At 38.1% G+C, this 144,179-nt stretch overlaps 3 protein-coding genes across 3 annotated transcripts in view; 1 reads left to right on the plus strand and 2 right to left on the minus strand.

Moving 5' to 3' along the window:
- Positions 1–8,458: 8,458 nt before the first annotated feature.
- Positions 8,459–17,319, minus strand: LOC145978322 (uncharacterized). The gene is made up of 2 exons (XM_083110880.1): positions 9,871–17,319; positions 8,459–8,539 (listed from the first exon to the last, which is right to left on the minus strand). The coding sequence occupies exon 1, from the start codon at positions 16,474–16,476 to the stop codon at positions 10,678–10,680; it is 5,799 nt and encodes a 1,932-aa protein (XP_082967006.1). The 5' UTR covers positions 16,477–17,319; the 3' UTR covers positions 8,459–8,539; positions 9,871–10,677.
- A 6,460-nt stretch (positions 17,320–23,779) lies between these two features.
- Positions 23,780–88,414, plus strand: LOC145978092 (pickpocket protein 28-like). Its single transcript, XM_083110533.1, has 11 exons — positions 23,780–23,916; positions 52,849–53,078; positions 58,987–59,220; positions 65,632–65,734; positions 66,442–66,593; positions 73,628–73,838; positions 75,930–76,200; positions 77,542–77,604; positions 79,061–79,187; positions 84,839–84,930; positions 87,724–88,414. Exons 2-11 carry the CDS (start codon positions 52,855–52,857, stop codon positions 87,897–87,899), a joined length of 1,653 nt encoding a protein of 550 aa, XP_082966659.1. The 5' UTR covers positions 23,780–23,916; positions 52,849–52,854; the 3' UTR covers positions 87,900–88,414.
- Positions 88,415–101,475: 13,061 nt separating this feature from the next.
- The window catches only part of LOC145978091 (pickpocket protein 28-like), a 53,839-nt gene continuing 11,135 nt past the window's right edge, over positions 101,476–144,179 (minus strand). The window contains exons 2-11 of the mRNA XM_083110531.1: positions 142,445–142,671; positions 139,708–139,941; positions 136,849–136,951; positions 133,226–133,377; positions 115,729–115,936; positions 112,642–112,912; positions 108,092–108,154; positions 106,514–106,643; positions 104,143–104,234; positions 101,476–102,152 (exon numbers count right to left, since the gene is read on the minus strand). Coding sequence (XP_082966657.1) covers positions 101,971–102,152; positions 104,143–104,234; positions 106,514–106,643; positions 108,092–108,154; positions 112,642–112,912; positions 115,729–115,936; positions 133,226–133,377; positions 136,849–136,951; positions 139,708–139,941; positions 142,445–142,665 — 1,656 coding nt within the window. The 5' untranslated portion in view covers positions 142,666–142,671 and the 3' untranslated portion in view covers positions 101,476–101,970. The remainder of the gene's footprint in view (positions 102,153–104,142; positions 104,235–106,513; positions 106,644–108,091; positions 108,155–112,641; positions 112,913–115,728; positions 115,937–133,225; positions 133,378–136,848; positions 136,952–139,707; positions 139,942–142,444; positions 142,672–144,179) is intronic.

Below are 144,179 nucleotides of genomic sequence, written 5' to 3' on the forward strand. Positions count from 1 at the left end.
GGAGAAAAGTGATTCCGAGAGCAGCGCCCGATACACACATGCACTCCAACTCCTTTACACGCGCACGCACACAAAGTTGATGAATAGATTCTCTCGGCTATCGATCTGGAAATGTTTTCAAGCGTTAGAGAGCCAAGGTCATTCATGTTCAGGGTAGAAGTGATCTCGTCTATACCAAGGCGATGTGATCAGTACCATGCTTAGTGTTGCCCACGAGACGAGACATGTCTCGTCTCGTGTCCCGTCTCTAAAACGAGACGGGGCAAGCGTTTCAAAATTCGAGACGAGACGAGACTGACCACCTCGTGAAAAGTCTCGTCTCGAAAGTCTCGAAAAAAATACAAAGAAAATAATTAATCAGTTGCGAATATTTATTTACTCGGAGTAAAGGATATTCTTTGGAAACCGAAATCAGCGTCTATTACATAAAAAGGCTATCTTATTTAGTTTTTATACTCTTCTGAAATCCAGTATTACTTCCATTTTTCAATGTATTCAAGCTTAGTAATTTTAAGCTGTAATACTTCTCCAGATAGAAGCACTTTGCTAAAATACCGATTCAGATATATGTATAAAAATATTGTGAGAGTTCTCGATAATTTCTTTGAATGGAAAATTTATGAAAAATATTGTAAACCTTACGAAAATTACGAAAATTGCGGACTTTGTTTACTTTTGCATAGTAACGAAATTTATTATTTGTTTATTCTTAAAACAGCTTAAATATATTTAACGCCTTTAATGTAAAAACTACTGCTATAACGCGCAGGGTGGTATTTGTAGGGGGGATGGGGGAATTTCCCCACCTCTGGGTACTTGTATCCCCCCTCTGCTTGATAAATTTTATCCATGGAGGGAAATGTTATATGGCATAAAGTCATTATCTCATTCTGTCCCTAGACAGTCAGCAGAATTTCCCCCACTGGAAATTTCTTAAATACCACACTGAACAGTTAAGTGAGACATACAATAGTTGTTATCTTCACAACAAGATTATTCCCGCACAAGGAATAAGGAATATTCCACATAAAATCGTGCCATCTAAGGAACTGACTGTAGTCTTCTCATGGAAGGAAGTGATATGATTTTTGACATGTAACCTCCCTTGCTAATTGTAATATTTCCCCATCCAAACCCCCTCGCGGTCAGTAATCATTCTCTCTAGGTATCTCTCACCTTTTAACTTTTTATTAAGCATTCTGTCTGTTCAAACATGAAATTTCCCAGCGGAGGGAGAATTCCCTCCCTTCAAAATAATCGGTGAAACGGGAATTCCCCTTTCGCCGAAATTTTTACTTGGATGGAAATATGATATAATGCGCCTCTGGGTAATTGGGCGAAACGGGATTCGGCAAAAAGGGAAGACATGGAAACTAAAATTGGAGCAAGAAAACACCTGAATTCTGTGAGGAAATGTAATCAATTTGTGGCATAACTTCCCTGGGTGATCCTTATCGTCTCCTGCTTGTCGCGGCGCTTCGGCACGAAGAATTGCATTTATTACTGTTGGTTCGTTCGGAAGCGACACTTCTCGCCTGTCCTGTGTTGTTTGTCGCATAGGTCAGACCGAAGTAAGAAGTGACCAGACCAAAGTAACAACCTATGTCAATTTCCGAACCTAAGTAGCACGACCAGCTGCACGTGTCGCTGGGAAAAGGTATTTTTTATCACTGCCCATGTCAACATCTCATTTCTAATTAATTTCTTGCGCCGGTTAAGCATTCTCATACTTCTCCATATTTCTAGATGTTCCAACATTTCTTCGATTCTTTAGCAAGCTCTTTGGAGTTATTTCTGTAAGATTCCTCCTCGCAAAACGTAATTCGCCACACGATGCCCGTAAAGAATTTGCCCAGACTATAGCCTCGTGTTGCAGGCATCTTTACTTGAAAAAATCCTGAAATTTCCTCAACAACTGCTACCCCAAGGGCTTCCTTCCATTCATCCTTGCGCCAAACGATGTGGAGGTAGCCACTGCCATTGTTTAGTGTATGTCCTCTTCCAGCCTTATTGGGGACATTCGTCATAAAATTCTCGACACCACAAACAGTTCATTCATTGCGACCCCTCTTCTTAAAATCAACAGCTCCATCCTCAGTACTGGTTGCAAACTCTTAAGATTTCGCACCAAAAACCTGGTAATAGGCCAATATTACCTGCGTTGACGTAAAGAATCTATATTGCCTGAAGTCAAAGGAGTAAAAAGCGACATGCAAGAGGCAAGAAGCGACGCCTGCCACTTGGAAATGAACCCTCAGTAATAAATATAACCTTCAGAACGGAAGCGACATGACGAGCGGAACGTGTCGCTTGTCGCTTTCGTGTCGCTCGGACTTGACCGTTTTCTAATGTAGTGCATCGTGTCGCCTCTGTCCGTTGGTAGCGCATGCGTGGGGAAAGCCTGCTTAGAGACTAAAGGAGCTTGTGTCGCTTGTCGCTTTGGTGCGAAACCCTTGTGTCGCTTGGGGATTCCACCGATCGAACGCAGGCTTGCACTGCGTCTCATGCCGCCACGGGGTGCAATACTACTGTTGATGGGCTAGTTCCCAAGCAGCATGTGTCGCGTGTCGCTTCGGTTTGAACTCTCCCTTACATGAAACATTGCAACCCAAGCGACGCAACAAACTGTTCGGGGTCGATTGTCACTTGCGTGTTGAACGGATTAGACCGTTTTCTGAATACCGTGCGTCATGTTGCCTCGGACTGTGAATGCTTGCTAATAAACTGAAGTTGCCTGTGTCACGTGTGAACTACCATGTCGCTTCTCACTTCGTTCTGAACGCTCCCTCAAAGGAGTTTGCAGACTAAAGCGACACGCGACAGGCGAGAAGCGACAAGCAACCGCTTGAAATCGAACACTCAGTAAATGTGACATCCCGAACCGAAGTAACACGACAAGGTGTTCCTGTTCTTTATCGCTGAAACTTAATATCGTGCATAGTGTAGCCTCGGTCTGTTAGTTGGTATGCATACTATGGGGTGAATATTTGCCTATATACGGAAGGGGCTCGTGTTGATCGTAACTTCGGTGCAAACTCCCCATGCGGCTTGTCGCCTGTCGTTTGTTGCTTCGGTCTGAAAGCTACCTTAGTGTACGATGGATACAAGAGTTGATTGAAGGCAGAAAAAGAACAAAGTAGATTTCATTCTCTACCTATTGGTAATTAACAAACATTATATTAAATACTAGCTGATTGTCCGTCGTTGCTCGGGTATTTATTTATCCCAATCTTTTATGAAACAGGAAAACATTGAATTCTAATCATAGTGTAAAATGAACCTGGAGTTGAACGGCATTGGGAGTGTCACTATTCATCTTACCGACACCGAAAACTATGGATTCCACACTAATATAGGTCGTTTTACATTTCACCCCCTTCCCACCCCCACCCCTAGGGGTACCAGAGGTGTCTTGGAGTTGAACGGCATTGGGAGTGTCACTATTTATTTTAGCGACCCCGAAAAGTATTGATTCCACACTAATATCGGTGTTTTTTAAAAATTATTTTTACGTTACCCCCTTTCCACCCCACCCCTAGGGGTACCAGAGGTGTCTTGGAGTTGAACGGCATTGGGAGTGTCACTATTCATTTTAGCGACCCCGAAAACTATTGATTCCACACTAATATCGGTGTTTTTTTAAAATTATTTTTACATGTCACCCCCTTCCCACCCCACCCCTAGGGGTACCAGAGGTGTCTTGGAGTTGAACGACATTCGGAGTGTCACTATTCATCTTAGCGATCCCGAAAACTATGAATTCCACACTAATATCGGTCGTTTTACATGTCTCCTCCTTCGCACACCCACCCTGGGGGTGCCAGGGGTGTTTTGGAGTTGAACGGCATTGGGAGTGTCCCTATTCATCTTATGGACCCCGAAAACTATGGATTCCACACTAATATCGGTCGTTTTCGATTATTTTAAATGTCACCCCTTCCCATCCCCGACCCTAGGGGTACCAGGGGTGTCTTACCCCACAGTATTTCTTTCCAGAGTGTAGTTCAAATGTGTACTAAGTTTGGTCATCGTTAATGTCACCAATTAGCTTAGCGACTCCAAAAACTATGGATGCGACACTAATCTTGGTAATTTTTGACATTTTAATTTTCACCCCCTCTCAACCCCCATCCCGATAGGTGATGAACTTGGAGTTGAACGGCATTGGGAGTGTCGCTATTCATCTTAGCGACCCAGAAAACTATGGATTCCATACTAATATTGGTCGTTTTCGATTATTTTTACATGCAACCCCCTTCCCAACCCCACCTCCAGGGCTGTCTTACCCCCACAGCATTTCTTTCGAGATTTCAAATGATACGCGTACCAAGTTTGGCTCAATTCGCTCCAGGCGTTCGAGAGTTATGCCGGAACAAACACACACACATCCATTTTTATATATTAGATTAATGTCCTTATGGTTAACGAACCTTATTTATTCTCACTATACAGTGAACAAAATATTTTAAGGTTTTACCCACTTTCGGGAATAATATTTTGTGATGTCTTCCAGTTTTAAATTTTGTTGGTATAATGTCCTGCATTACTTTCACGAGACGAGACGAGACGGGACAGAACCAGTGGCGGCTGGCCAAGTGCAACAAGTGCAGATGTTTTCACCTAATTTTCAAATTAATATTGACATTTTTCATTTGCTTGTTAAATTAAACTATTTCCCAGCAGAACGCACACGATAATACTCAAATAATACGTCGCTCGGCGCTACGAAAAGTGAAGAGTTCGTCGTAGCATAGACAAACCAAGATCAGACGCCGCCAGGTTGTCATGGCAACGGTGACGTTACCTAGCGTTGGAATTGAACGGGTGTCGCCATCTAGGTGCAGCAGTTCTCTCGTCGACAGAAAACATTGCATCCAGTGGTTGTGGCAAAATCGTTGCGTTCTCGCGAGATCTTGTTCCGCGTGTGTGTTTCGCGTTTCCTATCGTGTGTTGTGTTCATGTGTTGAGCTGTGGTTTGTACAATGAACCCAGTAAATGACTCAGGGTGTAATTTGTTGCAGACACCATTTTCCAGATGGACGGATGAAGACAAAAAAGACGTTTTAAGTTGTGGGGAGCCCACTGACACTTACTATTTGTTTTTCATTGCCTATAAATGTACTTCTTCACCTGTTATTTTAGGCACGAGCCGCTACTGGCGAACCCTTCGAGACGAGACAGGGGACGAGACAAACGTATATTTTCGAGACGAGACGGCATTTTCACGAGACGGGACGGGACAGACCAAAGTCTCGTCTCGTCTCGTCTCGTGAGCAACACGTCCATGCCCCGGTTATCTTCACCCGTAGATACCCTACCCATTGATTAGAGACTGAGTGAGCTTCATAGTGGGGAAAGTTCATTCCTCGGATTAGGGGTGGTGGAATAAGCGCGAAAAGATTAAACGCAAAAAGGATTAACCCTAGCAATGCCAAGGTATTTTTTGTTACACGGATTACCAAGGGGGAGGGCCTCAGAGGCCCATGAATGAAAGTTCAATGGAACTGGACTGATGTGTGTTTTCTGTCATTTGTACACAAGTTAACTAATTAGACCCTACTTTCATGTTTTGTTATGGATTATACATGAAAGATAAATTACATAATTATCTTTAAGTAATTATAGTAAAATGAATCAGTAACATTTATTACTTTTCTTCCATTACAATGTTGATACTCGGAACAATGCTTAAACTGTGCAAAACTTTAACAAAGTTATCTTTTTTTTCTTTTTCTACTACCCATACGTTCATTATTTCAAATTGTCACTAAAGTTTAGCAATTGAATATATCCTCTCGTGTATTGAAATACCTTTAAAACATCATTGCGAAATCTTTCCTTAGAATTACCAAGGGGTGGGCCTTTGAGGCCCATAAACAACATCAACGAAATAAAGTAACTTTTTAATGAACATTTTTGGGAAAAATCACGCGATGTTATTCGAAATATTGCAAAGAACAATTACTATTTTTTATGAATTTTTACATTGATGGATATACATGTAATGTGCAAAAAATGAATCAGTGGGTCTTTCCCCTTTGGTATTGCTAGGGTTAAGTGAGAATGGAATAAACGTGTAGGAATTAGCGCAAAGGGAATTAAAGCGGAAACGGATCAATCGCGAAACCAAACTTCAACATCTGAATAAGCACGAAATGGACTAAGTGCGAAACCATCTAGGGTGCTGAGGGGGTGGAAAATGAAATTTAGGGGTGCGATGTTGAAGATAAAGGGAAAATGAAACATACATGTATGCTTTAGCCACTACATCAAATACCAATCAACATTTAATAGGCTTCTATGAAAATATGCCACTGACTTGATTCGTTTTTGCTTGTTTGCTTTCAGTACAACATGTTTTTCACATTAGTATCAATAACTTGGGTGTAGTATACAGGGTGGTCCAAAAGTGTGGAGACACCTGAATAAAAGTTGAATGACATACTATTCTGCAAAACTAACATTGTAGGTTTGTAATGGAGATGTGGGAAAAATGTTATAGCTAGGGCATATGACGATGACGGCCGCCATCTTGAATTCAACTTCAAAATTTTGAATGGGAAGGGGGTGATATGATATATCAAATCAGGCTACAATTTCACGAGAAATGCAATGGCGAAGGTTTTTTTCGACGTATCTTTAACCAGTAAAAAGTTATGACTCAATTCTTGTACCAATTTGATCCTTTTCGAGGTGTTAGAAAAATGCATTAAAATGTATTTAGCGCGTCGGTAACGCATAGAGAAAAATGCATTAAAATGTGTATCTGGTTAAAGATTAAATTAAAAGTTAAAGGTTAAAGATACGTCGAAAAAACCTTAACCATTGCATTTCTCGTGAAATTCTAGCCTGATTTGATATATCATATATATCATATCCCATTCAAAATTTTGAAGTTGAATTCAAGATGGCGGCCGTCATCGTTATATGCCCTAGCTATAACATTTTCCCCCACCTCCATTACAAACCTACAATGTTAGTTTTGCAGAATAGTATGTCATTCAACTTTTATTCGGGTGTCTCCACACTTTTGGACCACCCTGTACAACAACAGTGGTCCCTCTTCAATACTCAATATTATACGCTCATGACTACATGGTTTTCGTAAGTCATAAAGTGAATAACACTGCAACACAGGACAAAGTAATTTGGTTGAATTACTGTAAACAATGAATATACAGGGTGTATCAGAAGTCCCTTACCACCCCTTGTAAAATTCGCAGTGATGTATTTTCATGGAATTTGATATAGGTGATACAAAATAGGCCTAGGGTGACATCTTCTGGAGTATGTCACGGGGACGGCCGCCATGTTGGTTCCGCCATCTTGAATTGAACTTTTTTATTTAAAATGATAGGTGGGTCATGTGATACATGCCCATAGGCTAGAATTTCTTCAGGATGTCAAATTGAAATCATATTTCATGTAACTTCATTTGGTGAAAAGTTATCGGCAACTGAAAGTGATGTTTACCTGTATGTTGCAGGTGCTGAACCATGTCGTTAACAACTGAGGAACGCATCCAGATCGTCAAACTGTGGGGTGGGAGAAGTGCCCGTGCAGTGGCTGCCGATTTCAACCTGCGTCATTCAGAACGTTACCCTGTTTTACATGTTGCAGTGGCACATTAACCAAATTCGAGGAGATTGGCACGGTCTCGGACAGACCGCGTAGTGGACGACCACGGACAGTCATGGATGAAGCAACAGCTACTGCAGTGCTGGCCTCCTCCTCGACGTCACCGCAGAGAAGCACACGTCGTATAGCAATGCAATGTGCTATGAGTCACAGTTCAGTGTACAGGGTGCTACAGAGGCAGAAGTGGCATCCGTATAAGGTGCAAATGCAGCAACACCTCTCCGAGGATGATCCAGATCGCCGCGTGCAGTTTTGCGAGTGGGCTATCGCGCAATTACGGCTAAATCCAAACGTCGCTATGCAGATACTCCATTCCGATGAAGCGAACTTCTACGTAAATGGGGAGGTGAATAGGCAAAACATGCGCTATTGGTCGCATGACAACCCCGCATGGACAGATCCCTCCAAAATGACCGGTGCAGGCAAAATTATGGTGTGGGCAGGCATATGGGGAACACGCATAATCCGTCCTTTTTTCATTCAAGGAAATTTAAATGCGGAACGGTACCTGGGGATGCTACAGGAACAGATACTGCCAGCTCTGATGTCGGAAGATGGTACATTTCCCAGGTTTTTTCAACAAGATGGTGAGCCTCCCCATTATGGCATGCAGGTGCATCAGTACCTGGATGAACAATTTCCTGGGACATGGATTGGTCGACGTGGGCCAGTTGAATGGCCTGCCCGATCACCAGACCTAACTCCAATGGACATCTACCTTTGGGGAAACGTTAAGGGTATGGTGTATGGTGTGAAAATTCATGATCTTTGTCATCTGGAACAACGTATCATGGCTGCCTTTGAGCAAATTTCACCAGATACCTTGCTCGGTGTCCACAGACATTGGGAGAAGAGTCTGCACACGTGCATTGCCCAACACGGACAACATGTGGAGCACATTCTGTAACAGGTAAACATCACTTTCAGTTGCCAATAACTTTTCACCAAACGAAGTTACATGAAATCTGATTTCAAATTTGACATCCTGACGAAATTCTAGCCTATGGTCATGTATCACATGACCCACCTATCATTTTAATTAAAAAAAGTTGAATTCAAAATTGCGGAACCAAGATGACGGCCGTCCCCATGACAAACTCCAAAACGTATCCCCCTAGGCATATTTTGTATCGCCCATATCAAATTCCATGAAACTACATCACTGCGGATTTTACAAGGGGTGGCAAGGGACTTCTGATACACCCTGTAGTACTATTTACTAAAGTTGGTAATAAGCACATTTGCTCGATCACTAAAGAGATAATCATTTGCTTGTTGCTTGTTTAAACAAGTGTTCGGTTGCCAGAAAACTAATTTTGGTTATTCCAAACTTTTTCCTCTGTGAAGAATTAATAGAATTTTCGATTAAAAATTGGTTTTGGAAGAAAATTAATTGGTAATTTTGATGATTTTGCAAATGTAACAGTTATTTTGCGAAATAGTCCTGGATGCTATTTATATGGGATGGAAAACTTTCTGATTTTGTCACCCCTCTCTCCCAAATCTAGGCTCCAAGTTACGCCCGTGGATTAAAGCATAAACTTATCATGATCATCATGTTTATCATTATGCCAGCTGAAATTTAATTATCAAATTATACTAATTAGCACAAACCCTGCAATAGAATTTAGTTTCATTGGTTGGAATCTAATTTACCGATCAACAATAAAATATGATAATTACTGCCAAATTGAAAACAGCCAATTCTATATGTTTCCCAATAGTTTGTATTAGGGCTGAGCTGATGCATCGGAAAGTATCGGTTGGAATTTATTTACCAAAACCTGCCGATACTTTCCCGGCATTTTGATCTTTCACTGACTCCGCAAAAATGTTGCGGGACATTTCGTGAAGTCTAATTATCCTAAAAATTATGCAAAATTGCAAGTTTCTTTGTATTCTACACCAATTTTGTGTGAAAAAATGATTTTTTGATAACATAACATGTAATTTAATATTCAGGTGTAATTCTTGAATATTTTAAAGTGGAATATTTACACACAAATGTTAATCAATATTTTCCACAACTTTTAATTATAATTGTAATATTCATTACAATTTTCAAGTATCTGTATCGGTCAGAGTATCGGTTCAAACTGGTATCGGCTCAGCCCTAGTTTGTATATTTTTCAACTCAAGAGCTTGTGCTGCTGCATATTGTAACGTGCAAACCCTGATTTCACATCCTACATTATAAACTTATCATACAAATGCAATGTAGAGAGTACTCACCCAATTTCTTATTTTGATCTATTTCTTATTAGGCACTGATGCTGATATCCTTGAATTTGTAACTGTTGGTTGTGAAGGGGTTTTGTGCTGTGATTAACAGTTAGGAACATCACACAGCTGTTTCCACAATGTATCTTCTTTTTTTTCAAGATCCAGTTGAAAATTGAGTAAGTCATTTTATTTGTAGTGCAGACAAGACCCAGCAGATTTTAATATGAACATATCACAGCTTTTATGAACACTTAGCAACTGTTGTCAAAATTAATATCCTTATTTCACAATAGTAAATACCATACATAGGAATGTATTACATAATTCCTTGCTTTATATATAAAAAAACTTACATGCAACTGACTATATAGTATTTGTTTTGTAAAACTTTACAAAATATACACCTTCTTCTCTGACTAAAATTAATGACCACACAGTAGTGTAATCGTACATCACAATATAACATAGTTTTGATTTTGTGAACAGTTATGATACAAATGTACAGTTCATTACCACTTGTTACAAGTTAATTCGAACATTATTTATGCCACAGCTTAATAAAATCTTTGTGTAGATTAGTTTACCTACAAAGAAAATGAAATTGGACAGCACCTAGGTCAGCATGTTTAGGAATCACAGAATATAATCTTCACTTGTTTTTAGCACTATGAAGTGCCCTCTCTTGGAGATAATTTCATATTTTTCCATTTATAAGTTGACTTGAAAGGATAAAAAAGTGGGAAAATTGTAATATAGATAGCGACACATCAAAGTTTAGATAATCTCATTATAATCTTATCAAATTTGTTTTTTTCTTCAAACTCGGTTCTTTGCTATTTGTTCTACTACTTCCTTTTCTTCTTTTGTTCTTTGAATGTTCCTCTCTGCCAATTCTTTACCCCTTTGCACTTTCAATAATACTTCATATTTAAATGTTTCAATTGTTGTGTCTGCATATGGTATCATTATGTCTAGACTTTGCTGCTCTGCTTGCACATACCTCTCAAATATTGTCTTCAAAGAATAGAAGTCTGCTTCCAAGTCCTTCAGTTGTTCAGATGCTTCTCCAGGTTCACAGGTATCACATGTGTCCTTTAAAAATTCTCCATGTATTCTCTTATATTCATGATACAGCTGAAGAAATTTTAATCGGAGTTTGTCATACAGGGCAAGGAATGTGAATTGTTCAATAAAGAATTGTCTAGCACCTGCCCTTTTGATCCTGTTGCTTGGTATTCCTGTCTCATCTTCATCCTGCAATAGTTCTTTTGCCCTGTTTCTTGCCTCCATTTCTTCTGCTTCTTGCCACACCCCTGGATATTTGTCTTCGTTACTTTCCTTCTTCCTGCATTCTCCTGTCTTCCTTTGTCCGACTTTTGAAAACTTATTCTTTCTTCGCCAAGACTTCCTACTTGATGACCCTTCTGATTTCGACTCTTCATTTCTCTTCTCAAGGTTTCGTCTTTGGGAGGAATCAGAATCACAAGATGGGTGTATTGGTAAAGGTGTTGTACAGTGATGTTTGTGAAAATTCTGAGGATTTGTTTCTTCTTGTTTTGTTGATTTTGTATTTTCTGTTCTTGCAATGCTTTCATCATATAGCGATTTCTCACCTGCAATTTTTGTTACAGCTAGATCAGGACTTAAGATTTGAAGTAGGATTTCAATCTTCTTATAGCAAGGATTGTTTGGGTTTTTCACCAGCATCGCCTGTGCTAAATCTATTGGAGATTTTCCATCTTGAGATTCAATACTTAAATTTGCCTCATTACTTAATAGGAGTAGTACGGTACTTAGATGACCCTCTTGGATGGCATAGTTCAATGGCGTCCAGCTATCTTCATCCAATGCATTGACATTGCCATCATTTTGCAGCAATCTTCTGACAAGGCTCACATTTCCATAAAATGCAGCAAAATGCAACATTGTCAGTCGGTTAGTGCTGGAAGTAGCACTTGCAATAGCTATGGGAATAAGTTTATCTATTTTGGATTGAGGAATTCGATGCCTGACAGCATTGAACAGTTGCTGTGTTGAAGATAAAACTTTCCTCACCGAAGTGTCTCTTGCATAACAGATTGGTGTGCACTTGTCTTTATTAATGGCATTTATGTTTGCTCCATTTTTCAACAATACACACACTGTGTCCAGATCGTCGTTGTTTACAGCATCATGCAATGGTGTCCAGTAATTTATGTCCACTGCTTCAATCATTGCACCATTTTCTATCAACATTTCTACAACTTTAGCATTGCCATATTGGGCAGCTAAATGCAATGATGTGACCCCAAATCTATTTGTAACAGTAACAACTTTACCTGACCTGACTTCATAAGCAGTAAGCATATGTTGAGGATTAATTGTGTCCCCAGTTTCTATACATACACGTATACACATTAAACGCTTAAGAATGTCAAATATTTGGTCATCATCTGGACCCAAGACTGCAGTGCATGTTTTTAATAAACCTATACACAGTATATATGCATTATCAAAGTTGCCTTGTGCCATGTATATTGAAGCAATATGTTCCCAGATTCTTAAAGTACACGGGTGGCAAGGTCCAAGACGATCTAAGCATATGTCAATTGATTCTTTATCAATTTCTAGTGCTTTGTCATATCCACCTTGATTAAGAAATGCTTCTGCTACATTATACTTTGCCATAATAAGAGGTTGGACATCATTTGTGTTATCTGCAATTTCTGTGTATATTTTGATTGATTGCTCATACATATCATGATTGTAGAGTATATTACCTATGATAAATTTAATCTCTCTAATTTTGTCAGGATTTGGAGTGTGCAAATATTTATATATGTTTAGAAACTCTTCAAAAATTTCTAGGGCTCTCTCAATTTTACCTTGCTTGAGGAATATGACTGCCATTTCATTTTTTATTTTCCATGTGTCCGGATGATCAGCATGTGAAGGTAGTTTGTGTACATGCAACATCTGCTGATAAATGCCTAGTGCTTTGTTGTACAGTCCTTGTTTATCAAGTGCATTTGCTATTTTCATTCTTACTTTCAACACTTGAGGATGAGTATTACCACACTGTTCAGTAGTTTTCTTAAGGATCTCATTGTAGGATTGAAGTGCTTTCTCATATTCACCTCTATCACAGTACACATCAGCTTGTAGAGATTTGAGTTTCATTACCTCTGGATGGTCTGGGCCAACTTTTTTCTCCATTTTCTCTATTACATTTTGGTAAGCTTCAATTGCTATCTCATAGTTCCCTAGGCGATAGTGTAAGTAAGCTACACTCAGTTCAAGATCAGTAATACGATGATGATTAGGAGGGAAAATGTGACAAAACATATCCAAGATTTCCATATGTATTTTGAATGCCTCATCATAATTGCCAAGACTTGAGTGCACATGGCCTATTTCTTGCCAGATTTTAAAAATGCGGATAGGATGGGAGCTATAATTCTGGTTTTTTACTTCTAGCATCTCCTTGAGTGCCTCTTGTAATTTCCCTTGCCTGCGGTGTACTCTGCCTATGTACGTTTTCACTTTTAAAGTCTTCTGATGTTGTGGACCAAATGTTTCTTCATAAGTTTTCAATACTTCCTCATATAAATTAAGAGCCGTGTCATATTCTTGTTGCAAATCATGAACTTTGCCCTTTTTTATCTTTACTGCTAAGACATCAGGGTGCGTTGGAGACAAACACTGTTGGTAATTGTCTAGGATCTCTTCATACATATCTATTGCCTCATCAAGACTATATTGTGAAGTGAGCATTTTGGCCATACTTTTCTTCATTGTAATGACGATGGAATTATTATCTGCATCTGCTCTTTTGCCAAGTATTTCCTTGTACATTTCCAACGCTTCTTTTACTTCACCTTTGGCATAGTGTATTTCACATATATAATCTTGTACTTCCAAATAATGCTTGTTATCTGTGCCAAAAGAATACTTTATTTCATCTAGAATTTCCTGGCACAACCTTAATGCTTTGTCATGTTCATTTTTCATCCAAAGGAATTTAATTTTCATGATTTGCATATTAAAGATATCAGTATATTTACAATTGAAATGTCTTTTGTATGCTGTAAGAATCTCTTCACACATTATTAATGCATCATCATATGAACCTTGTTCAATTAGAATATTGCAAACAGTTTCCTTTATTTTCAAGGTACAAGCATGATTGGTACCATATATATCCACAGCTCTCTGAAGCAGCTCTTGTATAATTGTGAGAGATTTTTCATATTCTCCTTTGCTGCAGTATGCATTTGCAACTTCTTGTTTTAGCATAAATATTTCAGAATTATTTGCACCAAAAAATGGCTTAAATTCTTGTTCCATTTTTTCACATAAATGTAATGCTTTTTCTAATTCCTGTTGTTTAAGAAGTATCTCTAAAATTAACTGTTTTATCCTAAAGATCTCCAAATATCTACTACTATAGACCTGGGTGTACTTTTGTAGAACTTCTTCAAAAACTTCGTGTGCCTTACAGTATGAGCCTTGTTCAAGAAAAACTAGAGCAAGTAATTCTTTTGTTGCCAGAGTTTGAAAGTGATCAGTACCACAAATCACTACCAAATTTTTAAATACATCTTGTAACATGTTCAGTGATTTGTCATATTTACCCTGGACACAGTACGCTTTGGCTAATTCCCGTTTAATTTGAAAAGTTTTAATGTGATTAGCACCAAAGATGTGTTCACTTTCAGCGAGCAAGGCCTGATACAAGTTGAAAGCCTTATTAAGTTTTTCTTGTGCTAAGGCCATAGTAGCTAGGTTTTGTTTTATTCTGAAAATGTCAAAATACCTATATTTGAAAAGCTTACAATGAGCCTCCAAAACCTCATCAAGAATTTCTGTTGCTTCATTGTATAAACCTTGGTTGAAAAGAACACTGCCAATTTTTTCTTTGGTCTTTAATGTTTGAATATGGTCTGGCCCATGAAGATCCAACAGCCTTTTCTTCAATTTTTGTAACAGTTCTAGAGATTTTTCGTATTCACCTTGTTTGCAATATATCTCTGCTATCTCTCGTTGTATGCAGAAGATTTCAAGATGATCCCTCTCAAGAACTTTCTCACTCTCTTCTAGAAATTGTTGGTAAAATTTCAGGGCCATATTATATTTACCTTGTAACAAAATTATTTGAGCTTTCATATGCTTTGTGGCCAAAGTAAGGGGAAGGTTAACGTTAGGATTGTGATTGGCAGTCTCTAGGAGCTCCTCACAGATTGTTAGTGCCTCATCATATGAGTCTTGATTGAAGTGAACACCAGCAATGTATGATTTTATTATCAATGTTTGAATGTGTGTAGAGCCATAGATACGCGTCGATCTTTTCATCAAGCTTTCTAACATTTTCAAAGATTTATTATGGTCACCTTGAACGCAGTATACTCTAGCTATCTCTGATTCTAGTGTGAACGTTTCAAAGTGGTCTTCACCAAGTACTTCCTCAAAGTTGAACTGTACTTCTTGATACAATTCCAGTGCATTGTTAAATCTCTGCTGTTGAAATAGTACAGCACCTTTCTTCAAATTTACTCTAAAAATATTATAAAAAGCATGCATCTGATTGAACGTGCAAAGAATCTGTTCATAGATTTCAAATGCTTTTGTGTAGCAACCTTGCTCATGTGCAACATCAGCAAGACTTTCTTTTATTGTCAAGGTGTAAATGTGTTCAGGGCCATGAATTTTAGTTGAACGTTTGTGCAAGGTTTGCAACATGTCTTCAGCTTTTTTGTAATTGCCATATTGACAAAGCATTTTGGCTATATGTTGTCTCATTAGTAATACTTCAGCTTGATCTGAATTGAAGATATGTTTGTGTTCATCATGCAGGCATTGAAAAATGAGCAATGCACTTTGATATTTGCTTACACTTGCACGGATGACAGCTATGTTATATTTCAGTCTAAAAATATCCAAAGACCTAGAACTGAAGCACCGGACATAAGTCTGGAGAATTTCTTCATACAGTTTCAGTGCTTCATCAGATGAACCTTGTTCAAAGAGAACACTGGCAGAACCACCTTTTATTGTCAAACTGATGATGTGCTCAGTACCATGACTTTGCACTGATCTCTCGTATAAATTCTGAAGTATTTCCAGAGCTTTTTTATATTTGCCTTGTGCACAGTATACTTCAGCGATTCCCTGTTGTATGTGGAATGTGTCCAAATTGTCTATACCACAAGACTTCTCTAAATCTTTCTGCAACTGTTTATACAAAGTGAGTGCTTTGCACAGTTCACCTTGTTTGGAATATATGTAAGCTATCTTCGCTTTAATCTTTTCATTTTGGAGGTGATTAGAATACACAAGCTCTTCAAGTACATTTAATGCTTTGCGATATGCTCCGGTTTCCAGATGGATATAAGCTATGATCTCCTTTATTGCTAAGGTATCCACGTGGTCAGAACCGTAACTTTCTATTAATATTTCTTTAACTTCTTCCAGTATTTTAAGAGCTTCATTATGTCTGGTTTGTACAAATAGTTCATTAACTTTGCGCAGGTCATCCTGAAAGCATTTGGAAACATCCGATTCTAATATTTCTTTCAAGTTATCATGTCGATTGTGGTCATGTACATAAAAGTAAGTTTTGGATATGAAGACATCCATCTTTGAAAGTTTTATCAGTTGAACACAAATTCTTTACTCTTATTTACACTTAGAATAGCAAAAGTCCTTTATTTTTATTTTGTGCATTCTATGTTGGAAACATTGATACTTGCATTACCATGGATTGCCAATGCTCTTCATGGTTTGTTTTGCTATCCTACAGAAAAGTAAAATACTATGGTGTTTTTTACATTCCTACATATTTAGCTAAGATATTCAATTCACAAACACAAATCATTAGTTTTCATCAAGAGCCATAAAAAGGTTCCAGTGCGTTGTGCCATTGCATACTGTCACACAAAAAGCATTGCTTACACTCATGACAGACAAACTTAATAAGCGATTAAAGTATGTTAAAATAATGATGAATATGCAACTGTAAAACTGCTTAATGCACACACAGGACTGTGTATCATGGTGTTAGAATCCTGACTGAAAATCAGATTTGAATGGTTCTTCTAAATTGTTTCATGTTTTTGCATGAGTATTTAGATAAGTTTGTGAAAAATGGTACCTGTATACATTAATTGATTGAGTTTTCTTGTGGAACGCATCTTCCATCTCCACACCACATGGTTAAAAACTACATGGAGTATAGATTCGCCACAAGGATCACGCACTTTAACCTTGCAATTTACTTGAAAGTAATGGGAAATTCACAATTCACTGTGCATGCAGCAACAGGAAAATCTACACACACAAACACAACGCTAATACTTAAATCCACACTGGTGCCGCTAATTAAAAGCACACACCAGAACTACATATGCTTCATGCAACATCCATGGGAGTGTCTGTTAATCACGAAAGCAAGCCTCAACGTTCCCGTTGTCACTTCGACGTGTTCCGGTAAATGTACACGAACGCGACAATCAATATTGATTCGAATAACCTTGGTCTCGAAATGTGCCGGTTGTGGGGAGTATTTGCTGCATTTAGTTGGAAGGAAATGAACAGCGGAAGGGGGTGTAATTTGGCCTCGGATGACCGACGGCTAGCGTTAGATTCTGCCTGGCTCCAGCGTTGCTACAATGAGAACGCAATTTCCGTTTCCTCTGTACGGCATTTACCTTCGTCTACAAAAAAATTGAAGTGGTTACCGCAGAACTTCAGCAAAATTATGGTCGCGAAAGGGGGAAAAAAAAGTTCTGGAAATGTTTTCAAAAAGGTGCTGATAAATTGCCTTCATGCAATGCTCTCTTTCTGCGTTTTCTGTATATAATGCGCGCGGACCGCAGAGAGAACTCTGGTTCTGCCGAGCATTCTGTATATAATGCGCGCGGACCGCAGAGAGAACTGTTGTTCTGCCGAATAGGTTTTTGTTGAAGTTTGTGTTTTCTCTCGCGGGTTTTGCTAAATTATCTCGGGAACTATTGGGGCTGCAATGATTATATTACACCATTTTGTAGCGCTCGTTCTGGTCTACAAAATGAGACTATAGGATTTTATGTAGCTGCTCAAGAAAAGTGAAAAGCATTTATTCTTCTGTCCAATGTTTTAACAAAACATGAAAGAAAAGGGTGGGAAAAGGTGCTCAAGCATCAACGGGGGTGGGGGTAAAAAGGGGAAAAATGCGCTAATCTCACGAAAAGGTGCAAAAAGGTGCAACAAAGTTTGTTCATTTTACTTGATTTCATGTCCTCAAATACATATCTCAAACGATCGGTATGAAAACAGCTATAGTTTTGGAAAGGTGCTGCAGCTTAAAATCCCTTCCCTAATCATTACCATTGATCCACACGGATATCTGGCGGGGTTGTGCGATGCGTGCCACTGCACAGGGTCTCTCGCTTGTGAAATATTTATATAATTGAATATTTTATTCACATTAATTTCTTGTGCAAACGTGATCACATTAGAATTTCAGGGGTGCCTACCCCCCCCCCCAAGGCCAATGGCGCATCCCACCCAAAATCATGTCATGCGTCCCCCCCAAAAAATCATATCATTCGCGCGCTCAAACCATATCGTCATCCACACAAAGTATTTAATTACGGCAGCGTGTCTACCGAAAGTAACTTTCTTCTTAGATTGACTGAACACTATACTTGATCTGCCCTCCGCCCTCAACAGGGAGCCCATCACTCAAGACCGCCCCTAAAATCGTTGATCATAATCGAGAATATCGCTTGTCTTGGAATGCAGCTATAGTATAAAACTTTCACATTCACCTCATTAGAGCACCAAACATGCATCCTAGGAATACAAGAATGCGAGCGAAGCGAGTAAGAAAATTTTTACATCCATTTCTTTGCAGGCTTTCAACAATATAAATTTAATAGGATGTCAATACTTCCTTAGTCTTTTCCAGCTTCTCCTTTGGCACGTTCGGGGCGAAAACGTGTGGATACCATATCGCTAAATATAGTCTCCAAAATTTAATGTTCGAACTCTCTCTCCACTCTCTCCAGAAATCCCTTGACAATCTAAGATTGAACACTTTATCAAGAACTTTCTATCTTCTTCTAAATTTAATACTCAATCAATTTTAGACTTACTGAAGAATGATTATTGCCTCCTCCAAAAAAATAATTCTCAGTCTCCACACCAGAATTTCCGCAACAGTCTAAGACAATAGCAATACACAAGAACTGGATATCCCCTCAATTTAATGTTCAATCCCCCGCTAACTAAAATACCCGCCATAATCTAAGACCTAGAGTTGGATACTGTCCCCCCAAAATTTAATTCAGAATCCCCCCAGAACCCACATGTCAATTAAGGCTTAATATGTGAAAGTTTGATATCTTCCCCTCCCCCCCCCACCTTCGACAATACTCTTAAACACTTTCTTTTCTTCATCTAATGGGTTAATTATGGTGCATTTAAGGTGTAAAATCTTTACATATATTTTCGAAAAAGATATAAATGTTGAATTTTATATTATTTGAAGGGAAAAAATCCCCCCAAAAACCTCGAGGGCGCAACTTGCGCCATAATCCCCCCCTGAGGGCACCCCTGATTAGAATAGAAGAGAGAAAAGAAACTAAACGAACATTAGTGATACAGCTCCATTTGTAATGAGTGTACGTAGGAAAGCGAAGTTTCAAACGGGGATGAGGAGATCACTACAAATCTGCTCTAAAAGAAGATTTCTGTCAAAATGCAGTTCAATTTCTTGTTTGTGGCCCCAACCTTCCACTTATTTCCTGTCATAAACTATTGTTCGAGAGGGTATATGCACCATTATTCTTTGTGTTGAAGCTGAGAGACACCAAATTTGAGGGAGTGCCGGCTCCGTGTTCTTGAGGCAAGATGAAAATAACAAAATTTATGGTATTCAATACAATCCGAAACATGGATTTTGAGTCACAAACACTATGCATAGACAATGTGCTCATATAAACTGTATCTTCAGTAAATTTTTGGGAATAATACTAGATCAAAAATTAACGTGGGAAGAACAAATTAACAACATCTGCAGTAAACTATCATCTAATCTATACCTGCTAAAACAAATGGCTGAATATAATTTAACAGAAATTAACAAATGCATATATTATGGACTAATTTACCCCTATGTTGAATATGGCATAATAGCTTGGGGTGGATCATTTTATACCTAATAATACTGTCAGAATACTGAGACTTTAAAAGAGAGCACTTAGAATAATGTATAAACTAGGCTGTAGGGAATATTGCAAAGAGTTATTCAGGGAGATACAAATAACGACAATATACCGTATCATGCCCAAGGCATGACTCGAATCCGGGACCCCGGGCGCCATAGTCCGATAGCCTAATCATTTCATAAAAAGGGCCCGAGTATGAAAGAAGCTGGAAAGAGCTTCTTTCAAGCAAATGCCATCTGCGATCTTCAGCGGATGTAAAAAACCGCTGATACGAATTCTTCCGGAATCGCAGGAAGATACTGCAAACACCGTTATTGAGAGACGCGGTCTCTCAACGGCCGAAGTTCGAATTTCGTTTAAATAGCTCGGGAGAATATTTCTTAGCCCCAGTCGGTATCTGAAATCTATCGCGTGCACAGTTAGTGCCTCGGAATTATAAGAGTTGTTGAACTAAGAAAGTTATGGCGTGATTAGTTGTTACCGAACGTTACCAAAGGAGTTACAGCGAGGAGTAGTACAATATCGGAAAGGAGTTTTATTTCAGAAGAGTTCACGAGAGTTTCATCAACGAACCAGCGAGTCGATCGTCACTTCCAGATCTACAGGTAACGAACGTTCCTCTATCCTTGTCTTTCATTCTCTCACACCCTTGCCAGACCAGTCAATTGTAGTGTTTAAAGTTAATCGTGAGTGTTGTTCTTATTTCACGGGGCTAGCCCCCTTGCTTGGTTAAGTGTAGACGTAGCTTTTCAGAGTTATACCCCCTCTTACGATACACCTCTCGCAGCCAAATAACTTCGAATATCAGGCTTCACATAGCCTATCTACGATCCCTTAATTTAAATCAATCGGGACTTTGTACGATACTCCCTAAACATCTACTAGGCTACAGATATAACGTTTGTTCTAAATACTGGAAGCATGGCTAAAAATAACCAATTACACAACCACAATACAAGGGGGAAAGATAATTATTACCAGAACCAACACAGACTCAATATCTCAAAACAATCACCAATGAATGCCGGGAAAATATTCTACAACCAGCTGCCTCATGACAGCTCATAAACAAATACAAACAATAAAAAAATATTTGACAGAGAGAGCTCTCTACAATATCAGAGAATTCATGGAACAAGACAATACAAGGCCAGGGTACTAAACAATATGTCTTTTAATTGTATTCTTATTTCAATCATGCAACAATGATAATGTGTTTTTATTTTTATTGTAGTGTAATGAAGTGTATTTTTCAATTTTTGCTTTGGTGTAGTGATGTAATGTACTACACAATGTTTCTTCTTTTTTGTTATGATGTACTAAACTAATTATTATTTCATTATGTATCTTGACGTTTTCCATGCCCTTTTAATCAACGGTCAACGGAAGGAAATAAAATTCAAGAGGATGGACAGTGGCAGGGCAAATCGTCCCTGTTGGCAACATCTAAACTGTGACAAACTTGCCTCAGAATATGTACAAATTCAATGGGATTTGAATTAATAAAAGTTGCAATTTTTCATGTCTACGGAGAAAAATTTACGCAGAATTCGGCGAAACAATAATACATGCATAATTCCCGGAATTCAAGGAATTTCTGTTGAGTAGCCACCACGTGGATGCAACAGAGATCCACCGCGGTCAAATAGTTTTCACTCTCGCATCTGGTGCGGGAGGTTCCAGGTTCGATCCCTGGTGTTGACTCAGCATCATCATGGGAACTGGGGAACCACTTTGACTGTACGTGCTGACCACGTGACATCCAATGAAAAACCACCTGGTAGGCCTTGGTTGGCTTTTGTGCGTGGAGTTCAATTTTAATTTTACTGAATAATTTTAGCGTTTATGAGGAGCCCAACGTGGCTTTTTTATACACTCTATAATGCTACTTTCCTTCAGCCGATTTTTAGTTTTTATCAAAGGAATCCACGCCTGACATTTGAGCGTAACGCGCTACAAAACTAGAGACTCCCAGATCCGGACACTCGCGAAGCATGTTTGTCTCATCACCATTTCTTCGTCGTCGCGATTCATCCAAGAGGTATAAAAACAACGCATAATAAACAATTTAGAAATGGAAATTAGGAAATGTCTTCGTGAAACGTGCAGAAGTCGAGTACATCAATTCTCATAATATCATAAGTATAGTTTGTTATAATTAGACTATCAAATACATCTTGATTAATTTCAAACAAGAGAAGCTTCTTTCGGCGCTGTCAGCAGATTTGTAAGTACATTGCAAATATAATACTTCGATGGAAGCTGCACGCAGTACTGTTTCAAACGATAATGAATTGACTGGAAAGTTGTTGGCAAAATCTGGAAAGTTCCTTCTATGGGAGGAATTTTCAGGAAGTAAAGATAATAATCTCCAGATATTTGTTTATATTTCAGCTTCTGATTTATTATTTTATTTTTATCGAGGAATGAAAAGAAAGCTTTGTGGAAAATAAAACAGAATTCTCTCATTCCGTTTACTTTGTTAATGTCCTTTGCAGAGCAATATATCTGACAGACTGAAGATTATTGCAAGATATCTTGAAGATGATTAGGTAAATTTCAGTTTCAAAATCTTATACAATTAATTAACAATTTCTCGTAGATTAGTGTATCCCGTAACATTTGTGACTTGTGTTTGTAGATGTATTTCAAGTCTGATTATATGAAATAGCAAATGTAAATTCGGCTCTTTTAAATAAAATAGCCACGCTTATGTAATCAGAATAAGGCTTTTGCGCTATTCAACGGAAATGCCCATGCTTGGCCTCCCCTGTCCGGTCGACATTTCGGAATCCCGCGCACCCCTATTGGTGCTAGGGGTGTGCTGGACAGATTTTTCTTTGTCGGGACGGGAATTTTTTTAAATCCCGACATTCGGGACGGAAAATGTTCGAAATTTCCCGAAGCTCTGGAAATCTCGAATTCTACACGTCATTTTCACCTTAAGTGATTGTTTTTGATTTCTGGAATAAAAACTAATAATTTCCGATAAGTTCCAGACACTGGCAATGCAGAAACGTCGAGAATTAACGACTTTTTAAAATGATCATTCTGTATTTCCCTACTGCTCGGGATCCCGAAAAGTCGGGAACGGGACGAGATTCTTTTTCCCGATCCCGGTCCCGTTTTTTCGGGGCCGAGTCTGCTGCCACGCACGTGTCAGCAGTAAGAATAAGCGTCAAATTTGCTCCTGCCACGTAATTCGTCTGCTAAAAGGATGTTACAAATCTTAAGAACAGATGAAGACGAGAGAGAAATGCAAGTTTATGATTAGTGGGAATGAATGTACAGGTAATTTAGAACCTTTTTCTGTGGAAAGCCATTATTTTAATGCTAATAGAACCTAACCTAACTACGAGAGCATTTAGGTTTATTATTAGAAGAATGCTAAGGGACCTAATCTTAAAACATTTTTGTGAAAGTAATCGCTACAACTTCACAGTATGTGTTACAGACGTAATTGCATACATAGCATGATGAAATCACGATAAAACAAAGACAGAGTCTACTGCCACGCGCATCTTTTTTGAGGTTCCAGCAGAAAAAGAACGTGACAGCAGACACTACCTTTTTTCGGGATCCCGCACACCCCTAGTCTTAACAGGAGAACTCACTATTAATGAAATGGTTCTGGCAACTCTGATGTAGCCTTGAACACACTTGCCGGTTTCTTTATATGCGAAACTTTTCGCAGAACCTTACCAAGAGTTGTGCTCATCTGGTCTGGAGTTGTGACCTTGGGTCTTATTTTTCTCTTCACACTCCTACACACGCTTCTCTCGTAGTTGCAATTTCGTTCGCTTGTAAAGAAGCGATCTGGAACAGAGGGCGCGCTCGTCTCGCAAGAGAGGGTGGTTTTCAACGGCAGGTAAAGTATGGTTTCTCTCACACTTACATTTTAGGCCCGTTATCAGATTAATCGTTTCGTTCATTCAAATGTTTTGTATTCCTGTATTCGCCGGCACGTTCTTGACTTCAAGAGGAGTTCTATTTGGTTCAAATTCACATGGTCGGATAGGCTAATCGCCGGCCTCCGTGGCAGAGTGGACCGCGCTACAAAGCCAGGGGTCCCGGGTTCGAATCCCGGCATGGGTGTTCTTCGTATGTTCCTTCATCAATTTCATCATATCATCACTCATTCACATTTTCGCGATTAGCAAAAAGTGGCAGAAATGCAAAGTAAACTAAACCAATCAGACAAGCTAATCTGGACTGGGCCTACAGTTTAAAGCCGGATGCGAACCACTGTGCAATGCGTCTCTACCGGGTATCGAACTCGGGCTCCTTTTAATACACGGTGACAGCGTCACCCACTGCGTTCGTAGAACACCTTCCAGGCCGTTGGGGGGGGGGGAGGAACTACAGCCCCTCCCGGAATTTAAAATGAAATCTCAGGGAAAGCCGAAGTGGTACATACAGTACTGTGCAAATTAATGCGGACAAAGAGAAAAAATATATATTTTTTCCATTTTTTACTCTTTCTTGGATACGTACATAACGTACACTTACACTAATATGAAATATGTCCTCCTTTGGCTGCTATTAGCTGCTTGATGCGGTTTGGCATTGATTGAACCAAATTTGAACACATAACTTTGATATCACTGTCATGAAACCACACATGAATCACATTGGTAATGAATGACCTTTTCCTTCGTTGAACAGTCCATTTTTGCAACACGTTTCTTCACAATACCCCATAAGTTTTCTATGGGGTTCATATCCGGTGAATTCCCTAGCCAATCTAGAATCGTTAAAAGTGTTGTCAGAAGCAAATTTACATACAGAATTTGATGTGTGACCAGGAGCAAGGTCATGCTGAAAAATTTCTTGTCCGTCGTTAGTGGGATTTTGAATGAGTGGGACAATTCTGCGCCTCAATATGTCAATGTATTTTGCGGAATTCATCATTCCATCCACTGGTACGAGCCCTCCAGGTCCACTGCAAGTAAAGAATCCCCAAAACATGTGCTTGGGTGGGTGTTTGACTGTCTGAATGCAATGTTCAGGTCGTAAAGGTTCACCTGGACTTCGTCGCACAACAGATGCTTTGTAGCCATGCACTTCAAAGTGAGACTCATCTGAGAATATTACCTTCCTCCAATCAGCGACTGTCCATTTCTGGTATTTCTTAGCCCATTTTAGGCGTTTCGTCTTCATTTTAGCTGTCAACAATTGCTTTTTAATCGGTTTCCTGGATTTTCTTCCAACTTCAAGTAAGCGACGTCGAACAGTTGATGATGCATCATCAATGCTGATCCCAGCAGAAAGCAAATCACGTTGCAGGTCCACACTTGTTTTGTATGGGTGAATTTTACTGTTTCTTAGCAGTAACGTGTCACTTCTAGGTGTTGTTTTGCGTTTTCTACCACACTTTCCTTTTCGCTTTGGAAAAAAACTACCAGTTGCCCTGTAGTTTCTGATAATTTTTGACACCGCTGATTTCCCAACACCAGCCTCTTCAGCGATTTGCCGCACAGTCATGGATGTGTTCTCACTCAGTGTAATAATTCTAGAGTCGTTTTCACGTTCAGAAGACACAATGGGCTCTAATGGGCAATGCTTTTCTTATGGGAAATACGAGCGCGCTGTTGTGAAATTTCTGGATTTACAAATTTAGCTTAAGTAAAATCGATACCTGCAGTTTTGCAGGAAATTTTGTAGAGAATACGATGGTGAACACAAAAAACTGGTAATTTGCTTACATAATTTTAGATAAATTAAAAACGCAAATTTTCTGTGAAAACACAATTTTTACATTTTTTTCATTCCTTACGTTGAAACATGCCGTAAAATTGAAGCTTTCATTATGAAAAAAAAATGACACTGTTTTTTAATTGTCATAGGTGACGGTGGTACTCAGAATTTATCAATACTTTAAAGCATATTTGCATTAAAAAATATTCAAATAAAGTATGTGGAGATTTTTTATATTCGTGCAGTAGAAAATGTCGTCGCTGGCCATTTTTTGTTCTGTAATTCCAAGTAAAAACTTCCAGCGACAAAGTTGTGGAGAAAATAATGAAATTATTTTTTATAACCACTCAAAGGTTCCCAGAAATATTACTTCCATGCATTTGGAGTTTCTTTTTAACCCGAACCGCGCGCGAAGTAAGGAGACGTTGTCTGGCCATCTTGAGCGGACTCACCGCAGCATTCCTGCTAATCACCACCAAGTTTTTGAGTTGTTATTTTATTTCCATTCAGTAAAAATATGAACTTCATGCAGTTTGTTATAATAGAATTGAAATTACTTAAATTTAATAATTGACAATTATTTCCAATGCTGCTGTTGTGAGCAACATTAGTGCTGTCGCAAATACACGTTGCTCTTGTTTACATTACTGTCGACATTAATACTGAAATGAAGATCACCTTTCAGTTTCCAACGTACACATAAATTCATAGACACCATATTAACCTTTGAAAGGCTTTCCAACACGTGACAAAATATGGGGCTTCAAGATAGAAATATGACATGCCTTGCTTGAGTCATTCACGTCTTATCAGTTCACGTGGGCCATAACTCATTTGTTTGTTTGGGTTGCAACTTGAATCAAACCCATGTGCTAGGTTCCCCTTACTTGAGTGAGAGATCTGCTTTGGTCTGTTTAGACTTTTTCCCTCTCCCGAAAAAGTGTTTTCAGTAGTGTGAGCTCTCAGTGATTTTTACTTTTTTAAGTGATTTCTGAAGTGTCATATTCGTGCATTACACTCGCGTGTGTAGTGATCGCAATGGATCATTGTAAAAAGGGTAACTGTAACGTTCACAGTATAATATTAATATTAATAATTACATATAATTATCATTATATATACAAAATATGGAACACCTTCATTGTGAAGGAAGGTCATCATTTCCCGGCGACATGAGCTAGCGCTGTATTGGCAACACTGTGCGGTTTCTCCATAAGCGCCGTTGTGTCTTCTGAACGTGAAAACGACTCTAGAACGTTTTCTGGGTGTTATATCCATAATGAAAACTCGTAGAAGCACAAAGCCAACAAAAGCGTGTTTACTACAGCCAATCTCTCACAGAAGTCTGTTGGTTAATAACATTGGCATTGCACAACGACAACAATGAAACACCAACAACAATGCTTCAAACCTTGCAATTCTAAACATTCTCAAGTACGCATCAAAAAGTTAGCTGATACTACTAGTATAAATCTGTTACGTATTTATTCGATTATCTCACATAAAGAGTGTAAAAACTAAAAAAAAAAATGTATATTTTTCTCTTTGTCCGCATTAATTTGCACAGTACTGTACAAATCCTCTTAAAATGACCCCCAATTACCATGTTATTCTTTGAACGAAGGTTAGAAACTGTAATTTTGAAGTATTTTGTTGTGTACCCCCCCCCCCAGCCCCCGTAGAATGCAACAATGTAATATCCATCTTCAGAATTCAAGCCCGTACGAAAACAAATCCTGCACACGCTAGTGCTCCCAGAGTAGTATTCGTATGTTTGTTTATTCGCATCGCTTTTCACTGATCGCAACGTTGATGATGATGAGTGATATGTTAAAATTGGCGAAGGGACACTAGAGTGCGCGTCAAATCTCCTGCGTATGGCCTTGAACGGCTGAACAGCACCAGAGAATCACAGTTCGCTCAACCACGCTGTCTCTTTTCCGTGTGAGATTTCGACATGGCCCCGCTGCAGTGCGCTGCTATTGGCTATCGCCATATACAGGAGATTTGACACGCACTCTAACAAAGGAGCACTCGCGCATAAATCGGGAACCGAACCCGGGACCATCGGTGGCAAGCGCGTTGAGGGTTTGGTCACATTAGTTACGGTTGGTTGGTTCGCAGCAGAAAACGGCAGATCAAACATCAAGAAAGTAAAGGCCGAATCACACGCAAGTGGATTTCCTGTAGGAATGCCCTAGTCGGCACTGGACTGGCTGGAAATTCTGGCTGTCTATGACTCGAACGCAGAGCTTTCGGTAACGAGATCTAAAGCCTGTTTCGGCGAGACAAAGAACTTGAAAACTATTCTTTTGTCTTTTCTGTTGAAAGCCAGGGAAGGTCACATGAACCGCTGAACCAATCGGCTTTGCCAAACTTTTCGTTTCGACTCGTTTTCGAAACAGGTGGCATCCCCAACAGGGCCAAGCACAGCGAAGCCTAACGGTTGCAGCCGCGTTGGAATGACAAGTTCCTAGTCACTGGGAGTGTTAACCGACAGTCAAGTCGACAGTGGTTCGAGATTGAGTATCGGCTAGGCATTTTAAGTGTTACGAAAAGAGCCCATGTAGAAGTGCACTAAATTAAAAAAAAAACAAGAAAAACTTTTTGAGGTGCTTTACATGATGTCGTAAACCGCAAGGCTCTGTGTTGAATAGTTTCCTCACAATTGTAATTTAAAATCAGAGAGGTTTCATGCGGACACCCTGTACTTTACTTCACAATAACACATCTCCGCGAGCAAAAAAGGGTCGTTCAAGGTTAACTAAGACTTCTATTTCTAGACAGGAAATATACATACATAGAAGCACGAAACTACAGTAGTGGCATTAATTCTGGACACTTTTAGTAAAATGTTATTTTTTTAAAAATCTCGAATGTAAAAACTATATTCTGTATAGAAATATTAAACAAGTTTAAATTACATCGTTCATTAACTTCAATAATTGCATCTGAGTGCAGCGTTGTAGTCTATTATTGTTATTTTCAACCAACAGAACGCTTGTGTGCGATTGTTGTATAGTAGGTCAACTGGGAGCATCATTGTTGTACATTGTTCAGTAGCTTCAAGAATTTCATCTTACTGCAGCATTGTTCTCTGATTATTGGTATTTTCTGTATTGTACTGTGGGTTAAGTGTGAGCTTCATTGTTTGCTGCAGTTGGTAAGTTGACCTACTATACAACAATCGCACACAAGCTTTCTGTTGGTTAAAAATAACAATAACAATTACATCAGACTACAATGCTGCACTCACATGCAATCATTGAAGTTACAGAACGATGTCATTTAAACTTGTTTAATATTTCTATACAGAATATAGTTTCTACATTCGAGATTTTTAAAAAAATAACATTTTACTAAAAGTGTCCAGAATTAATGCCACTACTGTATGTCAGTATTTCAAAGTATTCCCCCCTGAACATCCAGACACCGTTGCCATCGTTGTGGAAGTTCCTTGATGCCTTTGGTGTAGAAAGAAGTTTGTTGGTCTCGTAACCACTGCAGGACAGCGTTCTTGAGTTCCTCATCCGTCTGGAAGTGCGTCCAGCCCAAATGCTCTTTAAGAGCCCCAAACAAGTGGAAATCACTGGGGGCTAAATCTGGACTGTGTGGTAAAACCTCCCAGTGCAAGTTGGCCAGTGTTGTTTGAGTCAAATGGGCCCCGTGCGGCCTGGCATTGTCATGGAGAAGAATGACATGTTTCGACAACATTCCAGGTCTTTTCTTCCGAACAGCCCCAGGTACAGCACCGTGAAGCAGTGTTGAGTAATACTGGGCATTAATTGTGGCACCCTTCACCAAAAACATCCACATGGATAACACCTTTCATGTCCCAGAAAACAGTTCCCAAAATCTTACCGGTTCAAAAATCCGTGCGGTTCATTTGCTACCAACTCCCTCCCTTCACTGAACTGTTGACACCATTCTTACACTCTTGCCCGTGACAGTGTTTGTTCACCATACTGTGCATACATTTCAGCAGGTTTCACCTCCTTCACGAGAAATTTCACTATACACCGCTGTTCCGCAGCAACAGATGCACTACTTGCCGACATCTTTGCTTACACTACTGCGCATGCGCCAAATGCGTCGCAAAGGATCATGGTTACTCGCAAGGAATCATGGTCTGTCCTGCCGAAATACTGCAGCGCTACATTGATTCATTAATATTTTAAGCACGAAAGTCTTGGTCAACCTTGAACGACCCTTGTACACCCAATGGCGAAAGAAACAGTAGGCGAATTGCCCACCACCATTTTCATTCGGCCTGTATTACACAGCGTGATGACAATGAATTGAAATAAAGACGTCAATTTGCAGAGAAAAATGTCTGCTTCTAACCAACCTAGTTTCATTCCTTAAAACAACAGGATGTAGAAAAGAAAGGTAATGAAAATAGCGGTGGACAATTTGCTTACCATTATCTTTGCCGTTGACTGTACATAAGCAACATAATCTTCATAAACTGATATTTTAAAAAAGATTTTAGTGGGGGTAGAGGGTCAAAGGTATCCCTACCGATTCAACTTTACACTGTAGGTCCACTCCCGATAAGCCTATGCCAATCGAAGCATAAAAGTGAACTTTAGAAACAAACTTTATCGATTTGTCAACACGCTAGGCCACCGAGGTGGCTGCAAACAGCCTTTAATTTAAGAAAATTTAACATACGCATTGTATGTACACCGCCCATTATGAATTTTACAGTTTCACACCATCAACGTGTTAAGTTTTTCTTGTTTATATCCTCATTGAACGCTTTTACGATTCCAGCGGGACAGTGAAAAGCAAGCGCTGGACGCCTAACAGCATTTTGTGTGGTCATTTATCAAATTAGGATACGAAGAAGCTTAGCGTATCGATCTGCACGCCCACTTTATTGCCTCGTCTCTTCGGCTCCTATTCCATTGTCTTTTAATTGTTACCAACGCCTCGATACTCTGTCTGTGGTGAGTCACCGTCTCGCCTTCCGAGTGGTTATCTGATATTACAAGGGGAGGAAGGTGGCAGCACCTGTTGTCATTCTGTGATCTCATTCAGTGTATTTTTGCGTCAAGAAACTGCCAGAACTATGTGAGTATACATCGTCACTCGTGCTTTTTTTAAAAAATAAATGTTACTAGTTATTACTATGGCTGTTAATGGTCCAGGAATTTTAAATAAATTCAATTCCGCTAAAAGGGAGAAAATCTGCAAGCATAAATGGGTTTTGGTCCTTAAAGAACTTTTTTTTCTGTAAAGTATTTCAATTCGGTCCAGGAACCTTTTCCCCAGATGAATTTAAATACGGTCCTGGAACCTTTTTTCCAGATCAATTTAAATACGCCCCAAAAACCTTTTTTTCCGGATGAATTTAAATACGCCCAAGAAACCTTTTTTCCGGATGCTTTTAAATACTGTCCATGAACCATTTTTTTCTGGATCAATTTAAATACGGTTCATTAACCTTTTTTCCGGATCAATTTAAATCCGGTCCAAGTTCCGCATTGAAATGAAACTTGGACCCAATTTAAATTCTGCTAGAGAGAAAAGATTCCGGTCCTCTTACTGAACCCATTAGAATTTATGTACGCCATATCACGTATAGACCCCGAGTTATAAGCGTTTGAAAGTTGTCAAACTTTCCACGTCACACTTTCATTTTTGTGTATCCTCGCAAATATACTAAAATATTCGGTACAGTGGGATCCATGAGTATTACCGTGCAAATTGTCCATCATCATGTTCGTGCACTTTATTTGACCCAATAAGAGCTTCAAGAATTAAAAGAAAACTCAAAACAAGCTGTCGACAAATTATGCACCAGCATACATAAAAGTCCATCGCTTAAAAACACATAGGATGGAAGAGAAAGATTAATGAAAATAGTCATGGACAATTTGCACGGTAATACTAATGGATCCCACTGTACTCACCCCAAAGTGAATGCATGAAAATGGTGGACAATTTGTCAGATACTGGTTATGCACCCCACTGGATGTTCCCGTTATCTTGTTCTGTCCCTTTACTAACGGTTTTCTCATGTATTAGTTTCCCCCTCTTTTCTTTTTGCAAGCATAATATTGTTGATGCGGAAGTCACACTTGGGTGTAGAACCAGGGTTGGCAAAATTTGTGTATTTTTTTTAAAAGAAACAAAACTAACATTTTTTTCTTTAAAACATGTTTTAAACAGAAACCGAAATGAAACGTTTAAAACATCATGCCAAGAAGATTTATTTTCTAAGAATAATGATTAATAATGAATCTGTTAATCATCCAAGGATGAACTGTGTTCCTATTATAAAGTAAACGCTTCAGTAACTTCTTAAAATACACATTTAGTCTTAAATGATAAATCTCGCATGTAGGCTGTTCGAGAAGGTTCAACTACTCCACAGTTGCCAGGCCCCAGTGAGTCCACGTGGTGGATACTGTTCTTTTTTGTTTCTTTAATATGCCATTTTATCGTGAATGCAACTAAGTATTGACATTAACAGCTATGTGCAGTATGCTAAGTGAGGAACAAAACTGTTTAATCCACGTAGTGTTCAATGTTAAAAATGTTTTAAACACTAGGAAAAAAACACAGTTGTTATATTTAAACATGGCCCACGGGTATTCATCACGATATGTTTCTTTGTTAAGTGATGTAAAGTTTCAGTCACTGAACAGATTTCTATGCACAATAAACAAAATGACACGGATTGAATGAAAAGGCAAAGTTACAAAACACGCAAATAACCTCAAACTATCAAGCATTAAGTACTATCAAAATGTGTTTTAGACAATTCTGAAAAAAATGTTTAAAACACTTTGTTTTAAACGTTTTCAACATTTGTGAAGAAAACAAAGCCGTGTGTTTTAAACGTTTAAAGCAAGTTGTTTAAAACACTTTTGTTTTAAACATGCCAACCCTGTGTAGAACTTGGCAACATTGCCTTGCTTAAATTACTTAGGTCTCCCCTTTTTTCGTTTCTGAGGCTGCGTGAACATTCGTCCAGACAACAATAAATTGAGAGAGTTCTTATTGGAGTGGAACATGTCAATGGTACCGTCGACGAATTTAGTAGTACTCTGTTTTTTTTAGTGGAATTAACGACGAGGACACGAAGTAGCTAATATGAAATAAAATTCTACTTAAAAACAATTAATTTAGTTTCGTCTTTTTTTACTCCACTTTATGCTCAAGCTGATCGGGACCTGCAGTTTAAAGTAGAATCTTGAACCACTGTGCAGCGTGCCTCCACCGGGGATCGAACCCGGGTCCTCTTGATTATAAGGGTTACCACAATGCCATTTCTTTCGCCTTTTTGTGCCACATGGTGTCTAGCTACCGGGAATTATTTGTGAATTTTCTTCACAGATAGCGCCTGAAGTGGAAAAATTAGCTGGGAGGATGTTTGCTCTAACCTTGCGATTAGCTCCTATGGTATAACTAGGGAACGGAACTTTATGTGCTTAAAAACTCAGAAATATTTATTTTTTATGTGTCGTAAATGTTGAAAATATGTGATAAAAACAGGAAAATATGTGACAAAAATAAAAACATTTGGTAACAAAAACAAACTATAACATGCATTTTAAACACCTGAAATTAGTTTCTAAATGATTACCTCTTAGCGAGCTATTTTTTGGAAGAGTTGCAGTGGATCACCATAGTTCTTTCCAAATTCTCCATTGTAAATCTGTGACGATTATCTCTAAAAAGCATCTTATATTGTGAGAAAGATGGCTCCACGTCACAAGAAACAATTCTTGCATATTTGAAGCACGAAATGTCACTAGAGTGCGCGTCGAATCTCCTGCATATGGCCTTGAACTGCTGAACAGCACCAGCGAATCACAGACGTGCGGCGTTGCCTAGTTCAAAACCTGTTTCACCTCGCCACTAAATCGTGTACCTGGCGCTCGGATATAAATATATTATTTCAAGTGTCAGTAGTTCAACAGATGGAAAGATAATGATTTTGCGAGTATGTACGAAAAACAAGCGTGATTGTAGCTTATACCGTTCCCTCTGTAGAAGCAATGTTATTATAAACGTATTTGCATTGTATCGTTTTTGTTCTCCCTTCGTTCCTGTCGCATTCCGAAACTTTCCGATTAGCGAAGGGAACAGAGCAGGTTCGTTCCCAGTGATGGTAGAAGGAGAAATTGACGAAGAGGATACCGTCACTGTTCGTTTTTCCCACGTCTTTAGTGTGTGTGTGTGTGTGTGTGTGTGTGTGTGTGTGTGTGTGTGTGCAGCATGTCGTTGAGTAAACCAAGTGGTAGTGATAGCGAGAGAAGAGAGAACAATGCAGTGTTGTACGAAGCCAGGCACGACAGGTGATTTTTTAGGTGTACAATTTTTTTAAAAAAAAAATGTTCGAGTGAAGAAGAGAGCAGTAAAATTGACTTTAAGAAGTGCCAGGCTCTAACAGCTCAAGCGTGTGGTGTGAATCAAGCTACCGTTTCTCGGATATGTTCGGGGGCAAAACAATGTGGATCGGGGCCTGCTCCAATGTTTCAATCACCTAGAAAGCACATTAACGTACCAAAAAAGAACGACAAACTTAGATGACTTTGAAAAAGACGTAGTTCGTAGAACCGTCTTTGAAATTTACGATTGTGGCGAATTTTCTACTGCCAAAAAGATAACGTACTCTTCACGGGACAAAATGTCTTACAAAGGCTGTACAACTTCCACCTTGAGAATATTGAAACAATTATGCAGTCCCTCTGGCATAATCAGGTATGTTCTTTTCTCCCATTAAGTTTATTATATGTTATATTATCTAATGTTCCGTGCTCTCCGTGACAAGGCGTTTCGCTCAACCACGCTGTCTCTTTTCCGTGTGAGATTTCGACATGGCACCGCTGCAGTGCGCTGCTATTGGCTATCGCCATATGCAGGAGATTTGACGCGCACTATAACGCTGAAGTTTTCCAAAGCTTCCTCTTCCTCTACTTCACCTCCTTCCAAAACACATGCAATTTGGCACAATGTTTGAAAACCTTGGTTTTTCCCCAAAAATTCTGTACATTTAGACATTTAGATCCAGTGAGTTCTTTCAGTTTCGTTTCTATTATACGGACTTCACCAATGGAAGCTGCCAAAGTGTTCGCGGACGATTCAAGCTTTCATATGGAATTAGAGAGAATGGACAGGTTTGTTGAGATGTATGCCAATTCGACTTTTAAGGAGGGCTCCATCAACAGTTCTTGCAGAATTCTTCTTTGTCGAGATCATTTACAACAGATACAATTTTTTTCAAAGTTCTGGGCATAACATCTGCATCGCGTAACTACAGGTGTAGGGGGAAGGGGAACCTCAGGACATTTTTGTTTAAAAATGTCTATTCTTCTAGGCGACTTGATAAAAACTTTCTTCCCATTTGAAACCAGTTTATCGACATTGGGATAAAGAGCTCTTATCTTTTCACATATTCTATGCAACGCATGCGCCACACATGTAACGTGCACCATTTTGGGGTAGCTAACGGCAAGACCACTGCATGTAAGCTGCAGCATCTGTCAAGAGAAGAACATTGTCAAATTTTATGTCTTCTGGCCACAATAGCTGCATTGCTTCATTAAAAAGCCTTGCTATCGTTACGTGTAGCCAGCCCCAGCTACTTACAGCTATTTTCTCCCGATAGGATCGTAGGCGAGGTGCCAGAAGTCTGCCAGCGAGCGTTTTCAAAGACAAAACAAACCTAGCACTCTCGATATGAAAGAGGTGCGGAGAATAAACATTTTTCCTTGGAGGATTTCGAGGTAGATGAAGTCAACGAGCGATTTTATGTATTTAAAATGAAAATTCGCAAAATATGTATTTACATACGGAAAACTGGAAAGTAGAGTAAATATGTACTTCTGACCACAACTTTGATTTCTTGACCAAACGACTACAAAAAGTTGAAAAACTCACTTTCTCTCCCCGTTCCGCGCCTCATTTAGTGCGCTGACGATGTTTCACGGGCGCAAAAAGGCAGTGATGAGTGAAAGATGAGCTCTCATTCTCTCATCCTTCTCATCTTTCTCATCTTTCTCATTGTTCTCTCATTCTCTTTTTATTCTCCTCTCATCCTCTCATCTTTTTTTTATTCTCTCATTTTTTTATTCTCTTATTTTCTTATTTTTTGAAAGATGAGTGCACCTTATCGTAATTTTCCAAGTCTGGGACCAAATGTTTATATATCGTGACCTACGTAAACCTCTCCTCTCATTCTCTCATTCTCTCATTCTCTTATTTTTTGAAAGATGAGTGCACTTTATCGTAATTTTCCAAGTTTGGGACCAAATGTTTATATATTGTGACCTACGTAAACCTCTTCTCTTATCCTCTTATTCTCTCAATCTCTCAATCTCTCAATCTCCCATTCTCTTTTTACCTTTAGAATATTGTCGTCAACATTAGAGATGAAGTTGGAGTGCTGGAATCAACGGGGCCAAATGTTTATATATATCGTGATCTTCGTAAACCTCTCCTCCCACCTTCTCATCCTCTTATTCTCTTATTTTCTAATCTTTTGAAAGATGAGTGCATCTTATCGTAATTTTCCAAGTCCGGGACCCAAATGTTTATATATATCGTGACCTTCGTAAACCTCTTCTCTCGGGGAGGGAACGATGTACCATACACACACACATACACACACACACACACACACACACACACACACACACACACACACACACACACACACACACACACACACACGCGCGTATGTATTGTGACGCAAACAAACAAACAAAATAATAATTGTTGTTTTTTAGAATACCTGGCCCCTAACCCGCCAGGGTGCGTGGTGCCCAACCCAAAAAGGTTCTAACGGCTACGGCTCTAGATAACCGCACCTCTGTAGGGTTTCACGTGTTTTTTTTTTCCCCCCAAACTTCCATGAAACCCTACAGAGGACCTCCGTAATGCATGCAACGTGTACTAACGACTCTAGTGTTATTTGATGTTGTGATATTTTTGGATATAGAGTTTTATTGTGAGATATAGATAAAAATAATTATGTTTATTATAATATTTTCTTGATGAAGATGGAGAATATGTGCGTGTTACAAATAAAGTTGCATGCTTTTTTTTTTCTAGTGTGTGTGTATGTGTTTTTGATGTTTCGACAGCATCTGAAACGATAAAAAAGAAATTTTATTGTTAATTTTCACGTGTAAAAACAACAACAAATTTTTTTTGTGCAAATTTTCTGATTGTCTCTCGTGCTATAGTGCAAAAAAGATATTGTAACTTATAACTAATGAAATTGACATTTGTAACTGATCTGAACTAGTGAAATTCGTATTGTGCCATTGTAACTGATTGTGCTAGTACTAAAAATTTCTTATTGTGCAAGAAAATAGATGTTAAAAAACTTGTTAAAACTGCTCTGTGACCCTCTCGTTCTTCACGTCGTAGGCGAAGGACTTCTCTGCAATCAGGATGACACTGCACAGAGTATCTGCAGGCAAGGCATCGTGGAACTCGCAGACGACCTTGATGTTGGTACGATCGTTGACCACCACTTGCTTCCTCTTAGATGTGTTGATGACGGTCATGGGTCTCCGTGCTTTGAATTCGCTGGGCGCGTAGTACACGTCCACGCTTCCCTCGGTCACGCGTTTGTAAGCCGTGTAAGCTTCGTAAAGTTTGAGGTAATCGTTTTTGGTCACGTCGAGGTTGTAATTCTCGCGCGGGAACACTTCGTTGCGTCCATTTTTGAGATAAACATTCTTGATCTTGCAGTCGTCGAACTTGCTGGAATCTTTTTCCTGATTGTTATTGCGCCCGGTCTGAAAAAGCACTACGACGAAATCTGGCATGTCGAACTGTATGTTGTTGAACTGCGTCGTCACGTCGAATTCCATGTGACTTCCCGACGCCACCTTCTGCACGCACTGGTAAGCGTGAAAGTGAATGAACACCTGCGGACTTTTCAAGATCTCCGCTTTGTACTTGAGGGCGTAGTTCGTTTCGTATTCCACCACCGGCATTCTCAATTCCATGCTTTGGATGACGCACTTGGCTGCTTCGGGTAAAGTGTTGGGCAGCGGCGTGGTGCCGTCCGGACCTAAAGTAGCGTATCGCATCAGTGCGTCGTTGTCGTTGGCCGCTCTTCGAAACGTAACCCTCAGTCCTCCCTTCCACATGATCTCCTTGTAGTCCGAGAAAAAACCAGGCAGCAGACGCATGGGGAAGAGCACCGTGTGACTTCTCGTCGATATTTTGGTCCCGGCTTCGAATCCCCCGGCCTGGTAGTACGCTGCGTCCGTTTTGGATAATTTCAACGTTCCCACTGCCGTCGACGTGATGCCTGGATAATCTATTCTGTCGATGACGGTGTTGTGTTTCCTCACCTCCACCTGCGAGAACAGGTGAGGCACGAAGTTGTCCACGAGTATCAAGTTTGCTGCTGCGGGAAACGCTTCTCCGCTTTCTTTCTTCACCACGTCGAATTGAAGGTAGAGGTCCGCTCTGTGAGGATGAACGAACCCATCCCCTACGTCCACATCGTATTCGATCTCTCTGTTCGCCTCGTTAAGATTGGCGAACGTGCGACGGTTGGGAGGGAAAGATTGCAATTCGTAACTTTCGATTTGCTCCATTTTACATGTATGGTTATTTATTATACGTTGACCTCCACGATGGCAGTAGTTGTTGCACCTGCGAAATCCACCACGTCTCCTTTCTCGTTCGTCACCACCAACTCTATGTCGTCTATGCGGTTGCGACATACTGGAAAATAGATCGGCGAAGAGGGCGTGTAGATGATCGGTTCCATAAACTCGGAACTTGGTTTGAAAGTGGCTATGATTCCCGTCTGCTTGTGACTTCCTAATAATCCGTCCGAAGATTTCGTGATCATGCCTTCGGCCACGTTGCAGTGTACGTTCAGAGTCTCTATGGCCAAAAATTTAGGAATGTTGGTTGCTACGTGCTTGATGCCGGCTTCGAGTTTGGTGTCATTCTCGAAACCTAAAAGTTCTCCCATGGTACCCAGGTCCACGGTCTCCGTCGCGGATAGGATTTCCACTCTGTGCGTGACCGAATTTTGAGAAAGGTATGTGCCTTTGGGTAATTGAGCTTGCAAAGTGGAAAGATTATATTGTCCTGGCGTGACGACGATGTGTTCGCTTCCGACGCTAATTTTGTTGTTGTGCTGCGTGACGTTGGGTATGAGGTACATGCTGTAGAATGCACGCAGAGCCACGGATTTAGGATAGACGATGTCGTCGTGCAGCGTGAGTTTCAAGATTGAAGATTCGCTCGTGAGATGGAACACGCCCATCCTAGTGATGCTGTTTGAGGTTCCACAGTGCTTTCTGGAAATCCTCGATCGTAGGGTTATTTATTTTAGAGAGAAACGCGAGCACGGAAAGGCAGAGATGACCGCAGTTCACGTCTCCGAAATTTTGAATGCGTTCGTCGTTGTAGTATATGGAGGTTTTGTTCGTTTTCAGATAATGAATTAAATTTGTAGGTGGAACACCTCCGAAAGAATCGAAAACGAATGCTTTATCATTGTCGTTTTTGTGGTAACATATCCAATGCGTGCCTGGATTTTCTTGACCGTCCAAGTTGACTACTCCGCATTCTCTTCTTTTGACGGTTGAAGGTAACGAGTCGGACATGAAAACTCCTCTGAAGTGTTTGATTTGTAACGGTTCGATCAGAGATTCAATGTCTCGGTTGGTGAGTGCTTCTGTTTCTTTTTTTTAAACTTTTTCATCACGCCCTTCCCTTTCTTCTCCATGGCCAGGTTGTGACGTTTCTGTTCTTCCAATTCCGCCTTGTTCTTCTTCGAGTCGATGACGGTTTTCGCGATGGCGGCACTTCCGCCGGCCAAACTTCCAACGGCCCCCAATGCTGCCAGGATGGCCGGGATGCTGAATATGAAACCTCCGATCTTTTGCTGTTTCCGCGAACGTTGCAATCTTTTCAATTGAGGTGTGCTGAGCAGCAAGTTCATTCCGTGTCCTTTCGACAAGCAAGAACGTTTCTTCTCGCGTTGTTTCTTGGTGAGTAACCCATCGAGAGCACCTAGATTTTTTAGATTGGAGTATGGTATCTGGTACACGACACCCTTGGGCTTCATGTTGATGCTCTATGTGTTATTTTCACGGTATGTTATTTATATATATATTCTGAGATTTTTTCTTGTGTAGTTTTTTTACGGTATGTTATTTATATATTTTCAAGGCCTCGCTGTCGTTACACAAATTCTATTACGTGCTTCGTTTTCTTGCCAAGAAGTTCCTTTGTCCCCTTGTACACGATTCGAGTTTTGTTCTCGATTAAAATAGATAGCTTCTCGTCGGATAACATGTTAGCGTATCGATCTGGTAAAAATAGACTGTATTGTGCGTTGAGCAACAGGCGTACCTTGGGACCATACTGGGTAGAAACAATTGAACCGGAAGTTATCGTGTAAGGTTTGTCGACTTCCAATTCCTGAATTTTTACATACTCGACTGACAAATTTAGCATTTGTTTTAATGCTTGGAGATCACTTATTTTTTCGGTCGTCATATCAAAGAAAAATTTCAGAGTGTTAGAGAGAAATTTAATTGTTTTTCACGATGTGTGTTATTTATATATACCGAAGATTATTTTTTTTTCACGATGTGTGTTATTTATATATCAAGTTTTTTTTTGACACGTATATATATTATTATTTTTTAACAGAGGAAGAAAGTCCGTGCTTCGGAGAACGCGAGGATATGCGTAGTGATATCTTCCTTCTCCTGCATAGACTTGTACCAATCATCAGTATACCATCTTCTTCCCTGCATCGCCTCGTACAGTTCGTCCGACCTATCGTCCAATTTTTGCCCTGCAGCCAAAAGCAGAATGTTGAGATCACCGCACCTCAGGCCGCTGATCTCCCGAAGAAGGTCCTTGAGAACCATTTCACAAGGGATGCGAAATTCCGGCATCGTTCTTGCTATGTTTACAAGTTTATTAACATCTCCGTTAACTACCTTTTTGAATATTTTAGATAGTAGCTCGGGTGGCAAATTAGTTATGCAATCCATGTTGTTTTTTTACTGTATGTTATTTATATACCCCACCCCAATTTTTGTTTCGTGTTCATGGCGATGGTGGTGCCTAGTGCGGCGACCCGTTCACCCAACGATGCGTCTCTACTCACGAATCTTTCGAAAGCTGCGTGCTCTAACTTTCTGTCTGCTTCGTGACGTGCATCCAGATCCGTCTGCGTGGTGTTGTAGGCGATGTCGTGATCTTTGCATGCGGCGTCCAACGGATTCACACCCTTGTCTCCTCTCTCCAATCTTTTCTCGAGTTTGGTACCCGGTCCGCAGTACTGGTAGCCAGGTAGATGCATCTCGAAAGGTAACTTGTTGATGATGTCGTTCACGAGTCCTTTTCCTTCGGCCACGTTCCAGAATTTCGGAGGCAGCGTGTTGATGATTTTGATCAGGTAACCTATGCCCTTGTCGTCGTTCACGATGAAGTTGGAAAGTTTCGTGCTGATCATGTCCACGATGCCAACCTTCTCGTTGTAGAAATTACGGTTGCCTGCATTCTCCTCGCCGGCTATCACCAACAATCGGTCCACGAGTTTCCTAACGTCGTCCACCCAAACAAATTCTTTGGGTAACGTGTTGTAGCGTTTGACGCCGCTGCCTGTTTTGACCTGGTTCCAAATCGGTTTGATGAGATTCCTGTACTTCTCGCCGCTGCTCGATTTCACCCTATTCTGCGAGGCGTCGTTGTTCTGGTACAAGGCATCCGTCATGATCAGAATTTCCTTGTAACTCTGGTAATCTTCGTCGGTGTAATCTTTCGGCTGCTTTTTGGCGACGAGTTCCCACAGTCCCACCGTACCCGGATACCTGTTCCAACTATCCTTGTCGCCTAAATTGACTTTAATGTCGTTGCCTTCGAAGGTCACCTTCGATTTCCCAATCTTCCACACCACACCACCACCCTCGCTGGTTTCCATGCTGGGATACAATCCGAACACTTCATCCTTGTCGAATTTCCCCGTGCTCAGGTAGTCTCGTGCCAAAGGTCCCAACTCGATTTTATCCGAAGACGACGTGCTACCAATGGCTCGACGTCGTGCCGGTGCATCCTTCAGTTCGAACGGCGTCGAAGGAATGCTCGAAATGGGTGTGGGTACGGCGTAACTTTTAGCTGCGAGCGGTACGAGTTCATTAATCAAATTTTTATTTTGTTCCGTGACACTTTTAATTTCTTTACCTAGACTGCTGATGGCATCGATCACGGGTTGATCCTGACGTTTCTTCTCTTCGTAGAATCCGCGATTCTCGGATTTCCAACCTTTGAAGCGTTTCGCGAGGTATTTTCGCAACTTGAGATTTTCGTCTTCGATTTTTCGTTTCGTCATAACGTTATTTATATACGTCGTTTCTCACAACGTTGCAACGTTTAGAAAGTCGTTGATTTTGTTTCTGTATTTTCCGTCGTTGGGTTTCCTCGTCATGTCGATCGTCACAAATCCGAAATCGTCACCGTTCCAGCAAGTAGAGCAGCCTTCCGAAAATTGATTGTAGTTCATGTCTCCGCCTACGTAGTCATCGTGCGCGTGCTTGAGGTTGGTGTGATCTTGACGAAACAAACATATGAAATTAGCGTTGTCGCGCACTAACTGTTTTGGAATTTTGGAAAACGTTTGAGCTAGGTAAAAACAATCCATTCCTTTGTGACGACCTTGCGTGAAAAAGTTGCGAATTTCATTTTGATTTTCCAGGATGGCGTCGTCGAACACAACAACTGAATTTTCACGACAATCGTCGAGTGGTTTTATTTCCGAGGCGAACGTTGCAATGTCCAGACCATCGTACAGTTTCATCAGTTGTTGGTATTTGGATTGCTCCAAACTTTTCGAGAACACGTACAGGTGCCTGTTCTTCCAATTTAACCAATTCGGTGCGAGGAGAAAATTGTCCACGAGCAGTGTCGTTTTCCCACACCCCGAAGGACCTACGATCAGACAGCGGATGCTGTCGGGAAGCAACTTGCCGTTCTTTTTTTTTCTCGTTTGACTTTCCGGATCCGGTAGACGCTTCACCACGTTCCACGTACTCACAAGATCACTTCGTCCGCGTCGATCCAACTCTTTTCCGGAAGTCCCAGCCATTTGACAAACAGTTTGTCACCTTTCCTACGCAATACTTTCTCGATGAGGTACGTGTCGGGGTGTTTCGTTTTAGAGAGTTCCTCTTCGTAAAATCTTCCTTTCAAAATCTCGCCGCTACTATCTTTTATTATATACGTGTGTCGGTTTCCAGGTAGAACTCGAACCACCGTAAAAAGTTCCGTGCTCCAATTTTTTGTGAATCCCTTCTCGAAGGTGCGTTTGAATTTGCTGATCCTCACCCGGTCTCCAATTTTGTATTTAGCTTTTTTTGTCGTGGGCGTGTACTTTGGACAGTAAACGGTAGAAATTAAACGCTGCTCGTCAGATTTGGTAACGTCAGCTGGCTTCATGCCTATTGTTCTGTGTACTGTATCATTATAGGTGTCGACGAGTTCCGGCAGGATGTCGACCCATTTGTAATTTCCCCGAAGCGTGAATCGTTTCCACATGTGTGTTTTCAAGGTTCGATTGAATCTTTCCACGATGCTGGCTTTGATGTGACTGAAGCTCGAATAATGTCGAATCTTGTGTTTTTGAATAAACTTTTGGAATACGGCGTTGTAAAATTCTTTACCGTTGTCCGTTTGCAGAAACCGTGGTCGTCTGCCACCGCTTTCGCGAAAAATTAATTTGAATGCTTCCGTGACGCATGTTCCCGTTTTCGCCTTCAAAGGTAGAGCCCATGCGAATTTCGAAAACGTGTCTATGACAGTGAGAAGGTACTTGTTGCCCTTGTTCAATTTATGCACGTTTTTCAAATTGCCGCTACTCATCTCCACGAGGTCACTTTGCCAGAGGTCGTCGATGCCCTTGGTTACCACAGCCAAACGTTCGTAGTTGCGGCGTGCAGGTTTATGCAATTCTTCGACGATGGCTTGCCTAGACATTTTTTTAGAGATTACGTTTCAAGAGAAGCACAAGCGTGATGGGATTCAAAGAGGGTGGCACTTCGCTCGTGTTTTGAATGATCAGCTTATCGCCGGCACTCACGTCGAAAACGGTGAGATCTTCGTCTTCGTGTATTTCATATATGTTGCGCGTTTCGTTCCAACGTGCCAGAGGAATGTTTCCTGCTTTCTGGACACCACGATTCGATATCAAAGTCATGGTGGGAACGCTAGCTTTTCTGCCGTGAGACCAGTACGAAAATTCGTTTATCTGAATCGTGCCATCGAGGAGAAACTTGTAGTACGGATGATAAGGATGCAACATGTACAGTTTGTTACCTTCGACGAACGTGGAGATTCTTTGTTGATTGGGTACGCTGTTGATTTCGATGGCTTGCAGAGAATGCAGTTTAGCGAATTTAGTGTCGACGCTAACGAGGTTACTGTGAACTTGTCCGAGTTTATTTTCGATGGGCAGCAAATGCTCGACTATGGTATCCGTTACGGTAGAAAACGACGGTTTGATTTTCACTTCCACGTTCAACTGCTTGTAGTTTTCGTTGAGTTCTTGCAACTTGGCACCGAAAGAGGCCAGCGTCGATTCCTGCGTGGATTCCAGCACTCCAACTTGATCTCTGATGTTGACGACGATGTTCTGAAGGTTCTCGACTTGATTCAATTTCGAGCTCTTCTCGGTAAGATCATTCACGATGCTTCGCATCTCTGTAAACTGCGTGTGAAGGTCGGCGACGCTCTGCGAAGTGGGCAGCGTCGACACCAGCGAACTGATTTCGTCTCGAATCTGTTCCACGTTCGCCGTTTCCGTTTCCAGTCGTTTCAGCATTCGAGATATGTTTCTTTTCAAAGCGTGCAATTCTTTGGAGGTGGGGAGATTGGCCACTTTACTCTCGAGATCGCTCAACGAACTTTTGATGTCGCTCGAATCGGATAGTGCCGTCACCGCCGTTTTCAATTTTTCCAAATCTTCGCTCGAAGGCACGCTCGTCCGTAACGATTCCAAGTCACCCTGTATGTTGTCGAGTACGTGATGAAAATGAGCGAGATTCGTTTCGACGTTTAAATTTTCTAAATATTCGATCTTCTGCTGAACCGTGCTCAACGTGTCTTGAATGCTCGTCAACGCTCTCGCTTCAGCGTGAATATTTTTAATTTCTTCGTTGATCAATTCCAAGGACGCCTGAAGCGTGGCGATGGTGGTTTGAATGTGTTCGAAATCTCGATAGGCCTCCAATTGAATTTTTATGTTCGCGACGCTTTTACCGATGACCTGCAGTTCGTCCGACGATGGTAGGTTCGTCATTGTATCTTCCAAAGTCTGCAACTTGGATTTAATTTCTTCCAACGTGCTGGTGAATTCTTCTTGTAATTTGGAAACAACAACATGCAAGCGTTCTGCGTCTATATCGTTCACCACGGTTTGAAGTTCGGAGAAATTCTTTTCTATTGCGGAAGTTCGTTCTTCGATTTCGAGTTTCAGTTTTTCCAAATCTTCATTTTTCGCTTGAAATTGCTGTAATTTGGCCAAATCATTTTGAAGCGAATCCACGCTCAACTGTATATTTTGAACGCTGTCGTAAGAAGGTACGTCGACATAATTTTTTATCAGCGTCTTCAGTTCGGAATCGATTTTCAGAATGGGGTCGAGACATTGCGTTTGGAGCGTAGCGATTTCCGACTCTAAACTTTTGTTTAAGGTTTCCTGCAAAGCAATCAAATCGGTCCTCAACTTCTTAACTCGAATGTCCAACATGAGAATCTCTTCTGCGTGGTCTACACGCTTGGTGTTGCCGAAAATGTCGTTAGGCATTTTTGGTTAACGGTTATTTATAATAGGATAGACGATTCGTAATTCTACGAAGAGAGGAATGAGTTTATCGTAATCTCCGAGGAGTTCCACGTAAAGATAATCTCCTGCAGACACATCGTACGTAATGTTAGAAAGCATCTTGTCGTGCTTGATTCGAAAAATGTTCTTGCCGGTAGAAATTTTGATTTCGCCTGCGTTTTCCGGATTCACGGTGATTTGAAGTTTCCCGTCGATCGGAATTTCGTAGAAATCTAAATTGTTATTAAAAACATAAAACATCTTGCCTACATCGTCATTCAGTTTCGTCCAAATGCTGTTGAGGTGAATGATCAACAGACCGTTGAGTTTAGGTAACACGGAAGGTAAGACTTCATGATCTGGTATGGTTTCCATAATGATCTGTTTTTTGAAACCGAACAAATTCATAGGCATGCTGGTTATTTAAGAATACGGTCAAAGTTTTTTTTGTAATGACAGTCAAAGTGTTTTTTTTTTTTTTTTTTTTTTTTTTTGTTTTGTTTTGTTTTTATGAATCTTCTGTTGAAGATGGACATATGCTGCAGGTTTTGCTTTCTGCTAAGCGATAGTGCCCCCACGGCAATGTGTGAATACCACACTTGAGGACGCACCTCTTATCGTCGTTGGGATCCAGGGCAATTTTTCTAACTTTGTTTGTGGTCAACACATGGTCGACGCTCTGGATGCGCTGTTCTTCTCTTAGAACCGACGACCTGGTCTTGAGGCAATCGAAGAAGTCCTCGAATGTGAGATCCTCCCGAACCACCTGTCTGCCGACACCCTTGGCCTTCTTGGTAACGCTGCCCTCGGCTTTGATGGCATAGGCCTTGGCGCGAAGACCTGCAAACTCGAGAATTACATCACCGTCCTTCTCGTCTTTGAGTTTGCCAGGCACTTTTTTGTTTCGGGGCAGGATGCCGTACTGGTTCGGCTGGGGATAGTCCGAGGTGTCGAAGAGGTTAACCAAAGATGGAGCTGTGGCTATATCCCCGTACGCATCGTCCGTGCGAACGTGGTACACCAAGCTGTCCGTGTCCGTGTAGAGAAGCGAGATGTTGTGGCTATAATCTGGACGTAATATGTCGTAGTACGTCTCGAACATGTGCAGCTTGCTCAGGTCTAATACTGAGGCACCAACATAAATTGGCTTGTCGAGTTTTACCTCACCCTTCCTCATATGCACCAGAGCAAGCTGCTCGTTATAAATGGTCCTCGATTTGAATAACGGGTTCGCTACGAGCCTGCGACATTGTGCTTTCCTCGTTACCAATTTTATGTCCATGCGATTCCGTACATTCTCCATAGTTTTGCCAAACACCGCATTGTTCATAAGCTTGAAGAAATCCTTATCAAGCTCGGACGTGGCTGCAGTGCGGTGTTTGGTGTTGACTTCAATATATGGCTTCAACCATGGAGAATGCTCGAACTTGAGGATGCGGTGAACTGCGCAGACCGTGACCCCTCGCTGCATCAACCACCGGAGATTCTGGTAGTGCAGGACATAACGCTCTTTGGGCTCGAAATCCATGACGAGCTTCTTCTGGTTGGAATCGGGTGGACACTTGAACTCGGGTGCAGGGGGAAGATCGCAGAACAAATCCTGCAGCTTCTCGGAGAACTCAAGATCCACCTCGGCGAAGAACCCATGTTCCGAATCGTCGAAGCTTTCGACGTCGAAGTTGGAAGGGTCAGCCCACTCGAAGCCTCTAAAAGGGAGTGGCTGCATCATGGAGTGTCCGTAGAGGTTATTGACGTCCGTGTACATGATGTAGCTGGACGGTTGTGAGGGGTCGTAGCCGGTGGCCATGTGGTGATTGTTGGCGCGCGAGTGTCGCTGCGACACCTGGACCATTCCACCCCGCACGGCGCGTTCCACAAACAGCATCATGTCCACGTTCGAAAGAAGCTCCAGCTTGATCTTCGTCACCAGAAACATGGCTGACCACGCCAGTCCGGGGAGACTGTAGAAGTAGGCAGGGTCCAGCTTGTAGATCTTCATTGCGGTCGCACGGAACGTCTGGAACACGTCGGCGAGGAGCGTCACGTCAAGTCTGAGGTAGGCGTCGTGGTAGTCCCCGAGAGTTCGACAGCCCAGCTCGCGCCACATGGACTGGGCGTGGTGATATTCCTCGTCGGTGATGTTCGAGCCTCGCAGCTGACTGTAGAACTTCGCCTGGGGAGGTAGCGTCGTCTCCGCGAACTTGGAAGGGTCTGTGATGTATTCGTAGGGATAGACTCCCTTACGCCTGAAGAGACCGGCGTCCAAGTTCGGAAAATTTCCGGAGGTAATAAGCATTTGCTCGTCGCTAAGCTTCCCTGCGAGAGCATCGAGGCTGGCCGGAAGGAACCTCAGGGAGTCGAGGAAGCGAAGCTCGACGGTAGAGTGTGATCCTGAAATTCGCACCCACTTGCTCACACTGATGTAACGCTCCTCGTTCTGCGCCAGGACGTTGATTCGCATGTCGTCGTACCCAAGATGCTTGACGAGGTGGTGGAAGTCGTATCCCGAGCCATTGTGAAAAAATACAGGGATAAATCGCGGGTCCCGGGCCATGAGGTTGCATCCGTTGCACCAAGGACCAACATACCTACCGTTAAAGTGATCATGGTGTTGGACTTTACGGTTGTTGGCGGTGTACTCCTTGACGCAGACAGGGCAAGCGATGGCCTCGTCGTGTCTACGTTGATCGTCGGGGGACAGTGGGAGTATAGATTTGGGGGCCAACAGTACCTTCCCTATCTCGTTGGCCTCGACAACCATCCTCTCGAGGAAGTGTTTGGCTGCGTCGGGACCGCGATACACGTAGGGCTCGGGGGCAATGTGCTGGTCACGTCGCACCACAACGTATGCATAACTCGAAGCCTCGTGGAGTTGGTAAGGGGTGGTGGAAGAAACTTCAGGGTCGGGATCGCAAGTGGACAGGGGTTTGAGGAAGGCCTCGAAATCCGCGATGATGATAGCGGGATGCTCCACCATAGCACCGTGCATGTGGAAACGCTCCACGGTGCCAGGTTTGGGCAAGACTGCCACACCAGGCTCGTTGTTACTACAGTAGATCTTGTGGCTGGCGAGCTTCTCTGCAGCGATGTTGGAGCCTCGAACATGTTGGTAATTGTGTTGATCCCGTCCGTCGAACATTGACAAGCACCTGCGACACACCTCGACGTGGTGACTATCACTGCTCCGCTGGCTCGAAACAAGTCTAGAGAGGGAGCGAATAAGGGTGTAGTGGTGATGGGTCTCGTCCTTGATAAGTAGGAGATGGATTTCCTGCGCACCATCAACGTTTACGTCGCTCACCCGGATGGGGTACACCGCATTTTCGTCAGTGAGACCGTAAACGTTGATGGCTAACCGAGGGTTGTGTGTACGGGCCTCAAACTTTCGAATATCCGGGACCTCTACCGGGTAGTCGATCCCAGCCATCGCAACTTCCAGCTCAGCCTCATAGGGTAGGTAGTGGCCAACACGTTTTGGATGGTTTTTTGGCTCAACTGGGTGCAACGCTGCAAGCACCGACCAGAGAAAGCACTTGGCGTCACTGTTTTGAATGTTCAGGACAGCCTTTTTTGCCGCAATGGTAGGTGGTAAGGGGACGTAGCTGGAGGCGGAGAGAGGTATGAACTTGCAAAGTTTGACGCACAGTTCGTGAGGCTCGCCACACAGCGAACCCCCCGAGCCTTTAGCTTGATGTTCTTCTTGTTTTGCCACCAGCTCATCGGCAAACTGGTTGGAGATGACCTCGAGGTTGTCAACATCCGCCAGATGCAGCGTCTTCGCCTTGGTGTTGTGGCAGAAGCTGTAAATTTCATCAGACGGCTTCTTGTACTGGCAACGTAACGATGCGTAGAATTTGGTGGAGTGCATTGCAAGCGCATCACCGAGGATGGAAATAATTTTGGCTCGCACGTTCTCCAAAAAGCTACGCACGTCGCATGAGCCCTCCGAAGTGATGACAAAATCTTCTAACAACCGCTGGAAAGCAGACTGGTTAGCTTTCGCCACAGGCTTGACGCGTTTGGCGGATGGTGGCGAGTCGGCTTCCGCTTTCCTCTTGGTCGAGCTGGTCGACGGTTGGGGGACAGGTGTTCCGACGACAACTTTGCATGATGTTATATGCCTCTTTAAATTATTAATAGTAATATGTATACCGCACCGGGGACATGATTTTTTAGCGGTTACACGCTTGCCTGGCACGCAGGTGCGACGATGTCTTGCAAAACGTTTGCTTGATATGCTTATTTTGCACACAGGACAACTTTTCATGGAGCGCATTTTTTTGGGGGGGTATGTTTATTTATATGTGATCTGTTGGTGGTAGAGTGTTTACAAAAAAAAATGCCTTACGAGAAAAATTTTGTAGGCTAATTCTAATTAGTGTTAGTTTGAGGGTTTATTTATATATGGGTGGCGTTGTTTTCCTCAAATATGTGCTTTAATAGTTTGAGAAAAAAAAAAAAACACGTGAAACTCTACAGAGGTGCGGTAATCTATAACCGCAGCCATTAGAAAACTTTTACATTTTTGGTTGGGCACCACGCACCCTGGCGAGGTTATAGGGGCCAGGCATCCTAAAAAAACAACAATTATTATTTTGTTTGTTTGTTTGTGTTACAATACATATGCGCGCGCACATGCGCGTGTGTATGTGTGTGCGTGCGTGCGTGTGTGTGTGTGTGTGCGTGTATGTGGCACATCACCCCTCCCCGAGAGAGAGAGGTTTACAAAGGTTGCGATATACAAACATTGGCCCCCGGGGAGTTGGAAAATTACGATATGGCGCATTCGCTCGTTACTGTTCCCAGCTAAAAGTTTTTCTCTCTCTCTAGCCCTTGCCAACTAAAAAAAAAAAAAATGTAGGTAGGAGTTGGTAGCACCGCGAGAAAATAGAGATCGTGCCTTACAAGAAAAAACCATTAAGGCGATTTTTACTTGATGACGTTGAACCCGTGTAGTGTTCCCACCCATCCATCTCTCTCTTTTACGGCAGTGCCGACTCTCCTTGCCCTGTATATGTAGGTTGGCAACATTGCTTTATGCACTGTAAAGCAAACCTCAAGCAAAGTTGCCAGCCCCTTGCTTTAGGCTAGGTTAGACAAAATAAGCTGTAGGTAGGCTGTCGGCCGTTTAACTCTTCCCTCCCTCTCTTCTCTCCTCTCTCTTTTTTTTTGTAAAAAACCATGGCAAAAGTACCAGCAGGTTGGCAACCTTGCTTTATGCACTGTAAAACAAGCCTCAAGCAAAATTGCCACCTCCTTGCTTTAGGTTACGTTAGACCAAGACAAAAACCTTGGTGATTTTTTCGAGTAAGCAGCTGGCAACACTGCGAGCCCCACTTCCGGTTGCAGAACTCTCAAGCAAGATTGCCAGCTCCTTGCTTTAGGTTACGTTAGACCAAAAAAAACCTTGGTGATTTTTTCGAGTAAGAAGTTGGCAACACTGCGAGCCCCCTGAGCCCCACTTCCGGTTTGTGAACTCTCAAGCAAAATTGCCAGCTCCTTGCTGTTTTAGGTCAGGTTAGACCAAAAACCTTGGTGATTTTTTCAAATAAGCAGCTGGCAACACGGCGAGCCCCCTGAGCCCCAATAGAGGACGTTGAATTCCCCAACCTGTGTTTTTATGTAAAATAAAATTTGCTGTGTTGACATATAAGGCTATGATAAGAATTTTGGCAAAAATGAGGGTCTCTATCTTATCGCAGAAAAAACATTTATTTACCTAAAGTTCCTTTCCCTAGGTATAACATAGTGACAATGAGATAGCTGGCGAGATGCTTTGCTAAAATTTCGCTAGCTGGGGGAATACCCCCCCCCCTCACTTCGAGCACAGATGTAAAAAATGACCACATTGAACTCAAAATATACTTGTCACCAGTCTGGGGGCTTTTTTCGTAGACTCATTGATGGTAATATTTTATTTCTTTGAGACGGGACGTAGCAGGGACAAATTTAGGTACACACATACAGGGTGTCATTAAAATGGCGCCCGCGGACAACAGGAACGTATGGAGGACATCAAAACAAACAACTTAATTCCGTACCATTATTTATCGTTGGGGCGCCGTTTCGGCGTTATGAAAGTTAATAAAGGCCCGTTTTGCCGCCTGTATGCTGGCAACACAACGTAAAATTTCATCGCATCTGTGACATTTCTTCCTGTCGTGAAAGGTTGTGTGCCATTGTTGCGGCAAGGAATACATAATACCAACCGCATTATGTGTTAAAACGTACTAACCCAACGGGAAGTAAACCAACGATTTGATAAAAGGTGGAAAAAAGAAAAAAGAACGTAATGAAAAGGAAGTGGTGGAAAGTGAGGCAAAACGGAATCAAACGAAATCTTGCCTCAAGCGCAAGGACAAGGGTAGGATCAAATCGGGAGGGGGCGGCTTCTGATCCGACCAATACCCCCCTTTTTTGTAAGCGTTGTTTGTTGCGCATCTAAAATTTGTTATGTTGGATTTCATCTCTTCACCTTCATTTATCTTCAGATTAAACTTTCATTTTTACAAAGAAACAATTCAGAATTAATGACAATACAAAAAATTAATAGAGTTGTTAGAAGAGCTAAAAAATGTTAAAAATAATGTATTTATTTATTCATTTATATCGGCTTTGTATACATGGCGAAGTTAATGCTTTAATGAATGCTTTTTCTTACACTTAATCATCTGCTTACATCTGTTTACAAAAAAAAAATATATAAATAAATAAAAATAAAATATAAAAGAATTTAAAAATAATACCACAAAAAATATACCGTTTATAAACGCAAACACAGAGACTTGCTCACCCTTTCATACACATAAACTAAACGGCAGTACAATTTGTTACACACACATACACGTGTGCATACAAGGAAATACATAACGTTACGCTTAAACATAGTCTAAAACAGTCTAATTAGTCATAATTCACCTGAAATATTACATATAAAATAAATACTAAAGATGGAGAATGCATACTCTATCTCAGGGATCTCTGTGGCAAGGCCACACATAATGGTAAAGAAAGGGAGAAAACAAGTGGGCAGAGCAAAGCACTGCACATTACTGCAAAAGGCTGCAGTTTCTTCCCCCTCCATGCAATCCCGTTCACTCACACTTGTTTATTGTTCAAGCCCTCTGGAGTCACTATTTGACCAGAGGCTTTCTTTTGTACGTTCACTCCGGAGATTGATTGTCAACTTAAATGTGATTGTCAGAGAATTAAATAGAGTTAAATCCCTGCAATTAATCCACCACTACATGTTTCCTGGTTCTCTTTCAGTTGCCAATGGTACATGCTGATTCACATTCCGCACAGGTAGAGGCTGGCAGAGCTCTGACCACGGAGAATAATGATGAGAAGTCAATGGATAACCCCAAAACGCCCAGCAGCAGAAGCCATAATAGGAAATGTTTGAAACCAGGTGGAAAATATTTCAAAGAATACTGCGAACATTCTAGTTTGCATGGTCTACAGTATCTAGTAGAGGATGGGAGGTCGTGCAGAGAGAGGTATGTGTGGATCACCTTACACATTGGAAATAATATGTATAAGAAATAGATGACTCTTTTAATAAGTTTGCTAGTCCTCCTGAATCTTTCAATATTCCATCCACGCACGTGGTTCACACTTAAAAAATTATCATCCGGACATTCAAACCATTATGAAGCAGAGTTGTTAAAGTTCAAGGAAACCAGAACCTTTTTTCTTGAACAATTTATTTCGGTACAAGCTGTGAATTGTTTAATTTCAATACAGAACTTGGACCGCTTTTAAATTGGTCCAGAAAAAATGTTCCAGGACCGAATTGAAATACTTCACAGATAAGAAGGTTATAACACCATTAAGCCTTGTTTCCATGATATGAAAAACTCAATATGCTGACCAAGGCAGAAATTTATTTTATTATAAGACAAAGTAAACGTAACGTTTCAACCTTCTAGCAAGGTCTTCTTCAGACTCTGCACCAAGTACAAATGTATATAGTATGCCCAAATGAAAAGGAGACCTTTGCTGTAGCGGCATTGTATCTAATCGAAGAAGGTAAATATGTTTGCCGGGAGATGGTGCGGTGTCTGTCCCAGTTTGCAGGTGTAGCGAACGGCTTCGCCTACCGTTTCCTCAGTTGGCGAGAGTTGTTTTGTGTAGACGGGTGCATTATGGATTCCTCCAGATCAGCGCAGAGAGCTGTAATCCAATTTGGAATGACGGACCTCTACTCATCAACTGGCTGGAATGGGGTAAAACAGTGAACTCTGATCGGTACTGCAACACGTTGTTGAGGCTTAAACATGCCATCAAAAACAAGCGCAGAGGTAAGCTCTCGAAGGGGATAGTGCTGCTCCAGGACAACGCTAGGCCACACGTGGCCAAGAAGACCCTCGACCTGCTGAGAACATTTCAATGGGAAATCTTCACACAGCCTCGATATTTCCCCACGTGACTCCATATCTTCGGCCCCTTAAAACAATCGCTGAAAGGTCAACGGTTCACCTATGACAAGGAAGGCAGAACACCGTGGAAAACGATCTGCAAGCAACCCAGGAGTTTCTACACTGAAGCCACCCACTCCCTTCCTACATGCTGGGATCAGTGCATCAATTTCAATGGCAATTATGTGTAATTATCATGTTACACATTAACTGTACTTCACATATTATGTAATGCAAATATTCTGTAATATGATATTCGTTAGATATAACTGTAGTCTCCTTTTCATTTGGGAATACCTTATAACAAGGTACAAAACAGGACAATATATATAAATATATACACAAAAATTACTCCCCTCCAGACTATTAGAAAGTTGTTCTGGAACATTCTAGCAGGTGGTTTTCCCTTGTCAACTGTACTTTCACCTGAAAGGCTAAACACTTTCTTCCATATGGAATGTGGTTGTACAGTTGACAAGGGAAAGCCACCTGCTAGAATGTTCTAGAACAACTTTCTAATAGTCTGGAGGGGAGTATTTTTTGTGTGTATATATATATCGTCCTGTTTTGTACCTTGTTACATTTGTACAGAGTCTGAAGAAGACCTTGCTAGAAGGTTGAAACGTTACATTTATGTTTTATAATAAAATAAATTTCTGCCTTGGTCAGCATATTGAGTTTTTCATAAAAAGGTTCTTTACGGTCCAGAACCCATTTACACTTGCTGATTTACTCTCCTGGACCGGAATTGAATTTATTGAAAATTCCTTGATCTTTAGCAACCCTGTTATGAAGTCAACCCTGTTATGAAGTCCATTAAAAATAGTGTAAATATATTAATATTTTATTAGTTAAGTGAAAGATGTAACTCAACTCTGTACACAATGTTTCTCTATGATCTCATTTAATTTTTGTTATTTAGCGTCTCGTTTCTTCCACTTTTGGCTAATCACGACAATGAGGATGAGTGACAATGTTATGAAATTGATGAAGGGACACTCACAAAGAACAGCCGTGTGCAGTTCAGGATTTGAACCTGGAACCCTTGGGGTCATAGCACACAGCGATAATCACTCCAACATGGAGGGAAACAATGTTTGTAAAATAATGTATTTTCACTAGGGTTACATTAGTAATAACTGTGTATTGCAACCTAATTTTATATTTTTAATATGCCTCTTTTGGCAGTGAAGTTTTATGATCACTGATTAATTTAAGCAAACATTCTTTTGTAAGGGTTAGTATTGAAAAGCTTTCAGAAGCTTATGTCAACAATTCATGAAACGCTGAGAAATACATAGCAGCATACTAAACAATTTCACTGTAAATTTGTTAGTGTAATAGAAACTATTTTCTCTCTTTCAATAATTTTGCTGTGAAAGAACTTGGTCGTATCAACAAAGTTTGGTGATCTTTGTAGCACAACAGTATATTTCTTCAATGGACAAGTAAATTTTTCCCCCAGTGATATATGTTGAATTAATTAATGAGAAATAGAAAGAAATTGTTTCACAACCCATTTACATGGTCTAAACATGTTTTCGGCATTTCTGTCTCAATGGCTATGTAGTAGTAACTGATATAATACCAAAAAAATTTCAGTATGAACCCCATAGTTAATTTTTTACTGTACGACATGCACAACATTGCATTACCATTACCATTCATGACATACACACTCTTAAAAACACAATTCAGTTATTGTACTATGCACACAGTATGATTACAATGATGAATTGCGGATTACAATTTATATATATTGATTTTTTTACAGTACAGGAATTCATTAAATTATTCAAATAGGGGTGAATAATCTCTGAGAGTTGACATTGGGATGACAAAACTCTCTTCTAACTAGGAAAGGGACAATGCTCTTCCATAATCTCTGTGTGTTCTACCATTCTCTTTATTGTTGTTGTTTTCAGCCTTTTCATTTTATTTTTTAAGATTTCAGTAGTATTTTTGTGTGTGGTTTTTGTTATTTTAGCATCGCTTTTCTGACACTTTTCAGTAATTGTGACAATACTATCCCTATATCGTAGCTCTTAATACTGAAGATGTGAATTACAGTACCAGAATTGTGTACCATTACAGTACCCTGTGTTTAACTATTTCCCAGCTAGAATGATTGGTCTCAAGCATCCTCCTACCTGCACAGACAAGCAAGGCTCTGGCATCTAGACTCGCAGCCAGTATAATCCTCTGTGGGGCCAGGGGTGCCCAAAGGGGGGGATTTTTCCCCTTCAAATAATATAAAATTCAACATTTATATATTTTTCCAAAATATATGTAAAAATTTTACACCTTAAATGCACCATATTTAATCCATTATATGAAGAAAATAAAGTGTTTAAGGGTGTTATCGAAGGGAGGGGGTGGGAGAAATATCCACCTCCAAAATATTAGGCATTATTTTACACGGGGGTTCGGGGGGGGGGGGTTCTGAATTAAACGTTTGGGGAGGGGGACAGTATCCAACCCTAGGTCTTAGATTATCGCAGGTATTTTAGTTAGAGGAGGATTGAGCATTAAGTTGGGGGGGGGGGGGGTATTCAATTCTTGGGTATTGCTATTGTCTTAGACTGTTGTGAAATTCTTGTGTGGAGACTGAGAATTATTTTTTTGGAGGAGGCAATATCCACTCTTCAATATCAACAGTAAGTCTAAAATTGGCTTGAAAATTATGGTGGTAGGATTGAGTATTAAATTTAAAGGGGGAGATAGGAAGCTTTTGATAAAGTGTTAAATCTTAGGTTGTCAAGGAATTTCTGTAGTGGAGAGAGAGTTCGAAGATTAAATTTTGAAGACTGTATTTATACCACAAACGTTCCAAAAGAGAAGCTGGAAAAGACTAATTAATTATCTTAGGATCCTAAGAAAGTATTGACACCCCATTAAATTAACATTCTTGAAAGCCTGCAAAGAGATGGATATAAAAATTTTCTTGCACACTTCGCTCGCAGTGATGTGTCACAAGAATGCATGTTTCTTTGGCGCTTTGCTGAGGTGGATGTGAAGTTTTATACTATAGGTGCATTACAAGACATATGCGATATTCTCGATATTCATTAATAACATCACTTAATGCCTAGTGTTCGTATACTGCTTAATTTAAAGCAGGTGCATCCTTTGGAACAATAATATATCGAATCCTCATTTCTAGCTTCACATCACAGAAAAATTTTACTTTAACAAGTTAAATTTGCACTGAAGATAAAATCCACATAATTATTGTTATGGGTTACTAAAATAATTATATTTACACCAACAAAACGGGGAGGGGGGTGGTGAGTTCTTTGAAAGAGGAACCATATTATACATATTATCGTCCTGAGTTTTACTTTCTGGGGATTACTTATGGTTTGAGTGCGCAAATAATATGATTTGGGGGAGACACATCACATGATTTTGGGGGGATTGCACCATGGACTTGGGGGGATGGGCACCCCTGTGTGGGGCTCGTGTTGTGTTGTCCCTATATGTTTGTGATTGTCCTTTCATCCATCTTATCCTTTCACCATTCATCCTTATCTTTGTGGTTAGTCAAAAGTCAAAGAAACATGAAGGAACATAAATCAAACAATCAAACAAAGAAAGCATCCCCCTACCTGTGTCCAAGTCTTAAGTAAACTTCTGGCACCTAATAATTTTCATATCAAGCATTGTCATTAACTTTCCAGCATATGTTGGGTTGTAAGGGGTGACCCATGTGATACACCCAAATGTCAACCTCACTTCCACATAGTACACCCTGGATTACATTTTGCAGACTAACGAGGCTCTGGTGTCTGGACCTATGGCCAGTGGCCAGTATAATCCTTTGTAGGACTGTGTTTTGTCCTTATGTGTGCTGAGTGTGTGTGTTGTCCTGTGTTTTGCCCTTATTTTGTGCTGAGCAGGGTTGGCATGTTTAAAAGAAAAGTGTTTTAAACAACTTGTTTTAAACGTTTAAAACACATGGCTTTGTTTTTTTTTCACATCAGGTTTGTTTAAAACACATTTTGATACTTGATGTTTGATAGTTTGTGGTTATTTGCATGTTTTGTAACTATGCCTTATCATTCAATGCATGTCATTCTGTTTACTGTGAATAAAAATCTGTTCACTGGCTGAAAATGTATATTGAATTAACAAAGAAACATATTGTGTAATCAATACCCATGGGTCACGTTTAAAACACCGGGCTATGTTTTTTTTGTTTTTTTTTTACGGGTGTTTAAAATATTTGATGAAACCGTTTTGTTCCTCACTTAATACACTGCAAAATGTGCACATTGTTGTTAATGTCAAAATGTAGTTGCATTCACGATAAAATGTTGTATTAAGAAAAGAACAGAGTAGCTACCATGTGGAGTTACTGAGGCCTGGCTACTGTGCGTTAGTTGAAGCTTCTCGAACAGCCTACATGCTTAGTTAAGACTAATACAGTCAATCTTTGGATGATTAACAGATTCCTTATTAATCATTATTCTTAGAAAATAAGTCTTCTTGGAATTATGTTTTAAACGTTTTATTTGTTTAAAACATGTTTCTTCGGTTCTTGTTTAAAACAAAAAAAAAACAGTTTTGTTTCTTTTTAAAAAACTCAAATTTTGCCAACCCTGATGCTGAGTGCCCTATTACAGCCTCAGCTTTTAACCCAGTCAAAAATATTTTAGTCCTCCAATGTTATAGTTATGTTATATTAGTTGTATTTTAATTATGGCAAGGGGCTGGATCCCATATAATATAACCAGTGCAAAATAGCCTAAGTGCTGATGCACCCACAATTTCAAATTCAATCAATCAATCCAGTGCATGTTAAATGACAGTAGCAGTAGCAACTAGTGATATGACAAAGCAGGACATTTCCTGATACCGATGCTTGTTACAGTATACCAGTTTATGTCGGTATTCATGTATCAGTTACATCCTAATGAATATTTGAAACATTTTTTCTTGTGCCGTTAAATGAAGTTTATTCACAAAGTGATTTCTCCTTTCTCAGGCTATGCTGGGTTGTTGCTTTGGTACTGTGCTTCACAGCATGCACAATGCTAATTCTGCAGTTATGGTACAAATGGGACATTACACCTGTCACGGTCACATTCAGTGAAATGTCTGTTCCTGTGTCACAAATACCTTTCCCGGCTGTGACAATCTGCAGTGAGCTCAAGGTGGACAAAACCAAATTCAACCTGAAGGAAGTTGCACGGAGGCAGTCGGAAGCAACTGAGTATGAGTAAGTTCTTTGTTTTGTTTGTATTTTTTTGTCACATTAACTGCCACAGTGTTTGTGCATTAAGTGCGAAACGCGTAGTGGAAACCGTGTGTATCTTTGTAATCAAGGGATTTTGTGTTCAATACCTGATGGAGGCGCATAGTCGTTCAGATCCCACTTTAAACTGTAGGTTCAGTCCCGATTAGCCTTTCTATGCATAAAGCAGACTTAGGAGACAACTAAACAACACACACACATTTAGGGAGATTTTAGACTGAAGTAACTAACCACAAGCAACAGGTAACGTTTGGAAACAGGCCTTCAGAAATAAGAGTGCCTCAAAAAGACAGGAAATTTTGAAACTGGGGTATACAGAAGAGAATATATAGCTGCAAGAGATTTAATTATGGAAATGAATAGTGCATAGGATGCCATTTATTACATTACATGCCGCTGAAGACATGAGTAGGTTTATGACTTGAAGACGACGACTTGGAGACCATTTTCACATTAGGGGGAATAAAAAACACGATTGAAGCGAGTACTAAAAATATTTCCAAGAAACTTACTGGTAGATGTTCTATTAATTTTAGTGGCCTCTGTCACCATCCACTTGGGATGATTTAAGTCATTTTAAAGACATAATTTATAGAATAATGTACGTAAGAATTTGTAGATATCAGAATCACTTTTGGTGAAAGTACGTTAATCTCGTAATCATTTAATGGTGTTTATCAGGCTCTAAGAATGGAAACAAAATATATTTACTGATGGGGTGAAGCTGATATGAAAGGAAATGTGATATGTAAATTGTAAACACATTTAAATTTCTCTTGATTTATAACTAACTAACTCTCTAGCCTTCTTAAACCCGAAGGTTCATGGCTGCAGCAACACAGGCCTTCCATCTGTCCCTATCTTGAGCAAGATCTATATACTCTTTTCCATCCCTACCGATTTCCTTTAGGTCCATCTCAACGTTGTCCCTCCATCTTCGTCTTGGCCTTCCTACAGGTCTCTTACCATCTTGTTTCCCAACAAGAATCCTGTAAACTCCTCTTTCCTCTCCCATTCGTGCCACATGGCCTGCCCACCTAAGTCTTCTTGATTTAATTATTCTAATAATATCTGGACATGAATACAAATTATGTAGTTCTGAATTATGTAACCTTCTCCACTCACCTGTCTCCTCATCCCTTTTAGGTCCAAATATTTTCCTAAGGATCTTATTTTCAAATACTCTCAATTTATGTTCCTCTTTCAATGTAAGGGACCAAGTTTCACACCCATATTATACTACAGGCAAAATTACTGTTTTGTATATTTTAACTTTTAGTTTCTTAGATATTAAACGAGAAGACAAAAGTTTATGAAGAGAGAAGTAACATGCATTTCCTGAATTAAGCCTACTTTTTATTTCCTCTTTAATATAATTTTCATTTGTTAATATTACTCCTAAGTATTTGAATTTGGAAACTGGTTCAAACGAGTTGTTATCAATAATTAGATTTTGATTATTACCTAACACTTGGTTTCGGCCTGTAAGCATATATTTAGTTTTCTCTTTGTTAACTTCCAAACCTATCTCTTTAGCAGTTTTGAAAAATATTTTAGCATTATTCTTAATCGTATTTATATCATCCCCCAGTAAGTCTACATCATCTGCATATGCTAACAACTGAGTCACACCATTTAATTTTAGTCCTTCTTTAGTTTCTTTTACCTTCCTTACAGCATATTCTAAGGCAAAATTAAAGAGCAATGGAGATAATGCATCTCCTTGTTTTAACCCATCATGAATTATAAATTTGTCAGACATATTATTACCCACACGAATTTTACTTTCTGTTTCACTGGTGCATATTTTTATCATACTAACAAGCTTCTTAGGTATTCCAAACTCTACTAATATATTATATAATTTATCTCTTTTGACCGAATCATATGCTTTTTTGAAATCAATGAATAGCTGATGGACATTTTGATTATATTCCCACTTTTTTTCAAGTGTCTGTCTGATGTGAAAAATTTGATCTGTAGTTGATCTGTTACGTTTAAATCCACATTGATAATCACCTATAATTTCATTAGCATATGGGGTTAGTCTTGTTAAAAGAATGTTAGACAATATTTTGTATGTTGTTGAGAGTAGAGAAATTCCACGGTAATTATTGCAGTTCATTTTATCACCTTTTTTAAACACAGGAACAATTATGGATTCTTTCCACTGTTGAGGGATTTCTTCTTTATTCCATATTAAACAAATTAATTTATGAATTTGACATATTAATGAATTTCCACCATATTTAATTAACTCAGCTGGTATTAAATCAATGCCAGGTGCTTTGTTATTCTTTAGCCTTTTAATAGCATCTTTAACTTCAGTCAAGTTTGGTTCTGGAACTAAAGGTTCTGCTGTGTGTACTTCATTTACTTCTGATTTATCTCCTACATGGACATTTAAAAGGTCATTAAAGTAGTTCTTCCATCTATTTAGAATATCGCTTGGGTCAGCTAGAAAATCACCGTCTTTATCTTTTATCAAGTTTACTTTAGGTTGCCACCCCTTTCTAAATTCATTTACACCTTTATATAAATCTCTGATATTTTTATTTTTGCTGTTTGTTTCAATTTCGTTAATTTTGCTTTTCAAGTAATCTCTTTTTTTACTTCTAAACGTGCGGTTAACTTCTCGCTTTATTCTATTATAATTGCTTAGATTTGTATCATCCGAGTTATTTAACCACCTAAGTCTAGCCTGATTTCTTATTTCTATTAGATTATGACATTCATTATCAAACCATGGCTTACTTTTTCTTGGTTTATGGTATCCTATACTTTCTTTAGCTGCTGATTCTATTGCATTACGTATGTGCTCCCAATTCTTATTTACGTCTGTTTCATTTATATGTTCATCATCATTTAAATCCTGCAAAACATCAAATCTATTTGACAGTTTAATTTGGTAATCTTTCTTAATTCTTTCATCAGTAAACTTTCCTGTATCAAATTTTAGAACTTTTAGATTTTGTTGCTTATGATTTATCACTGAGCGTCTTTCTCTTAATTTAGCAATTACTAAATAATGGTCACTGGCACAGTCAGCACCTCTATATGTACGAACGTCAATTATACTAGTATGCCTTCTCTTATCAATGAGAATATGATCTATCTGATTATGAGTTTTACCATCTGGAGAAGACCAGGTATATTTATGGATATCTTTATGTTTAAAAGTGGTACTTTTCACAATTAAATTCTTTGAGGTTGCAAAAGTAATCAATCTTATACCATTATCATTACTTAATTCATGAAGACTTTCTTTACCAATCGTGGGTTTAAATGTATCTTCTTTGCCAATCTGTGCATTACAGTCACCTAACAGAATTTTCATATCATACTGAGAAAATTTATCAAAGACCTGTTCTAACTCTGTATAAAAATCATCTTTAGTATTATCATCTTTATCTTCCGTTGGTGCATGTATGTTTATTAAAATAATTTTACACCACCTACCCTGTAAAACTGCATATGATATCCTATCATTAATAAATTCTACTGTTTTAAGAGCCGCGATAATTCTATTATTTATGAAAAAGTCTGTTCCAAAATTATGATTTTCAGTACCACCATAGAAAAAAGTATAATTTTTAGTTTTACAATTCCCTTCTCCTGGCCACCTAACTTCCTGGACAGCTACTACATCTAATTTATACTTGACTATCTCATTAACTGTACACTGAAATGCCCCAGGCCGGTAAAGGCTCAGAACATTCCAGGTGCCTAATTTAATATCCTTATTCCTAACGTAGATCTTATCCTCTTGATTTATAATTCAATAATTTTTATAGGCAAAAATAGCAAACTTTTGTGTAGAATAATATACAAAATACTAATCATGTTAACCTGTAAATAGTGTCATTATCATTAAACTGTAAATAAACATGGCAGCAGATATTTTGCAAACGATCATTAAAAAAATTGCCAAAATTCAGCTACAAACACTATAAAAGAACATTTTAAGTTACAATTATATAGTAGAGTGCCACACACGTAAATTTGCCGTTGCGTAGAAACGAATTTTCGTTTCGTCTCCCTCTCTCTTAGCATCACGTGTTCTACCCTGCTCGAAAACCTTCGCTATTGTTGCCATATTGTCATTCCATTCCTGGACACACTCGCGCAAACTTCATTGAAAACAATTGAACAGCGCTCCAGCTCGCGGTTCCCACCGGTCAGCAGGGACGGCAATGTGGCAATATAGCACGGCGTAGTTGTTGCTTCTTTTATGCAGTGCATGTTCATTGGCTAGCTAGTAACTAGTGTTGCCAACTGTAATAATGAAGCACTATTTCTGTCACGGAAGGGGAAAGCAGGTAAAGTGGCGGTGAGTTTTGTTGGATTGGAAGCACCATATTTTTATTTTATACTAAGTATTTGACCGGTTTGACGTTGTGTGCGTGTATTGCGTGTGTGTATGTAAAAGTGTGTGTTTGCTAATGAACGTTAAATTCCATAATGCCTCCAGTTCTGTCGAAGTTGAAATCAAAAACCTTGCATAGCCAAGCTCGGGAAATTCTAAGCAATTCAACTCTGGCTCCGGCAGGTGTTCTTGTAGAAATTGCATAGAGGAGGCTGTCATTTTTGCTGCTTAATGCGATACATATTGTTTTCTGTGTTAAAATTGCCATGCTTTGATGGGTGACCAAGTTCATAGCAGGGCCGGCGGAAGGGGAGGGCGAACCGAGCGGCAAAATTTGAAGAGAAGAAAAAAATAAGCCTATTGAAAACTGTGATCGAGCGAGATATTCTTTTGCGCTGAATAGTATTGAAATAGCATAAGAAGTCTCATTATTTATTTTATATTTGATGTTTTAGTTAGGAATATATTGATTTTCAATTTTCCGTTGCTGCGTAATGACCGGGGGGGGGGGGGGGGTCGAAATAGAGCGGCATCTACTGCCACCTCCCAGGGAGGCAAAATGACTAGCGCCGGCCCTGGTTCATAACAAAAGAAAAAGCCGCGCAGCTTATCATCTAGTGGCAGTATATGTACTTGTTATTGTTGTCGAAGCCGGCATCCTTTGTAAATGTACAACAAAGGCAACCGACTGTCACAGATCTCAGAGAGGAAATAATAATACTGTTTGAGGAGGAGTGTTATGGTGCAATTGTAGCGGTTTAACACGTTGGCATGTTATTATCTGCCGTTGCAGTTCCATACCAGTGTATACGGGTTTTGGGAGTGAAAAGTTAGAACGCCACCAGTGCATTAATGCAATGAAAAATAATATATACGTATATATTTTTTTTATTTTGTTTGAAATCACTCAAATAAGGAATCGTATGAAGAAGTCTTCTTTGCAGAATTTTTGGTAATTGTACTTATGTGTTAGTTCATATTTTGCGAATTTTTAGTCCATATGTATGTAGCTACATACAAAGCCACTTGTTAGTACATATTAATCCTAGTCCTGGTATAATGCATGACGTTTAAAACTCAACGTTAGATAGACCTGAATTCTCTAATTTTATTGTTGTACGTAACAGCTGTGCATCGGCGCACCGCAGCGATTTTTCTATCTGCTCCATTAGCAACACTGCTTCTTTAGTTCTGTCGCGCATTGCACGGCAGAATTATCTGCGCTGGACTCTACATCCAGAATGTTTTATTTTCAGTGGAAGAAAAGTTACTGAAATTATTATAGCTTCATTAACACACTCAACAAAACATTTCTATAGTAGGTTCATCTTGTATATACAGTATCAGAAACAAAAATGTATATATTTTATTTGCTTTAATCTAACTGATCAAATATATTACAGGGCCGTTTGCCAGAAAAAGCCTTTCCATAAATAAAGCATATATCAATATGTATGGTGCCAAGAACCATACAAGCAATTTTAAGCATGTTTTTTTTTTAAGAAAAATCAAAAGGTCGATTTAAATAAAAATAAACCATCAAAATTGATTGTTTCAATAAAAATAATGATTATTATCCCCCTGGTCCCAAGTACTCAGAGCGTGATTTTTCTTCCTTTATAATATTCAAATTATGTTCTTTTAACATTTTAAAGGTTTAACAGAGATATGATTTTCAAATTTTACTGGTTGAGTATTAAGATTCCCATTTTATATGCATGTATCCAAGAGGACTCACATACATACAACAGCACTAGCAAGTGTGAGATAACATTGTGTCCAAATGTCAGTCAACATGTTAAGTAATTTTCTTTGTCATATGGCAAGGCAGCACACGGATTTGTCCACTGTCAGAGTCAAGGGATTTGCCTACTGTGTAGTTTCTTCTTTTCATTTCTGCAAGTTCAAAAATTTCTCAATGTCAGAATATATCTTGTCATGTATTTTAATTTTATTATTGTTGCTCCAATAATTTGTACTTTCTTCTGACCTACATGCTTATATTTCAGGAAGAAAGCTCTTGAAAGTTTGAAAAACATTTGTGAATTTCGAGATGAAATTTGGATATCAAATGAAACAACAACAGAGGAAAATATCAACATTTTGTTTGATGTAAGTAAATATGAATTGCTATTTCATGGTTGTATTTGAGATGTGTTTTGCAGATTGTTGACGTATTTCATGACAATATATATATTGTTAGTCCTGTACCATGGCCATGCAGTCTAGGGCATCATGCTTTGGGCTCTGGCTACAGGAAGAGTGCAGGTTCGAGTCTCGTGGGGGAAGCGTAACAACTTTTCTCCAGAGATTTCAACCTGTGTATGGGATTGGTGGCCACCCACAATCGTGAGGAAATTGGGGAGCTACGAATGAGTAGTGTAACCTCATCAAGGAAATCTACATCAATGACTGGGGGTTAGTTGTGCTGACCACATGTCACCCTGTAACTAACTGGTTGGTGATCTCCCACTTCAGCAGGTGGGAGTAAAGCCAGCAGTCTGTAGTTAAGCCCTGGCCCTCGTTGCCTGTTGCGCCATGGGTTATTTATTATTATGTATATTGTTGAGGTTACAAAGGTAGACAAGTTAAAATCAAGGTAGCAGTTCCCTGTTGTGACATGTCTGACTGACAAAGTCTGTTCAGTCTCCTTCTGAATTCTTTGAGATAGTTGAAATATTTTTGTTTTGTTATGATTGGAAGCAGTCAAGATTTTTGCTAATTTCTGATAAAAATGAACTACTGCAATTAAATTGTACGTTCAAGTAAACCTACAGAATGAGTGAACATTGATGTGTTTTTATTTTTTATTTTTCTAGGTTGGAATAACTTGCGCTGATCTTAAGCTTGACTGTAGTTTCCCTGGACTTGCCCTTATTTGTGAGGATAATATTTACACAATCTTAACGGAAACTGGAATTTGCTGCTCCTTCAACATGCTTGCACCAGAGGATATGTTTACTGACGGCATGTGAGTTTGCTTACATAATTTACTTTTTACACACAGGATAGCATAAAACCCATGTTTGTCCAGTCAACAGAGTATCGGACTGTCTCATGGAAAAATCTCGATCCTTGCTTTGACACATAGTAGTTCTGATCCCACTTGAAACTTTAGGTCTGGTCCTAATTAGCATATCTGTGCACAAAGTGGGTTTGAAACAGACTTTGCACATCCCACACATACATACCAGGGGCGTGGCGTGCATGTAACCAGTGTTACCGCAGGTAACAGCAAAATGTAAAGAAATTAAAAAGTTTTTTCCTCAATAAAATAACAACATTGTTAAATAAGTTAACCAACAGCGTTGCAGTTGAATGTATATTGCAGAGGACATTTTTTCTGCAGCCGACAAAAGCGAAGAGAGAGGCCGTTCCGCTACCCTCAAGAGGCAACAAGGGAAAGGGCGCCAATGCAAGGGAACAGCGGGGAAAGACTTGTGCTAGGGGGTTATTCATATGCCTGTTTAGGGGCCCTGTTGCCGCTGTGGCATACCGGATCAGCAAGTTGTCACATTGGATTTCAAGAAAAGAGCTAAATCTTGCCTAAAATGGGGATACTATTTCTCTGAAGCAACAAGAGCTAGACTGCAAAGCCAAAGCTGGATTTAACTACAACTGAGACCGTTTAGTAATAGACGAAAAGATAAGTACTTGATGCGATTCGTAATTTGGACAAACCTTGCTCCAAAAAACTAAGTTGGCAACAGTAATACGTACATCTGGACTTCCTCCAACCGCTGGAGAAGGGGAATTCTGTCGTCTGCTCAACGCAGAAACGTGAAACTAACCCGAATGTGTGGTTCTTCTTCCCCTTTCCACCTCTTTGCAAAGAAACAGAGATGGTTGACAACACTCGACTACTATTCACTGGATTTTCGCGATAACTCTCTCATGAGTGGTAATTCTTTCTAGGAGTTATTGTGGCTAAATAAATCATTGAGCGGATTGAAAAAAAAAATCCAGATCAAATGCATGTTTGGGGGGGGGGGGGGTAGGGTGGAGATGATAACGTCTGATGGCCGGTAACACTTTTGAAAAAGTCACGCCACGCCACTGATACATACATACATACATGTGTCTCAAAAGTAATATGAAAAAGCTCCAAGAGTGTTACTTCAGCAGTTAAATATTTGCAAATTGTTTATACACTGCAAAGCATTCTTTTATAATTAATTTTAATCACTTCCAAAATGACCGAGATTGAGCCTCTGTTTCGTTATGAGAAGTGAATATACGTGGTGTGGAATTTATTTCATTTATATATTATTGTTATTATTTTTATTGTGCACTCTTAATTTGACACTATCCTGTCTAATGCTTCTACTATTGCCTGTTGTAACACTACATTTGGATACATCATACCTTCTCTTGTCCGCAGGTTATTAAATTGCTTTTTGCAATTGCTGGGGATTAAACCTATGACATCTCTGTAATGTACTACAAATCTGATGGACTGAGCAACTACTCCGTGCCACCTGGAATTGTGTACTACTTTTGTTGCATACATGTTACTATATTTGAGCAGGAGGCAACCATATTTGTTTCATAATAGACATTTTGTTCATGTCAGGATTAGATCAGAGAGCTCTCTCGAATAGGCAAACAAAGAAGTGCTAGACAATAGATAATGTCCAATTAACATTGAATGATTATACAAAAGTATTAGAAATATCTTGTACTTGTATACAACATGCCTCATATGATAGCCAAATGGCCTTGCAGGCAGAGAGAAACACTGCAGAAGACCGGCAAATGACACTGCCAGAATTCCTTATCATTCCCTTCCTCGTAGTAATTTCAATATAAGTGATGCTGATTGGCTGTCCCAGTCATGTGACTCCACTGTATACTGCGCACACAGATCCTCATGGCCATTGTATACAGGGAGGTGCAGTCTGGCGTTCGGAAAAGTTCGGAACCATTCGTAAACCTCCACGGATGACGTCAGACACAGGACATGTCAAAGACGAACACAAGCAACGGCATAGGAATTCATATATACTTCTTCCGTGTTTTTGGAAATAAATTTGTCTTAAAAATCGATTGAATGTTCTAGCGTGTGTGTGTAAGTTATGTATAGAGCAGACTATATCTAGTAAACTGTGTCGCCGAAGGTTAACTATCAATATAATTAACATGTAATGAAAAGCGGGAAAGCCGGCTTGGGAGTGGAGCAGAGGTCTATTCAGAATTTTCTCTTTTAGGGGTGTAAGTTCGTGTTTATGGGGGTGAAAAGGTATACTTAGAACCAAAATAACCACAAAGTTGTCCTTTTTTAAAAACTGTGTGGAGTGTTAGGGCGAAGTTAGTGAATAAATCACTGGCGCCGAGACATTACAATATCAAAATACCAAAATGTAAATACAAATGAAAGAAAATATACTACCATGCACAAGTTAAAATTAATTTATAAATGTGACTTACCATGTCCAGGAAAGAAGCATTAGATCACAAGTTCCCGCTCCAAAGTTAGTCATGCCTGACTACAGGTTGGCATTAATTAGATAACAACCATTTTTTACCTTTCTTGAGCAGACTTCGATTGTGTTTAATTTTCGAATTTAAATGCCTGATACGAATGTATGTCCGAGTTTTGACAAATAAATCTATAATTTCCTTCTTTATCATAGCAAACCTGAAAAGTAATAATTTCCTCATTGCTTTCATGACTCCACATTCCCTGCTTAAATCACCAGGAGGATTGTATAAACAAAATGCATTTTCCATTTGTTCAATGATTTGGAAAAAATCTTCAGTAGGTTTATACAGTCCACCACGCGACACTATGTCAACCCATTTTTTCTCTTTTTGACGAACGGGAGGAAGACTGTCCGTACGAGAACCCAAATCTTTATCTAAATGCCGACACTTTTGCGCAATGAAACCTGCGATATAATATAAACCTTCCTTGGAACAGTCGTGGGCTTCGTTGTCACTGCACTCTGTTGGAAACTGGAGTTCGCTGCCATCGGTGTTATCCTTCGTCTTTGATTCGCCTTCCTCTTTGTCAAGTAAAAGGTCAGACACCATCGTACTAAAAACACTATTGTATGTCCTACTGTGTAATTCATCATTCTCGCACTGATCCCTGGTTGGCATTTTTAGGGGAAGTTGTCCTATATTCACTCCTAACAACAGCAGCCTAAGTCGGTTTTTAAATTCTGTAGGGAGAGGGTGATCATAGAAACCTCCCATGCCACGAAGACGCGAGAAAAGATTTTCAATTACATCCTGATTCAACCTTGCAGTCAGTAAAAAATTCATATTGTGTTTCTGTTTCATATCCTGATAGAGTCCAAATAATGCGTTGATAGATTGTATCATTCCTTGCTGAAAAGGCAACAATTTTCCACGTCCTTTCACGCGAACACTTTCGATGACCTGCTTCATTTCATTTAACACCTTGGTTTGATGTCCAAGATGCACTCCAAAAGCACTTTTTAATTTAACATCAAAATTCTCTTTAACATATGAATTCATTATGTCAAACCAGTTGTTAATTAATGCGAAAAATTCTGCACTTTCAACTTCATTTGGGAATAAATAACATATAGCACTGCTTGTCCTTCTAGAAAATAACTGAGCGGCATAGAATACTCTTTGTCATCCGCGACCTGATACGCAAATGTGTGCATCCGTTATCGATAAAGGCAAATGAAGTTCACTTTCATTTTTATCTAACACTGACTGTATGACTTTTTTTGTTACGACATTCTGCGATGGCAAGACTAAACCTTTATCAATAAAATGGTTTCTTAGCAATTTAAGCATGTGTGGAGTATCTGCAAATACCCAAATGTTCCGTCCCTTATCATTCGGATTCACAAACGAAGGATGACTCGAAGCGACACCTAATTCTCGCCAAACCCTTATATTTCCACCTCCCAAGTCGGAAACACACGCAACAACTTCATAGCCCGCACTTTGCACTGCTGATATTACTAAATATAAGATCTCCTTAGTCATTTGTGTGTCGAAGTTGTAGTATACAGTTTGTTTCCATGGGGCGTACAACCCGCGAACCAGAATGACCTGTAAAAAAAAAAAAAATTCCTAAAATCTTGTCATTAAAATGTTGAGTTTCGAGCAATAATTACGGTATTAATACTTGATAATAATCTCATTATGAACTACTAATAAATTTAGTACTTCATCCTGATAACACAGTCTATCGAGATGTGTCTTTCCAAATTTTAATATGTATTTTTCATTCTTAATTATGCTATGTAACACTTTTTTAAGGACTTTAAAGTAGTTTACTTCTATTAGAAAAACTTCAGTCAAAAAATTAACGCTGAGTTTTGGTGAACACACCCTAGCAATTTTATTCATATTTTACCTTATATCTTTTCACATTTCCAACACAGTAAGAATACACACGCGCGCACACGCTAACGCAAGATAGAAAAAGATGAAGGTTGCAGCGGAAAAACTCCGCAGTCAATGATGAATGATTTGGATTGATTTGGTGTTTTAAGTCCACTTTATGCATAGTAAGGCTAATCGGGACTGGACCTACAGTTTAAAGTGGGATCCTAACCACTATGTGCCTCCACCGGGAATCAAACCAGGGACCACTTGATTGAAAGGTGACGACTCCAGAACTGCGCCATCGGAAAGGCTCTCAATGATGAATGAATGAAAATGATTACTTGCTCATTCGTTATGCTAGAATTTGACTTCTGTTACGTTCTAACATTATATAAATAACTTGTTAATTCTACTTGTAAGTAAAGTAATAAATTATTTACCTGTTCATTCTTGAACGGTCCCATGACAGTGTCACTCTCAGCATCGTACGCAACTTTGGAGTATATATTCATTTCGTCGAAGTATAATACGCAGCACTTTTGGTGTGGTTGAAGTGATTCTCCATAACTCTTCATAACATCAATAACACTTTTCAGAAGGCCTGGTCTACACTTGAAACTTTTTGTCCAGTGACGCAAAGTGGAAAGGCTTGGAAGAGGGATTTTCATATTTTTCCTCATGTAGGTGTAAGCTTTTCTTGACACATGCCTAAGTGCTTATGCACTTACAATATCACTTCTCGACCACAGTTTCGGTCTGCTTTTGTGGCTAAGAAGACATTCGATTTGGTTGGAGGAAAACACTGGTCGAAGAATTTCCCTTACTTTCTTAGACACATTGAAAGCAGATTGCTTTGATTTGTGAAGTTTTACTAACTGTTGCCTCAAACTTTTATTGCTAATTTGTAAATTCTTCACTTTATGTAATAAACGATTGCATTGTTTCTTTACTTTGTTTACTTTCTTAGCACTTTCATCATGTAGTGTCTGCAGTTTCTTTATTTGTTCTTCAGCACATTTTAATTTCTTTGTCAGCGTTTCGAACTCACTATCTTGTTGCAGATACTCAAAAGTCTCTGAATTATGTGCCATGCAAATTCTTTTGCGAGGAGACAACTCTTCAAGTTTTTCCAATGCTCGCTTTCTAATCCGACGTTTATTGGCACGTCCACTTCGATCAATTATGTCATTTGGCTGTTGCACACTACTACAATTCACCACACAACCAGGCAAATTTAAACTTGGTACAGCGTTTTTATTAAGTTGCGGTCTACAGGCAATGCTCAGCAGTTCCGTTCGTAATCAGCATCCAGAAAATGCGATGAGCACACTGTCGCTGTTTTGGCGTTAACAGGATCTAACCTCTTACACTTTGAAACCCATATCTTGCACGTAATCAGATCCTTTGGGAACGAAAAGTAGCTTACACCTACAGTATTTCTTGCGTTGTTCGGGCACAAAGCAACAGCACAATTGCACGGCATCTTCCTTAAATGTTATTGTTGTTGCAAAAAAAAATTCTCCACTATCACACCAAGCTACAGAAAAAGGAAAAACAAGGCACTTTCACACTCTCTCGCACAAATGCAGATCCTATAACAAGCGGAAAGATCAGTGACAGAGTCACCCCTGTCCTGTGAGTGACGTCAGGGTTGGGACCGCCCACGACCCTCTTTTTTCAGCTTCGGGAGGGAAGACTGCGCTACTTTCTCAACTATATATATACTTACTTTGATTGTATATGTGAAGCTGCTTAGTGACAAAAATGTATTATTATCCCCCATATTTTAACACAATGCATATTCTTATTTTTCAACAGATTGTTTGCTTTTTCATAAGCATTGCTTTTATTATTCAGTTTTTGGTAAGGATGTCGAATCGACCCTTCTTGATAGAAATATGTTTGATACATCGTTGGTATGAATCAAGGATTCCAGAAATGTAAAATTTAAGGTGAGAAAACAATTGGAAGTGGAAAAAAAGTAGTATTAATTGCCCCCCGATTCCGGGCTCCGCCCCTGGGGTAATTGACCTACCGCTACCGCAGCCTGCCTTTTTCTATAGAGTCCCTTTGAATGAAAACATGAAAAAAATACAAATGAAAACATGATTTAAAAAAGTTGAATTCTAGAGGAAATTCGCATATATATATTCCCATTGAAAACCAAAGTTCGACCTGGCAATACTGTGTGTTTACAACATGGATTATGTTCAAGGAAATCAGCTATGGCAAGTAATGTAGTACTATTTTTTTTTATTATTTTATAGAAATGTAACTTCAAATTGAGAAATGCACAGTGGCAATTCGAAGTGTTAAATACGTACTATTAGCGCACAATATTTTTTTTTTTACTTTCAAATGGTAAAACACAAGGGTCGATTGTGCAGTCTATCCCAGTTTTTTCCACATTTTCAAACTTGCTATACCTCAGCCACTGTAAGAACCGGCCCCCATTCACAGCGCAGAATGGCTATTTTGACAAAATCCTGTTTCCCTGCTGACTGCTTCAGGAAGGAGGGATTTTAATGTTGCTGCTTCTTGCCCAAATGGGGCAGTTGTAGGCCTAATTGGCTGTTTGACCACAAGTTTCTTTGTAGGTAAAGGTGGCAACAGTGGGTGACTGCCACAAAGTCATTCTCCATGCCTGCTATTACGGTTGTGGTATTCTAGTTTGAAGTTTTTCTTTTGTAGGATCTACCCAAATTCAGAGCTGAATGACTGGACAAGGGTGAATGGTTGGGACTTGGAAAAAGGTTACAACGAGGAGGCTGGATCAATGAATGATCCGTTGTACCCCAGACGGTCTGTACGTGATGGCAATGTAGGAGGTCTCGAACTAGTTGCAATGATAAACCTTTCCGTGGGGGATTCTACATGTTCAAGAGGATCTCAGGGATATAAGGTTTGCAGTAGAATTTTTAAAAATTATATCTTGACAGCTTTAAAGAATTCTTTACAACAGATCAGTGACTGATAAATCTTCGAGATACTTCCTTATTTTTTCAATTTTTTGTACCATGATAACCATTATTTACAAGGCATGTACTGAAATTCATGAGCCTTGTTCGATTACTTTCAGGCCTTGACCATTTCTTTTGAAACTACATGCTGGTGTTGCCAGTGCTGTCCGTAGGAGAAAAATGGCATCCATGGACAGTTCATTTCTTCAACGTGCTGTCATGGAATTTCTTGTTATAGTGGAGCCACAGGCAAAAAAACACCTGCGCAGACCCGCAACTTCTGTGTACCGTACTCCCGTGAGGTGGAGTAGGGGCAGGGTGAACCATGCTTCCTTATGGCTAGAGCTGAACAGATCGAGGGGAAAGTGCATGAACGATTTTAGCCAAAGATTCTTTTGTTTGTGGTCACTCTATAGTGAAAACGTTGTAGCTGCAAAAATTCATCAGCATTTACAGAACTTCTATGAAGATTCCTGCATGGGTTACAGTACAATGAAAAGGTGGGTGAAACATTTTAGAGATGGTAACAGACATTGTTGTGGCAGACCGAAAGCAGCTTCCACACGCAACAACACGGCCCGGATTGACGAGCTTATCGAAAGTGACAGGAGGATGACTGTATGAGAAATTGCACATTATCTTAATATTGGACACAGTGCTATCCAGGGCATCATAAAAACTCTTGGTTATCACAAGATTTGTTCAAGATGGGTGCAGGATGAAGGGTTCGCAGGTGGTTACGTTGTACCGAAACTGACTTCTAGACGAGTGCCAGTTTCCAGCTGCTGTTAAGGTGGTGAAAATGTGTTGACCGATCTGGATGTTATGTGGAAAAGTAGCAAACTTCAAATTATGCTTTACCATAACTAGAATAAAAATAGTGTTTCCTGACTTTGAATAATATGGCTTGTTACTTTCAGTATATTTTGCAGGATTTCAATACAAGGAGGGTCATAAAATTCATATTATTACCAACAAGGAAGAGTGTCATGGGCATGAATGGCAAAATATGCCAGTCTTCAAGCACTAGGGCCTCCACTTGCACCACATTATCTGGTTCCCCACTAAGCAATGGTCAGCCACTTCATGGTTTGTCTTCAGGACTTGTTTATCCACATTTATAGCATCTAACTCACTCTACCACTGTGTCGTATGCTGGTGCATTATTCAGTCACGGACACTTTTCGGTTGGTACAATCTCATCAAACTTTAAGTGGAATCATTTCAACCCATGAAGTGTTGACTGTACAAGGACACCTCTATCAGATCAGCATGAATTTCCTTAGCATTCTTCTGCTTCAAGTGAAGGAAATAAATTGGTACGAATTTCTTCTTTCTGCACAAGTTCTGCCATGTTGGATTTGTACCTCTAGCGATACTACACCAGGAATAGTTTAGCATCTCTGGCAACGTGAAGGATGCAACATTTCATGGAATAGAGAATTCTTGCACTATGTTTCTTAGCTATTGGTTGATTTGGTTTATTTATTTTTTGCTTTTGGCTAATCATGAAGATGAGGATGAGTGATGATATGATGAAATTGATGAAGGGACTCTCGCAAAGAACATACCCAGTTTAGGATTCAAACGTGGGACCCCTGGCATCATAGCACGCCATGCTAACCATTCTGCTACGGAGGTCTGCACTTTGCTGTTGACTTTATGACTACTCCTTGTATTTCAATACGTCCTTACATTTTCTGCACGTCTGTTTTTGTCATTCTATTAAATTTAATAGCCTGTGCCACCATTCACAATGGAACTTAGTTTTTCACCAAATGTATTGAATTAATAGATCACCAAACAAATACTTGTAATCAATGGGTCCCAGGTTTTATACCCAGTGGAGGCACATGGCACAGTGGTTCAGATCCCACTTTAAACTGTAGGTTCTAGTCCCGAATAGCCTTTCTATGAGTAAAGTGTACTTAAAACAACAATTCAACAACCAATTAAATATAAGAGTGAAACTGTATCTTTTAAGTGTGTTGTTGTTCATGGCATTTAAACACATAATTTCATATATTTTGCAGATTGCTCTGCATAATCCTGCAGAGTTTCCCAATGTAGGAGAGAAGTACATAAGGGTTCCCATGGAGGGAAACTTTGTGATGGGTTTGAAGCCAACTCAGTTCATCACAGATGAAAATGTTCTTCGGTACCCACCAGAGAAGCGTGGCTGTTATTTATCCAATGAAAGGAAGCTCCGGGTCTTCAAAACGTACACGCAACAAAACTGTGAATTTGAGTGTTGGGTGAATGCCACTATGCAGACTTGTGGATGTGCTTTGCTCTATATGCCGCGTGAGTTTGAGTTTTCCTGTTGCATGCAAATGCACAACTTGTTTTGTTTTATTTATCAGTGAATATTAGATTTATTTGCTAATCTGTGCAAATAATAGAATGAAATTTCCATAGTGTAATTTGCCATGAAGAAAATAATATCCTGTACTAATTACATTAAAATTAGGGATGGGACAGATTAATGAGTACTCTGTTGGTATTGGCCAATAAACACATAGTGATGTATCGGTAAAATTACTGTTTATTTTACTGATTCCAGTATATCTGTAAATATCTTGTAATTTAGTGCAGAATTCTGCCATTTTGTTATAATTTTTATGGATAATATCCATGTCCTAATTTTTAAGAAAGTAATTGTCTAAATATACAACTTCTTTTGCACTGCAGACATCTGGAAACACACATTTATTAAGGAGGTCACTGAACCATTCGGTTCTTCAAGGACCATTTCGAATTTCATATTGCATCGGTAGAATATTGGTTTTTTATCGGTATCGGCCAAACTTTCATATCGGCTCATCCCTAATTAAGATACAAGTGGGCTGAAATATAAGTAAACAATATTATAAGCATATTTATTACCTTATGATTGGCACACACGAGATATGTGCTGTAGAAATTGAAACTAAAAATGCAGACTTATCCAGTACTCAAACCTGGATCTGTAGTCTACTGTATCATTGCTCTATCAACTGAGCTTCTGATAATAATTTTTAAATCCTTAAATAAAGCACAAGTCACTACTTATATGTCTTTCAACAGGCTCTTTCCAAAAACAGACGTTTCGGACCTGTTGCCAGATCCTTCCTCATGGTAGTCCAAAGAGATCACGTTACAAGCAGAGTAAAAAATGGTTAAAAGTCATTGGATTAAAAAAAACTTCATTGTAGCCACCAGCTCTCTCGTGTAAAAAATGCACATCACTTATACTGCCATGCAGCACTTGAGCTTCTGATCCAGTCCTGGTTTCGTCTATTTCCCCCCCGCTAGATTAGTTCATAGAGCAACGGAACGGTATGTCAGAGATCTGGGTTCAAGTCCTGGTGGCAGAAGAACCTCAGACTAAATCTGGCCCATAGAAATAAAGAATTTTATCTTTTCACTTAAATGTTTACACAATATTATAAGCACACACTTGAACACGCTCACATTACACCATATATGTATATTCAAACACAACATAAAGATACCAGAGAATGTTATACACAATGTCTTGGGGTAATTTGTCACATTTTTCTTATTTTCCCATTTTTAATTTATTTTGTGGAATTTATTTTGCAATTGTTAAGATTTGTTGACTTAAATTCAAGAATCATAGTTTGTCTTATTTTATTCTTCCAGGAGATAATGCAACACCGTATTGTTCATCAGAAGATTGGTCATGCATTTATGGCATAGGGGAAGGTGAGTTGAAGTTAATTAATTAATGTTTTCATTATTTGGCATAGTTGCAAATATTGAGTGTTTGCAAGAAATACAAATTTATGTAAAGACACTTGTCCGTCCCCTCAAAAAACAACTTAAAATTTACTTGCTTATAGCACCTTTACTTTTTACTTCTTACGCATTTTTAATTATAAAGGGAAGAAATAAATAGCACATTTAAGTAGTTTTTTGTGTTTTGTAAGAGAAATAATCCATGGCAATGCAAACATTTGAGAAGGTGCTACACAAAATGAATTAATCATGTATTAGTGAGAAAGTGAACAAAACTTTCACATCTCTTTAATTTAAAATACATTTCCTTTATTTGTTTATGGGTTATTTTCAGTTGTGTTCATTTCTTGTTCATTTGAACTTTATACTCCTTAATACACATACATGCAAATTATATGTTGAAAGAGGCACAGTAATATTTTTTTGTGAGAAACGTTTTGGTAGCTATGTATTGTTTTCATCAGACCAAAAATAGCATATTTTGAAATTTTTGATTAGCTTAAACTTCATAACTAGAAGTCAAAATACACAAAACAGTAAGTTTTGCTTGTAGTATTATATGGATGTGAAACATGGTCCTTTACATTAAAAGAGGAACGTAAATGAAGAGTATTTGAAAATAGAATTCTTAGAAAAATATTTGGACCTAAAACGGATAAGGAGACAAGCGAGTGGAGAATGTTACATAATTTAGAACTACATAATTTGTATTCACGTCCAGATATTATTAGAATAATTAATTCAAGAAGACTTAGGTGGGCAGGCCATGTGGCACGAATGGGAGAGAAAAGAGGCGTTTACAGGATTCTTGTTGGGAAACCTGATGGTAAGAGACCTGTAGGAAGGCCAAGACGAAGATGGAGGGATAACTTTGAGATGGACCTAAAGGAGATAGAAATAGAGATTGGATTGATCTTGCCCAGGATAGGGACAGATGGAAGGCTTGTGTTGCTGCAGTCATAAACCTTTGGGTTTAAGAAGGCTAGAGAATTAGTTAGTTAGTTAGCTTAAACTTCTAATGATGTTCATGGTGTTATTTTCAAGTACGTGTATTGTTAAAGAAAAGTATTATTCAGTTTTTCAAACTAGTAAAAGTTCAGTATTTAGTGTTGAGTACTACACTGCTTAAAAAAAGGAAAAAAAAAACTTTTTTTTGTATGATGAACAAGTGCTAGTCATTTACCAGAACTGGAGTCAGTCAGAAACATCCTGGTTCAAAATAAAATTTTGTTTGGTTGATATCTCATGAAATGAACTCTTTATAATAAATATTTCTCTGGAAAGGTTTATGAATGTAGGGAGTGTGTTACGTTTGTTCAAATTATGCTAATTCCAGTAAAAAAAAGGTTCTTAAAAACTCAGAATTTGACAATCTTTTTTTATTATTTATAGCAGCATAACATGTATATTTTGTACTTTTCAGAGTATGATGTAGTGAAAACATGCAAATGTCTACCTTCATGCACTGAGATTGAATACAATGCAGAAACATCATATGCAAGTATCGATGCTGCTGTTGTGGCAGATAATTATGATGTTGAAGATGAGAAGTGAGTTTCCTTCAACTTCCTCTTCTTTTTTCACACTACCTACTGTTGGGAATTGAAAGAAATGTACATTTTCTAAATTATTCTGTAATGCATACAATTTATTTATGTATTTTTTTTAATTATTGCCCATTCAATACAGTTTCTGTCATTTTAAGGTGGATGTGTTTATAAGAAACTGATTGATAATTTTATTTTACTTCGAATTAGGGTGACCAGACACATACATTCAAAAAAGAGGACAGATCAGGCAAAAAAGGAGGACAAAGTCATAAAAAAGAGGACACCGCAAAAAATGGCAACACGTTTGCCATTACTCATAATTTAACCAATGTAATACAATTCTATCAACACTTTGCTCACAGATACTTTTCAGATGATCTCCTTCAATAACTTCCTCTTACCTTTAAGCAAAGAAAGCAATCTCCTAAACTGTTATTTAACAAATGACAAAGAATATATATAGAATTTGAAGCACAGAATTTTACTCCTTTTCCAATTCTTGGATATTAGAATGAAATATCCCCACAAGTGAATGCAAATGTAACAAGTAAGGTTCGCTTAACTTATTTCGAAAAACTGAATTAGAATTTTAGGTATTTTAGATTGGTTAGAGAAATATGATTTTAATGCCACGAACATTTCCAGCACTGTTTCAACAGCAGGGAAAAGTGACAGCCTTCTTCCATCGCCTTTCATTGCCTATTTTAATGTTTTTTTAACATTAGGGTGCCTTTTCTTAGTTTGTAGTGCCTTTTCAAGTGCCTATTTCAGAAGTTTTTAGTGCATATAACTCCGCACCCTACTAATGACTCAGTCGGGAAAGTGATCATGTTCAGCTCCCAGATGCTAGGTGAGCATTGCTCGAATACTTAACGCACCCAAAGTGATATGCCTTAAATGATGATCGTTATGTGTGGTAGCATTTTCTATGCAGCACATTTGCTATGGCCAATGCTATACTCTTTCCAAAAAAGGACATTTACGGATTTCTAAAAAATCTGCCCGGATGCCGGACAGGCACCTAAAAAAGGAGGACATGTCCGGATAAAAGAGGACGTCTGGTCACCCTACTTCGAATGGCAGATTGGTTAGTGCAGCTGCTATGACGCCAGAGGTCCCAGTTTTTGAATCTCAGCCTGGGCAAGAGTGTTCTTTGTGAGTGTCCCTTCATCAGTTTCATCATCATCAGTCATCTTCATCTTCACGCTTAGCCAAAAGTGGCAGAAAAGCCAAGTAAAATAAACAAATTAATCAATTCTACTTGGTTTTATACCACTTTTGGTTAATCGTGAAGATGATGAATTGTGATAAGATGAAATTACTGAAGAAACACTCACAAACACACATGGACCTAAGACAACACAAGCCCCACACAGGATTATACTGGATTTGAGTCCAGACGCCAGAGCCTCCTTAGTCTGCAACAATGCATTCAGGTGTACTATATGGGAGAGAGGTTAACATCAGGCGCGGTTGGCCCTATAGCGCACAGGATCAGTGAACCCCCAGTAATATACGATAATCACCTCGAGAATGAACAATGAACAATGTCTTTAAATTTTCACATTATTTCGCTAAAAATTCTACACAGTAAGTCATGTATTTGTGCCCGTAACACGGCGAACTCTCTTGCTGAGAAGAAGAAACCGCGAATCGGCCGCCCTGATACAAACCCTCAGTTGAACCCCCACAGGACAGCTCGTGCCATTGTGAAAGCTTCGTGCGGGAGCAGAAGCGCGAGGAGGGTATAGGACAAAATACATGGGAGATGAGATTTGCAGAACCTATGTTCAACCCAACGGTCATGCGCAGTTCGTTCTCTCGCAGAAGGCGCGGGACAAGGCTCCTTTCTCGCTGCTTCCTCCCTTCCAGTGTTGCTGCGAGCGGTTCAAGTTTGAAGCGCACACATTACATATTCAATCTTCTCTTGTATCATTTTTGCACCGAACTTCTTGGAATAAATGCAAGATTGTGTCAGAGATGGATGAGTGGAAACAAATAGAAGCTGGAATTAGATGCGATGAATTAAAATAAAGGAGATACATTACCAAAATACCTTGTGCATGCATTCAGAGGTTTTTCCTTAAAGGTGGAAACACTTCGGGTTCGCGAAAGAGAAAGAATGGCGCGAAGACGTGACTCGCTATCGCTCGGTGTCAAAGTCTCAAGTTTTTTAGTTTTTGAAGTGCTTGGATACTTGTTGGAAAGTATTAAGTGATGCTGCGAGTGAAACGAGGGATGGACTTTACCTAGGTTATGTCATTTGATGCAGTGTAGGCGTTGCTGTCCGCGCAGGTAAGAAATGACCGATAGAAATGCACATAATTAACGTAAACAAACTTCCTTGTCCACTGAAAAAAAGCGTGTGCTGGTCGACCAGCCCCAAATTTGAACAAACCTGTCGCGTATAAATGAAAGGGTCTCAGGTTCGATTTCTAGTATGCGCATGCCATTAGTTGCCATTTCCCTTTAACAAATGTAGGACCAGTTCTGATTAGTCAGCATGGACGTCCGGAAGGGGAAAAGGGGGCCGCCCCCCCATGGAAATTGAATGTAAACCAAAAATTATATATTACACGCATATAATTTAATTTCAGTCACAGTAATTTTTGGTAATTATTATAAAAGCGTTGCAGTAACTTTAGACTGAAGGAGTGTTTTTTGCTCCTCGTGGGGAAAAAATATATTACTTGCCCCTACTTGAGGATGTCCATGATATTCCAACAAAACTCAACTTTTTTTCGCACACCCCTACAACAAAACCTTATACTCCCAGATAAAAAGAATTCTTGACAAAGCTTTTAAACCCTCCCCCATCCTTTTGTTGGGCGAAGGAAGTATATTTTGCGGAAACTGAATATATGTCACATCACTTCAGTGAACCCCCGGGTAAATAATGCACGAGCCGCGCCTGGTTAACATTTGGTTGTCTTCACCCTTTCCTTTATTTATTGTTTAAATATGTGAATATTAATGTTTGTATGAATATTTATTGTAATCAATAGTACAATGTGCAATTGAGTCAGTACTTCATTGTTCACCATGTCGGAAAGGTGTGTTTTCTTTTTCCCGGCTCTCCGAACTATAGAGCCATGAGCAACATTCTTTGTGCGGACGATGCACCTTGCAGGGTTGCAATCGCTGTCCCTAGAAGAATGCTTATCGCGTGCCAGATAAGCAGTTTCTCACGGATCTGTGGTGACCGATGAATGCAAGAAAATGAACGAACTTTATGTTAATAGAGCAGCCAGGTTGTGGCTCGGGTGGGGACTCCCTGTTCTGGGATCCCGGAATGAGTTGGGCGATGCAAAATTGCATACATTCTGACACATTTTATTAATTTCAAACTGTAGATTGTAACATGGCACACACTTAATTGAAAGTGGAAGTTATTTGTTCTGGACTTCAGAATAAGGGAAACAAAAAACTTGCTTCAAACCAAATACCTGTTCTGATGGCACTGGATTTGCCAACAAAAAGGCAACACTTAAATATCAAATTTAATGAGAACAATAATTATACAATAAAAATAATAACAGACCTCAACCTACTTTGAAATAATCGATCACCTCATTCACGAAGTACTTAATATCCAATTATAACACCATTGAGCCTTGTTTCCATGATATGAAAAACTCAATATGCTGACTAAGGCAGAAATTAATTTTATTATAAAACATAAACTAAACGTAAGATTTCAACCTTCTAGCAAGGTCTTCTTCAGACTCTGCACCAAGTACAAAACAGGACGATATATATACACAAACATTACTCCCCCCCAGACTATTAGAAAGTTGTTTTGGAACATTCTAGCGTTACGTTTAGTTTGTTTTATAATAAAATAAATTTCTGCCTTGGTCAGCATATTGAGTTTTTCATACTTAATATCGTTCTGGTCCCCAGACTGGCAAAAGTAAACAATTACTATAAATTAAGTACCATGCAATATTTTATTTTATTTTATTTTTATTTTACTATATGTGTATTATTCTATCATGTTTATTTTCTCATGTATATTGTATGAATAAATAACAAATAAATGAGAGAAATTAAATGGTGGGGGAACCATTAAATTCATGCAACTGACGTCCTGATATATTTTAAGACACCAGGGCACTAAGTGCATACCCTCGAATGTACGAGGGTGGAGGCTTGCTTCAGGGGTTCTCCCCCCATTTTTTCTTTTTCTGTTTTCACCAGGGGCAGTGCGAGGGGGTGCTTGTACGCCCCTTAATTTTCTTCAGCACCCCCTACGTTCAACAGAAAACACTAACATTAATATTTAATATTATGTCATGTTGTCATATTGAGCGCCGAATGATAAATACTGAAGTAAGACTGTTATTATTGTATGCAACAGGCAAGCACTGAAAGAGGTGCCGATACTTTTCTGTACTGGTGGCAGCCTCTGTAAAGATCAGCGGCAGTTTTTTTTCTTTCGTCAGCATTGTTATGAATTTTTTCTTCTTTTGTTTCTTCAAATGGTATGTTCGTGGTTTTTGATAATTGCCTATAGCTTAATGTGAGTTATGTTTTTTTTTTCATTGTTGATAAACTGTTTATTTTCCTCCTACTTGTTCTTTCTTACACTGGAGTAAAAATTTCAGCTGCTTTTAAGGTATCACCATGTCATGCTCGGGATTTTTTTTAATGCGAGTTGTAACATGAAGGGTAGTTTTCTTCTTAGTATGTTCTATGTATTTGTTCCATGTAACATGTCTAGTAAACGTACCATTTCAAGCTTTTTTAAAAACTGTTAGGAAGAGGCCCAATGTTCACGAATAAATTTTACAGTTCGTTGTTGGGGATAGTGCGGCAGAAGGGATTTAAAAGATGACACAGTTGCTGTGACACAGTTTATTTTTATATTTCACTACATAGTTCAATAAGACTGCAACGTGTATCTGAATGTTTACACTGTATGGCCACTTTCTTGGAGTAGAAGACTTAATACATATCAACATGGACGTCCAGGGGAAGGGCAAGGGGGGGGGGGCAGCATCCCTGGAAAATGAATGTCAATCTAAAGTTATATATTTCACACATATATTTTAATTTCAGTCAGTAATTTATGTTATACAGTGACAGCGATTAGGGATGCAGTTGCCCCCCACTTTTTGCTATTTTTGCCGCCACACTATAAGGGAAAGTAAACTGTCCTTGCCCCCCCCCCCTTCAGTTTTGGCACCTGGCTCCCCCAGTTTTGAAAGGTTGCGTGCATGTTTCATGTTTTCCTTATTTTCAGAATTTCGCCCCCTAAATTTCTTTCTGCACCCCCTCAGCACCCCTAGACGAATAATCCTGGCGCTGCTGCTGGGTTTCACCCCTTACACCCTGGATATAATAAAGCAAAATATAATTTATAAAAATCACTAAATAAATCAATCAATTCTTGGCATGGTTTTTTCTTATAAATGTCCCTTCATAAATTTCATGTAATAACCACCCATCCTCATTGCTTCAACTAGCCAAGAATTTAGAAAAGGAATACTTGTATCTATGTAACTTCTCATAGAAGAGTTTTGCCATATTCTAGGTAGAAGACAAGATCTAATTTCAGTGTTGCCATACTTACAGAGAAAAGTAAAATTTTCTTGTGAATGTAACAGCATTCTGTACAGTGTCTGAATAATTTCTTTGTCTTTTTGCAGCACAAAAATAAGCAAAGTGGAAATTTTTTACAAAGAATTGGAGTTCATTGCAAGACACCGCATTGAGCTGTATGGCTTTATAGACTTTCTTGGTAAGTACACATTTTTTCTTGTACGTATTGCTTGCATTGTGGAATTATTTCTCTCGTAGTTTATGGTTCTTACAATTGTGTTTATGTGGTTGTAAGAACTGTAAACTACAAGAAAAAAAGTACACCTTTATAGAAATCTATTTTGTTGTTCATATTATTTCTAGTGATGTTGATAATCTAAAACTTGCTTCTAGTATATGCATTGCTTTTATTCCTTTCATGCACACAACCAAAGGTTGTTCCCAGATCCTATAGAGCTAATTATGGATGACCAAAATTTTGAATTTTATAGGACTTATGCTGTGCCAAAATGGTCGCTCTGGATGAGCCTGTCATTGTGTGAATTAAGCTTTTTGCTTTTGGGGGGGATGTCCACTCAGTTTTATTTTTGGATGTACTTTTTTTTTGGAGGGGGCTATGCAAATTTGTATATATATTACCAATCAGTAAACTAAACTGTTACCTCGTGGTTTTAAGTACCTTAGAACATTGCTTGTAACTTAGATCATTAAATCTTATGATAATATTTACACGTAATTTAGTAACACTATATTTACAGTCTAAGAAATACAAACTTATACACAAAAGGAGCTATCGAACTAATAACACCGAAAACTTGACCGAATCCAGTGGCTGCTCGTGGTTTGGAATGTTGGAGGTTGCAGCAAATATATATAATTTATTTTTATATAATTTTAATTTTTATAAATTTATAATGTGATTATATATATTCATAATTTTTAAGTCTTATGATAATATTTACACGTAATTTAGTAACACTATATTTTCAGTCTAAGAAATACAAACTTATACACAAAAGGAGCTATCGAACTTATAACACCGAAAACTTGACCGAATCCAGTGGCTGCTCGTGGTTCGGAATGTTGGAGGTTGCAGCAAATATATATAATTTATTTTTATGTAATTTTAATTTTTATAAATTTATAATGTGATTATATATATTCATAATTTTTAAGTCTTATGATAATATTTACACGTAATTTAGTAACACTATATTTACAGTCTAAGAAATACAAACTTATACACAAAAGGAGCTATCGAACTAATAACACCGAAAACTTGACCGAATCCAGTGGCTGCTCGTGGTTCGGAATGTTGGAGGTTGCAGCAAATATATATAATTTATTTTTATATAATTTTAATTTTTATATATTTATAATGTGATTATATATATTCATAATTTTATATGTATTTATATTCGGGCTGAGCCGATGTCACTGTATCGGTATCGGAAAATATCGGTTGTATTCACAGGATCTGCAAAATGCCAAGTGATACTTCCGAGGTGGTTTAATTAATAATTATCATGCAAAATTTGAAGTTTCAATTTGTTCTGCAACAATATTGTGCAGAATTGTGTTTTTTGTGTTACGTAAGAAGTACTTTAATGTTCAGATTCAACTGTTGAATATTTTGAAGGAAAAAACTGATAAATTGATGCTTCTAATTGGGCTCACCCAATAATATTCATCAGTATTTTGAACAATTTTTAATTGTTAAAATTTTCAAGCATTGGTTGGAACACGACTTAACAACAGTACATTAAATATCGCAACTATAACAATAGTGTAGCCCATGCTACAACATCAGGGAAGATAACCAGCACTCCACTTGTATACGATAACTTATATTTTAAACTGAATTTGGATTGGTGGTAAAGGTAGTAAATTAGGTTAAAATTCTCCCCAAAAGAAAATATTTATCTTTGCCTAATGTGGACATTTTGTCTGGTGCTCTACAGCACAGGAGAGTGAGAACTTGGCTGCTGTTCGAACGCTGTTGCTCTCTAATGGCGTAAAGAAATAACCGTGATCCCAGCATTTCCTGCCGTCGTGAAGTCTTCTTCCCTGCCTGCGCCTGGTGGGTGACCTTGGTTTGTTGCACAGTCTCTGCAACGAGGAGTCTACTTAGGCACGAGGATAGGAACAACGGCGTTGAATCTCGCTCCCAATAATCCTCGCTGTAAGACAGGCCGTGAGGCTGTTGCTTCGGTGCTGTAACGTCGACCTATATGTCTACTCATATACTGTGAACTCTCGCAGGTTGCTTCCTTCTTTTTAACGGATCATAATGGAATCAGCTTTTTTGAAGCAATCAAGGGTAAAATTATTTGTTTACGTTCAATATATTTAATAGGAAAGCAATGAAAAAAATACTAACAAAAAGCATGAAATTTCATGGTAAAATATCCGGTCGTTGTGCAACACTGCAACAATATCAGTAACCACCCCTGACCAAATCTCTATTGCCAAGTTCAAACTTAACGTTCCTTCAAGTTTCTTGTGAATACTTTAATACATGTAAAATATCTGCACTATGTCACGAGAACTTAAGTGGGAAATAGCCTGCTGTTGTCTCGGATCGGTGAGGTTGGCCAATTGTCCTTCGGCAGGGAAATCTTTGATGACTTGGCCATTAATGGACATGGATGATTTTTCAATTGTCTTTGTTGCATAGTTAAGAAATATGCTTTCAATTCTATTTTTTTTGAGGGGACAAAACATCCCTGGCAGGAATAAAAATAATTTTCTTTTACCGGGGATACATTTTTTTTGTTGGGGGAGGATTCCTAGCATGCCCTACGGACTTGCTATATTTATTATTTATTAACAGTTGTTATTTTTATATTTATTATTCCTATATTTACCTCCTCCAGCTTTTGTTTTCTAGTTGCAATGTAGCATATTTCTAAAGCATGGCTTAACAGGCTTACATTTACATTTAGCATTTTTTTCTACTTCGTAATAAATTATTTTTATATTTTCATTCCAGCCAATTGTGGTGGCATCCTTGGTTTATGTCTGGGATTTAGTGTTTTGAGTCTTGTTGAAATAGTTTACTTCTTGACCATTCGGCTTGCAACTAGAACTGGACTTCTTCCAGAATGTAGATGTAGGAATCGACAAAACACTCAGGAAACATCACATCCATTAATGACATTGAAATGAAAGTATTATTTTTTATCGTGATTATTGGAGTGCCCCTTTTTTTATGTATGTGTTGAGTGCAATTTTTTTGTGTAAAACAATTGAATGCCAATTTGAGAGTAACATAAAGACAAGGTCAGGTTTTCCTAAGTAAAAAGTAAGTGTCTCGAAATTATTGATTAGACTACATAATTGCTTTCAAATTATATTTCCTGGAAGCTGAATCGAGTCCACAAGAGTCATGCATGTGCAGCATGCAACTACTCTGTTCACTATTTCACACAGATAAAACAACGGTAGTGAAAAATCAGGGCTGGCTAGATTGCTTAGTTGGTATAGTAATGGCAGGCATGGTATGCCAGAGATCTTGGTTCGAGTCCTGGTTGAGCCTGCATTTTTCACAGAAATTTCTATGAACCTCTTAGTTGTTACAAGTACTGGACCAAATGGCCGTGATTTGGTATGCTGTCAGAGGAACTAATGGTGTCCATAAACATGTTTATTTGTTTACTGATGACCAGGGCCCGGATTTTGATGACATTTCATCAAATGCAACGTAGACATTGCTAACTAGTACAGAAATCCTGAACACCCTCCTCAGGTTGAGGAAATGTAATTTTTTTGGTCATTTTTTGGTCATTTTTTACATTTTTTTATTTTTCGGTCATTTTTTAAAATTTTGCATCATTTTTAGGTCATTTTTTAAAATTTTTTGTGTCATTGCATGCTGAAACATAAGAAGTTCAACAATTTCTGTTTTGTCTGATTGTTATCTTGCGGTACTTACTATGTTGTTTAACTACCAGCGCAACAAAGCCTGTCTGAAAATCGCGAAATGCAACATTGTCGAGTTTGTTATTCACAGTCCGTTCAACACACCAAGGTGAAGCAGCAATTGTTAAATTGTTTGTCTTGGAATATATATACTATTTTCAATAAGCAGATTGAGTTTTGTACGAATTTTTGGGTCATTTTTCAAAGATTTTAGGTCATTTTACAGGATTTTTGTTGTCATTTTAAAGGTCATTTTTCAAAGATTTGTATGTCATCAAAATCCGGTCCCTGCTGATGACTATAGTGGTTTTAGCAGAGAGAGAGAGAGAGAGGGGACGGGGGTGATAAGAATTGGATATCTGACAGGCCATCTACTTCGTACACATACCTTTGCTGATGATGCCTGCAGCTTCTCCTTGTTTTGAATTGGAACTATCCAATATAAATCTACTAGATTTTTGCGTTAACATAATTTCACATAAAATAATCAGTTTATCACGAAATATACTATTCTCCATGGTGCTGTTACTCAGCCTCTATGGCAGAGTGGTTAGCACACCGTGCTACAACACCAGAGGTCCCAGGTTCAAATCCTGGCCTGCCATCATGTTCTTTTTGTATCACTTTATCAATTTCATCACATCATCACTCATCCTCATCTTCGCAATTTGCCAAAAGTGGCAGAAATGTGAAGTAAAATAAACCAAATCAATTAACCAAAATAAAGAAAATTAAGCATTTTCATGTTATTTATAGTCTATAAAAGTGGCATCTTTGCTGACCTCACAAGATCCGGGCTCCTATAGAGTATCATTGATTAAATTTGAATCTATACTTTCTGATACTGATATTTATAAATCAGTATTGGTATTTGCTTAAGCCTAAAAATAACTAGTTTGTCTATTAGAAAGATAGAAGTTGAAGGGAACAAATTAACGAAGTTCCCTCTGTGAAGTCGACACATACCAGATGATCTATCACCTGTATCTTAGGTAATGCATAGGGAGGAAGCACCCGTATTATTGCATCCGGTTGGTTAACAATATTGCTAATTTTATTGAAGCATTGACACATTTGAACAATGCCGTGGTGTTGCACCACCTTGATGGCTAAGTGCTTGTTACGGTGGGCTCAGTTCTGCTGTCACAAATTCCACGTTCAAGCCCAAACCTTGTGAGCATCCCTTCATCAATTCCATCTAATTGTCATTCATTCTTAGGGTCGTGATTGGTGAACAGAATAAGAAAAATAGAAATCAATGATGTTTCGTGGAGGTCCAATGGTCCACAGGAACAGTCCCCCGGTTTTCAGCTAGAGGATGCTTAGTTCTGGTTTTCAACTCATAAGCAAATTACATGTTGTTTCCCCGAGTAATTTGATTTTATAATTTTCATCATCTGATAAATATCTTAAAAACAGTACGGTCAAAGTGCTTTTTATGTAAGGTTAAGATTATAGAGTACTTCCATTGTCAGTGGCGGCAATTGGGTTCCAAAACTGGGGGTGGGGGGGGGGGCAAGGTGCCAAAACTGGGGGAGCAACAACAGTATATTTCCCTTTGTAGATAAGATTTAGCGTAGTGTGGGGCCAAAAGTGGTGAGAAGTGCCCCCCCTGATCGCCACCACTGTCCATTGTATTTAATATTGGTCAAAAATGCAGCAGTACAATATATCTAGGCTAGTTTCAAAGTATGATAAAATTGTTTATAACATTTGTAAACTCTTCATTGCTTTAATTGAATTTTGCATAATCTAGACATTCCTTTTTTAATACTAAAGAACGTAGGTCTACTGATGTGTGTAAGCTTGGTGTGGTTTTATGGCTGCTTCATTGAAAACATTGTTTGGTAATTCCTGAAGTGAAGTATAAACTGAAGTATCCTAGTACCTTTGTCAGAATTTCATTGAGATAAACCATAATGCCACTTACATACCATTTTTTTTATTCTCCATGTGTTCTACAATCAGAAAATGATTTATCACTGTGCAGTTGGAGTGAAAAGGTGTACTAATATTTGTTCTACTCAACCAAAGGGAAACTATAATTTTAATTCAGAGAAAAATAATGCCCTGCTGTGATGTCACTTATTAATTTCAAGTACTGCAAAAGTTTGAGAAAAAGATTGGTGCTATAAGGACTCAAATTATACAAAAGAATGGCTACCATACAGTCAGGTGGGCACTTCTGAATTGTAATGATCCCATAACTGTCACTTCTTGATCTCATTTCTGAGTATTCAAAGATATCTCTCGGATAGCAAATAAAGTAAATCACGTAGTTTGAAGTAGGGTTGTTAAAGGTACAGGAATTGTAAATAAATTCAGTTCCAGTCTGGGGGAGAAATTCAGCAAGAGTAAATGGGTTCTGGATTGCAAAGAACCTTTTTATCTTTACAGTGTTTTAATTCAGTCCCGGAACTTTTATATATATATGGTTCTTTATGGATAGTGGTCCATTCCCTGACATTTGCTACGAGACTCGGCGGCAAGCGGCCTGGCGTCAGTGCTTGTCTTTACCGGTGAACGGGTCCACAACAGTCGCATGCTACAGTCTGTTTCTTTCGCTCTCCCTGCCTTCGCTCTCTTTCCCTTTCTGTTGACGTTGCAGACTGACACCAGATTAATCCTCCCTCGGAAGTTGTGTTGTGTCGTGTCCGTGTGTTGAAGATTGTGGCTTAATATGGCACCACAAAAGTTTACATTACAACAAAGGATTTATCTTGTCAAGTGTTACTTCGGAAAGAGGAATTGTGGAGAAGTGCGATGACATTTTGCAACGAAATTTCCTGGTGTTCCTGTTCCACATAGGACCACTATATTAAACCTCGTAAAAAAGTTTAGAGTAACAGGGTTAGTTCTGAATAAAAGTGGAAAGAAAAACCCAAGTGTACTTACTGAGGAAAAACTCAATGAGATAGGACAAAGGTTAGAACAGTCTCCTCGGAAATCTATCCACTGCCTCTCACAAGAAATGGGTGTTTTCAAAAACCACAGCATTTAGAGCCGCTAGAATTCTTAAATCTAAAAATGAAAAATAAAAAAGCTAAAAAATCAAGTATACGAGGACAATCTGCACACCATCCGTGAGAAAAGAGAGTATTGTACGAAAAATCGGGAGAATTACAGTAGACGAACTTGCACGTGTAAATGCCAATTTCTTTTGGAGATGCCAGGAATGTGTTGCAGCAGAGGGACATCATTTTCAACACCTGTAGTCAAGGTTAGTACACAATATGAAAACTGTAATTTTTATAGCCGACTCTAGCGACTGTCGCGGACCCCATTCACCGGGAAATACAAGCGCTGACTCCGGGCCGCTTGCCGCCGAGTCTCGTGGCGAATGCTCTGTATATATATTTATCAAGTCCAAGTACGGTATTGAAATGAAACATACACAAGTTGGACCGAATTTAAATTGTGCAAGAAAATAGATCTGGTTCTGTTGCGGAACCCAATATGGGTTCCAGACCTTGAACAACCCTGCTTGAAGGTCCAATAGTGGATTTGAAAGGACTTGTGTTCTGATTGCTAAGTTGACAAGAAATCTAGATGTTTGTTGCTCCTGCATTGCCAAATGGTTAGTTTTCTTGCCTTTGGTGCAAGAAGTCCTGATTTCAATTTCCGGTGGGAGCTCCCGAAATTTCAGCATTGACCCAGGATCGTGAGGGCAGTTGGGGTAGCAGGAAGAGGTAGCAGCCCTTCAATGAAAGTAAAGGCACTTAGCAGGCCCTGGGCCTGAGAAGGCTGTTGTACCATGGAGAGGTGGGCCTCCCTGGTGGCATACTGTTAACATCGTCGCCTTGTAATCAAGGGGTCCTGGGTAGAGGCTCTGTCCGAAAGGTACAAAGTGCAGACTTGAAGTATGGTCTTGGCGGAAGTGACGTCACCTAGTACAGTTTGAAAGCCCCAAGAATAGAAGGACGCAAGTACACAGCATGCAGCACAGATGGTTGGTGACTAGGTCACTTGGTTTCCACACTCATTGTTCATTTGTTTAAAATCACGGAGGTAGAAAGCGAGCAGCACAGGTAGATATACGTTATTGGCCAGCAAGTTGTTGGTTATAGTTCTTCTAATGTGTGGAAATGTATGTGTATGAGCATTTGAAAATGCAATGTGATTTCTATGGTGAAAAACAAGTGTTTAAATGGCGAGGAAAACAACGAGTACTCAGTTTTATCTACTGATCGTATTTGGTGCTGCAGTCGAAGTGTAATTTGAAAGACTTTCGCTTCCAGTCCACGACTTGAAGACCATACTCGGAGAATGCTTGCTTCAAGTACAGTCTTGCACCTTTCGGACACGGCCTCAGTACCCAGTTGACACACATTACATAGTGGTTCGAATCCCATTATTAACTGTAGGTCCAGTCCCGATTATCCTATTGTGCATAAAGTGGACTTAAAACAACAATTCAAACAAACGAATTCAAACTATGAAGAGGAGGAGATTATTTGTACTTTGATTCACCATGAGGACACAGTTGATTGGTTTGAAATTGTAGGTACACTTAAAACATACTTTTGTATCTGAAGGTAAAAAAAGAGAAGGAGAAGTTAAACTATCATGCATATTGCACCTTACCAAGACACAGAAGGTGTGAATGTAGGGGCTCAACACAATCTTTATCTCTACCATGGTGCAACTGATGTGATCAACACCACACTCCAGCTGCCTTTACCCCCCCCCCCCCCCCGAGAATCAAACAAAAGTCTTCCGCATAGAAGGCAAATGCCCTACAGACAAGAATATAATGATGCATATGCTTGCAAGCTTTTAGTGTGATATAATGTCATTTCAATTATATATCAAGGGTGTTTTCTTCAGTGTGTATTTCTGTACATGTGTTGTCTTCATGGTTTTGTCATACTAATTGATGAATCTGCAAAATAAGTTTACAAATGGAAATGGAAATGTGTAGCATATAATGTACATCAGAGACTTGTGTGTAAATAAAATACTTTGCGTTGTCAAACATATGAGTTTTAAACTATGCGAAGAGTGTTTGAAAAATGCAGTAGTTTGTAGTGTGATCTCAAATTGCTTTTTCCTAGATCTTGTTCCTCAATATAAATTACAATTTTTACTTACTTTTTTTTTGTGAGTATGATACGTTTTCTTCAATTACGATGTTTCGAGAGATAACTTCTCTCTTCTTCAGGTTTCGTTGTTATAAGCAATTCATAAAGTCATTGCTTCGTCAAGATATTTCTTCCATAGTCAACAGGATCAACCCTTGATATATACACGTGTGTGTGTATGTATATATATATATATATATATATATATATATATATATATATATATATATAATATCTTGATGAAGCAATGGCTTTATGAATTGCTTATAACAACGAAACCTGAAGAAGAAAGAAGTTATCTCACGAATTTATATTGTTAATCTTGTGAGTAATTCGCACATAGTAAATATGAACGTCTTGTTCCTCAGTCCATTAGTTATGTTTATTAAGAAATGTAATGAAATCATAATTGTTGATTGCATATTGTTTAACTCTAAATAGGCGATTTGTTTAGCTGTTTGACATAGAGTAATGGATAATGTTCCCAACTTTAGTGTGAGAGGTCATGAGTATCCAATGTTGTTGTAACGTATGCCAATATGCATAACACATTGAGGCTAAAAGAGTTAGCTAACGCCAGCAGTGAAAAGTTATAGAGAGATCTTGTGTTAGTCATTACCTAAGAATTAAATCATGTTAGATAAACCAAGAAGTTTCTCGTTAAACAAGATATATAACTAGGGAGCGGAAGATGATGACGTAAAAAATATAGGTATATGACCTATAGAATGTCCTAAAAAATGGAAAAAATTACTATTAAATTTGTTAGTTTCAGATTAAAAATTGAAATGAAAAGGAAATTAAACAAAATGCAATCTTGCTTAAAAAAAAAAGGTGCCAAATGATACCACATGCACATTCAATTAAAATATGCAACGAGGATTTCCAATGGAAACAGGGTCTGGCCAGGGTATTTCCAGCCTCTTCTTATCTGATCTTAAATCGGAGTTTGCCCCAGATGGGCATCTGGTGGTTCGCCCCGACACAAAAAAGACTGTCACCAGTTCAGCATTTCTTTTGCTTGTAAATTGCAATCCTGCGAGATATATATAAGCCTATGTTCACCTTGGTGAAAAGACTCAAGAATATTACCAAAATGAAAGAAGTGACAAAATATGACGAAACAATACACTGAATATTGCGAAAAATGACGGGAAAATGCCGAAAATCGGGGAAAATGACCTAAAACCTGAAAATTGGCAAAAAATGCACTTTAAAATTACCTTTTCTTGTTCTAGACGAAGTGTAATATTGTGTATATTTAATGGGCATCGTGTCCAAGATGTCAGAAAAAGATGACATTTCATCAACTTCTGCTCCCTATATATAACAGTTGTGAGGACAATAGAGGTGATGCCTGAACAGATTGTGGTGTGATTGATTGATTTGCTTTATTTTACATCACTTTGCTGTCACTTTTGGCTAATTGTGAAGATGATGATATGGTGAAATTGATGAATGGACAATCACTACATACAGAGCACCAAATGAGGTGTGTTCAGATTCCAGAGCCTTGTTAGTCTGCAAGAATGCAGTCTAGGGTGTACTGCATGGAAGGGAGGTTGACGAACTGGTGTCTTCAGAAAGAGTAACTCTTTACAACCTCTATTGTGGTGTGGTGTAGAACTGTTATAACATTTTATATACTTACCATGCATCAGACAAGGAGCTGCTAGGTAGGACATATACTCTCAAAGGGCTATCGTAGCATGTTAAAGAATTTTGTTTCAACTATCATAAAATTGAAATAATCCTTAAAGCTTTCTTGGTGGGGAATGATGAAGAGTTGCTCTCGGGATGTCAGCCAGGTCAGTTCTGGATATGCCTTCCGAGCTTTTGAGAAGTAACGTCACTCTCATCTTCTGGGATTGAAGTGCACAGGCATGTGGAACTTTTTTTTTTTTTTTTTTAGCATGGCGTGGGAGGAGGTCTCATAGGTGGTGGGACAATCGACTGTCGTCAGCCACACTGGATCCAATTTGAGTTCGCCGGCCCTTGTGGCAGAGTGGTTAGCACATTGTGCTACGATGCCAGGGGTCCCGGGTTCGAATCCTGGCCGCAGAATGGATGTTTGTGAGTTGTCCATTCATCAATTTCATCATATCATTACTCATCTCCATCTTCGCAAATTAGCCAAAAGTGGCGCAAAAGGCGAAGTAAAATAAAGCAAATCAATCAATCAAATCAAACCAATTTGAGTTTCATGTCTCTCTTGAAATTTTGTTTGTACAGAGTCTGAAGAAGACCTTGCTAGAAGGTTGAAACGTTACGTTAGTTTATGTTTTTTAATAAAATAAATTACTGCCTTGGTCAGCATATTTAGTTTTTCATAATCATGGAAACAAGGCTTAATGGAGTTATAATTTTGTTTCTCCTTTCCGTGGATGACTGATGATGCAGACCCAAGTAATGGGATGACTTATTGATGAGCGTGGTTCTTGTGAAGTCAATTCTGTGGCCGTTATTGATGGGATTCTGCTATCCCCGATTTTCTGGATAAAAATTCATTCATCATCAAGATCCAAGGGAAAAGCAAAACCTCAACGAGAACGCAGGACACAAACTGGACCCAGCATAGCTGGTGATAGTCGACCAAGAATGGATTGACCTGCCACGTATACTACACCAGACTCCTCCCACGCCATATACATAAAGTGGATTGCACACATATCTCTGCACTTCAATTCCCAAAGATGGGAAAGCTCCGAGGCTTTTCTGGTACTGACCTTATTGGTATCCTGAGATATGGGGTGTAAGGGTGGCCCTTTCAAAAGACACCCAAATATCAACCTTCCACCTAGTACACCCTGGACTGCATTTTGCACACTAACGAACTCTTTCATCTTGATTGACAGCAAGTATAATACTCTGTGGAGCTCGTGTTTTTGTCATACCTGTGTGTTTTTGATGATCCCTTCAATATCTCATCCTATCACCATTCATCATCATCTTTGCAATTAGCCAAAAGTGTCAGAAAAGTGATGTACAATAAACTAAATCAATCAATCACGAGAGAATCTCTCCATTATAAAATTATTAAATAATTTCTTTGTAGGAGTAACATAGTGATTTTGCAGTGCAAAAGTGGGTGTATCGAATATTCACTTTTTGAAGGCACTTTACACAATAAGTCACAAAAGTTGTGGTTTCCGGTTCTTATGAAAGGCAAAATTTCAATGTTGAGGTGGAGTTGCTGTAAAAAATGGCATCTTAAGGGAGAGTTCTTTGGCATCAGTAGCCAAATTTCACCAAAAAATGCATGAAATGTATCCATTCCTTGACCCTTGATTGCTTGGAGCTCTGGTATGAACTCCCTGTGATCAAAAAGATAATTTTCTTTTTTGTGCAAAATGACGATGCCAGCTGCGAGTAGGTTGGGCTTTCTTGGACAAATCTTTTCTGTTCTGTAATTTTTCAGTAATTATTCCGTACACTGAAATGACTGGCATATTCGCTTCCTCACATGTTTTACGTTGATCTTCTTGCAAAATGCCATTAACAACAATCACAGATGTGTTGTCTGTTTAATTTGATGGCTGTCCACTTCTTGGGTTGTCCTCAATGATTACCCAACCTTCATGAAAATCCAGGAGTACACTGTGCTCTGATCCACTGCACTATCACCACACACTTCGAGTAAAGCTTTGTGAATATCAATTGTGTTCATTCTTTCCTCGTAAAGTTTCAATTTTGATGTAAGACCGCTATGTGAAATCTGACCTGAGTCGTTTCCTTCTTCCATTTTATGGCACAATTATTCAGCACAGAGCCAAGCTATCCAGCGAATGTACACACAGGACTTTAGACTGAAGTCTGACTCTCAACTGATGCAACAATCAGAGTGATCACGCCATCATAACAGACCTGCATGCGCAGTGTGCAAAACTTTTGAAATTGCCTTCAAATTATAACACAATAATGGCTGCCAGATGAAGCATACAAACTTGAATTTATGTAAATGTAATTCATTGAAATACTTTGTTAAATTTTGTACATGTATATTTTTAAATTTTATTATTTTGTTACATTGCTGAACCTCGTGACTAAAACCCAAGTTAAGTCAACTCCAATCTTCTCTGTGAAAATCCTTGAACACCTTCATGAATTCCATTCCAAATCACCATTTGTGATTTATTTTAGGATGAGCTGTTTGTTCTTGTGATGAATAAAAAAGAAACATTCTGCACTACTAAACTAAAAGACAGTATTATTTTGCATACATTTTAATCACAGTGCACATCATAGCTTGCATGACCACACAGATTTATTAGTTAAAACAGTGTACTACACATTTAATTGCTTTTGTACAATTTATCAGTATGTAGAATTATTGATATAGTGCAATGTATAATCTTGAAATAATCAGTAGGTGAGGAATTTTGAACAAGAAAGTTAGGGAATATCATTATTTTTTTTTAGTTCTATATAGTTCCTATCTTTTCATGTCTCTTACATTATTTTGTAATATATACGTATATGAATACACTATTTTCCACATCAGTGAGTAAGATGCTGGCTTATTTATGGAAATTGGGTAATTTTTCCTTCACAGGGACATAATTAAAATACATACATTTATTTACTTTTTCACACGTATTCAATTCTATAGTATGTTTTCTGTCCTTAATACTGCATGAATTTTGCATGGAATGCATTCCTATTTTTTAAGTAAAATAGATATTTTTCAAAACTAACATGAAAGGTATTTTCATAAAAATCAACCAATGAATTTTGTTTATCATCTACAATATACCATTCCAAATATTATCAGTTATTGCAAATTGCAATCCATATGAAATAACCAGTAATTTATCTCATGTTTTTAAAAATAGTTAATGCAGAGATGCAATACTATACTATGTGACTAATTAAAAATTTTCACTACCTGCAATAGTTTTGTGCAGCGGCGGCTCAAAGGGCAGAGCCACCGTGCCATGGCACTACCCTCAGAAGAAACTCATACCTTGCCAAAGTATTGTTAAATTAATACATTTACAATTTACAGACAAGGAGATTCGAATCTCATAGTGGAAAGACTTGGGTTACCTTGGGTCAAGCTGACGACCGCACCAACCTACAAGCGGCATCGCCAGCTGTTTCGTACCCTCGCGAGGCCCGAGCCTTCCAAGAGCTGGCCTGACAAAGTTGACACATGAGCAGAGGGTCGAAGAAGTCTCAGCTGGAAACAAGGTGGGGGAGGGGGTTAGCCATGGTGCTGCTGGTCATAAGACACCAGCCGAGCCAGTTTTCGCTTGGCCGGACGAGGGACATAGTTGCCATCTTTGGAGATAAGTCGCTAAATGTGACTGATTTGTAAGACCCGTTGGGAAGCAATTCGTCAGAAAAGTACTATCTACTTTTCTGCCTACTTTTGGAAAAACAAACATAGTATTTATCCAAAGTTAAATGAACATTTAGATATAAGATAGATGCGTCTAAAGGGCCATCCAGACATTTATATTTTTTAGATAGCAAAAAATCGTATGATGATGCGAGTTTCCTTTGACATTTCGACAATTTCTTTTAAAATATATGTCTAGGATATTTTCGACGTCCAGTTGGAATACGTGTGCATGAGGGAGGAGAAGGTGAAGGGATTTATTTTTCCCTTTCTCTTGTAATTGTTGTGTTTTTAGGGAAGTGTCCTGTAATGTATAAAAGATAGGTTAGTGAGTGATGACGATCGGATAATGCGTTATTACTTATTACACACACTGTTTTGCACGTTACCAAACGAGGATAAATTAAAAGCTAAACATCTTGACCAGTGGCGCAACCATAAGGAGGAGCCGGGGGGGGGGGGGGGCGCTGCAGAGGGTTTTTCCTTCGATTTTTTGATCACGTTGGCACTACCCATCATAGTAGCCGCGGGCCGCCACTGGTTTTGTGTCTCCAATAGTTGAATGTATGAGCTAATCTAATCTAAATATTTTATAATGTCAAGATATAGTTCTGGACAAACTTAAAGAAACTCTGACCTCTTCTTCCTCACAAGAGGCATGAGGCAACCACATGTTCCTTCAGTGTTTCCAACCCACAGGGTTGTTAAAGGTCCATTAGTTTTAAATAAATTAAATTCCAGTCTAGGAGAGAAAATCAGCAAGCAGGTTCTGTGCCGTAAAGAACCTTTTTTATCCGTAAAGTATTTCAATTCAGTCCAGGAACCTTTTTCCGGATCAATTTAAATACGGTCCAGGAAACTTTTTTCCCCAGATCAGTTTAAATATAACCTTTTTTCCAGATGAATTTAAATATGGTCCACAAACCTTTCTTCCAGATAAATTTAAATACAGTCCGAAATAGTTTTTCCAGATCAGTTTAAATAAGGTCCAAGTTCTGAATTGAAATGAAACAATGGGCAACTTGGACTGAATTTAAATTGTGCGAGGAAAAGGTTCCGGTTCTGTTACAGAACCAAATACAGGGTGGCTCAGTAAGTCCCTTAACACCCCCGGTACAAGGCCACTGCAGCGTGCAACGAGAAAATGGTGACGACAAATCGTTGCTAGGCCAAGGGGGAACCACATTGACACCACCCATGTGTCCGCAAATGGGCCACTTCCCTGATTTTCGTAGCATACACCATGGCTTTCAGATGTCCCCAGAGGTAAAAGTCCAATGGCGTCAGGTCAGGTGAGCATGCTGGCCATTCCTCAGCCCCTTGGCGACCAATCCAGTGCTGAGGGAATTGTTGATCGAGGTACTGGGGCACCATCTTGCTGGAACCATTCAGGATAGCTCCCATCCTTGGACAGCAAGGATGGTAAGATCTCCTTACGTAGCAGAAGCAAGTAACCCTCTGCATTTAAGTTGCCCTCAATCCAAAATCGACCAACAATTCGGGAACCCCAAGCACCACACCACGCACCATTAGCTTCCCACCGCCTGTTTTCTTGCTGGGATCTGTCCAATGTGGATTATCGGGTGACCAGTACCTCAGATTTTGCTTATTCACCTCCCCCGACACATAAAAATTGGCCTCATCACTGAACAGAATCTTGCTACCGAGGGCTGGGTCATGTTGCAGTTGTCCTAGGGCCCACTCACAAAACTCCAAACCCTCTCCTGAGGTTCAGCAGAATGTGGTAAGGTCATGGAAGAGACGTTTACACGTGTGTGTTGTGCAACAGGGACATCCTACTGAGCATGTGTTATAACTTTTGTGGTACCGTTATCTCTGCAACAATTAAAGTTAGGTGCAAACAAATGTCACAGTTGGTTTCCTGGTGAAATTCTAGCCCTCATTGATGGATCGCACGACCCCCTTCCCATTTAAAATTATCACGTTGGTTTCAAGATGGCGGACATCAAGATGGTGGTGGACCACGTGGGTAGTGTCAATGTGGTTCCCCCTTGGCCTGGCAACGATTGGTCGTTACTATTTCCACGTTGCATGCTGCAGTGGCTTTGTACCGGAGGTGTTAAGGGACTTACTGAGCCACCCTGTAGAACCCATTAGAATGTATGGGTTCCTGGATATTTAACAATCCAAGGGTTGTTAAAGTCCAGGTATTTTAAATATATTCAATTCCGGTCCAGGAGAGAAAATCAGCAAGCGTAAATGGGTTTTGAACCGTAAAGAAGAACCTTTTTATTTGTAAAATATTTCAATTCGGTCCAGGAACCTTTTTTTCCCCGATCAATTTAAATCTGGTCCAAGTTCCCATATTGAAATGAAATAATACGTAACTTGGACCAAATTTAAATTGTGCAAGAAGAAAGGTTCCAGTCCTGTTGCGGGACCCAATAAAATTTATGGGATCCTGGACTTTGAACAACCCTGGACACCCATGCCAAAAGGCAGTGGTGCTAACTGCAGAATTCATTTTCATATGGAAAGGCTTGATGAGGAGGGGGTGGTTGAAGGACAAAAGTAGTTCAGATCCTGCCCTGAGCATGTGAGTGTTCATTCAATTTTATCATATCGTTACTCATTCTCATCTTCATGATTAGCCAAAGGTGGGAGAAAAGTGAAGATAATTAACCCAAATCAGTCAATTTTTATGGGGTTGAACAGTTGAAGTAAGTGCCACTTTCTCTGAACAGGAGTGTACATCTTTTGGAAGAAGCAAGGGAGATCCTGTTGAAAATTTCTGTTATTTTCCAAGTTTGATCCAGACTATAAATTGCATTTTAAATTATTTACAGAAATCATACTGAAAAGGATATTTACTTCTCTTGATAACAATTGAGGCAAACAACTTGCTAATGCACTATCAGGCTGATTGTCCTTTGCTTTAGTGTGAAGAAACTTCAACTAATGGACGTGATGTATCTGACTGTTTTAAAGGCTTCTTCTGTTTACACTCTGGCATAATTCCAAGCTTAGTTAGCAGGCGAATAGTCAAGAAGTAAATGATCTCCACTACGCTTAGTATGCTGAAGCCTAAGCATAATCCAAGTATTCCTCCACAGTTGGCTGGAAAATAGAAGGAGTCTTTGAACATTGTGAAACAAGCAAAAATATATAATAATCCAGATTCAATTTAGCGTACGTGATGAATTCCTATGGATGAACAGTTTCTGACATGGATGTATCTGCATCCAATAACAGCTGTATTAGCAAATTTATATGTATTTCCAATTATTTATAGCAAAGTTCAAATTTATTTACTGATGCAGGCCAGTACTTTTCTGAAGTGTAGGTATGTTGCAAGTATCTAGTCCCAGAGTGAAAAGATTCTCAAATTTTGCAAAATTTACTCGTTTGTCAAAAATAGATTTCCTGTGATTGAATAACTGATATTTTACTGTCCTGATTCCATCATACACAAACCTTAAAGTGAAATCAGTTCATTAAGGACTAAGGCCTGCCAAGTGGCTTTTTGTTGAGTGATCACATCATCTCTCATCACCAAAACAACTAGAACAATAGGTTCAGCATTCCTTGGTGTCGAACCTGGTGGCTGTTGCCATTGGTGGACATTGCATGGCGAGATTGCTTTAAGCCAATTGCAGTATTGTGGGAGCAATGGCATTAGTGATGGAAAATAATGTGTACAGTCCAGCTCCAGACTCAAAAACGTGTGCCCATCGTTATGATTTCCACGGTTGACAAACGTCCAGCTCCAGAGACAGAAGTGTGAATCTCGTGACGATTGAGTTCCTCGGTTAGCTATAGTTCCATCCACCGTCATGACGTGAAATGACAATCGAAAGATGTGACACATTACACACAAGTAAGATCATAGCTAAAATTGTGAGTGTATGGATAATTACAACCAACTTTACTCAACTTTGTTATTGAATGTGATTCCTACCAACATACCTCCCCCACCTCTCTCTCTCTCTCTGAGAAGTGAAGAAGAAGAAGAAGAAAGCAGCGTACGAAGAAAAATTAATTTTTGGAAGTGTAAAGATGTGTAAAGACCATGCTCGATGTGTAAAGTCTGTAATGATTGTTGAATACGAGGATATCTTCTTAATATAAGGGTAAAAAATAGTGTAGTTCTTATTTGTTGCTTATTTCCTGCTTTGTCAAGTTCATTGATTATTTACTGTTTATTAGCTAACTTAAGACTTACGAGTGACTGGTCTGTCTGGTACTGTAAACCCAGAGCTCGTAAGCCAAATCAGGTCAGTAAGTTCAAAGTAATGGTAAACAGTAACGCCTAAATTTGAACTAACTTAGTAAAAACAAAAAAAACGATTGAAAGCTCTCGAAATGTCCTCATGATGATGGGTCAACCCCAAACTTTTGGAGATCACAGTGGGAATTGAACTCTGGGCTGCTTGCACTAAAGGCAATAGCTCTAACATTAGACTACATGGGAGGATCCCATCATAAGTCATCATGAGAAAATTTTAAAGGAAAATAATGCTATGACCAATCGGAACACATTTCAATCTTTTACAATCTCTAAATGTTGGTATTAGTTTCTAACTTATAATTCTGGGAAACTGATGGCAATGTTTTCTTTAGCAAATATTTTTAGCTTTTTGAGAAGAGCTGATCTCTTCCATTGTCTGTGAGGGAATTTTTAGTGTATCCTTACCTTTTTAATGTGTTGCATTTATTCTGTGCAGGCTTCTTTACAATCTTGCACTTTTAACCTTTCTCAGGGGACTCTTTACACCCCTTTAACGTAAGGGTTGTAGGTAAGAGGATTTTCTTCATTTACTGAGAAGGGTGCTGACACACCCAAATATTTTGACTCATTCATTCATAATTCTGGAAATGCAGATTCCAAGAAAATTTGCTTCATTCAGACCAGAAAGGTAAAAATTCTTAATTGGAAAAGGGAGGGGGGATGTAAAAATCAGAGTTTTGCTCTATGTGTTCTTATTTTAGTATTCCTGCTTATTAGGAAATATTTTAAATCATTTCCTAGCAGAGTTCTGCTTAATGTACTTTCTTGCAAAACTTAGTTACAATTTACACTAGTGGATAATTTACTGGTTATACATACCAAGGAAATCTGTGAAGCCATATAGTTCGCTACGATGCCTTGCTATAAACTGCAGCTCCTTGTAAAAAATGGATACTTGATTTATCATCAGCCTGCAAAAGTGATTAAGACATTCTTTACACATGAAACATGTATTTTTGTGTTGCATTGCACTGGTGAACAGTGCAAAGGATCATGTTTGGTTCATCATGATCTTGTTTATGTACAGAATGTTATTAAAGTTGTAGATACTTTATGAATGAACGGTAGGGAGAACTGGAAATATTTGTGGTCATACCAGGCATGTAAAAATGCATGCTGAGCTACAAAACCAACCGTTTGGTTCCAAGCAATTTTCACAAGTTAGCAGGATTGCCATTGAAGTAGAAATCCTGGAAAAGTCGTGGAATTTTGTAACAACTAGAGGCATAAAACACAAAATGTGAAATAACACATTGTAATGTTAATTTCTCATGTTTCTGAAATGTGTGAGGTGCATTTTCCTACCCTGTTTTGTCACAAAATGATGCGAAATGAACCGAAAAATGCAAAATAGACTCTTAAACACGAAATTTAGAGTTTATTTACTGATGGGACACTTTCTGAAGTCAGAATTATCCTGCGAGTTATGCAATTCATGGAAAATTGGTTAATTCTGCTGTAAATATTTGAGAAGCAAAAATGGACCCCTTTATACAGAAATGAACTTAATATTCTGGTAAGGACATAAATGTGCTATTATAAGGGATATGTTTATTTTGTGTAGTAAGTGCTGTTTCTAAATCAAATTTTGGAATATATTCATATTTTTGAAACCAAAATGTCATTGTATATACCACTAAGACAGCAAAATTTTATTTTATTTACCACCTTTGAACCTCAATCTGTTTTTCTACCGAAATTTTGCTTTTTTATTTATCAAAAATACGTATGTGCCTCTAGTAATAACATTCAAGAACCTGGAAAAACCGGGGCAATTAAGTTATTTTGTTGCTTGCCATCATTGGAAACTAAAAACATATTTCAGTTTTTCTTTCCATCCAGTTTCTTTTGTTGGTATATTTCAAAATAAATGTAATTGTCATTCGGAGTTGAAGAAGTAACACTTATTTATTAATCGTTGTAGAGTTGTCTGGAAAGTTATTTAAAAGTGCATAGAAAATGTGGAAGAAAATAGCAGAATTTGGTACCTTATGAACTGTCTAAAACCTGATAAGATAAAAACTAACACTGTACAAATACATGCACACACATTTCGCATGACCTTTGTGTATCATCATTCAAGCAGGGACTACTGGAGCCAGATGATATGGCAGGAGCTACCACAGAATTTGGCTTTGCAGAAGGCATAGATAGCTGTGTAAGCTTAAGATGTATATTCATAACATGCTGCAACTTCTCATTGATACTGGGCATTGGTCTCAATTCCAAAGTGCCACATAAAAAATAGGGTATAATTTAGTTCCGGTGACCGAGATATTACTCAAAAAATTTGCAAGACATGTTTCCTCAAAACTAGGGAGTAGGGATCCGTGGTTTAAAAAAAGTGAAGGATTTTTTTCTATCGAGGTTCGGAATTAGTCTTGAACTCTGGCTTGTCACAGGTCATGGTGCCACTTAGCATAGGGTGACCAGACACATACATTCAAAAAGGAAGACAGAGCATGGCAAAAAAGGAGGACATAGACATAAAAAAGGGGACACCGCCAAAAATTGCAGCACATTTGCCATTACCATTAATTTCATAAATATATAAAATGTGCTTCTTCCAACAATAACAACAATCTATTCCAGCCCTGGATCCCTATTTTTGCAAAACAATATTGTTCCTGTTTATAGTAGGCTTCTTCTCCTTTGTATAGACTAGTGCCACTGTAAGTTGGAATTGATTTTCTGTGGAGTGAGATACCCAACTGAAATTCGCCCCTACCAACTGTAACTTCTGGATCCGCCACTGTTTTTCAGTTCCGGGATTCGAACCAGGGGTCTTTTGCATCATAGCACTGTGTGCTAACCTCTTCGCTACGGAGGCTGGCACTTTGGTATTTCATAAATGTACGTACATATTACTTAATAATCAAATTTTCATTACGCGTTTCTGTGTCAAGTATGTATGACTCAAAAAGGAACTGCAGTCTGGGATGCGTTGAAGTCTCATTTCGACAAAATTATAGTGTTTGAGCTCCCAGGTGCTCAATGAGCATTGCTAGAATACTTATGGCGCTTCAAGTGATATGCTTTACAAGTTTACTTGTAAAGTAACACCTGGTTGATCGTTATGATTGGAAGCATTTTTCCAAAAAAGGAGGACATGTCCGGATAAAAGAGGACGTCTGGTCACCCTAACTTAGCATGTTCTTTCGTGGTACGTGCATAGGAATGCAATACTTACTCTTCACTGGTGTTCATGAGTTCAGCCAGAGCAGTTACATTGAAACTCGTATGAGATGTTTCTGCATCGTATCTGATCTCTGTGCAAGGTGGGAGACAGTCACATGTTTTTATGACGTCTGCTTCTCCCTCTGAAAAATATGAATGAAAGCATCATACTTAGTGTATAGTCTGGGAATTATTATTTGGTAACATTGAAGTGTACTCATGTACGAGACACATCCAGAAAGTAGTACCTGTTTGGCAATAAGAAAAGGACGAAAGACATTAGTTGAACCAAGCCTTTTTACTCCAAAAGTAAATAGTTTAAACTACTTTTTTTTACATAGGCACCCATGGCATTGAGGAACTTATCATATCGGGGCATAAGTTTTTGTATGCCCTTGTAATACACTACCAGTCTCTTCCAACCCTATTATAAATCAGTTTCCCATAATTCAGAATAAGATTATCCTTTTAATCACCTGATTTATACGAGTCGTATTCGTAAAGTAAGTACCGTTTGCAAATATTGCCGCTGTAGCGATGCAGTCGCGACCGTGAGAGTTCTCGCTGACGTGCTTCATCCGTTAGTTAGCCACAGGCATGCGTGGGAGCAGGTCATGCTTTTTCTTCGTAGTTTTCTGAAGGTTTGAAAAGTTCAAGAAGTCCGGTCTGTGATTTTTCTCAATGCAAGAGTGGTTAAGTTCTTGCCTAGAGGACAGACCACCAACAAAGATGCCTGCTGTGACACATTAATCCGGCTGCGTCGTGCAATTCAAAACAAAAGACGCGGAATGCTTAGCGAAGGCATTGTGTTGCTTCACAACAATGCTCGTCCGCATACGGCCCAATAAACTCAAAATTTTATCAGGTCATTAGGCTGGGAACAATTTGTTCATCCGCCAACAGCCCTTACTTGGCACCAAGGTACTACCATCTCTTTCTTCATCTGAAGAAGAAGTTTTTTGCTGGTCAGCGTTTCAACGAGGATGACGACGTCGAAGCAGCTGTGCATGGATGGCTTTCGTCACAGGCGGGAACATTCTATTTGATGGGATACAAAGCTAGTGCCACGCTACGACAAATGCTTAAACAAAGGTGTAAACTAAGTAGAAAAGTAGTTTAAGGTCTGTAGAATGCAATGCAAATAAAAAAAGGTACGGAACTATTTTACTTTATTTTTTACACCCTTTCGGTACTTACTTTCCGAATACGCCTCGTATCTTTCTATTCTCAAGGCAGAGCAATGTCTCATTTGTGAATTCTAAATGCAGTGGAACCTCGATTTTACGTTCTTCAGGGGACCAAGCTGAAAAAACTTAAAATTCGAGGAAAATGTAAAATGGAGGAAAATTTTATAGCATTTTGGTATGTTGGGACCATAAAGGTTGAATGTATAATACAGAAAAATATAAAATTTGGGAATGTAAAATCGGAGTCTCACTGTAATAGAGAAGAATCCTATTGCTATTGTTGATAATTTTTCTAACATATTCTTATATTATCTGAAATGAGAGCTTGTTCTAAGCCCATAGTGTTCTCTTTACTTTAATTTTTGCTAGAGCTAGTTTTCTTGAATCTAAAAGTTAATATTTACCCTCCTCAATTCTGTTTATACAGAAATATTTCTCTGCCGAGCATAATGGTGTAGTGTTCTCACCTGAAATATATAAAATATTGAATAAGCATTTATATTCTATTTACACAATTTATTCATACAGATAATATATGTTTGGCAGTAGAAATGTGTTGAATCTTTCCTGGCGACGAATGATGAAAAAGATTCTCTCGGTCTATCGACCAGGTGAGTTTTGGAAAAGATTCCAAGCTTTCGAGAGCTAACGTCACTCTCATCTTCTTCTACCCTTAGTCTGAGAGAATCTTTTCATCAGGAAAATGCATGTCACTTTATAATCTTTATTTGTGCTCAATGTAAAATTATTTTTCATTTAAACATGTATCTGCTAGATAGATTAGTATTTTAACATTTTGATACGGTTAAAGTTCTGGTGGGATAGAGAATGTCTTATTGGTGCAATGCAATGATGATAATTGGAATACTACTAGACTAGAAGGAGTAGGCTAAAATCTAAAAAATAACACACACACACACACAGAATACTACTCCCTCTTGTCCCATAATTATTGTCCGGTACACTTTTGTTTGTTGTCACAAAATACTTGTCCAGTATTCAAACTGTGACATTTGTGTATACACAAGAAGAAAATGAAACACGGGAATGAGTCATACAACGTTAATACTCAAGGATCAGTACAAATTGGCCGATCAAGTATCCAAAAGAACATAAATAAATAGTTACCATTTTGGCATACCGGACTATAATTATGGGACAGAGGGAGTACTAAGGAGGTGAATATACAAGGGCTGATTTTTTAGTAGTGGCAACTATATGTATTTTGTAGACACACACCATACATACATGGTTCTACATTTTACAGACCTTCCATATAGTTCCCAGCGTTGCGTACAACGTGTTGCCAGCGATGTGGAAGCCGTCGGATGCCATTGGCACTGCCTAATCTGTTGATAGTGGGAAGAGAACGATCTACTGCCAGAAAAATGTCTCGAACTGTTCGAAAGCGAATCCCTCGAAGTGGTTCCTTCATCTTAGGGATTAGAACAAAGTTTCAGGGACTTAAATCCAGAGAGTATGGGCGGTGGTAGAGCACTTCCCATCCCTGGTGATTGAACAAATCAGCCACAGCTCCTGCATTGTCATGTGTCACCATTTTCTACTCAGAGCTGCACGCAGGTTGTTTTGCACGGTTTGTGACACTGTCGTGCTGTGCGACCTCTAGCACATTCAATTTTTAACCAGTTCTGCTGCTCCTGTTTCGTAAACATCGTGACTGCACTCCGCGGCGACTCGCTCACAACTGCTCTGTTCTTGATGTCACTGTGCACACGCATGGAGTGGGAGGAGTGAGTTCATTTCCTCCGAGGGAGGTACGCATGTAACTAACCTTTGTTATAAAGAACATTGCCTGGCTCCATTGCACGGCATCGCTATAGCATAGGTGCCACTACTAAAAAAATCAGCCCATGTATATAAAACTAACTAGACTAAACTCCGTGCAACAGCCCTGTAAGGGCCACGACCTGAAGGAGCAGCTTTTACATTGGGTGATGTGTGGCCAGTGCATTGAGTCCCATCACCGCTGTTTTCTGGCTTTCGAGACCAGAAACCACTACTTCTTCTTTTCAAGTAAGTCCCCAATTGTCCTCGTGATGCTGGGTCATTTCCAAAATTTTGCAGGCTCCCACCGGGAATCGAACCTGGGACTGTTTGCACCAAAGGTGAGAGCACTAACCATTTGGCTTGAGGGGTGACCTAAGAAGGTACCCAAAAGTTAGTCACTTCCACTTAATACACCTCGGTAAGTACAGTCTTGCAGGCTAATGAGGCTCTGGTGCCTGGACCCACGGGCAGTATAATCCTCTTGTGTGGTTGCATTGTCCTGTGTTTATCCTTGTATGTACGGAGTGCCTGCTCACAGCCTCAGCTTTTAACTAGGGTATGGAGATGTTATCCTCAGAGATAACATAGTGTTAATTCTTAAGGTAATTTTTAACAAACTTATTTTGTTAGGCCCCTGTCATCAGCTCTGGTTAGTTATGGGACTTGTCTCCATGTTGTGTGATGGATAGACTTCTGATTTTTAGGTCCTAAAAGCATTCTTTTAGCTCGAAAAATCTTGAAGTAGTAGGTTAAAAAAAAACTTAAACTAGTTCAAAGTTCTTGAAAAATGCTGATTAGGCATAGTCACCGGCAATGAAAATTGAGCACCTATATCCTGAAATATGCACTATCTTGCATAATGTTATGTGTGTTGCCTAAACCTACAGCGATGGCAGAACTTACCATTGGAAATTTGCTATTAAAATGCATTTTTCGCCGTATAGTTAGGCAAAAATCTTTTTCATGTTGTCCACAGCTGAAAATAATCTTTTTTTTTTTTTTTTAAAAAAAATCATAGTCAGTGCTGCAAACTTCAATGCTGAAATGTTAGTTTGCAAGGCGTGAACACCACAAAGCACCAAAGAGATGCGAAAGTGAGCTAGACCACACAGATCAGACCACTTTGGATTGCACAGGTAACAGTGGCACCAGACATTTTGCTTTGTTTAAAGCTTTGAAAATCACCATGGACTTGGAGGAAGGGAAATCGACAGAGAGTATGTTTCAAACACGTTCGTCACTGATTATTTCTTGACCAAAGAAAGCAAATGCCTCCGAGAGACAAAAATCCTTTATAACCTTTAAAAATATATAAAAACCTAAAAAAAGGCTTGATTTAGGCACATTAACCTAAAATAGGTTCTAACAAGCAAAATAGGTTTTTTGAGGCAGTATAAAACTTCATCAGTTGTTGTCTTTTTTTAACAAAATGCTGACGTAACTTATTATTTCTTACATACCTGTAAAGGAAAAAAATAGGTTAAAAACCTAAAATTTGAGGTCTAGTGATGAACAAAAATAGCCTATGTGCTGATGTACCCATAATATAAAATTCAATCAATAACTGAAATTTCAACACTTGATAGTTCCCACAGTTTCATTCTCTTTATAATAAACTCAAATCACACACACACACACACACACACACACACACACACACACACACACACACACACACACACACACACACACACATATCAGAGGCGTATATTCGGGATTATCTAGGCTATCTGCGAAGCCCAGACTCAGTGAATAAAATACGCAAAAAAATATCAGAAAATGTGCATAAAATTGTTCATTTCAATAAGAAGATGAACCTGATTTCTTAGAGTAGTTGGAAACATTGCCCGCTTTCTTTGAATTTGTGAGACGGCTGGCCCAGCGCCGGCGGGCAACTCCACAGAGTTCACCGTGGCCAAGCTTGACAGGACCCCGATCATTGTTGCAAACCAATTTTTCCCAGCATGCAATTTCCCCAGGATCGGGGAATTGTGGAGCCAAACTGTTACAGGAGAGAGAACAGGGTTGCATATGGCGGGGGGAAAACCCTCTGAACTTCCTCAACAGTCTGGGTCAATGTTGCAAACCAATTATTCCCAGCGTGTAATTTTCCCAGGAATGGCGAATTTTGAAGCCAAATTATCACAGCAAGGTGAAAGTGTGTCACATGCAGGGACAAGAACATCATTGGACGCTTGCAGAGGAGTTGAAAAAGAGGTCGTTGACCTTCAAACAACTAGAGATACAGCTGGGAGTAGAAAATTGTTGGCTGAGCGGGAATGGTTTAGGAGTGCATCTAAAAATTACCGAAATGAAGGACCAGTTCTACTCTAGATTGCGTTGAGTGGTCTTGGTGCGTGGAATTTATTTAGAGGCAGCGTGTGAATACAGTAGTGAGTGGATTGTATTTTTGTGAATGATATGTGCTGTGTTGTGTAGTGAACTGAAATGAGGGACATAATTAACAAGCTGTCTATTCGGCTTACGAATGACGATAAGCTCCAAATCGTTGTGGATTTTTCTTGTATGTCCACTTTATGAACAGATAAGCTAATGGGGATCGGACCTACAGTTAAAGTGGTATCTAAACTACCACGCATCGAACCCGGGACAACTTAGTTTCAAGGCAACGACTTTATCAATGCGCCAACAAGGAGTACCCGAACTTAAAATCGTGAAAATAGGTAGGTTGAAATTTTATTTGTATTCTCGTATATAGGCCTACATAATATTTCACAATATGGACCTCTTATTTATGCAAATAAGAATGAAATTCTTGAAATCCTTTCCTTACTGACAGTGTACATTTCCATGTTTTATTTATGAGGTATATATTTTTAATCAGAGTCACATCACTTCAACCCGCCACCCCAAATGAGTTAAAAAACAAAAACACCCCCACCAGAAATTTTTTGTCTATTCGAACACTATGATATGGTGCGATAGCCCAGGTTCTTAACCCAGTATATGCCACTGATATATGTATTTGTAAGATTTGAATTTTATATATATATATATATATATATATATATATATATATATATATATATATATATATATATATATATATATATCCCACCCTGTATATCATTGTAATAATTATACTTCATTCCATTATTTTAAGATTAACATTTAGACAAAAGAACAGGAACTCTGAAACACCTACGTGGCATATAAAATGGAACGCAGCCACAAAGATTTATGGTGGCATTAACAGAGCATTCAAACTCGCAGTTCTCCTGGGTGTACGTTTTGAAGAAACGGAGTTTCCTCTCGTCAGAAAAGAAGCATCGACGTTTCTGCGGAGGATACGGAAGGACGTTCGAATCAGTCAAAATCAGGGAAGGTTTCAGCCCCATCACAAACTCCCCTTGCATCGGAACCTTCACGTACTGTTCACTTACACGAGGGTACTCAGCTGGGTTGTGTAATATTATCTGAAACAGTGAAACAATGCTAAAAAGTAATTTGAATATCTATACAGTTGTGAACACTAGTCTCAATATTCATTATTTACTTCCACTGGTGCATTGTTATACAACTTGGAAGTCAGATAACATAACAACAATAATTCATAATTGGTTTTGTGTGGATTACTCACAGTTGACAAATATTAAAAAATATTTCTATTATGAAAACACAATAAAAATATCAAATAGAAGGTCACTACTTACGATATTGTGAGTTTTCTTCTTTGAAATGGCTACATTTCGGAGGTACAACCGCCTCTTTCTTCAGGCAATTTTAGCCATATGTCATTACCATGCCGCGTGAAGTAGTTATAGCTATCTTTCAAGGAGGAGGTTTTGTGGGTTGGAATGAAGGTAGAAATTTTGTTAAAACTTGTACCCCTATTAAAAAGGCAATAGCCTGTGCCAGCTTCCTGCATTCCATACAGGAGCACCAGCTGATAACAGCACGTTTGGCAAGGGGTTTTGATTTTATAGTTTTATCGTTTTAACCTGTTTTTGTAAAATTTTAGTGAACAATGACAAAGGGTAAGGACATACTTTTTAATAGGGGTACAGGTTTTATCAAAATTTCTAACTTCATTCCAACTTGCAAAACCTTTTCCTTGAAAGATAAACTTGAGACACGTCATGGTAGTAACATATGCCTAAAATTGCCTGAAGAAGGAGGCGGTTGTATCTCAGAAACGTAGCAGTTCCAAAGAAGAAGACTCACAATATCGTAAGTAGTGAGCTTTTATTTGATATTTTTATTGTGTTTTCATGATAGAAATATATTTTAATATAACAACAATAATAATAACCCATCGTGTAAAAGTCCTTGTAGGCCAAGGCCTACGTACTGACTGCCGGCCTCACTCAAACATGCCTCAGCAGAGGTGGGGTGGGGTCACCGTTATGGGGTGACATGTGGTCAGCATGACAAACCCGGTTATTGTTGTACGTTTTCCACGACCGGGTTAGGATACTAATTCGTAGCTCCCCAATGTCCTCACGATGGTGGGTGGCCACCAGTCCCATACACGGGCCGAAATCTCAGGAGAAAAGTTATTACGCTTCCCCCATAAAACTTGAACCAACGTGCGCTCCATAGCCAGAGCCCAAAGCCTGATGCTTTAGACCACAAAGCAGGTATGTAGCCAGGAACCAAGTGTCTCAGGAATAATAATAATTATAATTTTTAAATTAAAATAATTATATTAAATTAATACTAATTACAATATACACATTAATATTATACTATTATTACACGAATAGATAAAACAACTGTATAAGAAGAGAGATATAACAGCGCATATTCATTACGTAGCTTACCTGTAGTTAAGATCGGAATAATTTACATAGAAACAAGTGCCCTGGCTAACTAACTAACTCTCTAGCCTTCTTAAACCTGAAGGTTCATGGCTGCAGCAACACAGGCCTTCCATATGTCCCTATCTTGAGCAAGATCTATATAATCTTTTCCATCCCTACCGATTTCCTTCAGGTCTATCTCAACGTCGTCCCTCATCTTCGTCTTGGTCTTCCTACAGGTCTCTTACCATCAGGTTTCCCAACAAGAATCCTGTGAACTCCTATTTCCTTTCCCATTCGTGCCACATGGCCTGCCCACATAAGTCTTCTTGATTTAATCATTCTAATACTATCTGGACATTAATACAAATTATGTAGTTTTAAATTATGTAACCTTCTCCACTCACCTGTCTCTTCATCTCTTTTAGGTCCAAATATTTTAAATGAAATTAATGTCAAATACATGAATAATTGAATATTTATCGAATAACAAAAATGTTACATGTAGTTGGAGAAAAGTAAGTTTCTGGTTAACATTTTATGCATATTATTTTGAGTGGTAGTGTACATAAATCTTCTTTGTAATGTCATTCAAAGCCGTATGATCCCAATATAATCCTTGCCTTCTAAAAAGTTCAGAGGAAATTAATAACCATCGATTATGTGAAAAATGATAATATTTTCATTACTTAATTTTCATACTTGGTAAGTCTTTTGGGGAGCCGGACCCGTGCACCTCCCTACAACAAATGCTAAACGAGTATATTTTTCATTATTTAATTTTAGTACTTGATAAATTTTTCGGGATGGGGGGGTGGGGGTTCTGGACCCCATAAATACATCTTTGTTCACGGCATAATCATCACAGATTTTATAACAATGTTGTTTTTCAAAATAGTGTGGTGCGACCATTACGTGAACCTTTTTTTAAAAAAAATATATTGTGCCAGTTTTACTGGTACTTAAAAATCTTCTATTACTAGGTCATACGTCTTGGATGCAAGATTACGATGCATGGAATTTGTGAATTTACGTTAAAATTGAATAGTCCAAATCAACGCACATCATTTCTTCATGACAGTTTAGCAAACATTTTCCCGGTTTAATAAGAAGTTGTTGCCTTAGTTGTTATTGATTTGTACATTATAATCGAAATATTATACTTGAGAAAATTTACTACAATGTTGCGAAGTACAGTCATGAGAAAAAAATCTTCCCATGACTGTACATGCTTGCAAAATTTAATATCTGATGCAGTGATCAAAGTTTATAAACTAATTTTTGGACTGAAAGAACAGGGTCCGAGAAATTACGTACCAGTGGCGTGCCCAGGATTTTCAAAAGGGAGGGGCCATGTATACTTTTTCTTTGTAGTCAGCCCTCATTTTATCATATTTTGCTACATTTGACGGTTTTTTTTTTTAGGAATACTGGGTTAAAGGGGAGTATAACCCCCATCAACCCCCCTTGGGCATACCACTGTATAGTACCTTGTATCCTTCACTGATGCCACCACAGCTTGGATCAGCTGCTGTGACGTTGATGGTCATAACAATCTGCAGGCCTCCCTTGACTCCATCCCTCACAGAACGTCTCGGGTAGACATCTTTCGAATGGACTTCCTCCTCGTAACCCTTTTCAAGGCTCCAACCATTGACTCTCCGTGTTAGGTTTGCGTCAGGCTCAGGGTATATTACTCTGTTATAAGAAACATGGCCATTACTAAGTGACGAGCAGATTAATACGAGTAGAAGGGTAAGCCTAATTCTAGCTTGCAGTGAATCAATAGCTAAGAAAACTGGGAAGATTAGGATAAAAGAAAAGGGTGAATTTTCAAGATATTGCTGTCATCCTCTTGGACGTTGCCGGTGAAGCCGTTTTGGAAATTCCCCTCCTCAAGAAAAACCGCTATGATATTTAAAATTCTAAAAAAATATATCTGTTTGGAATTCCTTCTAGATCATTTACACAAATCTTCGTGTGGTTTGCTTTAACCATTGTCTAGATATTCACAATAGTTTAATTGGCTTAAGTAGCCATGGTCCCAGCAGGAGAAGGGGGAGGAAATATGGTGGGGAGGGGGAGAAACAAGCAGGTGCAGCAAGATAGAAACACTAGGAAAAACCTGGAAAAGGACACAAACTGTTCATAATTTATTTGTGTAGACTGACTAGCTATGTAAGTACGCTTACCATACGTCCAGGATTAGCCCGGACAGTCCTGGTTTTTTAGTGCTGTCCGGGGTGATGTCCGGGATTGCAAAATGTACGGGGTTTTGAGAATCTGAACATGAAAATAGCTACCGGTATTGAATATTCACGACCAATTTTTAAGGTGTTTCAAAAGACTGATATTTCATGTACCAACATTTCTAAAATGGTTGAGTTTGCTATGTTTTTGCCTGGAACATCTGCTCCAGTTGAGAGAGTATTTTCAATTATGGGGAACATTTGGTCTGCAGAAAGAGGTAGATTTCTAGTATCCACTGTTAAACATCTGCTGAATGTTAATTCAGAAGTTTCATGTTGTGAATTTTATGATGTTATTAAAACAAACAAGCCATTTCTGAAAAAAGTCATGTCTAGTGAAAAGTTCAACTGAGTCAACTAACAGAACAGAGAACAGAGAGGCTTCCTAAACATCAGACATCTGTATTATTCAATTAAACATTTGAAAATTAATTGATAGTAGTAGGTATCTACGATAGTGGATGTTGCTATTTAATATTCGCAATTCATTTGCACGGGTGTTAATTAATTTTCACGTACTTAGAACTAATTTGCACGTACTTAGAATTCATTTGCATGTACTTAGAGTACTTTACATTTATGTATTTGCATGTTTATAACTTTTTATGAATATATATTTATTTATTTTATGAAAAATATGTATATAAAAGGTAATTAGAGGTACTAAACGCTATGCATATGGTTTTATTGTTCATTACTACAAAGTATGTAATGTATGAAACTATAATATTAATGTTTATAGTATTGAAAATAAGTTTTCTATGGTTTATGAACTGCTATGAACGGAGGTAATGGGTGTAGGTACAGGTTCAATTACGATTGGGGACGGTCCCGGTGCTCGAACCCGTGATATGTAATATTATTAATTAGTACTATGTAATAATGTATGTTATTATGGTATGAAAGACGATGATCTCAGACGCCAGACAGAATACTGTCTCCGAATCTCGACTCGGCGGTGAAGGTAGACAGAGAGAATGAATTAATTATTCCGCGCAGGTAGAGGAGAAAGGAATTTAGGGAGTGTGCGTTCAAGGTCAAATGACGTCAGAACAAAGGAAGAACCTGATTGACCAATCAGAGAACGCGTCGGTAGGTTTTCAGAACCGGTTTTTTCAAGGTTAACCAGTACGCAAGAACAGGGGAAAGCTATGCAATACTGTAGGGCAGGGGAGGGATTCAATCAGACAACAAAGGATGTCTGAGAATGCGCAGCAAGGGTCAAATCTCTGAAGCTATGCGGTTTCCGCCGCCAATTAATATTCCGCTCAGGTTTGCCTCCAAGGCACAGGACGCTTTACCGCGTGTTTCAAGGTAGAGCGCTTGCATGTTAGAACAGGTTTCTGTCAAAGTAGCCCAAGATTACCGAGAACACAAGAAAACAGGATTTTGGGATACCCAATTAGATTGGAGCGAGAATTTTACTCTGAACAAGGAGAACGAAGCGTAAGGGTTTTATATCTGTACTAGGAAGAAGGGAGAGCTATCAGGGAATGGGCATACAGTTTTCACTATGTGCTTTTATCACGGGGTATCGAATATAGGACCATTTGATTATTGATTTAGGTAGTAAATTTATGTTACTGTGTGCTATTTAATATAATATTGAACTTATTTTTTACCAAACTTTGACTTTATGTCAAATCTTTTACAACTTTATGTTAATTTTTTACCAAAATAACACTATTTGTACTATTCAAGCAACATTTTTTATTATATTTTAGATTTACAAAGATATTTTTACAACTTTTTAACTTATTATTTTACAATTTTATGTTAATTTTTTACCAAAATAACACTATTTGTACTATTCAGGCAACACTTTTATTAAATTTTGGACTCAAAGACATTTTTTCAACTTTTAACTTATTATTTTACAACTTTAAGTTAATTTTTTACCAAAATAACACTATTTGTACTATTCAAGCAACATTTTTTATTAAATTTTGGACTCACAAAGACATTTTTTTCTACGTTTAACTTATTATTTTACAACTTTATATTAATTTTTTACCAAAATAACACTATTTGTACTAATCAGGCAACATTTTTTATTAAATTTTGGACTCACAAAGACATTTTTTCAACTTTTAACTTATTATTTTACAACTTTATGTTAATTTTTATCAAAATAACACTATTTGTACTATTCAGGCAACATTTTTTATTAAATTTTGTATTTACAAAGAGATTTTTTCAACTTTTAACTTATTATTTTACAACTTTATATTAATTTTTTACCAAAATAACACTATTTGTACTAATCAGGCAACATTTTTTATTAAATTTTGGACTCACAAAGACATTTTTTCAACTTTTAACTTATTATTTTACAACTTTATGTTAATTTTTACCAAAATAACACTATTTGTACTATTCAGGCAAAACATTTTTTATTAAATTTTGTATTTACAAAGAGATTTTTTCAACTTTTAATTTATTATTTACAAGTTTATGCCTATTTTTTTACTCAAATAACACAATTCTAACTGTTCAGGAAAGACTTTTAGTTACATTTTCGACACACAAAGTGTGTGTTCTCAACTTCTATCTGTTTATTTCACAAGTTTAGGCTTATTATTACCAAAATAACACAATTCAATCTGTTCAGGAAAGACTTTTAGTTATATTTTCGACACACAGAGTGTGTGATCTCAATTTCTATCTGTTTATTTCACAAGTTTAGACTTATTATTACCAAAATAATACAATTCAATCTGTTCAGGAAAGACTTTTAGTCGCATTTTCGACACACAGAGTGTGTGATCTCAACTTCTATCTGTTTATTTCACTAGTTTAGGCTTATTATTACCAAAATAATACAATTCAATCTGTTCAGGAAAAACTTTTAGTCGCATTTTCGACACACAAAGTGTGTGTTCTCAACTTCTATCTGTTTATTTCACAAGTTTAGGCTTATTATTACTCAAATAACACTATTCTATCTGTTCAGGAAAGATTTTTAGTTACATTTTCGACACACAAAGTGTGTGTTCTCAACTTTTATTTGTTTATTTTACAAGTTTAGCCTAATATTTACTCAAATGACACTATTTATATTATTCAGGCACCATTTTTATTACATTTTGGACTCTCAAAGACACACACACACACACACACACACACAGAGAGAGAGAGAGAGAGAGAGAGAGAGAGAGAGAGAGAGAGAGAGAGAGAGAGAGAGAGATATTTTTTCCAAGTTTACAGGATTATTCTCTAGTTTACTCAAGTAACACAATTTAGATGTGTTTTGAATTATATTTTGGATGCAAAAGTATGTTTTGACAAGTTCTACCCTTTTATTTTACAAGTTTAGGCTTATTATTACTCAAATAACACAATTTAATCCAGTCAGGAAGGATTTGTTATTATATTTTGGATGCACAAAGAGAGGTTTTCAACTTTTTTATTGATTTTTTGCAGGGTATGTATTAATTTTTATTTATTTTGTTTTGTATCATATATCATTTACAAATTTTTAACTTAGAGTTTAGTATTTATTTAATTCTTTTTTAAAAAACACTAAAAAAAAGTACTTTTAGCTAAAATGTAAGCCACAGAATATATTATTATTATTATTATTATTAGGGTTTACTGATTTCCACTATGCTATTTTTGGTTCTGTATTTCTATATGTATTTATTTAGGGCAGGTTACGCCTGCCACGTAGGAAAGTTTGTTTATTTTAGAGTTTGCTGAGTATTTTGTTACTGCTATACTAGGTAAAAGTTTTCTAAATATACCAGATAGAGCTCTATATACTTTTGTTTCTGCTATTTTGGAGATGATGCGATCAGCACCACTCTCCATCTGCTTTTTATTTTATGTACCCAATGTTATTTTGAGGCTTAGTGAATTCTAGAGCCTATTTATGCAGGAGAGAGAGGAGAGAGGACTTGAAAATTTTGATCTCAGACAACCCACAACTATTTGTCAGAGTATTTTAAAGGATACTTTATACTTTTATACTTATTATGTGCCACTAGAATATCAAAGCTTGCTTAATTTTTATGTCTGTAACGCATTTATTGTATTTCTAGCTAAGGCTTACTGGATAAAGTACACGAAATGTTTAACATTTCAACTATTTGCTTTTATACGAGGGCAATTTTTTAGTGTAACGAAAATTATGATGTGTCTATGAGGTCTGAAACCCCTTTACCGAGGGTTCATATTTGGACGCTTACTAATATTGTTTTTTCCCCTTACATATAACAATTTAACAATATAATTACAATACGAAGTTAACAGACGGCTTAGGGGCCTAGGTCCACTTTCCAAACTTTTTTACTATTCTAGAAGAATTATTTAGCTTTATAACCTTTTTCAACGTATTTTTGAAGTATTACTGGCTTTTTTGGGTGCATCAACACTTGGGTTATTTCCATTTGGTTTATTATACGAGGTTTATTTTTTACTCTAAGATCAATATATGTCTCCGAGGACTAAAATACATTTATTGAAGCTAAAAGCTTAGGCTGTAACTAGGGACTTAGCATGTATATCGACAATTTATAGGACAACACGAACCTTACAAAGGATTATAGGTGACGTAGGACCACACGCCAGAGCTTTGTTAATCTGCAAGAAGCAGTTGCAACTAATGCTATGAGGATATAATGTTAATTTTTCATTGTTTCACAAGGAGGCTATTTTTTACACAACCAATATTTGCTTTTTCAAGTAACTACATGTACCAGAAGCACACATGCCAACACTAACTAGATTTTGATTTATACTATCTCAGGTGCTAAATGTATCAAGAACACTGATTGTATATATTTTTGAGAATCCAACTATATCAGGATTTTTCTATGTAAGTATATTTTTATTGACTGGCTTATTTAACAGATCAAACAGAAAGACGGCAAAATTCACTAAATGTAGGTGATTGCATGAAAATAACTAGATCAAGGGGTGACCAACAGTGAGCTGAATGTATATATAGAGGGTTGCGCTCTATTATTCTCACCTTCGCTGGATTGGCGAAGGAACGCACTTGTGGGCGGTAGAACCTGAACGGGCTCCACCATGGCATCGGAGACTCGAAGCAGATGTTTTGGAGGATGAACCCAAGTAGGGTCATTGGCGCTACGACCAATTTGGTCATTGCTTTTTATATGAGGAACCAATTTGGCCCACTCCCAAAATTAACTTAGATTGCTTATAACTTATGAAATTTGAAGTCTGCACAAGATCCGATGACAAAATCTAAAATTGTAACAACCCTGCCAGGGACTTGAACCCTGGACAGATAGGTTAAAAGCCTAGCGCTATACAAACTAAGCTACCTGCATTTTTAAAAAGTTAGTTATGTTAAGAAATATATTGAAACACCTGAGAACACTCTTGGTCTGGTTCGACAGAGAAGGAGACAACATTTCCAAATTTTTACAGACTGGGTGTATTTTTCCACTATAGAGGCCTTCACTATATGTAATTCGAAACGCTAAAGTTCAGCTAGCTTCCAAAATTGAGGTAAAAATTGTGTTTGGCGAGATTAACAAGTTACAATTATATCCAGTTACGGACAAATAAAGCTAAAAGTCTAAGATTTGCTGTACTAGCCAAGTTTTAGTAACATTTTCTTCACTTTAGTACAAATATCAAAGAAATAGGTATATTTTATTTATAATTTGACAAAATGTACTAGTATTTAATTCACAAAGTTAGGTAAAAACAGTATTTTTTTAAAATATTGTTACTGCCTTCAAATTTTATGTTATTTAGCCACTAACAACTGGTTTACACTGCTTGGCATTCTTTAAATAGGAAAAGAAGAAATTATTTGTTTAGTATTTTTACTACTTTATATTTATTTAAGAAAACAATTCTACAGTTTAACTTAATTTTAACAAATTGTTACTAATTTATATATCAAAGTTATGTTATTTAGGGTGCATAAAGGCGTATAAAGTTAATATTTGTACTTATCAGTTCAACTAACAATTATATTTTACACACAAAAGATACAGTTAAATTACTTGAATCAGAGAATAATATTTTACAGTAATTGATTCATTCAGCACTAGTCAGTACTTTTATGCATCAGAAAGTTTTCTTAATTTTCTATTACGCATGCTATTTTGGGCTATTCTTAAAATGTATTTCTAGGGCAAACTGGTTTAATTTTCTGCTTATAATGCAAAGTTGACAGTTTTCGCACAATGCATTGTACATTTGTTATATTCTCTACGTACAATCCAAATATTATGCTTATTTAATGTATAACTAACTAACTCTCTACCCTTCTTAAACCCGAAGTTTCATGGCTGCAGCAACACATGCCTTTCATCTGTCCCTGTCCTGAGCAAGATCTATATACTCCTTTCCTTCCCCACCAATTTCCTTTAGGTCCATCTCTACATTATCCCTCCATCTTTGTTTTGGTCTTCCTATTGATCTTTTACCATCAGGTTTCCCAACAAGAATCCTGTATACTCTTCTTTACTCCCATTCGTACCACATGATCTACACACCTAAGTCTTCTTGATTTAATCATTCTAATAATATCTGGACATGAATACAAATCATGTACTTCTAATTTATGTAACCTTCTCCACTCATTTGTCTCCTCATCTGTTTTAGGCCCAAATATTTTCCTAAGGATCTTATTTTCAAATAGTCTCAATTTATGTTCCTTTTTCAATCTAAGGGACCAGGTTTATTTACTGTATTTAACTTTTATTTTTTGTAATTAACAAAAATTAAAAGCTTATACTGTAGTTATTATATCTTTTTCTATCAGCTTATTTTGAAATTAATATTATTAGTTATAGTCTTTGATTTATAACTATATTGCTTTTTTATCAATTTATCTAAAAGTACACGCAGACAAACACATGTGTACACACGTTTATGTAAATAGATATGCCTTTTTTCAATATTTTAGTTTGAAGATTGCACTTAAGCTATTTAAGCAAGGGTAGGAAAGGTAGGATTTCTGAGAATTTGTTGCAGGATTTTGTTGTCCAAGTATAGATGAGAACTGAGCTGGGAGACTGTTTTGAACATTTTCATGAGAGTTTGCATGTGAACTGTATGCAAATTGAGCACTATTGACTGTGCATGCTTCTAAGTTTGCTGTTATTTCACATCAACTTTGTGAGACTGTAGACAGTTTTCCTATTTCAAGTAGTTTTTATTGATTGTATTTGTATATGTTTTGGGGACTTAGCAGTTTTATGTTATGAGGCAGTTTGTTGTAGAATATTTTTACCGGATTGTTTTGAGATATTGAGTGTCTGCTGTTTTACTTGTAATTATTTTCCTTCTTGTGTTGTGTATTTGACTATATTTTGTCCAAGTTCGTAGTATTTAGAATAATTGTTATTGACTTGTAGATGTAGGGAGTAATAATCCTTTGCAAGATGCTCTATACTTTAGTCTGAACATTATTCGTAGTGTTCACTTTTGAAGCCTTAGTATTCTGGTAGTATTATTAATGTAGAGGTAAATTAGGCTGAAATGTAGGCATTTTTCTGATACATTATACTCACTTAGTTGTTTCAGCAGGTAGAAGTTGCATGATGGTTTACTGCTGATGATGTTAATTTGCTCTTCTTATGTACTACGTATGATGTAGCTTACTTGAGTAATTGGAATTTTCTACTGAAAAAAGGATTGCTTGTCTATTTTATTCCTATGTTGTTGAGTTTGTCCATAAGCAAGCCATGTTTTTACTCTATCCTATGCCTTGGAAGAATCTAGATATATTGTGTTTGCAGTTTTATGTTTCTCTAAGGTTTCAGCTATGTAGTTTTTTAAACTGTGCTATGGGTGTGACTATTGATTTCTCTTTCTGGATGCCATGTTGGTTTCTGTGTATTCCTCTTGCTGCTTGAATTTGACTTAGGTTGTTTGCTTTTTTTCTTAGATCTTTATATGTTTATTTGTTCAGTATTTTTTATTTTTTTAAGATTCTTTTACATAAAAAAATCAAAGTACATTGTTAAAGTCAAAGTGTGTTAAAATTCAATTTTTCAAAGTTAAAATTTTAAAAATACAATTTTCTAAAATCAAAAGTTATAATAGTATATTTTTGTTAGTAGAAGTTTTTATACTAGGGCAAATTATTTTGTTGTTAATGTAAAATTTGTTAGTTAATGTAAAATTAAAGTAATTAAACATCAATTTTTCAAAGTTAAAGTTTTAAAAATACAATTTTCTAAAATTAAAAGTTATAATAGTACATTTTTGTTAGTAGAAGTTTTTTTTACTAGAGTAAATTATTTTGTTGTTAAAGTAAAATATGTTAGTTAATGTAAAATTAAAATAATTAAAATTCAAAAAAATAAAAAATACTGAGCAAACAACCTAAGTCAAATTCAAGCACCAAGAGGAATACACAGAAACCAACATGGCATCCAGAAAGAGAAATTAATAGTCACACCCATAGCACAGTTCAAAACTACATAGCTGAAACCTTAGAGAAACATAAAACTGCCAACACAATATATCTAGATTCTTCCAAGGCATAGGATAGAGTAAAAACATGGCTTGCTTATGGACAAACTCAACAACATAGGAATAAAATAGACAAGCAATCCTTTTTTCAGTAGAAAATTCCAATTACTCAAGTAAGCTACATCATACGTAGTACATAAGAAGAGCAAATTAACATCATCAGCAGTAAACCATCATGCAACTTCTACCTGCTGAAACAACTAAGTGAGTATAATGTATCAGAAAAATGCCTACATTTCAGCCTAATTTACCTCTACATTAATAATACTACCAGAATACTAAGGCTTCAAAAGTGAACACTACGAATAATGTTCAGACTAAAGTATAGAGCATCTTGCAAAGGATTATTACTCCCTACATCTACAAGTCAATAACAATTATTCTAAATACTACGAACTTGGACAAAATATAGTCAAATACACAACACAAGAAGGAAAATAATTACAAGTAAAACAGCAGACACTCAATATCTCAAAACAATCCGGTAAAAATATTCTACAACAAACTGCCTCATAACATAAAACTGCTAAGTCCCCAAAACATATACAAATACAATCAATAAAAACTACTTGAAATAGGAAAACTGTCTACAGTCTCACAAAGTTGATGTGAAATAACAGCAAACTTAGAAGCATGCACAGTCAATAGTGCTCAATTTGCATACAGTTCACATGCAAACTCTCATGAAAATGTTCAAAACAGTCTCCCAGCTCAGTTCTCATCTATACTTGGACAACAAAATCCTGCAACAAATTCTCAGAAATCCTACCTTTCCTACCCTTGCTTAAATAGCTTAAGTGCAATCTTCATACTAAAATATTGAAAAAAGGCATATCTATTTACATAAACGTGTGTACACATGTGTTTGTCTGCGTGTACTCTTAGATAAATTGATAAAAAAGCAATATAGTTATAAATCAAAGACTATAACTAATAATATTAATTTCAAAATAAGCTGATAGAAAAAGATATAATAACTACAGTATAAGCTTTTAATTTTTGTTAATTACAAAAAATAAAAGTTAAATACAGTAAATAAACCTGGTCCCTTAGATTGAAAAAGGAACATAAATTGAGACTATTTGAAAATAAGATCCTTAGGAAAATATTTGGGCCTAAAACAGATGAGGAGACAAATGAGTGGAGAAGGTTACATAAATTAGAAGTACATAATTTGTATTCATGTCCAGATATTATTAGAATGATTAAATCAAGAAGACTTAGGTGTGTAGATCATGTGGTACGAATGGGAGAGTAAAGAAGAGTATACAGGATTCTTGTTGGGAAACCTGATGGTAAAAGATCAATAGGAAGACCAAAACAAAGATGGAGGGATAATGTAGAGATGGACCTAAAGGAAATTGGTGGGGAAGGAAAGGAGTATATAGATCTTGCTCAGGACAGGGACAGATGAAAGGCATGTGTTGCTGCAGCCATGAAACTTCGGGTTTAAGAAGGGTAGAGAGTTAGTTAGTTATACATTAAATAAGCATAATATTTGGATTGTACGTAGAGAATATAACAAATGTACAATGCATTGTGCGAAAACTGTCAACTTTGCATTATAAGCAGAAATTTAAACCAGTTTGCCCTAGAAATACATTTTAAGAATAGCCCAAAATAGCATGCGTAATAGAAAATTAAGAAAACTTTCTGATGCATAAAAGTACTGACTAGTGCTGAATGAATCAATTACTGTAAAATATTATTCTCTGATTCAAGTAATTTAACTGTATCTTTTGTGTGTAAAATATAATTGTTAGTTGAACTGATAAGTACAAATATTAACTTTATACGCCTTTATGCACCCTAAATAACATAACTTTGATATATAAATTAGTAACAATTTGTTAAAATTAAGTTAAACTGTAGAATTGTTTTCTTAAATAAATATAAAGTAGTAAAAATACTAAACAAATAATTTCTTCTTTTCCTATTTAAAGAATGCCAAGCAGTGTAAACCAGTTGTTAGTGGCTAAATAACATAAAATTTGAAGGCAGTAACAATATTTTAAAAAAATACTGTTTTTTACCTAACTTTGTGAATTAAATACTAGTACATTTTGTCAAATTATAAATAAAATATACCTATTTCTTTGATATTTGTACTAAAGTGAAGAAAATGTTACTAAAACTTGGCTAGTACAGCAAATCTTAGACTTTTAGCTTTATTTGTCCGTAACTGGATATAATTGTAACTTGTTAATCTCGCCAAACACAATTTTTACCTCAATTTTGGAAGCTAGCTGAACTTTAGCGTTTCGAATTACATATAGTGAAGGCCTCTATAGTGGAAAAATACACCCAGTCTGTAAAAATTTGGAAATGTTGTCTCCTTCTCTGTCGAACCAGACCAAGAGTGTTCTCAGGTGTTTCAATATATTTCTTAACATAACTAACTTTTTAAAAATGCAGGTAGCTTAGTTTGTATAGCGCTAGGCTTTTAACCTATCTGTCCAGGGTTCAAGTCCCTGGCAGGGTTGTTACAATTTTAGATTTTGTCATCGGATCTTGTGCAGACTTCAAATTTCATAAGTTATAAGCAATCTAAGTTAATTTTGGGAGTGGGCCAAATTGGTTCCTCATATAAAAAGCAATGACCAAATTGGTCGTAGCGCCAATGACCCTACTTGGGTTCATCCTCCAAAACATCTGCTTCGAGTCTCCGATGCCATGGTGGAGCCCGTTCAGGTTCTACCGCCCACAAGTGCGTTCCTTCGCCAATCCAGCGAAGGTGAGAATAATAGAGCGCAACCCTCTATATATACATTCAGCTCACTGTTGGTCACCCCTTGATCTAGTTATTTTCATGCAATCACCTACATTTAGTGAATTTTGCCGTCTTTCTGTTTGATCTGTTAAATAAGCCAGTCAATAAAAATATACTTACATAGAAAAATCCTGATATAGTTGGATTCTCAAAAATATATACAATCAGTGTTCTTGATACATTTAGCACCTGAGATAGTATAAATCAAAATCTAGTTAGTGTTGGCATGTGTGCTTCTGGTACATGTAGTTACTTGAAAAAGCAAATATTGGTTGTGTAAAAAATAGCCTCCTTGTGAAACAATGAAAAATTAACATTATATCCTCATAGCATTAGTTGCAACTGCTTCTTGCAGATTAACAAAGCTCTGGCGTGTGGTCCTACGTCACCTATAATCCTTTGTAAGGTTCGTGTTGTCCTATAAATTGTCGATATACATGCTAAGTCCCTAGTTACAGCCTAAGCTTTTAGCTTCAATAAATGTATTTTAGTCCTCGGAGACATATATTGATCTTAGAGTAAAAAATAAACCTCGTATAATAAACCAAATGGAAATAACCCAAGTGTTGATGCACCCAAAAAAGCCAGTAATACTTCAAAAATACGTTGAAAAAGGTTATAAAGCTAAATAATTCTTCTAGAATAGTAAAAAAGTTTGGAAAGTGGACCTAGGCCCCTAAGCCGTCTGTTAACTTCGTATTGTAATTATATTGTTAAATTGTTATATGTAAGGGGAAAAAACAATATTAGTAAGCGTCCAAATATGAACCCTCGGTAAAGGGGTTTCAGACCTCATAGACACATCATAATTTTCGTTACACTAAAAAATTGCCCTCGTATAAAAGCAAATAGTTGAAATGTTAAACATTTCGTGTACTTTATCCAGTAAGCCTTAGCTAGAAATACAATAAATGCGTTACAGACATAAAAATTAAGCAAGCTTTGATATTCTAGTGGCACATAATAAGTATAAAAGTATAAAGTATCCTTTAAAATACTCTGACAAATAGTTGTGGGTTGTCTGAGATCAAAATTTTCAAGTCCTCTCTCCTCTCTCTCCTGCATAAATAGGCTCTAGAATTCACTAAGCCTCAAAATAACATTGGGTACATAAAATAAAAAGCAGATGGAGAGTGGTGCTGATCGCATCATCTCCAAAATAGCAGAAACAAAAGTATATAGAGCTCTATCTGGTATATTTAGAAAACTTTTACCTAGTATAGCAGTAACAAAATACTCAGCAAACTCTAAAATAAACAAACTTTCCTACGTGGCAGGCGTAACCTGCCCTAAATAAATACATATAGAAATACAGAACCAAAAATAGCATAGTGGAAATCAGTAAACCCTAATAATAATAATAATAATAATATATTCTGTGGCTTACATTTTAGCTAAAAGTACTTTTTTTTAGTGTTTTTTAAAAAAGAATTAAATAAATACTAAACTCTAAGTTAAAAATTTGTAAATGATATATGATACAAAACAAAATAAATAAAAATTAATACATACCCTGCAAAAAATCAATAAAAAAGTTGAAAACCTCTCTTTGTGCATCCAAAATATAATAACAAATCCTTCCTGACTGGATTAAATTGTGTTATTTGAGTAATAATAAGCCTAAACTTGTAAAATAAAAGGGTAGAACTTGTCAAAACATACTTTTGCATCCAAAATATAATTCAAAACACATCTAAATTGTGTTATTTGAGTAAACTAGAGAATAATCCTGTAAACTTGGAAAAAATCTCTCTCTCTCTCTCTCTCTCTCTCTCTCTCTGTGTGTGTGTGTGTGTGTGACTTTGAGAGTCCAAAATGTAATAAAAATGGTGCCTGAATAATATAAATAGTGTCATTTGAGTAAATATTAGGCTAAACTTGTAAAATAAACAAATAAAAGTTGAGAACACACACTTTGTGTGTCGAAAATGTAACTAAAAATCTTTCCTGAACAGATAGAATTGTATTATTTTGGTAATAATAAGCCTAAACTTGTAAAATAAACAGATAGAAGTTGAGAACACACACTTTGTGTGTCGAAAATGCGACTAAAAGTCTTTCCTGAACAGATTGAATTGTATTATTTTGGTAATAATAAGCCTAAACTTGTGAAATAAACAGATAGAAATTGAGATCACACACTCTGTGTGTCGAAAATGCGACTAAAAGTCTTTCCTGAACAGATTGAATTGTATTATTTTGGTAATAATAAGCCTAAACTTGTGAAATAAACAGATAGAAATTGAGATCACACACTCTGTGTGTCGAAAATATAACAAAAATCTTTCCTGAACAGATTGAATTGTGTTATTTTGGTAATAATAAGCCTAAACTTGTGAAATAAACAGATAGAAGTTGAGAACACACACTTTGTGTGTCGAAAATGTAACTAAAAGTCTTTCCTGAACAGATAGAATTGTGTTATTTGAGTAAAAAATAGGCATAAACTTGTAAATAATAAATTAAAAGTTGAAAAAATCTCTTTGTAAATACAAAATTTAATAAAAAATGTTGCCTGAATAGTACAAATAGTGTTATTTTGGTAAAAATTAACATAAAGTTGTAAAATAATAAGTTAAAAGTTGAAAAAATGTCTTTGTGAGTCCAAAATTTAATAAAAAATGTTGCCTGATTAGTACAAATAGTGTTATTTTGGTAAAAAATTAATATAAAGTTGTAAAATAATAAGTTAAACGTAGAAAAAAATGTCTTTGTGAGTCCAAAATTTAATAAAAAATGTTGCTTGAATAGTACAAATAGTGTTATTTAGGTAAAAAATTAACTTAAAGTTGTAAAATAATAAGTTAAAAAGTTGTAAAAATATCTTTGCGAGTACAAAATTTAATAAAAAATGTTACCTGAATAGTACAAATAGTGTTATTTTTGTAAAAATAAGGATAAGCTGTGAAAATGTTTGACATAAAGTCAAAGTTTGGTAAAAAATAAACTCAAAATTAAGTTAAATAGCACACAGTAACATACATTTACTACCTAAATCAATAATCAAAGGGTCCTAGGTTCGTTACCCCGTGATAAAAGCAAATGGTGAAAACTGTAGGCCCTGTCCCTAATAGCTCTCCCTTCTTCATAGTACAGATAAAAAAAACCTGCGCTAAAGCGTCCTGTGCCTTGGAGGCAAACCTGAGCGGAATATTAATTGGCGGCGGAAACCGCATAGCTTCAGATATTTGACCCTTGCTGCGCATTCTCAGACATCCTTTGTTGTCTGGTTGAATCCCTCCCCTGCCCTACGTCATTGCATACCTTTCTCCTGTTCTTGCGTACTGGTTAACCTTGGAAAAACCGGTTCTGATTGGTCAATCGGGTTCTGACGTTGTGACGTCATTTGACCTTGAACGCGCTTCCCCCAAATTCCTTTCTCCTCTACCTGCGCGGAGTTCACCCTTGTCTGTCTGGCATCAGACTCAGCTCACACGTTATACATAGTTCGTCTCCGCTCAATGTATTACATGCCATATAACATTATTACATAGTACACAATAAATATTACCGTTGCATATCGCGGGTTCGAGTACCGGGACCGTCTTCTTTCGTACCATTACCAGCGTTCATAGCGGTTCATAAACCATAAAATCTTATTTTCAATATTATAAACATTAATATTAACATTTTATACATTACATACTTTGCAGTAATGAATATACAACCATATGCATACCGTTTAGTACCTCTAATTACCTTCTATATACATATTTTTCATAAAATAAATAATTATATATTCATAAAAAGTTATAAACATGCAAATACATAAATGTAAAGTATTCTAAGTACGTGCAAATGAATTCTAAGTACATGCGAATTAATTAAAACCCGTGCAAATTAATTAACACCCGTGCAAATGAATTGCGAATATTAAATAGCGACAGCCACTATCGCGCTCCGATACTACTATTGATTGATTTTAGAAAATAATGTTAATATTTTTTCTTGTACAATTTATAGTTTAATGTTCCAATAAAATGTTAAGGCTTTTAAGTAATTTCAATTTTTTTTTGTAACGAGTTGATCGCAAATGTCCTGGGTTGGACCTCAAAAAATATTGTAATCCTACATGTAAGGTTGTGTGTGTGCATGTGTGTCTTGGAAGTATATGCTTGAAAAAAGTTATGGAAAACCAGGATGAAATGTCGGAGCAAGAATATAATCTCTTTAATAGTAACATTTAATAACTCATGGTGCAACAGCCCTTGAGGGCCAGGGCGTACCTATCGACTGCTGGCCTCACTCCCATATGCCTTAGCAGAGTTACCCAACCAGGTAGGGGGTCATCACAACAAACCTCCAGTTGTTGTCGTAGGTTTTTCATAACTGGATTACGCTACTCATTCATAGCTCCAAAATTTCCTCACGATGGCAGGTGGCCACCAGCCCCATACACTGCCTGAAATCTGAGGAGGAAAGTTGTTACGCTTCTCCCAGGAGACTCGAACCACCGCACATCCTGTATCCCGAGCCCAGAACCTGATGCCTTAGACCAAGCAGCCACAGTGCAGGACGACATTTACTGTGTAATTTTGTAATATGCAAGCTTTACAAAAATCAGTGTCACAAATGTCTAGGCAACAGGGGAGGCATTTTCAAAATGTCTGCAAGCATGGGCCAAAGGTCCAGCATCGTCATAATCGTATCATTCTAATGAATGATGGGATCGAACCTGCCACTTCCAATGGGTGATGTAGCTAATCAACATTCATCCTCATTATTGATGAGAGCAGTTGTCATAACGACAAGTTAAATGCTTGGCAGCAAAAGGCACAACTGAAATAAAATACCTTAAACAACTAGAAATGACAATAGTCACTTGTTGGATTTTAGAACCTTGAACCCGAATCATACATGGTAAGGATTAGGATAAATACCTGTCTAGACTTAGAAGAATGATGATGAAGTTAATATCGAAGAGTAAAATGAAACTATCCTTTCTCCAGACTTGGTAGGTAGTTCACCTAAGTCAGGCAGACTGCTCTCCTTCTCTCCTCCCCAAAGTGCTCTTGCCTGTCTCTAATCAAATTTAAAAGTTGGTCCCCTGCCAGTCTGTCCGCTCCTCTAAACCCCAGTCTATGGAGACTTCCTATACGCTGATACGTGAGTTTTTACCTGCCTATTATTGTAAACAGCTTACTACTTGTTTACCTCTTGTAAACCCTGTAGCCTCAATGCTGCTTAACACTCGACTGTGCATAATTCAAATACCTGAAAGGAGTGGACAGCTATTGTAAACAAGTGAATGAACCTTGGTGAATTGAAGCTTCCAGAGAAAGTTAAAATAAAATAAAGAATAATCCTATGGATTGATACGTAATCATGGCAATTGAATGATAGATATGACTCAACCGGTATTGAACCAGGATCTCTGGCATAGCATGCATTGCTCCACCGCTGAGGCACAGACACACTTAGCAATTGCTGCAGAACACATCTTAAAGAACACTGGATAAAGAAGATACAATTTAGAAGGAAATGGACATCAGTCTTACTTACGTGTTTTCAGTATACATATCCTGTGGTGCGAGTAAATTGAATGAACAGCAGAGTCCCTCCTCCGTCAAAATGGTGGATATGTAACTATCACAATCCAAGCTAAGCCCTGGATAAGAACAGTAGAGCACGAGTTCTGAACAGGATATGCCAATCTGGAAATATATGTACATGAATTGCTTGTTGACCTAGAATTTTTCAATTGGCATAACTGTTTCCTGCCATTTGCTGTCATGTCATTTGAACAGTGTTGCCAGTGTAGACAAGAAAGAAGTAACCATTATAATTAAGGCCTGGATTTGTATGTAATTATGTATTCTATTCCTTTCTAGATACAAGCCTTGAACAGGAAAATGTCAACGAATTATATAACTGGCATAATTTTGCATAAGTTACATGTTACATTTTTTACACATTTGCTAATTTACTCTACATAAAACAACATATTTTGGTACTTTTCCTATCTTGATTCTTTTTCCTATATTTTCGATCTCTGAAACATGAAGAAAATTTGTAGCTCATGTGATGTCATATTTTGTAATCAATGAGATGCATAGTGCTTACGGTCACCTAAAATTGACTGCAAAGTCGAAAGACAGGCTGAGGGAGAAAAAAACAACCTATTAATCATCGAAAGATGCTGGAGTTTCTCTCCTGAAAATATCTACCTTCTGAAATTCACACCTGCGACTTCTTGCCACGTTGAAAGATCCTTTTCAGCTCTCATGAATATTTTATCGGATCGACTGCAGTGACAGCTGAAAACATGGAAAAGTACCTAGTGTTTCACTCCGCAACAGAACATAGATAAGGAAATCCTGTCTGCATTAATTCTTCTTAAATCTGCCCCTACATTTACATATTCTACAATAATTTGCGATGTGATAGGTAATTGTAATAGTTGACAAAATAGTTTATTTTTTAAATGTGTACACGTTGCTGTGCTTTTTTGAGTTTATAAATTTGATACAAATTTTAATTTGAACAACTTATGTCCTTAAAATTATATTGAATATGTTCAAATAAAAGAAATATCTAGCAGAATTCTTGAAATTGCTTAGATACTTGATTATTATTAATATTACATATTCTTTGATACTACATATTTAGCTACATATCCTCCGGGGTATAATTATAATTTTCCCAACAATAGACCTTGTGCAACTTGTATATCTAGCCACCAACAGGAAAAGTAACTGGATGTGCTCTCTCTTGAATATTCACCAATCCAGTTGCAAGAAAATGTTTGTGATTTGGTGGTATGTACGTACAAAGATCTACTTCCATATGCGCGCGCGCGCACGTGCACACACACACACACACACACACACACACACACACACACACATTAATTAATTAATTAATTAAACGCCATGGTGCAACAGTCCCTCTAAGGACCAAGGCCTCCCGGAGTGGATTTTCATTGGTTATCATGTGGTCTGCACATTGAGTCCCATCGTTGCTGCTTTCTGGCTTTCGAGACTGGAACCTGCTACTTCTTTTTCAAGTAGCTTCCCAATTGTCCTCCACAGTGCTGGATCAACACAGAAATTTTGGGGGCACCCACTGGGAATCACATCAGGAACAACTCGCACCAAAAATGAAAGCTGTGTGGGAGCCTGACATACATATATAATTAATTCATTTAATTTTAGAACAGGATACGTGGAACTCAATTTGCAATAACATTTGCATGTTGCAACGTCCACCCCGGTTGTACACCAGTCGTCACAAAGTTAGTCCGCTACTCCTTTAGTCGGGAACATGAGAATATTTGCAAATCATCAGGGCTTGCTGGGTAGAAAAGAAACACAACACTGTTTTCAAAGTTAAAACGCAGTTTTATAATCGCATATATTTCATAATCACTTACCAATAAAACACTTGAACATTCAATACTAACGTTGGGCAATTCCCTCACATATAGCGAAAGTCAAAGTACATAATTAATTGCTTACTTTCAACTTATCGGCAAGAAGAAAACTCGAAAACCCAAAATCTATTCTTGAATTCTCCCCGTTTCCAAGTTCTTATTATTCTTCCCCTTCCCCTGTTTTCCAAACTCAGTCTGTCGTCAGGTGAGAAACATTCAGGTGGGTTCGCTTACTCTGCTGAGATGAGAAAGTGACGTCAACACGAACAGATTTTGATGTATTTATAAACATATATAAAAGTTCCAACTACAACTGTATCAGTCTAACTTTAATTGTCTGTGACAACTTTCACATTATTTGAAGTAACAAACATTTTAAAAATCTTAACTTCTTACAAATATATAAAACCTTCAACTCTCAGGTTCGTTACAATGTCAATTAAAAAATATATATTCACACAATACAGTAACCTCTGAGTGTAAGTAATGCGTTCTGTAAACCTTTACGTAACTTGAATTTTACGTAAGTCGAATTTGTAATTTGTGTAACTTCGTAAGAAACTGCAATAGTTATTATTATTATATGTATGTATATTATAAGCAATACTAAATTAGTATAAAATTGAACTTACTTACGTGAGTGAGTATGAAGTTTAGAAAATAAACGTTTCAGGGTACAACTGCCCCCTTCATAAGGTTCATATTTTTTCTAGGCACTAATCATAATCCCGCGTCACTAAGTGTTAAAAAAAGATTAGGTTAGAGGTTTGGTTAAGAAACACTTGAAACAATAACTCCCAACATTCCTGTCTTAAAACAACCAATATGAACCTGATGAAGGGGGCAGTTGTACCCTGAAACGTTGTTTTCTAAACTTCATACTCACTCACGTAAGTAAGTTCAATTTTATACTAATTTAGTGTTGCTTATATTATATAGTGAGTAACACACACAATACACAAATATGTTATTGATGTATGTATATTATTTAAACAGTATTATTTTATAAATGAAACATCATGCAGCAGTATTTACTTGGACATAAACTATAAAATTATGAAAAATATAGAATAGAATATAAAACAATTAACATCCATTGCAGTATGTCATTGCATACTGGAATAGATGTCAAAGCTGCAAAAGTCGCAAATATGTTCATACGTACTAGTAGTTGTAATTTACGTAACTGCAAATTTATGTAACTGCATAAATACAGTACTGTACTTATGAATTTGAAAAGAAAGAAAATTTATTTTCAAAACAGTTTTTAACAGGTTTTAAAACGTGTACATTCAGGAAAAGATAAGCTCGAAGCTTCATTCTATTGTTTTGAGCTTATTTCAGTTTTTACACAGATCAAGTGAGATAACTAGAACCACAAGGTACTATACCAAGTTCACGGTGGCTTTAATTCTTTTGGACGGGAAGATAATGTACGTAAAATGAACTTTTTCCTTTTAGATATAAAGAACAATTTTATTTGAATGGCAATGTCTTGTGACTATCAAATTATTTGATCGTGGCTACAAGGGGTGCAATTTAGATTTAATGATATTGGGGGGTACAACATACACCCACCTGTGCAACAGCTTAGATCCATCACAAGCTTTGCTGTGGCCCATCATGGCTGAGATTCTCCTGTGGTTTTCCTCAAATCTGATAATTGAAAGTAATTACAGTTGCGTCAAGAGTGCTACATAGGCTGTGTTTATTGTAACAAAATTTCTTCATATCAACTTGTAAATTTACTTACGTGAAGCAAGATATCAATATTTTCTTCATCCGTTGTTTGATTACCATCATTAGCATCATCTATGTCATAGCAAAGATGAGACAGAGAGTCTAGAGCTTTCTTTCTGGAAGTAAACGAGTCTATTGTTAGCAGAGGCAATAAATCACAAGCACCGTACAAAACTTATCCAGTAGAAAGTAAGTGAAAAATCTTCTGGTATGAAATTCATAGTGATGATAATGTAATTATTTCCCAGATCATTAACCCCCTCCTTTTTTGTAGATTTCAAATAGGCAGGACATTTGTGTTCTTTCGATTTTCTTCTGACCTCTTTTGTGGAGTGGTTAGCACAGCATGCTACAATGCAAGGGGTCCTGGGTTCAAATCCCACCATGGGCATGGATGTTCATCATACCATGATGATTAGTAGGGAGACAAATTTATGGTAAATAAAAACTGAGGAGAGCGGTAAATAAAATGTTAGATCAGCGGTATATACCAGCGGTGAAAAAAAAATTGGCATACTTTCATTATGAGAGGAAACAACATACAATAGAGCTATAAATTGATAAACTACTTCATTTTTATATACTGTACACATACACAAGTACTTAGCTGTCTAACCAAAAAGAAAATATCAACACAAAATCACTTAATTTCTAAATTGCATAACTCAAGTGATTTATTCATTGTATGTATTTAAAGGATATCCTTGCTGTCCAACAAATAAAATAATCCCTACTGCACATACACAAACACATGTTGAAAATCACATGATTATAAACAAAATTCATTCATGACTGAACACAAATGACACCATTGTTTCCCTTGATGTGCGGGAACAGACTAATCTTATCGCTGCTACAGCTAGTAAGTTCAATGAAACTGGAAGTTCAGTAGACATTCGGGAGAAGAAAGGAATGCAGCTTGACAGGGAGAGAAGTTTTCGAACTGAGATTATGTGCATGGGAAATCCCAATTTGCAGCATCTTCCTGATGTGATCGAAGATAAAACGTTCTTCAGCTGCAAGTGGTAGGAAACTTTAGGCAAACATTTCGTTACAAATCGACAGTTTGCGCGCACAACCTGGATTGCCGGTTTTTGCGTGTTTTCTACTTAATTTGATGATATTTCGCGAAAAAGCGTTCATTTCGTGGAAAAGCACACATTTCGCATTACTTCGCGAATGAAACGCATGCATATTTCATCATTGGGGGTGTAGTTACGTGCAGAATGTTCAAAATTGCATCTTTCTTTCATATTTCGCGCATCGCGAAAATTCAATGCCCCTAATGATTAGCCAAAAGTGGCAGAAAAGCGACGGTACATACTAAAAATCAAATCATTCCTTTCTTTTTGCTTTGTTGGTTTGATTTTGGTTTGATTTGGTGTTTTAAGTCCACTTTATGCGCAGTAAGGCTAATCGGGACTGGACCTACAGTTTAAAGTGGGATCCGAACCACTTGTGCCTCCACCGGGTATCGAACCCGGGACCCCTTGATTACAAGGCAATGACGCTACCACTGCGCCATGGGGGAGGCCCTGTCTTTTTGGTTGGGTATGTTACATTGCACATGGAAGAAATTATTGAATTTATAGCTCATTTTATTCCAATGGGTCAGAAAATCATGTATCCTTGTAAATTTTCAGGTCACTTCCTTGTCAATTTTTTTAAATTGGAATAGAGTATTCTTCAAATGCATAATTATTTGAAACATATGATGATCATAGTTTACATCACACACAGTATAAACATATTCAAATATGAACAGTTTCTCTCAGGCTATATCTCATTACTAGGGCTAGGATTTTTATGACCTAAAAATCACCAAAATATGCAAAATAAAATATGCTCTTATGACCTAAAAGTTTACAAAATATGCACTATAATTTGAAAAATATGCCCTTATAACTGGACTGTTTTTCAAACATCAATATCTATATGCTAAGATATTTTCACATACGTACTATTTTTAGTTCATTTTATGGGCCCTGAGTTGAAATGCACAATGAATATTTTCTTTAGATTTTCAAATAAAAATGAAGATTTTGCTCGTAAAAAAGAAAAAAAAACTCTCGACTATACATGGGAGTAGAAACGAATCCACTTCGAAAATGATTGTATATTTCTTGAAAATACAAAAATATGCTGAATATGACCGAAAATCCATCAAAACATGCTCTATCACGAAGAAATGGCTAAATATGCCAAAACATGCCCTTAAAAAGAACTTTAATTTAATCAGTTTCTTCATAATATGAATTTCTATATGTTTAGGGAACACATCACCCTTACCCCAAAAAAATATGCTAAGTCATGAAAATCCTAACCCTCATCACTCTTATCTTCCAGGATTGAAGCGAGATGAGTTCATTGATACTCTCGTATCACCTTCCCAATTTATTTCTCAACATCCCCTAAAATTTTTCACAAAGACCCAATTTTTGGTTATTTTGACTAAATTTACCCTCCTTACACCCTCTCATACTGAACATTCTGGAGGAAACCAGTGATAGAAAACTATAAAGTTTTTCCATCAAAGGGAACCCTTGTTTCATTTCTTCTGGCTTTTCTAAGTGGAAACGTGCTTGAAGAAAACTCAGCTTGCATGAAACTTCCTACTGTCACAAAGAATACTCTTGTGTAGTGTTGGGATGGTTGGATTTATGAGTTCGTGTGAACTTGTAGCTCAAGTGTTTGAGTCCACCCAATCTTCTTCAAAAGTTGGAACCCCTGATGTGATGCAGATTATCATCTGATGGAAACTACTATTTTGCAATAGATTCCTCATTCAGATACTTATCTCCACACAAGTTTTGAAAACCTATGCTAATGCATGTGATAGTTATCTGAAGAAAAATTATTCTAGGCTACTTACTCATGCCTAGTAATGTTAGGTTTTCTATTCACAACTTCCTTCACATTGAACTTGTTCTTGTCCACCTTCAGCTCGCTGCAGATGGTGACTGCAGGGAATGGAACGTCTGTTATTGGCAGAGATGTATCGGCAAATGTTACTATCACTGGAGACGTGTCCCATTTCACCCAAACCTTCATTATCAGAAATGAACATGCTGATAGACACAGTATTATAGATACGATCCAACATAACCTGGAAAAATAACATGCATCATTATTAGCAGAGGATTGAGGTTTATTTGGAGATTTATTTTGTACATGAAGGTTTGGTTAGTGTACATAGATTTAGGTAGTTGAAACAGCATTTTCTCATATCTGGAAGTTGGAAACGTTGACTGAGAATCAGGTAATCTAAGTATCATGAACTAGTGACATGACACATACTTACCAAAAATGGACACATAATTGTCTGTAACAAGAAATTCAGCTGTGTTATAGAAGGAAATGTTCTGTCCTAACATATTTTCACAATAATAATGTCTTGATGTGGATCACGTGCCGTTTGATTTTTTTTGTTAAGTAATTTAATATGTATGCAGATTATACATGGAGCTGCATCGCTATTGTAGGTTTATTTCTTCCAATTCTTCAATTGATTCATATGTAATCATGATTACTTATAAAATTAATGAAAAATTCAATAAGATTATTCATAATACTTTTGGAAGTGCCAGGAACTCCAAAGTGCGAGGCTCTGTGTGTGTGTGGTATAGGTTGCACACGCCCCTAACGGCAGGCCTGTGACCTGCTATTGTTAGCAGTTCATGAAGTGGAAATTGTTACGTGGTGTGTGTTTGCTTGAGCCTTGGAGTTAGCTTTTGGAGGGAATGGGGCATTCTCCTACCTTGGAGTTAGCTTTTGGAGGGAAGGGGGCATTCTCCTACCTTGAGTTAGCTTTTGGAGGGAAGGGGGCATTCTCCTACCTTGGAGTTAGGTTTTGGAGGGAATGGGGCATTCTTCTATCTTGGAGTTAGGTTTTGGATGGAAGGGGGCATGCTCCTATCTTGGAGTTAGCTTTTGGAGGGAAGGGAACATTCTCCTATCTTGGAGTTAGGTCTTGGAGGGAATGAGGCATTCTCCTATCTTGGAGTTAGCTTTTGGAGGGAATGGGCCATTCTCCTATCTTGGAGTTAGGTTTTGGATGGAAGGGGGCATGCTCCTATCTTGGAGTTATCTTTTGGAGGGAAGGGGACATTCTCCTATCTTGGAGTTAGGTTTTGGGGGGATGGGGGCATGCTCCTATCTTGGAGTTAGGTTTTGGAGGGAAGGGGGCATGTTCCTATCTTGGAGTTAGGTTTTGGAGGGAAGGGGGCCTCCTTCCTATTTTGGGTTAGGTTTTGGAGGGAAGGGGGCATGCTCCTATCTTGGGGTTTGGTTTTGGAGGGAAGGGGGCATGCTCCTATCTTGGGGTTAGGTGTTGGAGGGAAGGGGGCATGCTCCTATCTTGGAGTTAGGTTTTGGATGGAAGGGGGCATGCTCCTATCTTGGAGTTAGGTTTTGGAGGGAAGGGGGCATGCTCCTATCTTGGAGTTAGGTTTTGGGGGAAGGGGGTATGCTTCTATCTTTTAATATGAGAACAAGGGAGGAACTGGACGGATGCTTTCTTTAAATGATGCTTTTTCACTTTTAGCACTTACTATTATACATTATTAGCTATTACTAATAGTTGTTAGTGTAATAATAGCCTGTTACACTAACAATTTAACATTTCAAAACTTGTATCCTCAACTTCTCATAATGACACTCACCTATCAATGAAAGGTCTGTTATCTTCTCCTAAATACTGGAAACCATGCAAGCTAGGTTTTGGAGGGAAGGGGGCCTCCTTCCTATTTTGGGTTAGGTTTTGGAGGGAAGGGGGCATGCTCCTATCTTGGGGTTTGGTTTTGGAGGGAAGGGGGCATGCTCCTATCTTGGGGTTAGGTGTTGGAGGGAAGGGGCCATTCTCCTATCTTGGAGTTAGGTTTTGGATGGAAGGGGGCATGCTCCTATCTTGGAGTTATCTTTTGGAGGGAAGGGGACATTCTCCTATCTTGGAGTTAGGTTTTGGGGGGATGGGGGCGTGCTCCTATCTTGGAGTTAGGTTTTGGAGGGAAGGGGGCATGTTCCTATCTTGGAGTTAGGTTTTGGAGGGAAGGGGGCCTCCTTCCTATTTTGGGTTAGGTTTTGGAGGGAAGGGGGCATGCTCCTATCTTGGGGTTTGGTTTTGGAGGGAAGGGGGCATGCTCCTATCTTGGGGTTAGGTGTTGGAGGGAAGGGGGCATGCTCCTATCTTGGAGTTAGGTTTTGGATGGAAGGGGGCATGCTCCTATCTTGGAGTTAGGTTTTGGAGGGAAGGGGGCATGCTCCTATCTTGGGGTTAGGTTTTTAAGGGAAGAGGGCATGCTCCTATCTTGGTGTTAGGTTTTGGAGGGAAGCGAGCAGGCTCCTATCTTGGAGTTAGGTTTTGGAGAGAAGGGGCATGCTCCTATCTTGGAGTTAGGTTTTGGGGGAAGGGGGTATGCTTCTATCTTTTAATATGAGAACAAGGGAGGAACTGGACGGATGCTTTCTTTAAATGATGCTTTTTCACTTTTAGCACTTACTATTATACATTATTAGCTATTACTAATAGTTGTTAGTGTAATAATAGCCTGTTACACTAACAATTTAACATTTCAAAACTTGTATCCTCAACTTCTCATAATGACACTCACCTATCAATGAAAGGTCTGTTATCTTCTCCTAAATACTGGAAACCATGCAAGCTAGAATGTTCGCAGTATTCTTTGAAATAGGTCCATGAAGATTTCAGCTTTCCACGGGGAAACTTAGTTTTATTGCCTCTGTCAGGTAATATCTTCAATTGATGGCTATCTGGCGTTAAAATGCCTTCAATTTCAATCTGTACAGTAGGAGAATCGCCTTGTTGAACCATTTGCAACTGAAAGAAAACAGATAGCTGTTTTTAGTTACCACGTGTCACAAGTTGCCATATTTACTCAAGTATTCCGTGCCATCGAATATGCTCCACATCTTGATTTTGAAGGAAGGAAATTGGATTTGTCCATTAACTTGGTAAATTATACTTTTCATTTATGCCAGTTCTGGCTGATCGTGAAGATGAGTGATGATATATTGATGAAGGGACGCTCGCAGAGAACACCCATGCCCATGTTGGGATTCGAACCTAGGACCCCTGGCTTCGTAGCATGCTGTTCTAACCAATCTGCCATGGATGTCGGTAGAAGGAAATTGAAAAGTAGGTTTTGTTATTTAGTGTCATGTCCAGTCTTGTTTCTATGCGGCAGAATTTCTAAATTGTGAGTTTTAATAGGCCTATACATTGCTGCAAACAGGCACATATCTGGAAATATTTTATTTGGGAGGTGTCCAAACCAAGTGTATCAGGAATATTAATAATGATTATTACATTATAATTATATTAAATAAAATAAATGCTAATTAAGAGTATAAATTAATTAATGTTATGTTGTTATTGTTATAGATATAAGTAAAAGGCAGTACAAGAATAGAGATATAACAGATTGTATTCATTATCTAGCTTACCTGTATTTAAGAATGGCATAATTTTCTTAAAAACAAGTTCCTTGTCAAATTGATGAACAATTGAACAACAAAAGAGGATGTTAGATCCGGTTGGCGAAAAGTAAAATTCCTGATTAATATTTTATGCATGTTATCATAAATAGTAGTGTACAAGCATAAATCTTTGGTACTGTTCTTCAAAGCCATTTGATAAGAATATAATCCTTGCCTTCCAATAAGTTCAGAGGAAATTAATAAGCATCGATTATTCAAATACTAATACAACAATTGCTAAAGAAGTATACTTTTAGTATTTGCTGTCTTACGGGAGAGGGTCCGGATCCCCTAGACTCCCCCCTATTAACTTTGGCTGCAAAGTAAGAGTAACTGTTACAGGTTACTTTTTAAAGTAAATTAACTGTTTCGTGTTACTTTTGGAAGCAAGGTAACAGTAGCAATTACTTTTGAAATCACTGCAACATTTTACCTTCGAAAGTAATGGTAACTGTAATCTGTAGCTTAATTTTGGAAGGCAAGGAAAGGTAAGTGCAAAACTCATTACTTTTGAAAACAAAGTAGCGGTTAACAGGGCCGGATTAACCTATGAGCAACTGGGGCAATTGCCCCGGGGCCCCCACCAAAAGGAAGCTATGAAGGGTCCCCACCAAAAAAATATTTTAAGCAGCTGGCTATGCTTGTAAAATATTACATAAGAAGTTGTATTTTAAAAATAAAATAATCTTCTATATTGTCGTATGTCTACACTCTTCTGGATCCAATTGTAGCACAGCTCTCAGTCGAACTGTTTGTAGATATCTGAAGCTCAGTATACTTTATACCATGGATTGATTTGGCTGTCGTGTGGAAGTAAGGCACACTTATTCAAACAATCAACTCTCAGAT

The sequence above is a fragment of the Lepisma saccharinum genome, chromosome 24 (assembly GCF_977018435.1).
Source record: "Lepisma saccharinum chromosome 24, izLepSacc3.1, whole genome shotgun sequence".
NCBI classification, from domain to species: domain Eukaryota; kingdom Metazoa; phylum Arthropoda; class Insecta; order Zygentoma; family Lepismatidae; genus Lepisma; species Lepisma saccharinum.

What these genes read in the sequence shown, in the direction of transcription:
- LOC145978092 (XM_083110533.1), top strand. Translation starts at nt 52,855, where the DNA reads ATGGTACATGCTGATTCACATTCCGCACAGGTAGAGGCTGGCAGAGCT. An exon ending in ATATCAACATTTTGTTTGAT is followed by an intron (nt 65,735 to 66,441) that starts GTAAGTAAATAT and finishes TTATTTTTCTAG; the next exon opens with GTTGGAATAACTTGCGCTGA. An exon ending in TATGATGTTGAAGATGAGAA is followed by an intron (nt 79,188 to 84,838) that starts GTGAGTTTCCTT and finishes GTCTTTTTGCAG; the next exon opens with CACAAAAATAAGCAAAGTGG.
- LOC145978322 (XM_083110880.1), bottom strand. Translation starts at nt 16,476, where the DNA reads ATGGATGTCTTCATATCCAAAACTTACTTTTATGTACATGACCACAAT.